The sequence below is a fragment of the Chelonoidis abingdonii genome, chromosome 7, assembly GCF_003597395.2.
Source record: "Chelonoidis abingdonii isolate Lonesome George chromosome 7, CheloAbing_2.0, whole genome shotgun sequence".
Classification (NCBI taxonomy): Eukaryota; Metazoa; Chordata; order Testudines; family Testudinidae; genus Chelonoidis; species Chelonoidis abingdonii.
In genome coordinates, this window is record NC_133775.1 from 98913634 (window position 1) to 99037138 (window position 123505).

A 123505-nucleotide genomic window follows, 5' to 3' on the forward strand; every position below is an offset into this window, starting at 1 on the left:
ATAAATCCATTTTACTCTGTATAAAACTTATACAGGGTAAATTCAAATTGTCCGCCCTCTATAACACTGATAGATATGCACAGCTGTTTGCTCCTCCAGGAATTAATGGCTTGCTCTGGGTTAATTAATAAATAAAAGTGATTTTATTAAGTAATAAGTAGGATTTAAGTGATTCCAAGTAATAACAGACAGAACAAAGTAAATTACCAAGCACAACAAAACAAAAACATGCAAGTCTAAACCTAATACAGTAGGAAACTAAATGCAGGTAAATCTCACCCTCAGAGATGTTCCAATAAGCTTCTTTCACAGTCTAGACTTCTTCCTAGTCTGGGTCCAGCAATCACTCAAACCCTCGTAGTTACTGTCCTTTGTTCCAGTTTCTTTCAGGCATCGCTTTGGGAGTGGAGAGGCTATCTTCTGAGCCAGCTGAAGATAAAAATGGAGGGGTTTCCAGGGCCTTTTATATTCTCTCTCTTGTGGGCAGAAACCCTTTTGTTCTCCTGTGTGAGATCACAGCAACAAGACTGAGTCCGTAGCCACCTGGGCAAGTCACGTCTATGAATGATTCAGCTTTTTGCAGGCCAATGCCATTGCTTACATGTTAGTTTGAACATTCCCAGGAAAGCTCAGATGTGGATTGGTGTCTCCCAAAGTCCATTGTCAATTAAGTGTTTCTTGACTGGGCACTTCCTGGGAATAGTCCTTTCTCAAGAAGCTGACCTAATGCTTCACTGAGGCTACTTAGAATCAAACAAATACATAGCCAATATTCATAACTTCAAATACAAAAATGATACACACATACAGCCAGCATAATCATAGCCAGCAAACTACAACCTTTCTATAGACACCCCACTTGGCCTCCTCTATATAAGAACTGGTGCAACCATAGGACCCTGGTTGCACCGATGATCTATATAGTTACAGTTTGTGTCAATAACATCACAACACTCTTCCTCTACAAGAGGAGAGGGGATCCTTGCGGCCATTTCTGGGGTGTGAGGGCATGCTACTGCCTGTACTTGGCTGAGAAGGGTGACAGGGCAACCCTCACTAATCACAGCTCCAAGTGGATGGCAGGACAATGGCACGTGGACAGAGTTTGGATTGCCTAAATCCAGATCTGGACTGTACAAAGTATTTTTCCTTCATGAGATATCTAATTTTGCCTACATTTTTGTAAGGAGGGGCTAAATTTGAGGAACTTTGTCATAGGAACAAGTATAGCGTGTTAAAAAAATAATCAACCTGCGTCCATCTCCTCTTTCTCCATTGTAACTCATGTTTTATTAAAAAACATGGTTCAGAGGATTAGACACAATAGTAACAGCTGGTCTGTTTTTCATACTGCTTTGTTACATCTCTGAAGGAATAGTAAACCTAATCCACTTTTCTGACACCAAAAAGGGAGAGGGGGCACCTGCTAGAAGAAAGACTCTCCCTCTAAGCCAGGAGGTTAGACTCAAGATGTTGTGTTTGTTCTTTATACAATATACTACCAGTTCCTACATCCATGCTTATTTATGGTCCATGGCAGGATGTATGTGTATCAATTCAGAACAGTCTCTCCCACCCCCTCATACGGTACAGCAGTTCACCTAATGATATTAATGAAAGGTTTGCACAGATATCAAGGGAAGAATATAGCCTTTATGGTGCAACTACACATGTAGTATCTATTATTTTTGCTTTGTCCTGTCAATGTGTCCATCAGTCAGGGAGATGCTACATGTGGGCCCAACAGGGGTGATGTGAATTTCTGCCCTTTGCATCTCTCCCTCCCACATCCTCCTATCTCTATGCCTTTGTGAGTTTCCACTGTTCCTTCTGCATTTCCTTCCCCACAAAAACTCCAGATTCCCCCTTACCAAATTCCCCCTTTCCAGCAAGTAAACTAATCAGCCATGAAATAGTTAATGTTATCAAAATGTCACTACTGGGTTTTACAGCTGATACTTTCATCAGATCAACAAGGAGCAGAGGCATTTACCCCCTCTCAGAATCATTAATTTATACTTGGTGTTGCCAACTCTCACAATTTTCTCTCACGCCTAGCGTGTTTGGGGTGTTTGTTTTGTTTTTTTAATTTGTTTCATGAAAACATGATAAAAGGTGGCCAACACAATTTTCCCCTTATTCAAAAGGGTCACCATCTCTTGTTACAGTCAATGGAGCTGAAACCAGCAAGATGGCCACCATTTCCGTGCAGCTTACCTGCACATGGCAGTGAGGCTGCCTATAATAAAGTTGGCTGCCACCACTCACTGTTTTCAACAACATTGAAGCCCCGACCCACAAACAAAATGGCTCCCTCTCCATGGTTCAGGGGGCTCAAAGGACCCAGGGACTGTGAGGAGTAGGAGAGAGAGTGTAAAAAATGGATGGGGAGAATGAGTAGTATCAGAAGGCAGAATTAGAGGTTGTAATGGGATGGGATGCAGGAGGGTGCACAGAACAGTGATGTGGTCAAAGATGTAGAGATGGGACACACTCTTTCAAACAGGCACTGGCTCAGTGGCTGTGAAAATCATATAAGCTCTGAATTATTCAGCTGTACTACTTGTCAGACTATTACAGAGCTGATTGCTCAAAGGCTTGTTGGAAACAATAAGTAGTAACATAGGTAGAGCTTTGTATAGCTACCATGGAATCTGAGTGATGGCACACAGTGGACATCTAAGATTACTACAGATTTATCTCCAATCTCCAAACCCACCTACTGCACTTTAAAGCAGTTCTGAGGATCCTCTAGGCTGCAGCAGCGGCTGCTCTCTAAACCTGAGAGATGGAAGAGTGATGAATGCTGCATTTGCCTCTTCACCTTAGGAGGGTGCGGGGGGTGGGATTTTAAACCTTTTAAAGCTATCTTTATGCATAGAGAAAATGGGCACAACCCCAGTGCTTTTTGTGTGTTTAAGTGAGAGATAAACAGCACTACAGTAAGGAAATGGTTGAGGATGAATGTGTTATTTAGTTTATCCAGCAGATGGTGCCAGACTCAGAATTAGGTGGACCTAAACAGGCCTATTGACAGAAGTATTTCACAGCACTGTAAAAGAAAGTTTCAGATAGTTAAAGTCAGTACTGCTGGGCCTAATCTTGCACCACTTCATTTTTCCACCCCTATCAGCTTGTGCCCTGGGCAGCTACCCTGCTCACCTCACCCTAGTTACAGCCCTGATTGTAGGGGTGAAAAGGACCTTGAGCAATCATCTAGTCCAGGGGTCGGCAACCTTTCAGAAGTCGTGTGCCAGGTCTTCATTTATTCACTCTAATTTAAGGTTTCGCATGCCGGTCATACATTTTAATGTTTTTTAGAAGGTGTCTCTCCACAAGTGTATATAGTATATAACTAAACTAGTGCTGTATTGTAAAACAAACAAGGTTTTCAAAATGGTTAAGAAGCTTAATTTAAAATTAAATTAAAATGTTGATCTTATGCTACCGGCCCGCTCAGCCTGCTGCTGGTCTGGGGTTCTGTTCACCTAGGCTGGCAGTGGGCTGAGTGGGGCCTGTGGCCGGGACCCCAGCTGGGAAGGATCTGGCAGCCAGAACCCCAGACCAGCAGCGGGCTGTGTAGGGCCAGCAGCCAGGACCCCAGACTGGCAGTGGGCAGAGCAGCTCAGCCCACTGCCACTCAGGGGTTCCATCCTGCGGCTCCTGCCAGCCGGGATCCCAGCTGCCGGACCCGCTCAGCCCACTGCCGGTCTGGGGTCCCAGCCCTGCCCACATACAGTGGGTACCTACCTTCTCCCTGGTTCTGGCCCATTCTCTTCCTCTCTCTGCACTGAGCTGAGTGGGAGTGGACTGAGCACAGGGCTGGGGGTGACAGGTCTGACCAGGAGCTAGAATGAAGGAGGGAGCTCAGGGTTGGGGCAGGAGGTTTGGGTGTGGGGGCACTCACCTGGGCAGCTCCCATTTTGTGTGAGGGGTGCAGGTGGGAATGTGAGTGGTGGTGCAGGGGCTCCCGTTTGGTGCTCAAGGTGGGGGTGGGGATGTGTGGGGTGCAAGAGTCAGGGCAGAGGGCTGGGGGCATGTGAGGGGGGTGCAGGTGTCAGGGGAGGGGGGCTGGTATGTGTGGGGGTGCCAGTCAGGGCTGGGGTCATAGTGGGGTGAAAGAGTTAGAGGGCTGGGTGGTAGAGGGCTCAGGGCAGGCACTGGGGGTGTGTGGAGGTGCGGGGCTCAGGGCAGAGGAGTGGGAGAGGGCTGAGTGACTGCCCCCCCAGAACCTCCAACCCCCCCTCTCCTTGTCCTGACTACCCCTTATCCCCTGACTGCCCCAGCCCCCAGATAGACCCCTTGGACTCCCATGCCTATCTAACCACTCCCTGCCCCCTGACAGGACCCCCAGAATTCTGGACCCATACATCTCCTCTCTCCCCTGCTCCCTGTCTGCCCCAACCCCTCTCCACACCCCTGCCTCCTAACAGGACCCCCCAGAACTCCTGACTCATCCAACCCCGCCACAGCTCCTTGTCTCCTGACCACCCCCTCCAGAGACCCACCCCACAGCCTAACTGCTCCCCCAGGACCCTCCTTGCTCCGTCCCCTGACCCCTATCCACCACCCAAACAGACCCCAGGACTCACATGCCCCATCCAACCCCCCTGCTCCTTGACTCCCCCCTCCAGAGACCCCCCCCACCCCTAACCACCCCTGAGATCCCACCCACCCTGCTCCCTGTCCCTTGACTGCCCTCACCCCTTGCCCAATCCCCACCCCTCCACTGGCCCCGGACCTGGCCCCCTTACCATTAGGCTCCCCGCTCATCCGGAGCCCTGCCGCCGCCGCCCCCATGCGCATAGTCCTGCCCTGCCCCTCAGGGCGCTGTGCGCGCAGCAGCAGGACTCCGGATGAGCAGGGAGTGTCTTTCCCTCCCCACAGAGCCAAATGGTGCCCCACAAGAGTTCCTAGGCTCAGCCCAAGAGCGCTGTGCTAGGGAAAGGCGGGGGCGGGGGCAGAGGGTTGCTGCGCTCAGGTCAGCACTCCAGCCTGGGACCGCGGACCCAGCAGCTTGCCGCATCGGCAGGATTTTTAATGACACGTGGAGTCCCAGCAGGCAGCCGCGTGCCATTAAAAATTGGCGCGAGTGCAATCTTTGTCACGCGTGCCATAGGTTGCAGACCCTTGATCTAGTCTATCACCCCTGCAGAAGCAGGGCAAAGTGTATCTAGACTGGCTTTGACAGGTGTTTTTCTAACTTCTTAGAAATTTCCAATGATGTGAATTCCACAGCCTCCCTTGGAAGCCTATTCCAGTGCTTAATTATCCTTGTAGTGGGAGAAATTTTCCTAATAGCTAACCTAAAATCTCCCTTACTGCAGATTAAGCCCATTACTTCTTGTCCTACCTTCAGTGGACATTGAGAACTGATCGCTGCCCTCTTCCCACCAACAAGTTACTTTCAGATGGCATTTGAGCACATATCCTTCACTTCATTATGCCCGTGTCTATAGGAATCCTTGGAGTCCTGAAGGACTGTTTGACCTAAAAGGATAGAAGACTGCAGTGCAATAGTGGAGATAATTTTATTAAGACAGACCCCACACTTGGACATTGTATCTAATGCTCACTGAACAGAATAGGAGAGAACAAATACAATACATACTTGAGAGCATTAGAGGGAATTTAGGAAAGGACTCAGGGAGAAATCTGCACAAAATGGTGAAAAGCTGTTACATTTCATACATTTCAGTTTAAATAAAGAATCACATGCCATCCTAGCAACTGTTTGTTTACTTCAGTGACAACACAAGTGAAGGCTTCTGAAGAATAAAATTAAACATTTTCAAGCAGTAGTAGACAGGTTCCAGAAGAGAAGTTTGTCTGGGTTCAGAAACTTGCTTTGCAACCTAATGCCTTCTTGAAGATCTAAGAAGAGAACTCAGACCAGAGATGCAGGGTTAGAAAAGCTGGCTTCTATATTATCCATGGGATAGGAAGAAAGAGATGGACTAAGTCATTCAAGGTTGCTAGGATGCTAAAAAAACCTTCCCCATTCCCATTCTCTCCCTCCACCCACTTGCTCTTCTGAAAGATTTCATAAGTGAACTGAGTGCAAAAAGTTGATGTGCCTTAAGAAACACAACATGACTTTTGCATCTAGGTCTTCAGTGGCAAACTGTAGAGAACTGTCACTAGATTAAATTCACTCTTGTGCAAAAGGGTCAGCATAAAGTGATGCACCACTTGAGGCTCAAAATAGGGCTTGAGTGAGACGTAAGTGGTGCATAGACCTTATCCAAGCACTCTGCACAGGAAAACCTCTCCCATTGGCACAGATAGTTTCTACACTTAGAACCCTATAGTGGCTCAACTGCAGTGGCACAGCTTTAGCATTTTAAGTGTAGACAAGCCCTCTGCCATTGATTTAATTTGTGGCCTTGAGCCTCAGTTTCTCTAGCTGTAAAATGGGGATAGTGACACTTTATCCACTTTTATGTAAACCACTTTAAAATCTACTAATGGAAACTATCAAAACTAATCATGCAAAAAAAAAAAAGATTTTTTAAGTAATTTTTTTCAGAAAATGCAACTGAAGTCAGAGAGCTTACCCCCAATTTCAGTGTTAACTGTGGGGCTACCAACCAAACAAAATTTAGCTATATATGTTCAGTACACAGTTTTCAAACCATCACATCTTTGTTAAATCAGAACAGTTGAGGACAATAAATACATTCCAAGGTTCAAAACTTGACATTTCCATTGCCAAAAATCTAAAAAAGGGCACACAGTGTTTTGTATGATGGGAGAATGGAGAAATGCACGAGGACTTTGCTCAAACATTCCATCAAGATTCACTTTCTATATTCTCCCATAGAACAGAAGATTTCAGCCCAACAGTTGTGTGATGCAAACTATGAACATAGCTATTTTAAGTACCTGCTGTAGAAAGGGCACCTAGCCCTGTTGAGCAAGAATCTCAAAGGTACTAGGGGGATTAGGCACCCAAATGATTTTGCATTCAATAGAAATTGGGCAACTAAACTTCCTTAGGTGCCTCTGAAAATTTCACCTAGAGCCTACAAGTATTGCAGTGTGGTAACACAGAAGACATAAGTTCAGGACTCTTCCCTCCAGTGCTGCCCAGCAGTGGCAGGAGCGATCTGTGCAGAGATGGAAGGACTGCTTCACATCACTACCACGTTAACTGTGCAAGTAAGAGCTCCATCCAGCCTCTCTGTGGTGGAACACTGCAGTGCCTTTTAAACTAGCCTTCAGACCTCTGATTGGCTAACCCCTTGCAGCCTCCCCTCCTGATTGGCAGCTTCCTGCGCAGTCTCTCCACTTGGAGGACTTAGCTACACTGCTCCTCCACTTGGAGGACTTAGCTATGCTGAGGCCTCCAGCAATGGGCCTCTGGGCCTTGCCCATCCTGTCATTCCCCGCCGCCACCCCTCCCCTCAACAGGGTTGGGGTGGTAGTTCTATAGAGAGTAATCTCTCATTACCCCATCTTTTGCCCCACTTTGGCAGGGTCTTCCCAGACTCTGTCTGGAAAGCTACTAGTAATAGTCTCTGCAACCCGATCTACCAGGATTCTTTTCTTGGGCCTTTGCCTTAAGAGCTTGTCTTAGTCCTTGCCCCTTTCAATCCGGTCTCTTCCCCCCTAGAACTCTGTCTGGAGAGCCTCTACCTAGTTTTTGCCCTGGTCTCTCAGGGTCTACTCTCTCAGATCTTTCTTACCTGAAGAGCATGTCTGTGGTCTTTTGACTCATTCTCTTCTCTTAGATTTCAGGGTGTTTGTACACCGAGCCTGTAGCTGCATCTCCTAATCATATACCATGTGGAGCAAGTGCTGTTTTTCATCCTCAGTGAACTGGAGGATCTTCAGGCAGCTGAACCTGAGATCCTCCAGTTACTTTTCTGCTGCCTCCAATCATTTTGCCAGGTCATTCTCTGAGGAGAGAGCTCACAAAGCTTGCCAGTGCTACTCCCCTCTCTATCCTAGGGTCCTGTTCCATACCCTAGCTCTGCACTTTCACCTTCTCCTGCTCGGGCGACTGTTTGGGCTTCTGTGCTAGTTAGCACACTGGGTATGTTAGCTAGGAGCTTCTACAGTACCCTGCTGAATTCTGAAATCTGTCCAGGTCTCTATGGTATCCTGCTGTTCCCAAGGATCTGTCTGGGTCCCTGCTGTAGTTTGCAGTTTTCTCCCTGGGCCAATGCTTCCTGTAAAGCCAAGCATTGTTCCCTCTGCCCCTTGGCTTCCACTTGCACCTGAGTCAACTCCTGCTCTACCTGGACCAGCTGGCTAATGACTTTCCCTCAGGAGATGCTAGCCTTGTCCAACTCTTGTTGGCACTTCCTCAGAGGGTCCCTCGTATCTGGGGCATTCTGGTCTCACCTCCAGGCTCTTTTCCATGGTCTCCCTGGCTCCCAGCCCCTGCTTTCCTTCCCAGCTGGGCCCAGACCCTCTCGGTCCTAGGTCACAGTCCTGGTCTTTCCCACATGAGAGTTGAATAACCCACCCAGTCTCTTCCCAAAATTATGGGCCACAGCAGGTCCTTGGCCATGCCAACATGGAGTTGAGCTCTCCAGCCCTCTACCTCCAGCCAAACTGCTGCCGTGGGATAGACTCAGGTCTTCACACACACACAGGAGATGTTTACTAGAAGTCAGTCCAGGCCAGTTGCCCTCACCTGATCTTCCCACGCCCAGGTGTATCCCACGCCCTGAGACTACCAGACCTGTAACAATTTCCTCCCAGATTGTCACTACCCACAGTGGGGACACCCTGATCTTTGTAGATCCTGCAATTGGTTCTACTATAAACACAGTTTAAGTAGCCACACTATTACTGGGCAGTTCCTTTTAATATGCCTGGGCTGGCCACACTTGTAGCAGACTACCGGGTCTCCTTGCTCCTTCCCACTAGTATTCCCATAGGCTGCAGGGCTCTCCGTACCCCTTGCTGTTGCAGTGCATCCCCCATGTCTAGAACCCTCAAGCCCTTTTCCCCTTGCAAGCTTCCCTGGGTCACCCTCTGGTGAACCCCTCTGTTTACTGAACAGCTTAGGCCGTTATCTCCTTCAGCCTCAAATTAGGCCTCAGCTCACTCGACTGCTTCCCCCGTGGAGGCTGGCTGAAAATGTCTTACCCAGCTTTGTGCCCCTACTGGTAGGGCCTTTAGGAATTGCTCTAGGAGCTTCGTCACCAAGCTGGTCTCTGGACAAAGCCAGTGCATTGCCAGGTCTCATAACTTTTGGGCTCATAACCCCAGCTGATCCAAAATGGCTGCCTTCACCACTGGGTAAGAATTCGCTACTCACTTACCACTTGACAAGCTGCCTGCACCATGCCCATCAGGAATGCAGCTATGCGGGCCACCCAAGTCAATTCTTCCCATCCAGCTGCCTTTGCCACCTGCTCAAAGGTCTGGAGGAAGGCCTCTGGGTCATCATCCAGTCTAAGCTTTGCCAGGCCTGGAAGCCAAACCAATCACCAGTTCCATCATGAACTGGGTTCCTAGGCGTGGTGTGACCCAACCGCTTGTGTATCCACTCCTGCAGGTTGGGGTGGATCTCCTGCCACTGTTGCTGTGCCACAAACTGGATTGCCTGTTTCTGTAGGTTCTCTGTCAACTGCATCAGGAGGATCCATGGCTGCTGCTCCTGCTGCCAACAGGTAAATCCTCTTAGTAGTTGATCAGGGGTAGGGCTGAAAGAAACCTCACTACTGGTAACAAATGTAACGGCATGGCACCTACCTCTCGCATACCCCTTCTGGCTGGGTGTGTCTGCAGTCTTTTAAACAGCCCCAGCCCTGGTATTGGGTCATATACCCAGAGATTCCTCCTTGGAGGCAATGGTTTTGGCCTTTCTGGCCCCAATTCTCATGGCCAGACATAAGGATTGTCTCCAGAGGGAGTGCCCGCTCTGATAATATACGCACTTGTTTCACATCAAATACCTAAACTGCTTTCATAAATGACTGTCCAGGCTGCGTGAACCTTGGTCCTTGTCAAACTGGTCTGGCAACACTTCTCGGTGTTGCAGTAATATTCCTACAGTTTAGCTGCCATTTTCTTGAACACTCCTTTTAAAAATGCGTTCTGCTCTGCATCTTCACTGTACTTTTCTTTTGCATTGGAGTCTGCCCAGGGTGTCAAATCCATTACAGCGTTGTACGATTGATGGACAGAAACAGAACATCTCAAAAAATTTAAATAGTTTTCATCAATGATTTGGCATTCGGAGCAATGACTGAATGGCAAGGTCATGTCATTTCAAAACAAGATCAGTGTGTCCATTACCTCAATGCAGGATGAAATCTCCATTTCACTTGCAATGAACTCACGGTAGTGACACGTTCAGCATGGTAAAGAACTGCTTCAAACCATGAATTCCATTGTGTCACTACTGGTTGTGGACATAGGCATTTAAGCTTTTTTCTCCCCCTGCAAATAAAGCCCTGAAACGCAGTTTGTGAGCTGGGCAGAGTTTAAACATTTTCTTCATTGCAGCAATGACTACTGATTTTAGGAAAAAATCAACATGCCGCTGATTGCTAGCCAGACTTAACAATATATGCATTGTACATTACATGCACCATATTAGGAAGCAGGCCCTGCTGAACCTGAGTATATGCTCAAGTACAGTATGTTGCATTGTTACCATCCCAGACACCTTAAAAATCTGTATCAAAATTGGTTAGGCAGTTTGGTGACAGCTGGTGACAAAGTTGAGTAATTTACCAGGTTAAGAACAGGACTGTCCAAAAGAAATGATTGTAGCTTTTCTAAGTCATTAGTTTGGGGCACACCAATGATATGCAGTACACAATAATCTTTGTAATCTGTTGACTCAAACACAATCATTTTTTTCTATATGCTCTTTCAGCTCCTTTCTGTGTACTTTAAACATCTTGGCGATGCTTATTAGCAGAAGGAAGAGCACACGTGTTTAGAATTGGTTTCTGAATGTACTCCCTTAAGACTGGGCTATCCAGTTTCTCCACTGGTATATCTGCACTTGAGAATGCCTCAAAAAGTTCAATATATGCCACATTTTGAGCATCACAACTGTCAGTACTGCCATTAAACAAATATGACAGTTGCCTGATTTGTTTTTGCTTTGCGTTTGGCATTATGATGCCGACCAGAATACAAGAGTATCAATATTTGACTTGTGTGTGGTCTAATGTGACACTGCAACTTTCCTCCATCAGCATGCAATTGCTTGGGATGCTGCTCTGCACAATCTAAAGCACTGATTTTATTTTTGCAGTTTGAGTCTTTAGGATTTGGCATATTCTTAAACTCGTGGAAGTACTGTACTGTATGTAAACAACCATGTGTCTCCTAGCAACATAAATATTGCTAGATTGGATGAGTCTGTTCAAGTTTGAATGTGCATGACAAATTAAATACAGTACACCCTCGCGATAACAAAACCTGAGGATCTAAGCCATTTGTTCAGCATACCCCAGGCTTAGTTATAGCAAAAAAAGGGAGGGACCACACCCCCAGGGCCAGAGGATCTCTGAGCTCCCCACATTTGCTCTCTAATGTTGAGCTGAGCCAAATAAGCCTCCCAAGGAGTTCTTCCTCTCAAAGTTAGTGGTCTTTTGCATCATTTGCGATGGGACAGCCCAATGTCTTCTCTTGACTACAAACAGGGCACAAAAACTGTTGTAAACGTCTGCTCTTATCCAAGTCCTCTGGCTGGCTCAATTCCTCATCCAAGCAGTTGCCTTCCACTATGATCTGTGATGCTTTGATCTCCTTCTGGAGCTGAATTTTCCACCATCTTGTCCTTGCTGCAGCTCATCTGTTAGCAAGTTCTAAGTTGGCAAATGGTTGCTTGGTCTCTATTGTTTTGTGGAAAGTCTTCTGGTCTATGGAAATCAGATTGTTGGTCACCTCCATCTGTTTTACTATTCCAGCCTAGTTGTGCTGCTGTATTTCCAAATCTGTCTTATCACTTTGTAGTTGCTGCTCCAACAGGGATCTCATCTCCGCCTGCAAGTCAGAGTCCTTTCTGGGAAACCTTCAGCTTGTTTTAGGTAATCTTAATTCCTTTTGCAAAGTCTCGAGCTCATGTTTTAAACCTCAGCTGAATGTCTGATATTTACAAGCATTTCTAATTAGGTGTTTCATCTTGGCTCAAGAGGAATACTATACTCAATGTCACTCCTTGGAAACTCGAACCCACTTCTCTCTCAGCGTTATCCCTTTTTGACTAAGTGGCTAACCAAAAACTTGGGCATCAGGGATGTTCTAGTTGGGAGTAGAGTAGTTGGTAGGGTCTGGGATTTTCTTTGATGCAATCTTGTTTATATACGAAGGGCCATACAAAATGCTACTCCTCCAAATGTTCTTAGTTCGTCTGCAAAAGGAAGTTTTAGACCCAAGCCTTTCTAGCCAACAGACCCACAAGCTCTCTAGCTTTTTCCGGGGTCACACTGCTTACAGGCTTTCTTGCCTCTAGTTCTGTTCTTTTTGGTCCTGTGTGTTCTGTCTTCATGTTCACACTCAAATACTAAATATGCAGCAGAAGCCCTCTGCCTACTCAGTCCAAACTCCTGGGCAGTGTCACATAACCCTTTTGTCCTAGGCAGGGGCCTATGATTAATGTATGCTGACAATTATGTTAACTGAAGGCTGCGTTCACACCATCAGTCTCAGGGAGGTTTTAACTCTACCCATAAAAAAAGGTTTCACCCAGCTTTAACAGTAAGTGAAGCTCTGGAGATCTTCTCTTCACTCCTGTCTAAAAGCAGCAAGTATGCTGCTGGTACTACACAATTAGCAATGGAGAAAAAAAAAGGCAATGTGGTGATAGTGCTTCACAGACAGCCCCTTATTCTGTTAAAAAGTCCCTGTAACGTCTAATCACAACAACAGGTAAGCATTGCACCTGCACCACTGTAGTGAAAAACATTTACTACAGTGACAGAAGAGGTTTTCCGTTGCTGTAGTAAATCCACCCCGTTGACAGACTGTAGCTAGGTTGAGGGAAGAATCCTTCTGTCAACCTACCCATCTCTATACCAGGCTTATGTTGGCTTAACTACACTTTAGAGATGTGAATTTTTCACACCTTTGAGTGGTGTAGCTAGATTGACCTACATTTTGGGTGCAGACCAGGGCTAAGAGACTTTTGTGCTCCTAGTGTCTTAAGTTTTAACTTATTAGAACACTTTATGCATGGTAATAGACTATCCAGATTCCTTCTGGTTCTCATGCACTAACTTGTAATGTGAGTTGCAAAAATCAAACCTTTAAGATTCCATGAAAGGCGAAACAGGAATAGTCAAAGTTTGATTAACTCTGTATGTAACTGAAACATGAGGTAATTCCTACCACCTTAAATGTAGTATTCAGCTCATTTCTCAAGTTACTTACTCTGCCACAGCAAGTGACAACTCAGCTTCAAAATTAATCCAAGTTTTATTTATGGGAATTGTCGGTTTCTCTCGTGCCGAGTAACACAATTGACCAATTGTTCATATGTGTCAACCTTGGAGGAAGCTAACAATCGCAACATTTACATTTTTAAATAGGCAAGCATTTCTTTCTTTGGAATCTTTCAAACGGTTAATGATGCTGTCATGTAGCTCACCAATTTTCAGTTAAACCACCCCATTATGAAGAACAATTTTAACATGTTAATGGAATCTTGAAACACACACATTACATTCGCCTTGGTTTTCTAAGTAATTAAAAACAGGATAGATTATGCAGAGAAACTAGAGGAAGGCCTGGATAACTACACAAAGGAAGAAACGCAAAAATATTTTAGTTCAAATTCTCTGCTCTGATCTATTTATGCAGCACCCATTGACTAAGTGAGAGCTACTTCTGTGTATTTGCAGACAATGTCACCACGTTACCTGCTCTGTTCACATGCTTCTGCAGAGGCTGCCTTGTGCCTCCTTGAAACAGAAAATCCAACATGCCCATTTATGTAATAAGGAAGAACTGGTGGGACAGCAGAGAATGAGGTCAGTTAAAATCAAGCAGCAAGTTCACTCCACAGACCACTTTTTACAAACATGGGAAAGGAAGGAGCAAAAGAAATTCCGAGTACAATCTACTTGTAAAAATTCCTATTAAAAAACTGCAAAGCAAAACACCAAAAAACTGACATATTGAACTAAAGCCCGGCTCAATACACCCCCTTCTATTAACGGATTAAAGAGCACTGCAGAACATGCTTCTACCCCTGATGCTACTTAAAACCCATCATGTTAATCAACCTTTTATGAAAACCAGCACAGAGTTGACCTGAAATACTTAGTTCACAAGTTTATTATGAAAAAACACTGCAGTACTCTCCTGCAGTAACATCATTTTACAGGAGAAAAAAAAAAAAAAAAAAAAAAAAAAGCAATAAATATATAGGAAGTGAACATCAAAGACATTAATAGAATGTGGTGCTGAGTTGCAATAACAGTACAAGGCACCTTTATGCCTGTGTAACTGTGTCTACATTTGGGGTTTGGGATTTTACACAGAAAAAAAAAAAAAAAAAAAAAAACACATTTCTGTTCAAAATAACTCACTATGCTTGGACAATTACAAGGGACAATGAAGGAGGCAGAATGGGGAGGAAGAAAATGAGTGAGACAAAAATCAATACAATTAAATTAAACAGTATTCCCTGAAAAAAAAACAAAAAAAACAAAAACAATCAGAACAGATTCAGAACACAAATAGGAGGCGGGCTTGGTACTTATTTTAAAAATGTTCATTAAGCTTCAATGATTGTTTGCTGCTATCCTTATCTACAGTCATGCTGAATAAAGCTATAGCTAAATGGAAAGTTAAATGTATTCACGACATGTTAATGTCTACATCTTAATATTTGCAGTCTCTCAGAGAAAGCAAAAGTAACTACAAATAGTGCTATGCCAGAAACTGGTTTCTTGACCAACAATGTTGCTTCAGCATGCAATGAACTGGTTCATTCTAAAGTGGTCACGGTTGTTGACAAGAGGCTTTGTATTATTATGGCACATCTTTTGGTCCATGTGAAAACGGAGTTTGAATGTTAAATATTTTCTGACACTTTGGAGTTACTGTTGCTCTTCCCATTTCCTTTAGGTCAACATATGGTTCATGGCAATACTGTACAAGTGTAAAATCTTTACAGGAAGTAGTCTGGGGTGCGACGAGTAACATGTGGTTCACCTCTGCGTGGTGCTGGATCAAACTGCAAGCTGAAAGAAAACACGTTTTTATTCAAATTGCTACAGATTATGTTGACGAATTCATAATTACCATATGCATGCCCCTGATTAGCTGTATTCCCCATAAGAATTCTGGGACTGTCACATGATACTTAAGTGCCCTTTTCCTCAATATTAAACCCATACTTGGAGCTCAGATTAAATGGGTTTTTTCTACAGTCAATATTAACTGAGGACTGGTGAAGAATATCAAGGCTGTCACTAAACTCTATTCTCTACAATACCCACAAGCCAGGGTGCGTTTAGGAAGTCTACAAGGTACCCCAATATCAATGCTGCAGAGAGGAGGCGATTTAAAAGTATGCCACATTTCCAGGTTCTCACTCCATCTTTTATATTCCAAGCATTATTGTAACTCAATGTTTCAACCTTTCGTTTTGGGGACTCCTAATGAATTCTGAATGGAGGTTGGAAATTCAATCTATGGTTCACGGATTCCTACCATAAAAGCCTTAGACTGACTAAACTGAGTTGAACTATAAATGCTGTGCATGCTCAGCACGACATTTCATGCAGCATGAGGAACGGTGCTAAACTGTAGGCTTCTCTGGTGGTAACACCTCTGGATTTTGGCCTGTAAGTAGGGTATTCACATACTTTTGATTAATCAGAAAAACATAATGCCTTTTCTTGGATCTGAAGCTTTATTTTCAGAGTCACCTTTCGCAGACCCCTTATATATAGTCCGCAGACCCTGGGTTGAAAACCACTGTTGTAACTAAATGCTTTCAACGTATGACTCTCACCCTACAGAAAATCAAAACGTATGAAGAATTCTAAATCACCTTTGACATGGGGCAAACACTGGAAGAAATGTTTTCTGACTTTAGAACTATCAGAGAAGAGATCTGAGCTAAGCTTCAACAACAGCTTTATAAGAAAAATGGCTAATATTCCCAAACCAAACAAAAAGTAGTTTAAAAAACAATAAGATATCGAGTCACATTTTAAGTTTATATATCTATATCTGTATGAATATATGAGAGAGTGAGCTGCTGCTACATGAAGTGTTTAATTCAGTCATGTCTGAAATGTAATTTCTGGAATCTGTGTTTAACAATCCCTTCTCCCTCCACCTTCAAATTATCTTTCTATTTGCACAGCTCTGTAGAGCTGCTGAAAGAATTTCAGAACTGCAGTTAATAATTAACTCTACCTGATACCTAGACAGTCACTACTCATTATTCCCTTTTTAGATTTGGCATTTGATATTAGTCTTAACAGTTACCACACTCCTTTCCCCCCCCCCACAGCAATATAAAAAGTGATCTATTTTTACAACTGTTTTCTTAACTACATTGCTTAATGAGAATCTGATCTTTAAATACTTACAAGGAGTATTTTAGAGTATCATCAAGTTCCATAATTGCAGCCTGGTTGCCACAACGGTAACAATAGTTTGGAGCACTGAAAATTGTTACTACATTCCGATCATGGCACCAGTTGTACCCCTAAAGAGGGAAAATACAAAAATCAAATGAGTCTTTATTAAGATGTCCTTCAAACATTCATTCCTTCTTCTCTCCGTATGTAGCTGTAAGAACCAGACGGTCTCAGTGGTTCACAGATTATGGCTCATCGAACCCTTCTAGGTAGTACATCTAAGAACATTAAAAACTAAGCAGTGAGGAATCAGAAGGAGAGGTTGCCCACACTGGATATCTTCATTGATAATTCTCAGAATGGGGGAGAAATCTGTTCATACCATAACCAGAGATTTGTGATTTGAGAAGAACACAAAAGAGTTTCCCTGGTTAAGATCAGACAAAGTATGATAATAACCCGTGGTGCAAGTAAAATCCATGTCTTACCAGTACCAGGGGGCATGTGACCTCCCCATGTGACTCTTCACTGCAACACCCCTAGCCCAGGGCCCCCGCGCTCTCCCTATCCCACATCCATCCCCTGTAACCTGGGGCAGCAGGGAGAGGAGGCTATCTCCGCCTCCTGCTGCGCCTGAGAAAGGGCTGCGGGGGGCAGGGGGGAGGAGAAGAGAAGAGGAAGGAAAGGAGGCTGGGAGCCAGCAGTACAGCCGCTTTCCCTGCTGTTCTTCCCAGCCCCGGCAGGTTGCTGCTGTGTCTTTCTGGTATGTTGTACAGGCTATAAATAGCTTTACCCCTATCAACTGTAAAAAAAAAAAAAAAAAATCACAATTTTGTCAAACTGCAATGAATTCTCAAAAGCAAGGCAGAAGATTAGATTAGTAGTTGCAATTCATTACACAGAAGTTTAATGCTCTTCCAGTTTCAGGATGAAGCTTCTGGGTGTCTTTCCTTTCTCCTATCGGAGCAGGACAATGTATTGTCATAGAAGCCCATTCTGAAACAGAATCACTAGGCTAATAGCATTTAAGTATCAAAGCATTTAAGCTCAAATTGTGGGTATTTAAAACAAAACTGCACAATAATTACCTCCATTACCAGCTGATGCGCTCTTGAAACCAAAGTAAGGCCATTGGCATGATTAAAAGTTTCTGAAATATCTTGCCCAAACGTATAGCCAGCACCACGAGGAGAAATGCCCCAACCACCACGATCATCTGGATCTGACCATAGCAAATCACACATCGGACCCTGCAACACATTTTTAAAGTCATGTGTTTTCAGCTGTATGACAGAGTGAGTGAATGTGTGTTTATATATCTCAGACTCAAGTGTTCACTTAAATATACTAACAGTAGAGTTGGTACTTGGGAAACCCTGGCAACTGATTACAGTAAGTGAAGAATCTTTGTGAGGAAGGGACTTGCTCTCAGAAGAGACTGGAGACCTCAGATTAAAAGGGCTTATTATGATCTAGCATGATCACCTTCTTCAACTTATTCTCTAAATCCTGGGCAAGAATAACATATGCGTACCACTACCCTTCTTTAGGCAGTCTGCAGGGAGACTTTGTCACACTATGACTACACATCTGTTTGTCGTGAACTTCATTCTTGAACTATGTTTATATAAGCACACACGGATATAAAGAAAGTATGCTGAAATGGAAAGACTTGTGTCTAAACAGCACATTTTGATAATAGATCTATCAAATACCTCATGGGGAACTTCTTGCAGGCGATCAAGTGCTCTGATGTGATCCAGTGTATCTATGGATGGTGAGAGGCCACCATGTAGACAAAATATCTGGAAGATTTGTACATCTGTTAGAATCATCCAATTGATTTGCAAATATTTTATATTAACAAATGCTAGTCAAATGTATAATCAGCAGCAAAATTGTAACAGAGAAATGAGCAATAAGAGCTCTGAGATTTAATCTTGATTCTACACCTCTTAAAAGCTACTCTTTTTAAGACAGCTTTTTTAAAAGATGTCCGACTAATTTCAACATACCTGGCCATCCACCAAGGCAGTTAGAGGAAGATAGTCAAAAAGGTCTGTGAAGTACTTCCAAACATTTGCATTTCCATATTTCCTTAAACATTCATCGTAGAAACCATATACTTGTGTTATCTGCCTGCTTTCGTGGTTCCCCCGAAGAATTGTAATGCGTTCACGGTAACGGACCTACAACACAAAGCATTTATTATGACTATCATATCACCCCTCCCTTAAACACCCCCCCCCCAAAAACAAAGTCTTCCCAGAAGGAAAAAAGTCAGAACAAAGGGAGAACAGGGCTAAGTTATAGTTTTCATGACATGCCCAACAGAAGAGTTACGTAGATCAGTGCCATTTCTTCTGATGTAATCTGCAAAAAGCTAAAAACATTCAAGCACAAGATCTATTAATAAAAGACCCTGAACTGCCAAAGACCTACTATGGACCAAAACGCTGAGCTAAGGTCTGTGGCCACTACTATTAATGGATTTCACATAAGCTTTTATCTGCTCTCAGCCGCTTTCTCCTAGTATCTTCCAGTTTAAATACACTATTTTCAGAAGATTTATAATAATTAGTTTAACCCTGACTCATTAAAAACTTTAAAGTTTCTTTAGGCTCCTCTCCCTTTCGTCAGGCCTGAAACATCAAGTTTTTCCCTCTACCTATGGATAGTCTCTCCAACCCTGTTAATTCATCCTCCAGCCTTTGCCCAGCAGTGCTAGACCCACATTTGACATTTAAACCCTTTCAAACACGAATTGCAAGTTACTCTAGTTAATACATACAGGACTAGTTTTCAATAAAATGTTCTTAGAAATCATAACTTTTGCTGAGGCAGAATGGTCTAGTACAAGCAAAGAACTGGAAGTCAGGAATACTATCTCTGCCAGTGACAAACTGTGGTTTTAAGGAAGTCATTTAGTCAGTTTCTACATCTATAAAAACAGAGGTAACATCTAACAGGAGTGTCAGATGTAGATGGTATAAAAAGTATATTATAAAACAGTTTTAGTAAGTTAGATATAGTCATAAATACAGAACAAACTAGAGGGGAAAACACATTACCTTAAGAGCTACAAGCAGTGTGACTGTTTCAACTGAATAATATCCTCTGTCAACATAGTCCCCCATAAACAAATAATTTGTGTCCGGTGATTTGCCTCCAATTCTGAAGAGTTCCATGAGGTCGTGAAATTGCCCGTGGACATCTCCACAGACTGTGACTGGACATCGCACTTCTTGTACATTGGATTCTTTTGTCAAAATTTCTTTAGCCTGGAATAGAGTATTTAAGAAATTGTCTACAAACAGCCATGATGTTAAAGCTCTGCTCTACATTCCCAGATCATTTACTGTATGCTCCCTTCAAGTACTTTTGAACAGCCTTTTCAAGACTGATCTGTCTTACTCCAAATATATTGTTAAGTGCATATTCTTGCTGTACTATTTTTAAAGTAGTTTTAAAATAACTGAACTGAAAGTACGTCATTCTGCTTAATATTTTTTTGGGGGGGAGGGTTGAAAGCAGACATTAAGCCTGTTGCAGCACTTCATGCCTCAAAGCTAATTGGTCTACTATACCATAGGCTCTTTTACAAGTATAGCAGCATTTTCACTGCTATTACTAGTCTAGAACCAATGAGTCTGGATTCTGCCTAACATGCAGTGTAATTTCAAGTATATGAGATGGTATTCTTCCCTTGTTGCTTTCAAGTTGTTAAGTATTGATTAGCACTGGTAAGTTTCATGTATTCTGCCCCAAGAGGAGAAAATGTGTAGCAGTTCTCAAACTGTGGGTCATGACCCCATTTTAATGGGATCATCAGGGCTGGCTTAAACTTACTGAGGCTCAGGCCCAAAGCTGAAGCCTGCACTTCAGCCTTGAGCCCTGCCGCCCAGGTTACAGGCCACCTCCCGGGGGTGGAAGCTCTTGGGCTTCTTCTGCTTTGTCCCCGTCGCTTCAGTCCCCCCCTCATGGGTCTTATAGTAATTTTTTGTTGTCAGAAGGGGGTCATGGTACAATGAAATTTGAGAACCCCTGCACTAGGGAATAGATTCCTGTTTATTATGTACTTAAACCTAATTTTTTAAAAATTACCAAAGCATTCTAAGAAGGTTAATTTTAGTACTATCCTAAAAAGTGAGAAGGTTGGTGGCTTTCTAAAGAAATAAGATGTGAGTCAAGTTAGAACTTGACTTTCTCACAACAAGGCTACCACACTGGGGCCACTGAAAATCTGTCTAGTTTGAAAGAACCTTTAAGGATATCAAGGAATTTAGAATAAATTCCCTGAACACAGAACTATTCACTAATATTTAAAGTCAAAACAGTTCTGCTATACCCAAGATATTATTTATCCCACAGACCTTCCAATGCATTTAGAATTAATCTACTTCCACTCCTTCCTATACTCCTATGTCGAAGGTATAAATCAAATAATTGAAAAAAGTCAATTGGTTCCATCTTTACAATTTGCAACCATTTTCCTGTCAGACGTCTTTCTAAACAAATCCAGATACCAGGTAAAACACACTAGCTTTTTCTACTGAGATCAGCAGTCATGAAATAGCTCACATTAACTTTTCTGATGTCATTATTGAGTTTCAGAGATATATCAAGATAAATGGGTAATACATCATTGTTTCAGACTGCCTACAGATTCAAGAACATTTCCATTTAGATTTCAAACTAGAAAGGTACTCTAAATCAATCCCTTATCACACACTTGGTGTGTTTTCCATAAACTTCTCAAAAAAAATTACATTTTGCAGTACACATTAATTAATCCCAATATTACTTACAACTAGGGGAAATTGGAATCAAATATATTTCTGGCCTAATTTCCAATTTAAGTCAAGACCTCAAAAAAAGATTCTGAAAAGTGATTCCTTGTCATGCAACATCATTGGCTTCATCCCACTCGATCACTAGGTATACCACCACAACGATCAGAGGAGAAGTTTTCAATTGGCTACTGTGAAATATTAAAGCTGACATCATGCAAACAAGTGCGCCACTGGAGACCTTTATGTCCACGGACAGCCTAGAACAGGGGTCTCAAACGTGGTCCGTGTGGTTCTTGCGTGTGGCCCACCAAGCTCCCTGTGCCCCCCGCACCCCTCTGCCTACCCGCAGAATTGCCCCGTGGCATTGCGAGCCCCGCGCCACTGTCTGAAGCAGCATGCTCCTTCGGGCCAGGAGAAGGAGGCAGAGGGCTCCTGCCTCCTACCAGGCACCGCCCCCCGCAGCTCCCATTGGCCTGGAACAGGGAACCGTGGCCAATGAGAGCTTCATGGAAGGTACCTAGAGGAGCAGCAAGAGCAGCACATGCACAGAACCCTGAGCCCCCTCCCCCAAGGGCTGCAGGAACAGGGTTCCAGCTGCTTCCTGGAATGGAGCAGAGCGGGGCCAGGGGTCAGGGCAGGCAGGCTCTAGGTAAGCTGCGCTGGGCTAGAGCCTGCACCCCAACTCCCTGCCCTGAGTGCCCTACCACATCCCACACCACTCCTGCACTCCCTGCCCTGAGCCACCTGCCACAACCCTCACCCTCTTGCATCCCACCCATCAACACCTTGCCCTGAGCCCCTGCCATGCCCTGAACCCTTTCTGCACCCCCTGGGGGCAGCGTTGGGGTGGGGACTTCGGGGAAGGGGTTGGTTGTCAGTGATGCACTAGTCCTCATATGACCCTCGTGGTCATTTGAGTTTGAGACCCCTGGCCCAGAACAGCTCAGAGAAACACAAAACTTTATCTCAAAGGGTTAGTGCTGATAACAGTATGACTATTTTAGAGCATCAGTTACTTTACTGCTCACCATTTAGCACAAACTTCAAGCTTATTAATCACTGTTGGATGCTGTGGGAGATGATGGGACAGCTACTCGACGTTAATGGTTGCTGGACTTAAGATAAATTCATAAACCTCCCCAACTTTAAAGTAATCACTACCCTTTTTGTTTCCCTCAGCTCCCCCAAAAAAGTGCAAAGGGGAAGAGGAAATGCATCCCTTCACCAATACCAAAAACTAAAGCGACCCCCAAGCTTTTCTGAGTATCACAGAAAACAATATCCTACTCTCTTGAAACTATTTTTAAGTTGGGTAGTGTCTAAGTAAAATACCTAAGTGTTTGAAAATTTTCAGCTCCCTGCTCCAAAACCTCCACATTCAATTACTCAGTGGAAATAAAACAAATTTGTCTTCATTTGCCTAATTACAGTTCTAAGTTCTCTGCTTTATAATTTAGATCTAGTGTGCTGCATAAGACAAAGATTCTTGGCTAGAGACCTAAAATTAAAAAAAAAAAATCTATTTTTCATTCCTGGTTGTTGGGAGGGTAGGATGGGGTGGAACCCAACTCTTTCCACAGGGGAGACTACTTAAAGAGAAATGGATTATTCTGATCTGTTTGGGGTATTGCTTGGCATCCTTTCCCCTAAGTGAACTAAAGGAATGATGATTCCTTCTCTCCATAAAAACAAAAAACAAACATAACTGCATGGAAACTAGGAGGAACAGAATGTTATGTCAGTATCACAGGTATTAGGGTTGCTGTTTGTACACCCAACATACAAAGACATCTGTTCATATGAAAAGTAGTAAAATATAGCATAGAAATTTTTTAAAGCATTCAATTCATTACATTATTTTAATCCGCTTTTGCTGCCTGCTATCATAGTTTGTCCCCATTTTGGGCATAGGATACATGCCAAAAAACTTTTTACTTCCCAAGCCAAAGGAGTATGTCCAATATAAATAGGAGCACATTTAACAAGGTACTTTTCTTGATATTTCAGCTTAACTTCTATAGCCCTAAAAAGAAAATGCCTAACATCTGACAGTCTAGACCAGGGGTCGGCAATGTTTCAGAAGTGGTGTGCCCAGTCTTCATTTAACAACTGATTTGAAGTTGTGTGTGCCAGTCATACATTTTAACGTTGTAAGATATTTTTGTAAGTCTATAATATATAAACAAAACTATTGTTGTAAGTAAAGTAAATACGGTTTTAAAAATGTTTAAGAAGCTTCACTTAAAATTAAAATGCAGAGCCTCCCGGACTGGTGGCCAGGACCCTGGCAGTGAGAGTGCCACTGGGAAAAAAAAAAAAAAAAAATCAGCTCACGTGCCGCCTTTTGGACACGTGCCATAGGTTGCCTACCCCAATCTAGACTCATGCACCAGTTTATTTTTATTTTGTACAGCACAAATCTTCTGAAAGCACTGTGGGTGGAACTAATTTGTGTCCATTTAAAGAGCATTAGTTTTAAAATTTAGGGAACCAGAGACATTTAATGTACTGTTTATATTCAGAAACACCAATATGAAACATGCTTCTGTATCTAAGTTTCCGCATTGTTTTATAGGTAATCAGATGGATGGCTGAAATGTCATCTCAATGTTTCTGGATATTATCCAGTCTAGCAGCCATGGTAACAGTTTTAAACAAAGCAGTGCCAGAGAGGATTAAACTTTAATATTCAAGTAAGATGTAACTCAGACCTCACCTAAACCTGAAAAGTAGTTTTAAAAATGCAAAAAGGTGATAGGTACCCCGGAACACACAAAATTAATCTGAGGGACAGAATTCTCTTTGTCCTTAGAACGTAACAAATAAATATGAAAATTAATCCAGTTTGCAGACATGCAAACTGACATAAGAGAAACCTGGATCTACTCATGTTGTGTCCAAGACTCAAGTCGCACAAAGCTGGTGGTGGCTACTTACTGGTATGGTAACTTTAGGACAGAATTCTGATTTAAGTTATTTTAACTCAGAGCACATATTTTATTAAGAACATAAGAATGGCCATACTGGATCAAACCAAAGGTCCACCCAGCCCAGTATCTTGTCTACCAACAGTAGCCAATGCCAGGTGCCCCAGAGGGAGTGAACCTAACAGGTAATCATAGAATATCAGGGTTGGAAGGGACCTCAGCAGGTCATCTAGTCCAACCCCCTGCTCAAAGCAGGACTAATTCCCAACTAAATCATCCCAGCCAGGGCTATGTCAAGCCTGACCTTAAAAACTTCTAAGGAAGGAGATTCCACCACCTCCCTAGGTAACCCATTCTAGTGCTTCATCACCCTCCTAGGTGAAAAAGTTTTTCCTAATGTCCAACCTAAACCTCCTCCACTGCAACTTGAGACTCCTTGTTCTGTCATCTGGTACCACTGAGAACAGTCTAGATCCATCCTCTTTGGATCCCCTTTTCAGGCAGTTGAAAGCAGCTATCAATTCCCCCCTCATTCTTCTCTTCTGCAGAAAAAACAATCCCAATTCCTTCAGCCTTTCCTCATAAGTCATGTGCTCCAGCACCCTAATCATTTTTGTTGCCCTCCCGTGGCTTTCCAACATTTTTCCACATCCTTCTTGTAGTTGGGCCAAAACTGGACACAGTACTCCAGATGAGGCCTCACCAATGTCAAATATAGGGGAACGATCACATCCCTCGATCTGCTGACAATGCCCAACTTATACAGCCCAAAATGCCGTTCACCTTCTTGGCGAGAAGGGCACACTGTTGTTGACTCAATATCCAGCTTCTCGTCTACTGTAACCCCTACGTACTTTTCTACAGCACTGCTGCCTAGCCATTCGGTCCCTACTCTGTAGCAGTGCATGGATTCTTCCATCCTAAGTGCAGTAATGATTAAGTGATCTCTCTCCTGCCATCCATCACCACCCTCGACAAAACAGAGGCTCGGGACAACCATTCCTTACCCATCCTGGCTAATAGCCATTAATGGACTTAAATTCATTGAGGTTATCTAGTTCACTTTTTAACCCTGTTATAGTCCTAGCCTTCACAACCTGCTCAGGCAAGGAGTTCCACAGCTCATTGTCACAATGTAAAGAAGTACTAGTTTCAAAGACGCTAGTTGCCAAATATATGTCTTTGATACTATCAACTCAGTTCTTTAATATGAAAAATTTCATTCAGAAGTGGCTCATGTCTTTTCCAAAAGTAATTGATTCTGCATAATCATTCACAAAACATGTAGGATCAAACTCAAGGAAGTTGTCACAATTGTTAATTTGAGTACTGAGAATGTATTAGTTCATAACTCCCTATGGCCTCTCTCTAATAATCTGATTTCTTCATTAAACAAGAAAGAGCATACTCCCATCAAGCCTTGCTAATCTCACTCAAAAACATCACTCTTCATTAGTGTTAAACCATAACTTTAACTCTAGTCAGGAAAAGAAACATTGTAAGAACCAAAAGTGTTAACATGTACAAATTTGCCATTAAAAAAAAAAAAATGCTCCTTACAAATAATTCTCAGCTGTAATAGAATGTGTAAGCATTTTATGCAAAAATAGCACTGCTACTAAAGAAGATCCTCCTAAGAATTTTTCATCCAAGTATACCACACTTCAATCAAAGATGCACACACTTTTTGTCCTGTCCGCTACCTTGTAGGAGATAAAAAAAAAAAAATCACTTTCAAAATATTAAACGTCCTTAGTCAGCTTTTAAAAAAGACTCATTTGTTGAATCTTGAGAATGTATGCATCCTTTAACAATAGCTATGCTTTCCTGTCTTAAAGCCACAACATAGAGGTACAGATTTCAAGAATATGAAAAGAATTAAAGATTTCAAGATGAACACAGGTATTATGAAAAACCTATGCTGAAACAATAGTCTTATATACGGAAACTGCAACAGAAAATACTTGTAGTTCCACTTTGAAGAGAAGAGGCAGAAGGAGAAGTCAGCAAAACGTGATGTAGTGTAGGTTGTTAATGGAGAACTCCACCCATTTTACTCAGCAGGGCAATCCAAAAGCTCAAGACATAAGAAGCACTTATCAGATACACTTCACATTAGTCATACTGTGACTAAAGTTCATTTAGAATTGGCATTTGAGTTGTCTGCTTACCCAACCAGTTTTCTCAAAAGCAATTTGACAAAGACAGACTACAAATGGAAAAAAGCCCTCAGACTACAAATGGAAAAAAGACTCAATATTGGTTTAGTCAGGAATAGGAATTCGGTTTGCAACATGCTGTAGTACAAGTATTAGAGGAAAATTTAAAATGGTATTTTTTTTTAAAGAATATATTATTGCTCATCCCATCCTATGTGGTTTGTAATGAGATCCCAGTACCTAGGAAGAAGACAAAAATCTAAAGCACTATTCTGTAGATTTGCTTTTGAATACAGAGCAGATTTCTGCAAAAACAATCATTTTAAATATACAGTTCAAATACTTTGTTGGAGGTCATCTTTTTAAAGCATAGAGCAAATTATTAGTCTACTAACCTTCAGTAACCATTTATTACTAATCGTCAATTTGGTTTTAAGTAAAGAAGATGGGTCAACTGCACCTGCCACTGCTATTAAAAAGCAGATACTCTTGCTAAGTGAAACTCATAAGTTGTGGCTCAGATTCTTTGGTGCACAGAATTTCTGCTTGATGCAACAGAGATGGGTGTGGAAGGATCATGTGTACGTACACACATTGGCATTCATTTCTTACGGCTCTCTGCTTCTCATAGTGCATCTTCAGCAGATATAGCCCTGCCGAAGTCCAAGACACTCAGGAGCTCCTCTAAAATACATCAGCTGGGGCAAACTGCATTCCAGCTTTGCCCTATTTACCAGCTCTCTATCCTGGGGCCCACATGAGTTTGACATAGGTGTATACCAGCCTAACTCCAGCAGAGCTCCTCTGTATCTGAGAATTCCCCTATATTCAGCTGTTTTTCAGACTTTTTGCACTGCCAGAATGCTCCAGTCAGGCACAATCATTTTTCAATCATTCCTGTATTTCCTTCAGGTCCTTTCATGGTTTTCCAGTCAGAAGTCTGAAGTTCCTGGCCAATACATTTGATCATTTATAATATCATAATTTGGTGTGTGTAGCCCAAACATTGCAGGCAAAATAGAATCCCTGCTCAGAGAAACTTGAGGACTAAATGCATAACACAAATATGAAATAGAATAATGCAGGAACTACACTGAATTTTGTAGATGTAGAAAACCTAAAAAACCAAAAACCACATACAGCGTAATATACACCACCAAGAACCAACAGGTAACAGAAATACCAACTAGGAGCCCGTATGCAGATCATTTTATATAAAACTTAACATGAAACATCTTATTCTGAAGAAATCACAGCCTCTTAAATCCCCAACAGACTTGATTTCAAGTCAACAAGCATAACAAATCTTTGCATAGAACTCGAGAGGTATTTATGTGAACACAAACCCGAAGTTGCATATACTGAGTATTAATAAGATACTTCCTCTGCAGGCCTGTCCCATGTGTAGCAGTTTAGCATATGAATTTTTTTTCTCCTTAGGAGACCAAATCTTTGAGCTGCTTTTGCTCCCATGGATGCCCCAGCATGTTGAACTGGCATGTCTTGCAAGATGGAGACTGGTTTCAGCAGTAACATCTTTTCTATAGTGTGCTGTTTTCAGTCACCAGGAAAGAGGATGCTCTGACCAGTCTGAAGACACCACCCATTCCCCCCCCCCCCCCAACTTCCTCCTCTAGATCTGCTACACAGGATATGACTAAAGCCAGATTGATCAACTGAATGGGAATGGCTCATAGGTTCAGGTCCTGGTACAAGACCACAATACCAAGCAAGACCATTCACTGATAGTCATTATTTCTTTTCTTTGTGTGCAAAGATTCTCTATTTGTATGTTTCAGCATGGGGCTGGGAGAGAAGGGGGCGGAGAGGAGAAGAGGAAGTTTGGATCAGGGTGATTTTAAAAGCTGTGAGGATCTTTTAACTGACTCAGGTATTTATTATGTCGTTAAAAGAACTGCAATTCTATGATATTCTTAGAATGCAGATGTTAGCCTTTTCTGCCATTCAGCCTAATAAGCCAATTTTGATCTATGTTGAACTTCAGAAACTGCTGAGGAGAAAGTTGTGGGCATGTGCAGGAGTCAGATCATGAGATAAGACTCTTCCCTGGGGGTATCTGACTCAGCTTAAATTTACTTTTCCCTTTAAGTTCATACTTCAGCTTTTAGGTGGGAAGTAGTTTCTCATCCAGATGGAGGAATAGCAATAAGCCTTGTTTGGCCAGGCTATTACTTTGGCTGAAAATACACTGTCCTGGCCTCTCCTTCATTTTGTGAGCTTCCTGCACTTCCGGATGTTCTTGGTTCCAGCTATGGTGAATATTTAGGGTTCAATGAAACAATGAAAGCCTGGTCCTTCAATACATGTGGTATGGACACATAGTACAGCCACAGAGTACTACTTGCTGCCCTTTCTTTTAATGATTGCCAGGGACTTGAGAAAGGTGCTGAAGAGGATCAAAACAGTTAATAAAACTAAAGGTGTGTGTGTTAGGGTGAAAGCAAAAACAAAAGCCGCAAAAAGCATATGGATAGTAGGTTAACTTTAAAAGTGGGTAAACCGAACCACTACTGAAGTTCAAAAGCTTTACCTGGGGCTGACCATTCCAACTGTAGACACGGTAACAAAATATAGAGCTGCCTGAAGTGGGCAGCAATGCTCAATCTTAAAGGATACAAACACTTCGTTATCCACAGATTGCTACTTGCCTGAGTGCCAGAGGGAGCGACTAAACCAATTTGGCCGCACTGATAGCAGCAAGATCAAACATTCATAAGGAAGTTAGCTAGAAAAAAAAATCAAGCTCATATACTCCATGATACAACACAGATAAGCAATTTATTTTTCACTACTCACACTTTGGAAGAATTTCTTCCTGTGAAGGAAAAAAGGTTCTACAGTGCTCTTATGCTCAATTCTGTCAGAACACTCTCCATCCTTGATTTTTAACTCAAAGCAATAGGTTTGTCAAGGTTGCAAATACCTATAGTTTTAATGTATTTCTGTCTCCACCCCCTACCCACAAAACCGGAAAAACAAATTATTATTCGGCTAAAATGATTCATTTTAGGTACTAGACTAAATTAAAGACTTGGGAGGAAATCACATTTCACCTAACACCAACAGCTGACCTGTCCGGAAATGTCATGAATAGTACAGGCTCCTCTGAAACAAAGGTCATGCTGCTTTCCCTACCCTTGAACACAAGTTTATGAAATTTTAACACAAGAGTCACAATGAAATGGATGGCTCAGGTTATTAAATAAACAAACCTTCATCCTTAGATGACTGATTCACAAACAAATTAGTAGCACATGAAGCCAACTATTCAGGTCTTGTCTACATGCAAGAGTTGTATTGCTTCAACTTAAGTCCGTTTTTAAACATTTAGTTAAATCACTGCAAACTTCTACATGGATGCTTTTTTCAGTTTAAAATAGCATATTTTTATTTATCTTAAACCAATTCCTAAATTCACTTTAAGTAAAATCAGAATAAGCATTTCCACACAATTAACTAAAGGTGTGACTTAATTAGTTAAAACCAGTGCAACTGTCGTATGCAGATGAGCTCTAACAGTTCTCAGCAGAAAACTGATTTTATGGCCACTGGAATTGGTAGTTCAAGCATTTAACAGGCAGGACTGAAACCCAATGATTTACATCGAAGATCAGGTTTGAAGTACATGGCAAGGACATCGTGGGTAAGCCAACACTGCCACTGGCTGTCACATACCTGTTCTGTGGATACAGGATTTCAGCATTACATTAGCAACAAGCACTTTTCATAAAAACTGGGATTACTTTAAAGAGTGAAAAGATTGAATACTTTTTAATGAAAACTATCATAGAAATACAGAACTGGACAGGATCTTGAGAAGTCATCAAATCCAGTCCCTGCACTGAAGCAGGACCAAGATCACCTCCAGCAGATGTTCGTCCAACCAGTTCTTAAAACTCCCAATGAGAGGAATTCCATAATCTACCTTGGAATATTATTCCAGATCTTAACCACCCTTATAGTTAGAAAGCTTTTCCTAGCATCTACCTTCAATCTCCTTTGCTGCAGATTATTTGTCCTACCTTCAGCAGACGTGGAAAACATGATCACCGTCTTCTTTATAACAGCCTTTACAATATTTGAAGACTCATCAGGTTTCCTCCCATAGGCTTATTTTCTCAAGACTAAACATGCCCACTTTTTTTAAGCCTGTCCTCACACATCAGGTTTCCTAAACTTTTAATTTTTTTTTGGCTGCACACTCTCCTCTGGACTCTTGCCCATTTGTCCAGATCTTTCTTAAAGGCAGGCATCCAGAACTGGACTCACTGATACAGTACAGTAACTCCTCAATTAACGTTGTAGTTATGTTCCTGAAAAATGTGACTTTAAGCAAAACAGTGTTAAGTGAATCCAATTTCCCGTAAGAATTAATGTAAATGGGAGGGTTAAGTGCCAGGGAAATTTTTTTTGGTCAGACAAAAAGGCATTATATACACTTTAAACAAGCAATTTAATACATGTATTGAACAGGTTGGCAGCCTCCCCCCCCCCCCAACCCCAAGTGGAGGAGCGAGGACACAGCACATGTCCTTCCCCATATACCCAGTCTCTTGAACACCACAAGACAGCTGATTGCCGTGGGCAGGAGGTGGGAAAAACAGGGGGAAGGCGATGTTCCAGGGAATCCACTGATAGGCAGCAGATACTTGGGGTGAGGTGTACGGGAGCTGATGGGGGACAAAGCAGGCAGCCAAACAGAGGGGAGCATTGCACAACTTTAAACGAGCAAGTTCTGTAATGGATCAGGGACGTAACATCAAAACAACATTAAGTTAGAGGACATTAAGAGGGGAGTTCCTGTAGTCCATCTGAGGACTCACCAGCGCAGAACAGAGCAGAGCAGGACATTTTTAGTTAGAAAGTTATCAAAAGCTTTCCACAAAGCACCAAATTCTTTAAAAGTGTAAACTGTGACAATATGACCTGCACATCAATGACTCACTCCTCAGCTGCACCAAGTTCAAGGGTGCAGAGGCAAAGATGTTGCTCAATCAACTTTTCCATTTCTCTTGGAATGGCTAAATAGACTCCCCCAAGCTTCCACAGCTCAAGGTATGTTCTTGTAGTGAACCCCACAAGAAGGGCAAGAATGTAAAGCTGACTATATGGACTTACACTAACTCTTGAGTTTCACTACACTAGGGGTGGACAAACTATGGTCCGGGGGCCACATCCAGCCCTTCAGATGTTTTAATCTGGCCTGGGTTGTGGGCTTGCCCCACTCCATGTGCTGCTTCGGGAGCCCCAGCGCAGCATGTCCCCCCCTCTCCAGTTCCAATGCATAGGGGCAGCCAGGGAGCTCCGCATGCTGCCCCCATCTCAAGCACCACCCCCACCAACAGGTTCGCAGCCAATGGGAGCTGCAGAGCAGGCTCCTGCAGACAGGGCAGCACGCAGAACCGCCTAGCCACACCTCCATATAGGAGCTGGAGGGGGAACATGCTACAGCTTCCAGAAGCTAGTTGAGATAAGCGACGCCTAGATCCTGCACCCCAACCCCCTCCTATGCCCCAACCCACTGCCCCAGCCCTGATCCCCCTCCCGCCCTCTGAACCCCTCTGTCCCAGCCTGGAGCACTCTCCTGTACCCCCAACCCTCATCCCCAGCCCACCCCAGAGACACCACCCCCAGGCGGAGCTGGAGCCCCCACCCCCAGCCAGAGCTAGAGCCCCCACCTGCACACTAACCCCCAATTCTGTGAGCATTCATGGCCTGACATACAATTTCCATTCCCAGATGTGGCCCTCAGGCCAAAAAGTTTTCCCACCCCTGCACTACACCAAGAAATCCCCAGCTGCCCCTTTAGTGCAGCTTTCCAGCTGTTTGCAGCAAGTTCAAACAAAGCAAACTCATTTTTACAGAGCTCTCAGGCACTGTTATGAACTATTTGAACAGTTTTGCATGAAGTTAAGATACATAATGCCAGGCCACACACTTTGTATCAAACTGAATTAGCCCTCAGGATCCATAGGCAAGCTTTGTCATCAGAGATCATGCTTTCAACCTACAGCAGCATCACTTTAATTAAAGCTGTGGACAGTCAAGTTCAGAGGTCTACAATGGGCCTAAATTACCTGCTTGTTAAATTTATTCGCAATTGTAAATAGTCTCAGAAACTAAATTACAAGTACAAATCAGATTTCAAATTTAAATTGCTATGAAGAGCTGACTCAATGAAAAAGTTTGTAATAAGTAAATTATGCCATTAATTACAAAAGAATGTCAATTGAGTTTGTATGGCTTTATAAACCTGTTTACACTAGTAAAGTTACCTATTGTTGACAAGTGCTGAACATGGGTTAAGTACAAGTGTAGCCAAGGACAAAGTGTCCCACTGTTTCCTAAACTATGGTAAGAGCAGGTTTTGAGCAAAGTTTCTGACAGAGTGCTGAATGCGTTTTGCTCTTGCCACACCTGCAGTTAATCCATCTTCAGTACTGGTTTAACTGAATCAATTCATTACTAGCAACAGATATACAGAGGTATGACAAAGCAGTTGCAGTTTTAAGAGAAGATTTTCCTACACAGTAATGGATTTCCCCCTCCCTTAAAAATCAAGTCTAAAAAGAGTGGCCCAATTATAGATTGTACAATCTCCGGGGCAGGGACTGTATCAACATTTATTTTGTGCTAGTTGTATAAACAAGACACTGACTGGAGTTTCTAAAAACTATGATATCATAATTCAGCCCTTAATGCATCTGTAAGGTGGCATCTGAGCTCCTGAAATTACACAACACTCCCTTGCTACATCTCTTTTCAGCATACTTCGTTTGCAGACAGGCCAGAGGGCAACTAGACCATTGCTCCGTCTCCCAATAATGCACTGTGAACACCAAGGAGTATGAAAAGCAGCTCATGTTCCAGAACTTATAGAGTTTATGCCTTGCTTTCCCCTTCCTTGCATACTCACATTAGAGCTGGTGTAGACCTGATCATGAGGGATTTATACTGCCCTCAATTTATAAACACTCATTAAGGAATCTTCACACAATGCAATGTGATCAAAACTAACATTAGCAGCTTGGCTACCAAATAGCAACAAGCTATGGTTTAAGTGACGTGTCCAAGTTTTATTATATTTTTAATAAATGGAACACATAAGCAAAGCAACACCTGTAAGATGCATCAGTTATACACTAAGGCCTTGGCTACACTGGCACTTTACAGCGCTGCAACTGTCTCGCTCAGGGATGTGAAAAAAACAAACACACCCCTGAGCGCAGCAAGTTACAGCACTGCAAAGCGCCAGCGTAAACAGTGCCCCAGTGCTGGGAGTGCGGCTCCAAGCGCTGCAAGCTAATCCCCACGGGGAGGTGGAGTACCTGCAGCACTGCGACCACACCTGCACTTCAAAGCGCTGCCACGGGAGTGCTCCCACAGCAGCACTGTACAGCTGCAAGTGTAGCCATACCCTAAGAAGCCATTCATCTTAGAATAAATATCAACTATTGAAAAAAATCTAATCACCATTCATGACTGAAGTTTTATTTTTAATTTGAAAAAACTAAAAAATTTAGAATAGTACTTCAAGGAGTTATTTCTTTCACACATCCAGTGGACATTTTGCCAAGTTATGGCACAGTCACCATTCACTATGTGACTGGGCACAACACAACAAGGTGGTATATTAATGGAGCAACTAGATTACAGTCATTATATTACAGCATGGAATAATGCATACAGATGTGTATTCTTAACCAGGAGAGTTGAAGAAGGAAAGAACAGAGCCCTTCGGCTTATTACTATTCCACTAGCTCCAATTTACAATGCATACAATACAACCCAAGCTTCTTGAATGGCAGAATTCAAGGATTATCAGACCTTATCAGATAAAAGTTATAATGGATTCTTGTATATTTTGTTCATAAATGGATTTCTCTTATCACAGCACTTAAAGAAGTCTGTAAAACATTATATATTCAATACTGCCACTCCCCTTTAAAAGGCACAATTAAACTATTTAAATCAACTCTGACTTTCAAGTATTCTATTTTGTTAATAAACCCACCCTTAATTCCATTCAATTTTCAATTATTCCCTCCCTCTCCAGCCTTCTATGCATGTCACTTCAATCTCTCACTGAAACTTTCTTTAGAGTCAGTAAGGCCTGGTCTACACTAAAAAAAATTGGATAGACCCAGCTAGTCACTCAGACAGAGGGAAAATCCACACCACTGAGCAACATAGTTAAGCCAACCAAACCCCATCATGTAGATGGTGCTAGCAGGTGGATGGAAGAATTCTGTCTCATGTAGGCCCTGCTGATGCACTCTTAACATGCACTATGAGTCTTTTTACACAGTACTGTTTCCAATGGGACTACATCAAAATATATTAAGTACCTTTTTGAGCATGTCAGCAGGTCTACACGGAACAGTTAGAATGCAACACATTAAAACACTATAATTTTGGTGTGCACTGCCTCACTATGAAGAAAAGCCTTAAGTCTGCACAACAAAATTCCTCCTGCGAGATCAAAATAGGATATTTATTCCAAATTAAGCAATCTCACCAAGCTGTACCTAAATAACAAAAGGTGTGACTTTAAACCAATTTAGTTATTTTAGTTGAAGTTTGTGTATTAAGCTCATTTTATAGATGTGCAAGGGACTGTCAGTTTCAGTGGGGGTAGACATATTTTTACAAGTTGAAGCAGATTCATACCAGAGGCTCAACTATGTCCCCTTCTCTGGCCACTCCTGTTACCTATCTACTCTCACTTCTGTTATCTCGCCCTTGAAGCATGACTACCATTTATGCCAAACTTATTTCTTTCTACTACCTCTCATCTTGCCCACTGACAACTCCCTCATCTTCACAATCTCAGAACCGCTTTTTACATTTATTTCCTTCTTCGTTGTGGCTGAAAAAGTCTCATTGCTTCAATCTACCCTTACTGCTAAAAAACTGCTTCTCACCTTATGAGACTTTCAACTTCCCTTCTCTCTATCAAAAATGGTTCAGTTTAGGTCACCTTTCCTACCAGCTGTGGAAGACATACTTCTGCAGCGCTCATCACCATTATACATAAGCCCTGAGGGAAAGATCCACAAAGGAAGTAATACATCTAACTGCCACTTGTCCAAAATTCAGATCCTAAAAACATCCATTCAGCAGCTGCCACCTAATGCCATAGGTTTCTTTTTATGAAGTCCCAGCGGCACCTAAAAATCTGCCAGCAATCATGGAAATACTGCCTCAATCCTGACTCCAGATGGCTCTCTCATGCCTAAGTCCCAGCAGGATCTTAAAAGGAGGTGTTCCCCCACCACTACCTTCCCTGAAGGGCCAAATCCAGTAGGCATTATTAGAATTAACCTTTAAGCACATCTACTGGATCAGGCCCCATACAGAACCCCACAGGAATATAATGGTGTTCAGCCCACATAATCTTTAGACAAGTGGTTACAGCACTCTGTCAGGATGCAGGAGATCTGGGTTCAATTTCTTCCTCTGATTTGCAGCCATGGATTTGAACCAACAACATCTCCCATGCAACAGGAGAATGGCCTACCCACTGGACTATAGTCATTTTCACTCTCCAGCCCAATTAATATTTAATTTATATATAGTGAAACAGCTTCAATGAGAGATACTGAAATACCAACCCCAGAATACCACTTAGCCTAGTTGGTAGGGCATTCTGCTGAGAGGTGGGAGACGGGTTCAAATCTCTGCTCCACAACAGATGGGGAGGAGATCTGAACCCACATCTACCACACTGTGACTGCGCTAACCACCGGGCTAAAGGTTATAAGGGGGCACTACCATCTCCTCCTCAGTCTGTGTTTTTTGGGGGAGGAGACAAGAAAGGTCTTGGGCCAAAAAGTTTGCCCATCCCTGCCCTAAGGGCTACATCTGGGTTGGAAAAACGTATGGTGGGCCATGAATGCTCACGAAATTGGGGTTGGGGTGTGGGAGAGAGTGAGGGCTCTGGCTGGGGATGTGGGCTCTGCGGTGGGTCCAGAAATGAAGAGTTAAGGGTGTGAGAGGGGGCTTCAGGCTGGGATTGGGGAGTGAGGGCTCTGGCTGAGGGTGCAGGCTCTGGGCAGTTTGGGGTGTAGGAGGGTGCTCCGGGCTGGGAGTGAGGGGTATCAGGACTGAGGCAGGGGACTGGGGTATTGCAGGGAAGGGGGTGCGGGCTCTGGGGTAGGGCCAGTGATGAGGGGTTTGGGGTACAGGAGGGTGCTCAGGGCTGGGCAGGGGGCTGGGACACTGGCTCAGATGTGCTGCCCAGAGCCTGCACCTACCTCAAAAGCAGCAGCATGTCCACCCTCCGGCTCCTATGCAGAGGCATGGCCAGGTGGCTCTGCTGCACACTGGCCCTTCCGCAGGCTCAGCATGCAGAGCAGAGCCCTCTGGCTACCCCTACGCATAGGAACCAGAGGGGGGACATGCCACTGCTTCTGGGAGCCGCACAGAGTGGCCCCCAACCCTGCTCCCTGACTGGAGTGCCAGAAAAGGACAAGCCCCAGACCCTGCTCCCCAGTGGGAGCTTAAGGACCGGATTACAACAGCTGGTGGGCCGGATCCAGCCAGTGGGCCATAATTTGCCCATCCCTGGTTTAGGTTCTTTAACTCCAGAAGAGTGTTCATGGCTGTGAACCCCAAATGGAGTTAGGCACCTAACTCCCTTTGAGGAGTGGAACTCATGCCACACACACAACCCCATGGCATTTTCTATGCTCAGCTTGCTGGCTTCTATGGATTCCATTCTTAGGCACCTAGCTCTTCCCATGCATCATACAGGGAAGCCTGGGCATTTCACTGGGGGATGTGGATTCCATTTGGTAGCAAGATGTCTAAACTCAGAAACTGCAATGCTGAGTCAATTCCCTTCCTAGTCCTTGTTTTCTCTCCTTGTCTCAACTAAGCTGCTTTCCTTAAGTCTCCTTTCCCAAACATCCTACCTAACAGTGTTCAGATTCCCACATGCCCATTAAACGTAGTAAATTGTCATTGTGTTTAATTTAATTGCATGCTCATTGTGGCAAGGAACTAGTCTTGTGCATTTATAAATCATTATTATTTTAACAATTATTAAGGTATATGTATAGACATCACCTCACTTACTAGGACACCACTTTATATATCATTTGGAAGAGTAATTTAAGAAAAAGATGAGTATATTGTGTTCAAGCATATGACAATTTTTGCACTTACGTCTTATTACCTATTTGAAACATTACAATTTAGAGAATTAAATGCTCACCATAATTTGAACAAAACTGAAGTATTGGAATACTTCACAGTTGTAAAGTTTGGACTCAGTGCATTAATGTGCACTTGTCTATTAAAATACTTTTCAGTGACTATCAAGATTACAAAGAACCCTGTGGAAAGAAGCAGATTCAAACACACTGTAGTGATGACAGACAATGCCAAGTCAGGCTCTTTAGTATTAGGGATAAAGTAAAGTATTTACAGAGGGTGTACATCAGCGATGTCTCAAACTCTGCAACCTGAATTCCCTCAAACACTCCACAAATATTTCCCCCACATTAGAATTATATGCACACCCTTATGCTTAGCCAGAAAAACTTATAACCGAAAAGTCAACACAACTTGATCAGTATTCAAAATCAGAATGCCATTTGTGAAAGACAGGTTGGTATTAAAGGAGAGTGTATTGTGACCTGCACAAAAACTGTTTCTAAAACTCAGGAATGAGAATGCCACATCATTTATTGCTCCAAGTGATCTTACCATGGTGCACATTTCCATTTACCTAAAACGAGTTACCTATTCACACACGTATAAGATTTTGGTCACATGTCAGAAAGCCACTGCACTGCAAATAGACTAGTTTAAGAAAAAACAAAAACAATTGCTCTAGCATAAATTTTTCACCTTCTGGCATTAAAGCACATGTTGAAGGGGAAATAAAAAGCAAGAGATTATACATCCTCTGCAACAGCTTTGCAAAATTGTCATGAAAATGTACTTGTCCAACCACTGAATTTACCTTTTTTTTTTTTAAACTAGAGTACTCTCTAGGTAAATTTTGCACAGCTTCTCTAAACTGATGAAATCCATGAACATAGGAATGACCCCCAAAACAGATAACGTCCAATCCTCAACACCCATAACAACTCCACGTAGTTGCATAACATGAAGTTTGTTACCTCTTAAGTTTACTTCGGACAAAATTTAGAAACTCCTACAAAGAGAAACCAATACCTCAAATTAATCTAATTCCCAACTACATTTTAAAGGCCATTCCAAACACGTCATGAAGTTAAAAAAAAAAACAACATGAATGCAATGAAGGAGTCAGAAAATCCCAAATCCAAATTACTTGTTGGGGGGATGGGAACAGTTACATTACCACCTTAAAATTAAATTTTCACTTTAATTTCTGCTATTTTGGTGGATTGTTACAAGAAAAACAAACATGTATTAACTGTCCCAAGGGGACTAGCATCTTCTTCCCAAGTGCTCCAACGTGCCAACAATTACAGAATGGGTTGGAGATTAGCATGGTAACACAGAAGATACAAATGTGCGGCCACAATACCCCCATCTTCTGCTCACACAACTGAGCAATTCCAACGATATTTCAAACACTGTTTTAAAAAATGGAAAGTGGGGCTGGGGCATTAGAGAACAGAGGATTAGCGTTTGGACGACGTGCACGTGTTGCTTAATGGATTTGCCTTTGTACGGCTAGCACGGACCCAGGAAGAGGAACTAGCCGATGACACTGCGAGCGAAATACCCTCAGCGCCGAGAATGGTTGATGTGCACAAGGGTCTCTTCGCCCCGGAGAATCCCTGCGAGAGGCGCCATTTTAGGAGGCAGTGAAAAGCAGGCGAAGGATTCAGTCTCCGAGCGGAGCGACAGGGGGCGCAGAACTGCCCGGGAAGAGGAGGATACCCCCGCCTCGGAGCTCTAGGACTCGCTATGCCCGGGGGGCGAGACAGCTTCAGGCAGCCGCAGCGGCGCTAGGAAAAAATCGGCCCCGCCCGAGGAGACTCATCCACGGAGCCCCCCGGCTCTGCCTTACCCTACTCCCGCAGCTGCCCCTCGGAGAGACCAACCCCACTCCCCTCCCACAAGCGCTTCCCCAGCCCCCTCCTTCTCCTCACCCTGTCAGAGGCGCCGCATTCGCCCGCCCCCTCCGCTTCGCGCCCCCAGCCCAGACTCCCTTTCCCAGGTCTCGCCTCACCGCAGAGTATTGCTCGCTCTTCCCTGCCTCCCAGCCCCCAGCTCCACTTACCTTCTCGCAGAGGCTCTTCACCTGCCCCTCGGACAGCTGCTTGCACTCGTTGAGCTGCTCCACCCACTGGTCGAGCTCCTTCGTGAAGACCTTCTCCTCCATGCCGCCCGCCCGCCCGCTCGCTCTCCTCACCGGCTCCTACCGCTGCCGCTCGGCTCTGCCACGCCACCCCCTACGATCCGCTCCAAGCAGCGGCCGCGGTCTCAGAGGACACACGGGAGGCGCGGTGGCGGCGGCAGACGCTAACAACTCCCACGGCTAGATTCCGGCTCCCCACAGCGGTTCTAGCACTCACTCGTTCTTCACTCCCTCCGTGTAATGGCCGCCGCGCCCTGACGTCACCCCCCCTCTGCTTCCCCCTAGAAGGGGGAGGGGTAACACGGCGCATGCACAGAAGCGGACGAGAAGGAAACGCATGCGTGATACTTATAATAAAAGGGCGGGGCCAGCCGGAGAGAGGCAGCGCATGCGTAATGTTAGCAGCAAAGGGAGGAAGCCCGAAATATCAGCGCATGCTTACTTCAACGCCGTGGCGATGTCAGAATTAGCGCATGCGTAACGCTCACAGTGTTTTACGGACGAATGGAAAGACGCATGTGCAGTGCTGGATCAAAAGGAAGAGGAGAACGGCTGGACAGCGACGCATGCGTAGCATCAATAACGAAGCGAGAGGTGAAGGTGCCTGAACTGAGCGACTGGAGACGATTAGAGCATGCGCAGTGTAGACTGCAGTCCAGAGCAGCGTTAGAGAGGCCTGGTCCGCCCGGTGGAGGGTGATTGGATCCCTTCATGGTAGCCACCGGCTCCTGTGTAAAGTCTTTTTGTTGCAGAGCTGGTTCAGCCCGCCCACCACACCCATTGCGGAGAGCCGGCTCGAGCCTTCTTCCCGACAGGGTGCTGCCCCTCACACCAGGCAAACCCCCTCCCCAGCAGGGTGCTCCCTCCACACCCACTCCCCGGAGCCGGCTCTCCACAGGGAGGTAGTTGGTGCCAGTTCCTCACCTAGGGGTGCTGAATGGCCCCTAGGATAGCATCAGCCATGTGGTTTTCCTAAGAGCGTCGGGCGCAGGTGATATTAGTCACCGTGACACCACAGAAAGGTAAAGTAGCTGATGAGTTGTAAGTGGTATGAAGCGTTCGGCTTACAAGGAAAGGTCAGCATGCCCAGTGAGACGCAAAGAAAACCATTGCTCTGGCTAGGATGGGGAAAGCTAGAACTGAGGTGACCTGCTCCTGGCCTAGGAGACAAAACCCGTCTCCGCATCCATCCTCTTCAACCTTGCTGAGGCATTTCATGCTGTTGATCATACAGCGTTAATGACGTGTGAGATCCTGCAGGAGTGAATGGGTCTGCCCTTTGCTGGAACCACTCATTTCTAGTAGAGAAGCCACAGAGGGCTTTGGTGGGCGCACGGTCTTTGTTAGCAAAGTCACTCATACAGAAACCTACCTGGCTCAATACTCTATCCCTTCTCCTACCACATCTATAATACTGCAAGGTAAGATTACACAGATTCATGTGCCCTTAATGAGAATATTATTCCAACTGTATATCTCCACTGATGCAGCTTCCGTCATCAGCAAGGTGTCTCACTATCTGCAGATGGACGAGGAGCTCGTGGCCCAACTGTAAACCAAGATTAGGCTTAGTAGGAACCACTTAGAAGAAATTGCCAATAGGTTATCCTCACCCATGATCTGGGGGAATAAGACCATAGAAATAAAGATTCTGAGAAGCCTTTGAGTCATCTTCAATCATTAGTACTATTATATACAGCAGTTGTTATGAAGATGTTTTCTGCATTTTAATTTGGCAACAAAATTGTTCCCCTTACTCTTGGGTGAGAATGTAGTCAGTGTGAGTGGTTCTTTAACTTTCATCATCTCTGAATTAGACCAGTGGTACTCAACCAAGAGTATATGTACCCCTGGGGGTATGCAGAGGTCTTCCAGGGGGTACCTCAACTCATCTATATATCTGCCTAGTTTTACAACAGGCTACATAAAAAGTACTAGCGAAGGCAATACAAACTAAAATTTCTTACAATTACTTGTTTATACAGCTCTATATACCATACACTGAAAAGTACAATGTTTTTATTCAAATTGATTTATTTTATAATTCTATGGTAAAAAAAAAAAAAGAGAAAATAAGCATTTTTCTCAGTAATGTACTGTGGCACTTTTACACCTGATTTTGTAAGCAAGTAGTTTTGAAGTGAGGTGTAACTGGGGGGTATGCAAGACAAATTAGACTCCTGAAACGAGTACAGTAGCTTGGAAAGGTTAAGAGCCACTGAATTAGACTACTATAACTCTCTAGCTAAGGATGCAGGAAATGTCCACAGAAAGGCTAAAATTGGTGCAGCCTACACTGATAACTGTATTTTACACTCACTTTAGACTGATTTTAAATGACTTCACAAGTTTCAGGACAACACTGAATTAGGCCAACCCAGTTTGTAGTATTTGAGTCAAGCTGAGCCAAACTGATTGCCGGACATAGCTTTGCTCACACTCAAGTCACCACTGCCATTGTTAGAAACAGCCTTATTTGGAAGGTGATATTAATTGTGAGAGGGGTTTTTCCTCCCATTAATATTGCCTAGGAAAAAAATTCAAGTTTTCTATTAAACAGGTCATGGGAGGGGTTTGTTGTTTTCTTAATACTGGAACAAACTCTATCATGGGAAAATAAAATAAATGTAGCATTTATAAGTGTAAATTACCTGCTCCCCTAATGGGTGACAGTGCCCATCTTTCAACTTAATTAACACATGACCTACAGTGACACCTCCAGGGCTCTAATATTAGAGTTGGGAGAGGGTGTTTCTGTCAGTGGTATTGTAAAAATGCACCATAATTAACGTTACAAAAGTTGCCATTGTGGTCACTAGTCACCAGCAGGGCACTGCAAACTTTATGAGCTATCTGATTCACCCTATCATGAGCGTTTAAGTATCTTTGGAAAAACAGTATTAGACTGAGAAGAGGACAGCAAAAAAAATAGAGCAGCAAATCCTCACTGATGAGCATACCAAAAGGGACAATGTCAGTGTGGCTCTCCTATTATAAATTCAAGGCCAAATTCTTCCCTGGTATATCTCCAGCCATGTAGTCCATAGAGTTATATTAAAAATGATTTTAGACCTCAGAACCACAGCTGTTGATAAAAGCGATGAGTCTGCTACCACCAGATCCTTCCAGCCAATAGTAAGCAGAAATAAGGGCCTGCAAAGTCTGACAAAGTATCAAACTGTAGAGAAGATTGCATGCAGCAAACAGGGAGCATTAAAGGGGATGTTTGCTTAACTCTGAAGCATCAGGCATGGATTACTGCAGGAGGCAAGGTCTGGTCTGGCTAGTGTTACATTCCTAGATAAACCCTTCAGTGAGGAACCTAAATACTTTATAAAAAAAAATGTTACTCTGAAACTATCAGTATGTTTAGGACACTTTCAATATGAGTTTTTTGGTTATTCTGGCCAGAAAGCATGGAGAGGGTGGCCCTATTTCTTTATTTTTCAAAAATGCAACAATTTGTGTTTTGTGCACATCCAAACATAAAATCAAACAACGCCCCCCCCCCCCACACACACGCACACACAAGTCAAGTATAAATATATCCCACCCTCCAGGCAAAAACATAGCCCAACATTTTCAACTTCAAATTTTGTGTCCTCACCCTAAGAAACCATAGATCTGAGTTTCAAAAGCACATAGCACCCACATTTTCTTCCAAATGAAGTTAGTCCCTTCAACAAAAAAATCTCTCAAATCACACACTTTTGTTATTCAGTGTTACACTCCCTCACCCCCCATATTTTATATTTCATCACAAGAAAACCTGCCATGTTGTGTTCAATGTGTTCCCCTAATTAGTTGCAGAACACTTAGCTGGGTCTGAATATAACAATCATGGCATTTACTTAACAATTTGAATCTTCAGAACACTTTACAAACATTCTCTCATTAATCTTGCAGGAACTCTGAGATGGGGTAATAGTGCTTACTTCCCTATGTTACCCTCTCTATCTCAGTTTCTTCCTGTGTAAGTGTCTTGCCACAGAGGGAGTCAGCAACAGCGGTGGGTTTAGAGGCTCCAGTTCAGCAAAAAACTTAAGCACATCATGCTTAAGTGTTCTGCTGAATCAGTCCCACAGCACTTTAGGTTTGCTGAAATGTCCACATCAACATACTTCACACCCCTAATTCAGAAATGCGTTCCTGTTGCCTGATGATCATTTCCAGAAGCTTCTTTTAAACTCTTGGAACATGGAACAGATCATAAACAGGCAATTGCCATGGAAGTAATATGTTACAGGTTTTTATTGCAAGGAACATACACTTGGCACCTCCCACCTGCATTGTATTCACATAAATCCCACCTAATCTTTCTTGTGCTCTGGATGGAATCTCTTCTCTGCTCTTCCTACCCACACATAAAGGAATGACAACTGTTTCTGACTGAAACAGCCAACTTCAGAAATCCAAATTATGTAGAATTTAAATGTATCTAATATTGTAGCTAAGTGGCTGCAGTCTTCATTTCCTTTAAAGTCAACCTCAAACAAAATGTGAGGTCTAAATTCTAGCTAGACCTGTGCAGAAGCAGAAAGTATCTCCTTTTTCTATCCCAGTGAACAGGGCTGTGGCAAAACACAGACATCAGTGATTCCTACCCTACATAGAGGGCAACTGGCTAATGCACTCAGGCATGCTTCATAGTCCTAAGGAGCCAGCTAAATTGGCAAAGAGACCAGGATTCCCTCCCCCTACCTTTTTATAAACCCAAGATGAGCATATGCTGCACCTTTCGTCAGCAAATATAAAGAGTGCAAAGCACTGCCCTTCCCCCTGTAGTCCCACAGGCCTTCTACCTGGATCTGCTCTTTACAGACCCAACGCACCAGAGTACCTTTCTTCTGCAGCTATGCTTCTATAGCCCAGCTCCAAGGGCAACAGAGAGAAGTAAGACACAATTTAGCCAAGGGAATACATGATTTTACTTCTATCTGTGAGCTGTAATTCTTTTCCCTTTCTTGAACCCAACTTGAGGATGCTGAACTTTGCTGACATAAGTGGAGTTGGTTATGTTTTTTTCCTAGGCATTTTTTTCTGATTATAACCAAGGGTTTTCAGAGTCCCCTTCTCCAATTAACACCTCATCTCACAAAGCCCCTGTAATAATGACCAACCCTCTTTGCCTAGATGGATGAATCACACCCATGTTATTCAAATGGTAATGAAAAGTTTAACCACAAGGTCACCAAGCCAGTGTAATTGATAATCCAGGGCTGAAGCTGGTTTTGGTTTGGAGATGTTACAACTAGGGAAGGGGAAGACATAGGATTTTGCCCCAGGGCAGATGCACTTGTATTTACGTTCACATCCAAAATATAACTTAGGGTGACCAGATGTCCCAATTTTATAGGGACAGTCCTGATTTTGGGGGCTTTTCTTTTATAGGCTCCTATTACCCCCCATCCCCTGTCCTGATTTTTTTACACTTGCTATCTGGTCACCCTAATATAACTCCTAAAGCAAATGCTAACCAGTGCCTTTTATCCAGTTCATCTTCAGCTCAGGGACCTAATTCTGAGAAGTGCTGAGCACTTGCAACGCCTATTGACTTGACTAGGAGGCAACTCCACATTTGTAAACAGGTCAGAGTTCAAATAAATCTGACCTTTTCCTATATATAGGGCAAAGTGTTCAGGAAGGAGAAAAAATTCCATTTGAGACTCCATATTCATGCACAAATACAAAGAAACCTGGTAAAATGAGAGAGGGCCTGTGAATGTAACAGGCACTTCACAGAAAAGCTATTCTTAGATCAGAATTTTAAATTTGTTTCAATGTGACTGATAAATGCATTATGTTATTATTTATCTATTATTAATACTAATAAGGAATCTCCTTTTTAAACAAATACGTAATCAGATTTCAATGTAATGAACAGATCAACCCTGTTACATTTTGTTCTCTAGACAATACTATACTGAATTTCTGTGCCTCACATCTTGGCTGTTATAAATAGATAGTGATGCAGTTAAGATAATTATTATGGTTCTGAATGTAGTTTACATCTTACATAATAGAATGTTCTAACCAAAATCCCTATTATAAGGGTGTAGTAGAAGAACATGCTGCAGCACCCTGAAATTATTGATGTATCACAATTCACTTTATACAGCATCTACAGTGAATACACCTTTTTGGCTCGAAGGAAGTTTGGAATCAAGTTTAATGCTTATGCAAGTGGGCTAACAGGACTGACTCAAGTCTGGCATTATGCCATCAGGTGCTGCTGTCAGTGTACCTTAATCTTGACCTGCAGCCACACCTGCCACTCCACCCAGGCATCATCAGAGCAGAGACTGTCAGGCATAACTTAAATTAGTGTAATAATAAATCATACAAAAATAAACCATAATTCTAAATTACAAGAAGGAAGAACATTCCTGTGGAGTGGAGCCAATCCCCAGGAGCTAGGGAACTCCCCCACCAGGAGAACCAAGAACAAGGCAAGAGCTGAAGCCCAGCTAGGTTTCCCTTGTCCCCTCATCCTCTCAGATCTGAAGCAGCTGGGACCTCCTTCCCCAGTCCATGTGGCTGTCAGAGAATGAAAAGCATTGGGAGGGAAAGAGAGAAGGGAGTCAACTCAGGAACCCAGGTCATCCCAAACCCAGCAGCAACCACCTTCCCAATTCTCTAGATGCCCAGAATGACATCAGACCCTGCCTTCTTCTACTTGAATTATGGATAGGGCTGTCGATTAATCACAGTTAACTAATGTGATTACCTAAAAAAAAAATTAATCACAGTTTTAATTGCACTGTTAATAATATACCAATTGAAATATATTACATATTTTGGATTTTTTCTACATTTTCATATATATTGCATTGTGTTGTAATTGAAATTAAATATTTGCACTGTAAAAATGATAAATAAAAAATAGTATTTTTCAATTCACCTCATTCAAGTACTGTAGTGCAATCTCCTTGTGGTGAAAGTGCAAATTACAAATGTAGATTTTTTTTGTTATATAACTGCACTCAAAAACAAAACAATGTAAAACTTCAGAGCCTAGAAGTCCACTCAGTCCTGCTTCTTGTTCAGCCAGTCGCTAAGACAAACACATTTGTTTACATTTACAGGAGATAATGCTGCCCTCTTCTTATTTATAATGTCACCAGAAAGTGAGAACAGGCATTTGCATGGCACTTTTGTAGCTGGCGTTGCAAGATATTTACATGCCAGATATGCTAAACATTCATATGCCCCTTCATGCTTTGGCCACCATTCCAGAGGACATGCTTCCTTGCTGATGACACGTTAAAATAATAATGCGTTAATTAAATCTGTGACTGAACTCTTTGGGGGAGAATTGCATGTCCCATGCTCTGTTTTACCTGCATTCTGCTATATATTTCATGTTATAGCAGTCTCGGATGATGACCCAGCACATGTTGTTCATTTTAAGAACACTTTCACTGGAGCTTTCAAAAACGCGAAGAAGGTACCAACATGAGATTTGTAAAGATAGCTACAGCACTTGACCCAAGGTTTAAGAATCTGAAGTGCCTTCTAAAATCTGAAGGGACAAGGTGTGGAGCATGGTTTCAGAAGTCTTAAAAGAGCAGTACTCCAATGCGTAAACTACAGAACCCAAACCACCAAAAAGGAAAATCAGCCTTCTGCTGGTGGCATCTGACTCAGATGATGAAAATGAACATGCGTTGGTCTGCACTGCTTTGGATTGTTATTGAGCAGAACCCATCAGCATGAACGCACGTCCCCTAGAATGGTGGTTGAAGTATGAAGGGGGATATGAATCTTTAGCGCATCTGGCACAACAGCGATGCCAGCTACAATAGTGCCATGCAAACGCCTGTTCTCACTTTCAGGTGACATTGTAAACAGGCAGCAGGCAGCATTATCTCCTACAAATGTAAACATATTTGTTTGAGCAATTGGCTGAACAAGAACTAGGACTGAGTGGACTTGCAAGCTCTAAAATGTTACATTGTTTTATTCTTGAATGAAGTTTTTTTTTTACAAAATTCTTCATTTGTAAGTTCAACTTTAATGATAAAGAGACTGCACTGTAATACTTGTATTAGGTGAATTGAAAAATACTATTTCTTTTGTTTTTCTTACAGTGCAAATACAATACTTATCAAAAATATAAAGTGAGTACTGTACACTTTGTATTCTTTGTTGTAATTGAAATCAATATTTGAAAATGTAGATAACATCCAAAAATATTTAAAAGGTATTCTATTATTGTTTTACAGTGCAATTAATTTCACAATTAATCACAATTAATTTTTGTAATCACTTGACAGCCCTAATTATGGATACTTTTTTTTCCTCTGCCAACTGTTTGCTGTGACCCCCCCTTTCCCATCAAAGGATTTATGCTACCAGCATCATTCTACCAGCATTCCAAGCTCCTGCCCTGCCTCCTCTACCTCTTTTTTTCCTGCGGCTCAGACTTCAAGGGCAGAAGGGGCCTTCAGTCTGACTTCTTGCTTATCACAGGCTATCGAACCTCATCCACCCACTCCTCTAATAGACTCATAACCTCTCTCTGAGCTATGGAAGTCGTCAAATCCCTATCACCGTGAGTGTTTCCTTATGGCTAGGGAGGTATTGCAATCTTTCACCCTAATGCCTCCTGCAGGCCAACCTCAGTAGGTCTTCAGTGACAGCCCTCCAGCGAAGTCGCAAAGTCCCAATGAACCCCTAAGCCTTTCTGCCCTTACTAGGGATCTTCAGCCCTGATTCTTGGTCCTTTAACTTTAGCCCTTTGTTCAGTCTCCCAAATAAGCTCTAACTCTTCTTGGAGTTTATACCACTTTATCTGGGCCCACACAGGGAAACTGGGCCCATCTATCACACCAGGTATCAACCCAGTGACCCTATAAACAGCAGCCACATATTGTTTGGTTCAGTTTGTCACCACTTCTTTCCTGTGTTTCTTCTCACCTAGCCTCTTTATCTTCACCCTTATCTCAGGGCTAAGATTCTTAGATCTTGAAAATCTAGCTAGGTAAAATACATCCATAAAACAAACTCAAGCTCCTCTAGCCATGGGGAGCAGTGGAGGCAAAAGGCATATCTGGCTTCAAGACTAAGCTTGATAAATTTATGGAGGGGATAGTATGATGGGATAGCCTAATTTTGGCAATTAATTGGTCTATTAGCGGTAAATATGCCCAATTGTCTGTGATGGGACACTAGATAGAATTCTCTGTAGTAACTCAGATTTCACCCTTTCTTGGGTGTCTGGATGATGAGTCTTGCCCACAGGCTGAGGGTTTAGCTCAGGGGTAGGCAACCTATGGCACGTGTGCCCTTTGGCAGCACATGAGCTGATTTTCAGTGGCACTCACACTGCCTGGGTCCTGGACACCTGTCCAAGGGGCTCTGCATTTTAATTTAATTTTAAATGAAGCTTCTTAAACATTTAACAAACCTTATTTACTTTACATACAACAATAGTTTAGTTATATATTATAGATTTATAGAAAGAGACTTCAAAACATTAACATGTATTACTGGCATGCAAAACCTTAAATTAGAGTGAATAAATGAAGACTTGGCACAAACTTCTGAAAGGTTGCTGACCCATGGTTTAGCTGATCGCCATATTTGGGGTTGGGAAGGAATTTTCCTCCAGGGCAGTTTGGCAGAGGTCCTGGGGGTTTTTCGCCTTCCTCTGCAGTATGGGGCCTGGGTTACTTGCTGGAGGATTCTCTGCACCTTGAAGTCTTTAAAACACAAGTTGAGGACTTTAATAGTTCAGACATAGGTCAGGGGTTTGTTACAGGAGCAGCCTGCATTGTGCACGAGGTCAGACTAAAAGATTATCATAGTCCCTTCTGATCTTAAAGTCTATGAGCTAGAGAAGCACACCCTTCCTTCCCTAGGCCAGGGCAACTCCTTTTATCTGGGCCTGCAGGGCCCTGATTGGCTGCTGCTAGCCCTTCTAGGTCTTGGAGGACCAGGTTTCTTTAGCTTCCAAAATGGCTATTATAGTAAGGTCTCTCTAGGCAGGCCCAGAGAACTAATCTTTGCTATTCTTTTCCTCCCTTCTGCTTGCTCTTAGGGGTGGAGATGATATAGCAGAGCAATAGGGTCTGCAGCAGGGGGCTGCGAAAGCCTGGTACACCCCTTCAAAAGGCCATTGTCTTAACTGGTGCTGATCTTATTTGGTGGGACATGGAGGTAGTGTGTCATGAAGCCAGATCTTGTATATTATTAATAATTAATAATATTAATCTGGTGCCTTTGCTTGTACCGTATCTGACTGGGATGATTCAACAGAATGGTTTCTCCTTAGAATGCAAACTGAAAAGATAATGAAAATGGTCTTTCCAAATGATAAGTGTTGCTTTCACCAGCTGAAATTCAGGAATTATCTCATGATACCAGATGCTTTGTCTGGAGGAGGAATGAGTTTCAGAAAGTTATCATTACCCTAGGCAATTTGAACTGTCTGCCAAATTTTCAATCCTGTAATTAGTGTAAATTTATTAGGGGATTTTATAAGTGATAAGGAGATATGGGGGTCCGCTGCAGCATTTTAGCTCTCTCTTCATTGCCCAGTTAGCTTCACAGTGGGGGGAGGCAGCAGTTTGCCAACAGCATGCAGGTGTTTTTCTCTTACACAGGAGCCTTGTTGTCAGGCCTTGAGAATTAATGGGATATTGAATAGAAATTTTAGCTCTATGAGTTGTAATTCTTGTTTTACTTTAAAAACTGACTAAATTGCCTAGGAAGAATGTATTTGTTTGGTCCAGTAAAGGCACATTCAAGAGCACTCCCTGGTAGTTGTGGCAGAAATTCCCAGTCTTGACAACCCAGCAGTGTTAGATCTACTGGTCTATAGGCACAATTCACTTCCTCCACACTGAGTGTGATTAAACTTAAGTATTTGCATAGAGTGTTTGCAGGAGTGAGAACTTAACGAGTTGCTATTTTGTTGTAAAAATGGCTTTGCCATTTTTCTTTAGCATAATAACAAATACTGTATTGGGTATAATCTTAATTCAGTTCCTGTGCTTATATCTGTCCACAAATGATGCCATGGTTACTTCTCTTGGCTGGCACTGGCAATTCTATGGTTTATTTGGAAACTAATAGTAGTATAATCATAAAATCATAGAAATAGGGCTGGAAGGGACCTCAAGACATTATCTGGTCCAGCCCCTTGTGCTGAGGCAGGACCAATAAACCTGACAGGGGTTTATGTAACCTGTTCTTAATATCCTCATACTGAGGATTCCACAATCTCCCTTGGAAGCCTATTCCAGTGCTTAACTATGCTTACAGTTAGAAAGATTTTCCTAGTATCTTTAAGCCCATTACTTTTTGTCTTACTTTCAGTGGACGTAGAGAACAATTGATCCCTATTTTTTATAACACCTCTTAAAGACTGTTATCAGGTCTCCCATCAGTCTTCCTTTCTCAAGACTCAGTATGCTCAGTTTTTAAATCTTTCCTCATAGTCACAGGTTTTATAAACCTATTAGCATATTTGTTCTCCTTTGGACTCTCTCCAATTTATCCAATCTTTCTTGAACTGTGTCTCCCACAACTGGACATAGTACACCATTTGAGGCTTCACCACTGCTTAGTAGAACAGGCCAATTACCTCTCAGATCTTTCCTCTAATACTCAGTACCCCTCAGAGTATCAGCCTTTCATACAACTGGATCACATTGGTGACTTATATTCAATTTGTGATCCACTATAACCCCCAGATCCTTTTCAGCAGTAATACTGCATAGCTAGTTATTCCCCATTTTGTAATTGTGCATTTGATTTTTTTTATTTCCAAAGTATAGTACTTTGTCCTTGTCTTATGGTTTTAGTCAAATTATTATTAATAGAGGTAGACAAAAAGAGTGATATTTTGTAATGATTTGTTATAGCCTATACAGGGGCCCCAAATACAGGGACATATGAGTGAATTGGCACAATGGGGTTGCATTGCCCAATTTACCTCACAATGGAACAAACACAAGGTTGCTGGTGACAAGCGGTTGTTTTTGATTTTGCAATACACTGAAGGTTTGGTCTCAGAACAAGAAATATTGTTCACCTAAGGAACTATTCTGGTGTTTTGCTACTAAAGCATGGAATGAGAGATTGGTTAGTAGCTATTTGTCTAGGCACTTTGAGTTGTGGACTCAGCAAGGGGTTGTTTAGATGGTGAATCCTTATAAGAAGGTCTTTTCAGAAGCGGTGCTATGTGTACAGGCTTCTGAAGAGTGTATTTGTTTGCCAGTACCTGTGTCTTTAAGAAACAGTTTCTCTTCAGTCCCTCACTGTACCACCACTAGAGACAGAGCCACCCAGAGATTCAGAGGGCCTGAGGCAAAGCAATTTCAGGGGCCCCTTCCATAAAAAAAAAGTTGCAATACTATAGAATACTATATTCTCATGGGGGCCCCTGCAGGACCCGGGGCAAATTGCCCCACTTGCCCCCCCTCCCCATGGGCAGCCCTCACTAGAGAGGTTTCGGAGTAGCAGCTGTTTAAGTCTGTATCCACAAAAAGAACAGGAGTACTTGTGGCACCGTAGAGACTAACAAATTTATTTGAGCTTAAGCTTTCGTGGGCTACAGCCCACTTCATTGGATGCATGCAGTGGAAGATATATATATATAAACACAGAGAACATGAAACAATGGATGTTACCATATACACTCTAACGAGAGTGGTCAGTTAAGGTGAGCTATTACCAGCAAAAGAGAAAAAAACTTTTTGTAGTGGTAATCAATATGGTCCATTTGCAGCAGTTGACAAGAAGTTGTGAGGAACAGTGTGTGTGTGGGAGATAAACATGGGGAAATAGTTTTACTTTGTGTAATGACCCATCCACTCCTAGTCTTTATTTAAGCCTAATTTAGTGGTGTCCATTTTGCAAATTAATTCCAATTCAGCAGTCTCTCATTGGAGTCTGTTTTAGAAGTTTTTTTGTTGTAATATTGCGACTTTATGTCTGTAATCATGTGACCAGGGAGATTGAAGTGTTCTCTAACTGTTTTTTGAATGTTATAATTCTTGATGTCTGATTTGTGTCCATTTATTTTTTTACATAGAAATTGTCCGGTTTGGCCAATGTACATGGGAGAAGGGCACTGCTGGCAGATGATGACATATATCACATTGGTAGATGTGCAGGTTAACAAGCCTCTGGTAGTCTGGCTAATGTGATTAGGTCCTATGATGGTGTCCCCTGAATAGATATGTGGACAGATTTGGCAACGGGCTTTGTTGCAAGGATAGGTTTCTGGGTTAGTGTTTTTGTTGTGCCGTTTGTGGTTGCTGATGAGAATTTGTTTCAGGTTGAGGGGCTGTCTGTAAGCAAGGACTGGCCTGTCTCCCAAGATCCTTGAGAGTGATGGATTGTCCTTGAGGAAGGTGTCACCCACACTCAGAACTTTAGGGTACAGATGTGGGGACCTGCATGAGATAACCCCTAAGCTTATTTACCAACTTACATCTAGTAGCTGCCACCACCAAATAGTTTAAACAAGCGTTTATGGGAGAGTCCTTTGGAAACTCTGTCTTCCCCCCCAAATATTTCCCCAGTCTTTATCCCCCTTTTCCTGGCAGGACTGAGACTGATTCACCTCCCACCAATTCCTGGTGAGCCTAGATCATGTGCCAGCCATGTCCCTCTGGGTTTAAAAAGGTCACAAGCAGTTGGAGTCAGCTGAACCTAACTAGTTCCCTAGTAACCCCTTTTCCAGCTGAACCTTATTTCCCTGTGGTTCTCTCTCCTCAGTGGATTGGGAGAGACCTTTTAATTCCCTGGGACTAATTACTACCCTCTTCCCCTTTGTAGCTGTTTGTCCTGGGTTTACCACAACATATTTATCATTATCTATGCAAGGATTTCCAAGCACTTTACAAACACTAATGAAGGACATTTCCAAATATTCATATAGTGAAAGGAAACTGAAATACAGGGAGGTTATACAATTGTCAAAGTTCACACAGTACATCTGTGGCAGAGAACAAATGTTGTATTGTCTAGTAGTTAGGGCACTGGACTGGGAGTCAGGAGACCATGAGGTTCTGTTCTTGACTCTCCCACTTATTTTCCATATGATGCGGGGCAAATCACCTCACCTCTCTGTTTCCCCTTCTATCCTTTGTCAGTCTTTATTCAGTCTGTAAGCTCTCCAGGACAAAGCTCTTACTATTGCATTTGTACAGCATATAGCATAATGAGGCCACCATCTTGACTGAGACGGTTAGGTGCTACTCTAATACAAATAAAAAATCCAAACTTCCTGACTTCCAGTCCTTAACTACTAGCTTCTGTGTCCTCACCTTAAAAAGCAAAAGTTCTCTTTTCAAAGAAATTAAAAAGAATATAAACATTGTTACCCAATAATTTTTCTCATGTGGCATCAGAGGCTTTTTAAATTTCAATAAAAAGCATTCTATCATATAATTAGCAGCTGCATATCAATGACTCAAGGGAAGCGCCCAGTTCTGAATTTTGAGTGGATGTTTGTACTCTGATGTAATTTTTTTCTTATCGTAAGCTCTGTGTACAACAGAACAAAGAACAGAGTCAACCATCACATATTTTTTTGAGACAACAAGCCAAAGAAACTATGATTTATTTTGTTAGACTTGCTACTCTGTTTTTACAACTCACTCTTCTCTTGTGACAGGAACTGTAGACGATCACTCAACATTGAAAAATACAAGTTTTGCTATAAGATAAGAAAACAACAATTTGAAAGGAAAGATATTGCCACTGTTAGAATAATGTTTGTCTAGTGCATTTGGGCTCAAAACTGGTTTTGGAAATAATTTACCTGTAATAAAGCAATCAGGGTTTAATTCTGCACTATGCAATAACATATATTTAGAGATATTAACTAACACCCTAATGTATTTGTTTACTCTTTCTGCAGAAAAACTCAGAGAATAGCACTGAGAGGAATAAATCTCTCACACCTTTTAGGATCAGAACCCTAACTTTTTGTTAGTCTTCCAAAGGCAAATCATGATCTGTAAACCTGTGAACAGAAACATGCCCAAAGCTGCAACAATAAATGTAACAAATACTTTTGAATATAGTGGTTGCTTTCATATTACTCACATACGCAGTTCTATTCTCGGTTGTACATTTTTGCCTTGAGGGAAGTTCCTGCCTATATCCATGATATTTAATAGCACTGTTGTTAGACTGGTTAACGCTACAGGGTGGAGATAGTCATATGCTATTTTTCCTGGGGGAAGAATTTCTTAAGGCAAAGACTGGCAAGCTGTGTAAGTTCCTCATCGGGACTTTTTTTTACCATTGTGTCAAATTCTGTATCTAACAAGGATGGGCAAACGCACTTCCAGAAGAGTCCAAATATTGGCCCTCTTTGGGGAAACTGTTTTCAGTTAATAATACCTAGCTCTTATAAGCCCTTTTCATCAGAGAGTCTCATGGCAATTTACAAAGGATGTCAGTGTCATTATCTCCATTTTACATATGGGGAAACTGAGGCATGGCACAGCAAAGTAACTTGTCCAAGATTAGCCAGCAGGCCCTTGACACAACTGGGATTAGAACCTATATATCCTGAGTCCCAATCCAGTGCTCTATGCAATAGGCCATGGTAACTGGAATATCTTTAGCTGTCTGTTCTTGCAGCCTCCCCCTAGCACCACATCTTTGAGCCTCATAGACTTTAAGGTCAGAAGGGACCATTATGATCATCTAGTCTGACTATCTGCACAATGCAGGCCACAGAATCTCACCCACCCACTCCTGTAACAAACTCCTAACCTATGTCTGAGTTATTGAAGTCCTCAGATTGTGGTTTGAAGACCTCAAACTGCAGAGAATCCTCCAGCAAGTGACCCCTGCTCCACGCTGCAGAGGAAGGTGAAAAACCTCCATGGCCTCTGCCAATCTGCCCTGGAGGAAAATTCCTTCCCAACCCCAAATATGGCGATCAGTTAAACCCTGAGCATGTGGGCAAGACTCACCAGCCAGCACTCAGGAAAGAATTCTCTGCAGTAGCTCAGATTCCACCCCATCTAATATCCCATCACAGACCACTGGGCATACTTACCTGCTGATAATCAAAGAGCAATTGCTAAATTAATTGCCAAAATTAGGCTATCCCATCATACCATCCGCTCCATAAACTTATCAAGCTTAGTCTTAAAGCTTAATAGCTGAAGTCCTTTTCCTCTGAGGATCTTCAAAATAGACTAGGTGGATGCTCGCCCATCTTCTGTGTTGGGGTTGAGTATGTGGTAAATGCACTTCTTCCTCCCAAATCTGACCTCCAACTCCAAGGCCTTTTCCAGAATGGGTGACAATGGGCCTACTAGACACCATGTACACCCATCCCCCAAAATACATTTAAGATAAGAAATGGTTCCCTAGAGCTGCAGCAGGAGAGGTTTGAAAATGCTGATATTTGAGAGATCTAGCATCAAAGTAATAAGACCCACCCTTCCAAATCTCAGCATAGTCTCTCCTCTCTAAATTCAAATATCCCCACTATGTGAACATTGCATATAACGGTGGGTCTACTCCGGGAAAGTATTAGTTCAGTGCTGGTGAGGAGGTGACAAAGGATCACCCAGCACACGTAGAACAGACATTCCAAACTGCTGGCTACACCCTAGTGATATCATTACATATTTGCCTACAACAAATCTGCGTTGTGTAGGGGACTGTACAGCTTATTCACATTCATAGCTGAGACAACCCACAAAAACAACTGTTTTTTATTATAATTAGTGCCTGCCAGTCAAATACTTGCCATTTAAACCTGTCAACACTTAAGAAGAGCTGGAGTGTCAATGCTGCATAGCTGGCTTACAGCAAATGGCAAAGCGAAATTGTATGGACCCTGGTATATTTACATATCTTTAATCTCGCATGCCTCAGACATTAAATAAAAAGCAATTAAACTGTTCTGAAGTAACCTAATTTTGATTCTGTTTGACTGCTTTGCTACCATAAAATCTGCTTTTTAAAAATGTTAGTAGTATTTCCATACTATATTTTAATTGCTAAATTTAAACAGCCACCATATTAAATAGATATAAAGTGAAATAGATACTTTTAATAAAACTTACACATTGCGTCTGTCTTAAATGTTCCACTCTTTTCTTTAGATTTTCCTTCGCCTCAAATACCTAGCCTTAAGTTATGTTTAATTCTCCCTGTTTGGTTTCTTTTCTCTATAAAGTTTTACATTATTTTCACTATAAAGTTTTACATATTTTACTAACAAGTATATTTCTTCCTTATCTCCTAAGGATAAAGACAAGAAGGAAAACAAGGGTCCTCTTAATAAGGTACTCAGTGGTTTCTTCTCCCTCCTTGCAGTATGGAGGATGCACTACAAACCAATGCTGCAGTTAGCTAAATCATTGTTACAGTACTTAGAAACTTCAAACTTTGATGCTACAGCTTTGTATGTATAGTATGAGGAAGCTTCACCTCCTGTTTATTGTGATCTAGTAGTTTGGGGGAAAAGACAAAGCCAAGGAAATCCTGATTCATCCAGTCAGTGATGATTTAACAACTTTTCCAGCTGCTCCATTGACCTTCTGGAAAATAAAATAAATATAGTTAACTGAGAAGTTAAAATAGGTTATAATTAAAATGAAAAATTAGGGCAGGAAGAGCTGGTATGTGCTTCCTAATTCTTGACATGCCACCTATCCTTCCATCCCCTCTGCATACAATTTACATTCATTTTGTATACCCACTGAATGCCAAATCACTCAAATTTACACTACTTCACCTCTTACACTCACACAGTGTGTAACTGCTTACATTGTTGTTGAATATGACCTGTAGTCAATCAAGGCAGGATTAGTAACATAGGAAATAGCAATAAGGAATACAAAATATCTGTTAATGATCTGTTATCTTTCTCTGTTTTTCCAGTATGCATCTGTTTTCCTGGAGTACATTTTCCCTTGCACAGACGCATGCTATTGTTTGTTAAACTTGCAGTGCTATGCAGGTTCCTCTTACACAAGCATACTGATCCCTCTAATGGGTCATTAATCCATAGATGTTTTAAATTAATTCATACATGCAGATTAGAGAAACGTAATTAAAACATTACTATAATATCAGAAGCCTGATACATTTTTGTTGTTTTAAATACTACAAATGCCAATTAATGTTGGGAAGAACCGGTTGAGACTTTGAAAGTGGAAGGCAACTTGTGTGGAAGTGATCATCAAATGGTAGAGTTCATGGTTCTAAGGAATGGTAGGTAGCACAATAAAGACAATGGATTTCACGAAGGCAGACTTTAACAACTCAGGGAGTTGGTAGGTAAAATCCCATGGGAAGCAAGTCTAAGGGGAAAAACAATTGAAGACAGTTGGCAGTTTTTCAGAGACTTTATTAAGGGCACAATAGCAAACTCTTCCACTGCGTAAGAAAGATAGGAAGTATGGCAAGAGACCACCCTGGCTTAACCAGGAGATCTTCAATGATCTAAAACTCNGAGTTTGAAAACCAAGAAATGCTGTTATCTTACAAAGTATCAGAGCATGGGCTGTGTAATCAATGGCTCAGACCCTCCAAATCCTCAAAGTTAGGATAAAAGGAGGCAAGCATAATAGAGACAGAATCTACATGCTAATCAGTTAAAGCGGTATTGATCATCCAGGTCACAGGAGCAACTTCCTTCTCAGAACCTAGGTGAACATAACCCAACGGAATCGCAACAGCTAGAGTCCAGAAGATCACAACCGTGAAACAGACGCTGGAATTTCTCATTTAGTACACCCTTACTATTGCTCTAAGGGTATGACAAAATCAAGGATTTGGGATGAAACTGTTACAAAAAACAAAAAACTGTTACAGATGACATGGACATGCTCAATTGTTTGAACATCTAAAGCAAAACATGCTAACGAATTGCGACTTTTAGGTCTGTAATTACACTCAATGGTCACTCAAAAAAACTTCAAAAGCAGACTCCAGCACGAAACTGCAGAATTGGAATTAATTTACAAACTGAACACCGTTAAATTAGGCTTGAATAAAGACTGGAAATGGATGGGTCATTACACAAAGTAAAAACTATTTCCCCATGCTAAGTTTTCCCCTATTCTTAGGCCTGGGCTCCACTAGCAGGGGTGTGTGTGTAGGGGTTCGAATAACTAGGCTATTCACGTAGCTGAAGTAGAAGTATCTTAGTTCGACTTACCTGGCCGTCCTCACGGTGGCGAGTCAACTGCCGCGGCTTCCTCATCAACTCCACTTACTGCTCCTGCTGAGGTGGAGTATGGGCGTTGATTAGCAGATCGATTTATCGCGTTCAGACTAGACGCAATAAATCCATCCCCGATACATTGAAGGCCAGATAATAGCCCCAGGCCAGCCAGACCCTCCCAGCCATGCCGCGTCTCCTCTCCTGGGACTCCAAGCTGTCCCATGGGAAAAGCTTCTCTATTCCAAAAGGACCTGAGCATTTTATATGTGTCATGCAGGTTCCAAAGACAGTTAGCAGGAGGTTGTGACACCATTCATTGTAGTGATATCAAGCTTGGAGGGGCTGTAAGTGCTTTGGAGGATAGGACTAAAATTTAAAATGATCTGGACCAACCAGAGAAAGGGTCTCAAGTAAACAGGATGAAATTCAAGAAGGACAAATGCAAAGTACTCCACTTAGGAAGGAACAATCAGTTCAAAATACAAAATGGGAAATGTCTGCCTAGGAAAAGGATCTTGGGGTCATAGTGGATCACAAGCCAAATATGAGTCAACAATTTAATGCTGTGTCAAAATCAAATATCATTCTGGGATGTATTAGCAGGAGTGTTGTAAGCAAGACATGAGAATTAATTCATCCGCTCTACTCTGCGCTGATTAGGCCTCAGCTGGAATATTGTGCCCGGTTCTGGGCATCACATTTCAGGGAAGATGTGGACAAATTGGAGAAAATCCAGAGAAGAGCAACAAAAATGATTAAAGGTCTAGAAAACATGACATATGAGGGAAGATTGAAAAAATTGGGTTTGTTTAGTCTGGAGAATAGAAGACTGAGAGGGGACATGATAACAATTTTCAAGTATGTAAAAGGTTGTTACAAGGAGGAGTAAGAAAAATTGGTTTTCTTAACCTCGGAGGATAGGACAACAAGCAATGGGCTTAAATTGCAGTAAGGGAGGTTTAGGTTGGACGTTAGGAAAAACTTTCTGTCAGAGTGGTTAAGCACTGGAATAAATTGCCTAGGGAGGTGGTAGAATCTCCATCATTGGGGATTTTTAAGAGCAGGTTGGACAAACACCTGTCAGGGATGGTCTAGGTAATATTTAGTCCTGCCTTGAGTGCAGGGGACTGGAGTAGATGAACTCTCGAGATCCCTTCCAGTTCTATGATTCTATGATTGTATGTTATGAACTGCCAGCTTGCAAAACATATTTAATTAAATTAAAGATTCTGAAATAATATTTCAGAACACAAAAAGTCTATAAACTGAGCAAGCCTTTTTATTTCCAAGAATTACACACACACCTAAACTATTTATTTATTAAAAAATATTCCTTCTTGCCTGATACAAGTTTCAGCATAGAGTGAACTCTTATAGTACATTTGAATAAAAAAATTAATAATAGATGGACAATTAACTGTAGCATTCCCTGAAGAACTGTAATACCACAGCTGAAACAAGAACTTGATTTTATTCTGCATACATATTGGAAATATATTCATTCTCCCTTTTAACATTAACTTTATTATTACATGTTTCCCAGACCCCTTTATCAATAAAAAACTGATGTAGCTGTGAAACAATGCACTGTAGATACTTATTATTTAAAGTTTCACACTTATCCCAATGTTTTTGTTTAGAGTTCATATAAGGAAAATGTCTTCCACCTTGCAACTGGTTTCCCTTAAAATGATAAAATATTAAAAAGTGAACTAAAATGTTCTAAAATGTAACTAATTTCAGGAATTTTCCATGAGCCAAATAATTTTTACTGAGTGTTACACCAAGAGTAAGTTATCTTAACAGTTGCTTACTCCAAGAGCATGAATATTTTCAGCACATAAATGTCTGGATTTAGTTTCTTTTATTTTCAGAAACTACAAAAAAAATAGTAAGTAGAACCCTAATGAGCAAAAGATGCAAATAATAATGAGCAAAATAATAAACCAGAAAACACAAGAGGCCAGGTTTTTAACCCTGACATCTGATTTGGTGTACCCACTTTTGTACATACTAAAGTACATAAACAATCTATAAATGGGGTAGCTGGCCATTAAAATGACCAATCTGCATGTGCAAAATGGATACACGACCACAAATGCAGTCACAATGAATTGTTTGGAAAAAATAGGTGCTAAAATTAAACAGCCAGAAAATTTAGCTCACAGTATAACCCTAAAGCATCTGAACACATCAAATGATCCATTGTTATCTTGTACACTATTACAGAAGTCTTAAATCATCATCTATCAGATAAAAGAGTAACAGGCTCTTATAGAAATGCCAGGCTAATTAATGACCTTTAGCCAGTCTTAGATAGCTGGACATCCAGTAGTGACAGGTGTACAAATTTTATACATAAGTACTGGAAGGAGCCTAATGTTGGTACTTAGCCTTCAAAAATAAGTTTTGTGTGTTTCAGATTTCATAAAAGTTTAATGTAAGCTTCATTTATATAAGCAATTTTAGGACCAATGCATTCTAAAGTAATTTCCTGGAGAACAACCATACATTACATGAAGTCTATAAAATTTTCTGCAGAATTATCCAAATATCTTCATTTATTAAAGGTTAATAGAAAAGCACAGATTTTACTGTACTGTGATTCTTCAGTTTCTCAAGCTTCATGTTTCTACACTGCTTATTCTACATCTGGCAGATTGGTTTTATTTTCATTTTGTGTATTTCCAGTATTCTAAAAAATAAATTGATAAGAAACATTAGTTGATTGGCTGTTCATTCTTACATCTATTTAGTTTTATATTAACACTGTTTCTCCGCTAACAGTTTTTGCATCACAGCACTAATTGCTAAAGGCAGTCAGATTTGTCAGTCAATGGAAAATGCTTTAACCATTCCCCAAATTCCTCTTCACTAGTGTGAATAGCTACTAGAGACCTAAGTTTGATGAAATTAAGCAGTGTACTCTTATTTCTCATTTCCTCCATTAATTTGTATCTGATGATGAAGATTAAAGCCCGTGACAAGACAATGGTGTCTTTTGTTTTCCACCTGTCCAGCCAGATTAGACACTTGGCATCAGCTACTGGTGTCATGGGCAGGCACTGCCTATCACGCATTCAGCTGTCATCCTCAAACATTTATTTCAATGTTACAGTATATAGCATTGTCCCATAACACTCCATGATGTAAAAGCATATAGTTGTGTTCAGCATTACTCTTTTCTTGACTCTTGTAATATTTATGCACAAAGATGTTAGGACTCAGTTGTGCAACAATTCTTCACAGTGTACATCCACAGAAACTAGGATATTAATGAAGCTCTTTATACGATTGAAGCTGGATGGATTTTCCTTTCTGGCACAGTTCAGTTCTCATTATGTAAATACACCTCTACCCCGATATAACATGACCCAATATAACACAAATTCAGCTATAACACAGTAAAGCAGCACTCCAGGGGGGAGGAGCTGTGCACTCCGGCAGATCAAAGCAAGTTTGATATAACACGGTTTCACCTATAATGCAGTAAGATTTTTTGGCTCCCGAGGACAGTGTTATATTGGGGTAGATGTGTATATGAAATCTGAAAATTATGGAAAATACAATCAAATAATAATGGGAAAAATCCTTAGGTCCTTAATCAATTTTCAGTCAGTTCTTTCTCAGGTAAGTAGTAACCAGCTTTAATGGGAGCTGACCTCAGTAAAAATGGAGTAAGAACCTCAGGATATGGCCTATTTAATAATACCTGACATTTATACAGAATTTTTCATCAACAGAGTTCAAAGTGCTTTATGAAGATTAGGTATGAGGGAACTGAAGTACAGAGAGTTTAAGGTTATGCTGCAAAGTATGCAATACATTTAAGTTACAGACTTTATAATCATTCACTTTACAATGTATGGCAAATCTATTTTTTCAGTCTTTCTTACTGTAAAACATTATTTTATATAATTTCATAAATATGTGATCTAGCATGGTAAAGCCAAAAAGGAGGAGTTTGGTATGCTCTCTGATTCACTGACATGCCCACAAATGTTGCAGCCCTTGTGGTTTCCCCTACTACTTTTAAAGCCTAACCTGTTGGTGACAGTACACATAAATCAATGGAGTATCTAGCAGAAGAGATGCACACAGATGCTGGAACTAAGGGTGCTGCACCCCCTGGCTTGAAGTGGCTTCCATCATATATAGGATTTACAGTTTGGTTCAGTGGCTCTCAGCATGCCCACTATACAAATTGTTCCAGCACCCTGGAGATGCATGACTTTTATTCTTTTTATTGGTGACAGTGCGTAACATCTTGCCCTTCTATTAAATATTGTTTATGCTAAAAATGATCCATCATGGAACAATGCATTATCTATTGAAATCCTGGTCTTCTTGCACACACATAAATGGATTTCATATAATGCCTAATTATGATACTGAGATACAGCATGACCTAGTGGAACAGAATGAAACTGGGAGCCAGGAACTCCTAAACTTTAATCCCAGCTCTAACACTGATTCAAAGTGATTCTTTGGGCAAGCTACCTATGCTTATCTTCCCTGGGTCTCAATTTACCCTTCTAGAAAATGGAGACAATAATACTTACTTTGCAGCTTCACAGAGATATTCTGAAGTTGAATTAGTTAATATTTGTACAATGTTTCAAAATTATAAACTGCTACAGATATGTTAAATATTACAACTGTGTGTAAATTTAGGCTGAGAAATAGCGAAGGAACTGGTTCTGTGTTTGGCAACTAGAACATCATACTCTGATCCTTATGTCAGATTTGTCTAGCTTTGGGGTGAATAATTACTATGTGTTTGGTTGCAATGCAAATTTGGAAACCTCTTCCCTTTACAAGCAGGGAAAGATCTGGATTGATTTTTGATGCTCTGCTTGAGGGCAGAGATCCTCAGAAAATTGGCAGATCTGCTTCTGAGCCTTCCAAACGGTAGCATTTAACTCTTAACCTATTTTGATTGCATTGTCAGAAAATGGAAAGCAAGGCATTTCTGCAGGAGTATCTGGGGATATAGTGAGCAAAATCAAGACCAGCTCAGTAAAGTCAGTGAAGTGGCATCTGGTTACACCAGGTCTTAACTGGTTTATTGTGTATTAAGTTCAACATATTCTCTGCAGTCATGGATTCTGACAGTAGATCAGTTGTTTGCCAGCTGTAGTCACTTATCTTCATCTTAAGTAAAGTTCCAGTTCTCAATGATGTATTACATTCTGAAGCAGTTACAGAGTTATATTTTCGGTTACTGTGTTAGAAATATGGCTAATAACTGCTATCTATTATTTACAAATTTAATTATGCAACATACTTATTTGTAAGTTACTGAACAAGGGAAACTTAGATACAATATCTAGTTTTAATGAGGTCTTGATTTTAAAAGTTTTTATCTAATTTCCAGCTAGGTTTACTAAGACACAAGACTGAGTAATTTTCCCTCATGTTCACATAGTGAGTCAATAGCCCAACTCACACGATTTCTCTACTAAACAAACATACAGTATTAATTTACCTCTTGTTTTTCTTGATTCTGATCCACATTTAGTAAAGATGGTATTTTAGATACTTCCGATTTCTTTGACTCCCTCTTCAGCACTTTTACCTGTTTAACTTTTACAAACAGATACCTTATTATTTCCGCATATTGTATTTTTTTCCTTTCTACATGCTCCTTCAGTTTCATCTTCTTTGTTTAATTGATTACTTTTGAAATAGTGTTGAACAAGAAAACCAGGGTCAGACTGAAAATTGAGTATGGCGATTACACAAGAAGACAACTAGTTATTGTATGCTGAAGGACAGAATATGACAGAGTTTCTCAAACAGGGGTCATCACTTGTGTAGGGAAAGCCCGTGGTGGGCCGGGCCGGTGTGTTTACCTGCCCCGTCCGCGGATCCAGCTGATCGCGGCTCCCACTGGCCGCAGCTCCCACTGGCCACGGATCGCTGCTCCAGGCCAATGGGAGCTGCTGGAAGCAGCCCGCCGGTGTGTTTATCTGCCCTGTCTGCAGGTCCGGCTGATTGCGGCTCCCACTGGCCACGAATCACTGCTCCCGGGCCAATGGGAGCTGCTGGAAGTGGCCGCTGCTTCCAGCAGCTCCCATTGGCCCTGAGCAGCGATCTGCAGCCAGTGGGAGCCGCGATCAGCCAGACCTGCAGACGGGGCAGGTAACATACCGGCCCAGCCCGCCACGGGCTTTCCCTATGCAAGCAGCAACCCCTCTTTGAGAAACCCTGGAATATGAGATACAGTTCCCATTTACATTCAGACTGATCATTTTAATTATCAGAGCCAAGTTACGGATATGCTACTAAGGGTGTCCATTTGGCTACACAGCTGCTGTTACTTGAACTAGTCTCTAGATGTCATTGTTTTCTATAGAGAGACAAGGTAGGTGAGGTAATATCTTTTCTTGGACAAGCTTTTGAGCTTCCACAGAGCTCTTGTCCTAAAGAAGAGAGCTCTGTGTAAGCTTGAAAGCATGTCTCTGTCACCAACAGAAGCTGGTCTAATAAAAGGTATTACCTCCCTGAGCTTGTCTCTCTAATAACCTGGGACCAGCACAGCTACAACATAACTGCATACAACAATGGAAGATATCTTTGTTTCCCTAGAAATCCTGACTGAAGTTCATTTGTCTGGCAGTTTACATACGTGGAAATACAAATAAAACAAGCTGACAAAAAATTCCAAACTATATTTTTAAGGTTTGTTTAATATGTTAAAAATAAATGACCTCTTTAAAAGATGGTGGTAATTTCAATTTGCAAATGAGGACTCTTGTCCAGTCCAAAGACTCAGATATGTGTACAACAGTGATTTTGTCCAATTTGATGCATTTTTTTTCTCAGCACCTTCCACCAAAAATCACATGCTGGTTTTTAAGTCTTAGATTAACCCTTCTCTTCAACTGGCACTTGATGCAGATTTGCAAAACCAATTACAATTTCATACCTTCTATTCCTTTCATCTCCTTTTGTTGTGCTGTCATTGGCAGTTCTGGGAAATGGATATCTTTCTTCTCAGATTTTGAAATACTGCGTTTCTTTCGGTTCATATTGGCCATTTGATCAATCTGAGCAGCTCGTTCATACAGTGTAACTTTTTCTGTTTGAGTCTAAACAGAAAATCACAATATATTTAAAACTGTATGTGATACGAATATGGCTATATCTTTCTTGGCATGTTTCAAGAGGTTACCACCAACTAAACAAAGTAAAATATATTAAAAGTTCAAACTTCAATAGTGTTCCAAAAGCCAAGGTCTTCACGTGCTAGAGGAAGCTAACTATGTATCACTACTAGTTATGAATCAACATTATGGGATAGGAGAACATTTAGAATTTTTATCTTTCAAAAAAAGTCTATCATAATGTAGCTCTGGCTCCTCTGCAGGTGGCGGTATTCAGGGACATAGGCACTTACATCACCACGTATTGTTTGCTACCTTACCAATTTAAAAATGAAGAACAGAAGCATACAATTACTTTGTCATACCTCCTTGCAAGTGGGAATGGTCAGCTGACCTGAGACATACCAAAAGAAAAATGTGTGTTATTCTTTGGCCCCACCAGGGTTTTCACAATAAAAGATAGGAAGTGAGCTCTGCAGGGAAATTAGTGTATTTGTTAATGTCAAAAAGTGGGATTCTCAGGATGCAGATATGATTATGGTAATTGGTCAAGGATTATCATGGAGAAAACCCAACACTAGTGAGAGAGATGTACATGAAAGTGTAAAACTCTCTCAGGAATATAGGTCAAAATCCTGGATCCACTGAAGTCAGTGGTGAAACATCCATTAATAGGTCCAGCATTTCATGCAGAGTCTGAATTTCTTTTACTCTAGTTTCTGGAGCTGCTCCTCCACCCTCAACCCCTGCCCATCATCACCAGCTGGGAGTCTCCAGAAACCATTAGACCTGTCCTTAAATAAGAGTTTCATAACATCAACAGGAAAAGTATAAACAAATAAGACAGTAGCATGAAATACAGAATATTATGGAAGAGAGAAGATTTTAAATTACCAGTTTTGTAAACATACTTGAGCCAGAGTTCCATCATCCTGTCTGTTGTTTGGACCTATTTGTCCCACTGACTGCCAAGGGCTTCTCCTTTTCTTTGCTTTTTCAGGTGGCCTATGACAAAGAAATACAATTATAATATGCAACATTAATGATCAGTTAAGTGTGGTATGCTCTCATTATGTAAACAAACATGCACATTCACAAATGTATTCTAAACTAGCTTTGTTGGTGGGGGTGGTGTCTGGCATCTGAGAACAGACACATCTCAACACAGCTTTGGAGGCTGCCATTTAATAGTAATACTTAGCATTTAAACACTACATTTCATGTTCTAATTATTTTAACAATATTAACTAATTAATTTTTATAACACTCTTGTAAGAGTGATAGGAAATATTATCCCAATGTACAGAGGGGAAACAGACAAAAGAAAAGCTAAGGTCACTGATCTAAGGTCATAGAGGGAGTCACTGTCAGGGCAAGGATTCATATGCAGGAGTTCCTGCCTTGAGACCTTTCCTCTGACCATGCATCTATCTCCATCTCCTATAATATTCACCGATGCCCACCACCATGCTGCAGCCACTTTTACAGTGCTCACCCTCCAGCCAGAGGACCACTTTGCCAACTTGTCAAAAGCTGAAAGACTACATCTTATTAGGGAAAAAAAAGCAGATTACAGGAACCCTCTTCTTCTGAAAGAGGATTTGTTCTTATTTTAATAGAGGCGTGGACTGTAGAAATGACTGATCTTGGTTTGTCCTACCTTTGACCAGAGACCTGACCTGGGTCAATCCATGACAGGACAAGTAATCTCTGTGGGCTCCATCTCTGTACTTAAGATGAAGCAGCCATGTGGGCTGCACTGTGAAATGTCACAGCCACAGCTGGCCGTTAGCTAGCCCTAGTCATACAGCATATTAACCAAATGAAAGAATCATTCATTTAACCGAACCATCACTAGATACATAAATGTGGTCATTCATTTCAAAAGATACTTTTATTAAATAAAGAACAACTGTCTATTTGAACAGTACCTCATCACATAAGCAATAGGCTCTAACCTTGTATTGGAGTGTGGGAAAGGTGAATTGAAATTTGCAGCAGTAAGGTTCCCACAATTTGGATTGATAGGTGGCATTGTTGTACCAACTGCTATTAGTGGAGGATCTTCCTTCACACTGCTGGAATCGTTGCTAGCTGCTACAGTGGTCGTTATATCAGTGATTGTAGGTTTACTCTCTTGAGGAAAACTGGGAGGATTCTGTGAGGAAGGAGCCCACTGATTAACTGCATCTTCTTGTTCAATCTTTTTTATTTCTGGAATCTCTGATTTCCCTCCTTTCACTTTTGTACCTTTTACTTTTAAGTCCTTTGATTTTTTGTCCTTTTCAATATCCTGGAACAGATACTACATCAAAATACACATACGCTGTGAAACATAAAATGTCACCTAATTTAGTCTGCTAGGTCCTGGTCATGTGAGGTGTTTAGTGTCTTTCAATTCCCACTGAGTTCTGTGAGAGTGGAGAGTGCTTATTGCCCCGCAGGACTGGACCCTACCATTGTTTATGCTTTGGAAGTCCTAATGCTCTTTTCAGACCATCAAAGATCAATTTTTAGAACTTGTAAATTTGGTTTTTCAAATTCAGGCATCAAACGATGACGTCAAATGTACCAAGGTAGCAAGATCATTTTAAAATAAATAATAATAAACTATTATATTGCTGTCCCAGTAGAGGAAAATATAAACTGCATTTCTAACACCAAGTTTGTTTCAGGCAAACTCCTTTGCCATTTGATAACTTGAAAACTTTTAAAAATGGAAGTGTTAATGAAAGGACTATTTAACCTAGCAGCCACATATCAGAATAAAACTAGCTACAGCTTAAAATTAATAACAACAACAAGTAAGTTTCAAGTCAGTAGTCTAATATGAGATCTTATTTTCTTTTTCCCAGCCCTGTCTGCTCAGGAGCTGAGGTTACTCTGTTGATGGTGACTGCCCAGAGCAGATAGGGTACCAATAACGATACTGGGACATTGCAACAACAGGTAAGTGACATTTCCCCCATCTCTTAAATGAAGGTCTAGCAAGCTACTAGGACTATGTTTTACCCCAAATTTCCCTTGGTTTGACTCTTGCTCTATGTCTTATTAGGAGGACTACAGTCATAGGGTTAACTGGAGGGTGGTGGGACAAATGAACCAAGCATATGTAGAAAAGGAAGCTGCTGACAGGCCAAACAACCACTTCTATACATAGTGTTGGGGAAGAGGCTTTATCCTTGAAATGTTCTGGGTCTACTGCCAGAAGTCAGCTCCTTCCTAGGCCTCCCTTCCCTGGACCAGCAGTAGCCTGCTCCACTCACCAGCTAATCTCCTATTCCCCAGATTTGTTTCTTGCAGGTGGTAGATCAGCTGGTGAGGGAAGCATGCTGCCAACAGAGGAAAGAACAGAGCAGGAGCGACTCAGCAGAAAGAGAGAGAGAGTGTGTGTGTAAGCAGAAGCACCCATCTGTACTGTCAGAGGCTTCCTTCCCACTGAGGACTCACTTCTATTCTTGGCGTCCCACCCAAAAACTGAGCCCTAGCACTGTGGTCTTACTTTCTGTCTACCCTCGCTAGACCTAGAGAAGGGAAGGAGAGGGGAAAATATCACTTACCTGCTGCAGTATCCTAACATAGTAGCCAACTAGCTTCTGGTCAGGATGTCATCAGCAGAATAACCTTAATACATGCCTTCATCAAGGAAATAGGATGTGGACTGAGAAAAACAAAATGTGAACGAAAGTTAAACTGCTGATTTGAATATATTTTTCTAATACTCTAAATGGAGTCCGGAATTAAAGGACCTATCCATACCTGCAAAATGTAACTAGGGGAAGAAAAAGCTATAGCCATGTTTTAAAGTGACATGCAGTAACATAAAAATCATACTTCGAGTAACACCCAAGATTACTTACTGTAACTAAAAGCAATTAGAGAAAAAATAATAATTATGTTTGTGTCAGTCTTTCACACAGCAACAGAGAATAGAAAAAACATTTTTACAAATAGGGAAGTGTGATTACAAAACTACAAGATTTGCCAGTGAATTTAGACTTAGTACTTAAAAGTACTTTTAATTCATGTTTTGAAATTGACTGGATTTTAGATTGATTGTGTTCCTTTAATATAGTACTATTTGTCTCTGGAATACTGTGATTCTCCAACCTTTTCATCATGGGGACCACTTCATAACAAAAATAGCCTCTCATTAATCATCTCTCCTCTCAGCCCCTCACTGCTTGGTTCTCAAATTGTTCCAGTACCAGTGCTGCTAGTTGTATCTTATTGATGTTTCTGAGCAACACTAATATTATGGATTCCTCAACTAATAAAGTGGTCTCAAACTTTCCTTTAAAGGCAGGGTATGAGTTTTCATCTGTCTCTGGAAAGTGCCTAGCACATTTTTGGTGCTACCACAATATGAATAATAATTTGCAAATCACCAGGAAAGGTTCCTTGCTCTCTAGTTTGAGGACCACTTTACAACTGGAAGAATCCTTGGTACTGTTGTCCCAAAACATCTGTAAGATAGAAATGGCAATAGAAAGTGTTATATATACAGGTAGCTAGCAGGTAGATTAGAAAGGTATCTAAATGAAGTCACATAGGACCCTTACTTCTTTCATCATCTTTTCATAAGATTTACTCTAACTACAGACATGTAGACTCCAGTTCAGCAAAGTATTTAAGCATGTGCCCTAAGTCTATCCCTAAATTGCTTTGCTGAATCAGAATTGACTGCTGAGTCAGGGTCCCAATGAATATATACGAATATAAGATATTTTGTTTCATTTTGATAATATTCGTCTCTCTAAATGTAACAGACCAAATTCATTCCTACTGTAACTACACTGACTTCAGAGACACAGTCTAATCCATTACAGTAGAACCTCAGAGTTACGAACACCAGAGTTACGAACTGACCAGTCAACCACATACCTCATTTAGAACCAGAAGTATGCAATCAGGCAGCAGCAGAGACGAGACAAAAAAAAAAAAAAAATAAGGCAAATACAGTGCAGTACTGTGTTAAATGTAAACTACTAAAAAAAGGAGGAAAAGCAGCATTTTTCTTCTACACAGTAATTTTCAAAGCTGTATTAAGTCAACGTTCAGTGGTTGAAAGAACCACCATAACATTTTGTTCAGACAAACATTTCAGAGTTATGAACAGCCTCCATTCCCGAGGTGTTTGTAACTCTGAGGTTCTACGTACCTCTGTATTGTAGGTATACGGTTTAAGATGACAATTTAATACAGCAAAAAATATTTTAAGAAAAATAATTCTCACCTTCCCAACCAGTGGACCATTCTGAGAGGCATTAATATGAATAGTTCTCTTTTCATCTTTTATTAGTTCAATCTCTTTATTATTCTCTCTGAGTTTTGAAAGAGAATTTAACTTTGCTTCTTGTAATAATTTAGCCTTCAGTTCTGGTAAGAATCTGATAAAGTGAAATGTTTTTTTTATTTTCATACATACAGTTTTTCTCTTAACATTTCATGGCTAATACTTAACCTAACCCATTAATTAGCAAATTTACCTGCCAAATAGCTCATAAGCAGATCTATGCATGACGCAACTCCATCTGGGAAAATTATAAAGTATATCAATAAAGGACATCTCTTTAACAAATTTGATTTTGGCTCTTTAGACAAATGTTTTAAAAAAAGTTTGCTAATAAATACATTATGTTCCTTATAAAGTCTTTTTCAAAAAGCAAAATTTATTCACGTTTAGAGAGTTCAATTTTAGTGTTGACAAATTATATACCAATCTATTTATTGTTGTTCTAAAGTTCAAGAAGACTTCTTGGCATCGCACATTAACAAAATCCCTTTGAGGTCTGACTGATTCAACATATATCTAGCCATTTTTGCAACATTTTTAATAGATGCTTTAGTTCTTTTTTTATAAATACTTGACACCAACATAATTAATCCTGCAAAAGGAAATTTCACACTGATCTAATTCACACACTATTGTTTTGCATCAGGTCTAATTTACATCCACTGTACAATTAGCAGTTAGTTATACTTTCAAACTGAAAAGTATAGTGTTCCAAACCATTCATTCAATTTCATGTTTTGTTTTGTTTTTTTCTGGCCACTAGAAATCAGCTTTGAGAAAGGTGACTGACACTAGTTCTCCTCAAAACTACAACACAGAGAATCTAAAACATTTAAATTACTGTACACAACTGCTCTTAAGAACCAAACATTTAGGGCTGATCTACACTAGAAACTTACATCTGTATAGGTACATCCCTTAAGGATGTGAAAAATCCACATCCCTGAGAGACATAGCTATACCAACCTAACTCATAGTGTAGACAGTACTAGGCTGATGGATGAATTCTTCCATTGATCTAGCTACTGCTTCATGGGGAGGTGGATAAGGTACAGTGACAAGAGAAGCCCTCCCTTTAGCATAGATAGTATCTACTCTGGCCTTGTCTACGCTAAAAGATTAAGTAGGCTTCACTACGTCACTCAAGGGTGTGAAAAATATACCCCTGGGTGACGTAGTTAAGGTGATCTAACCCCCAGTGTAGATAGCTGTAGTGTCTTAAGCGTAGAAATATCCAGTGAAGCGCCACAGCAGTGCAGCTGCAACGGCACAGTTGTGCTGCTGTAGTGTGTTAGGTGTAGACGTTCTGCCTGTTTCATTGAGGGGGTGTGTATCAGGAAAAATCTGTACATTTTTGCAATGAAAAAAAAACCCCATGTATATGCATGCAAAACAGGTAATACCACAAATTAGTGGGCACTTGTGTGTGCAATTAGAGATTTTGGGCAAACCCCTGGGTTTCTGAGGTTGCAAAGTGGCACACCCATTATGTCCCTCCCCTCATAGAAATGGTGACCTTTAAGCTATGAACCTCTCTGTGCATTTTCTATTGTTCTCTATACAACTAATTCAACACTGAAGCTACATCTACAGTTGGAAGAAGGGGGTGTGATCCCCTGCTTGTGTACACATATGCGCACTAGCTCTCATTGAGCTAGCATGCTAAAAACTGCAGTGACATGGACAGTGGCAAGCAGCAGCACGGACTAGCCACCTCGAGTACAAATCCACCCAGAACCTGTGGGTACACGCTTGGGGTGGCTAGCCCAGGCCGCTCTTGCCGCTGCCCATGCTACCCTGCTTATGCTACTATTTTTAGCACATTAGCTCAATGAGAGCTAGTGAGAGAATGTATATGCAAACTGGGCATCGCACCCCTAGCTCATAACCTCAGAAACCTGTGTGTGCCCAAAAACTTAGGCCTATAGTGTAGACGTTGCCTTACTGAAGTCAATGGAAGAAATCCGATCAACTTCAGTGGGCAACAGCCCAGGTCCTATAGATATAACTGGCTAACTATCTAAAACAGGCCAGGATGGTGTAATAAAAGGACTGTGGATAATGTAAAGTTTTAGGAATGGCTGCGTGACTGATGAGTGATGAAACTAAGAGTGAACTATATAGGCTATCCAAAAGAATGTTGATAAAACCTTTATTCTACCCACACCATCATGTCCTCTGCATGAGTCAGAGAAAATGTACTTTCCAACATGCTTTAGAGATATTTTAAAATGTAACTGGAAATATTTTTGGTATTCATCCACCTATGAATTCAGATGCCTTAGATACCATGAGTTCAACATACAAGGGCAAAAGAGAGCCCAAAAAGTCTAAATGTGGCCTAAAACAGCTTTTTTGTAGATGAAAGTGTCACAGTTTTAAGCTCTAATATCTTGCAATTAGCTAGGGCTAAAAGTAAGAGTCTCAACAGGAAGATGGTAATTTCCCCTTCCAAGGGTATAATGATTTTGTTTCTATTCCTAAAAAATTATAAGATATCTAATTATGACCATTTAAATGCTAACATTAAGCACAGCCAATAACTTTTTTCACTCCTGCTTAGTTTAAAAAAAAACCTAGAAAATTAAATGCAACACCTATTTAAATAATTTTAGCACAATTACATTCAATAAATATAAGGAAATGCAAAAATTACCATTTCAACAGCAATATTAAGTCAATTGTGTTACACACATTTATTACACACACAAAAATTCATATGAACATTTTTAAGATTGCAAAGTCAAGCTCTAAAAGGTTAGAAAATGCCAGAATTAAGGCAACCTTAATTCGGATCCCTGGTGCATTATGTTTTACGATGCAGCCTTTAATAACATGATCACATACTATTTTTTCCATAGGTTTCTCATCCTAGTCCTATTCTCCCCTTCTCAGATTGCTTTCTGAGTTCCAAACTCCCTTTGCCACTCCTTGTTCTCCGCATCTGCACATCCAGTCCTAATCTCCTTGCCCAGTCTCTCACTCCCCCCGGTCCAGGTTCCAGTCCCAGACCTTCCTCCCCAGCTCCAGCCTTTCCTCTCTCCCAGTCCCAGCATTCCCTTCCCCATAATTACCAGTCCCAGTTTGCTTGACCACCCAGTCCAGTTCTCTCCCTCCTCCTCCAGTCCCAGTCTCGCCAGACTCCTTGCCCCTTTTTAGTCTTTTCCCACCCCACAGTCCAGCTTCTGTCTGTCCCCACTGCATTTGACTCAGATGGCTTCCTCTTCCATGCTGCCTAGGTGCCAGTAAGGAGACCAGTGGTCACTGAAGGCAGGAAAGAGACAGGCTCCCTGCTCTCAGTATCAGTGCCTGGCCCCGCCTCAGCCCAGAGCAGATGGGAGCCATTACAGGGAAAGCCCAGTTTTGCCGCTGAGCTTTGGGCAGGAGGGAACATGCTCAGGAACTCTGTGGCTCTGAGTCTGCAAAGTCGTGTCAGCATTAGGAGCTATGAGTGGACAAAGTATGCTCAGTGAGGATGGAATTTTTGGATATTTTAGCTATTAAAATCAAAGAAGTGTTAAGCACGCACAAACTGCCATTTTGCAAAGGCTTATAACTTGCTCAGACTTGGATAGATTTTCACTGCAATAGCAAAAAGCACATTCCTGAGACAAATTTCAAGTCCCTGCTCTCAAAGCATGGATGTGACAGTGCTGCCCAAAGAAAAGAGTTGCCAGGATTTTTTTGACAAGGCAAAACAACATATTTTCCTTTGCTTCAGTCTCAGAAACAACTGAACCATTTTTGCTGAAATTTTTGAGAAAAATTCAGCCAGTGGTAGACACCTGGCATGTAAAATTGCAGCCCAAGCAGTTAAAGTTTGGCAACATCACAAGCAACTGAACACCGGGTCTTATAATGAGAAGTGTTGGGCAACCTTAATAATAGACAGCGCTACCACCCCCGCGTATAATTATACAGTACTGTTTTTCTAGTTAGATGTGTAGCTTCATACATTACTATTTCTGTTCTTGACAGTATTTTCTAATTTTCTGTAATTATATCAGTGCTTTGCATAACAGGATTTCTTCCATTTAATTTGCTATTTTTACTTTTATAAAATATACCAGCTGTGCAAATAAGCAAATAAAAATTACAAAGAAGTAAAATGTCCCTTGTTTCATGTTATATAAAGGTTCAGGAATATTCAATTATATGTCAGACGGGTTAAAATTCACTTTCTCTGACCTATACAAAATTAGCAGAGATACCTTTATGACAGACAAAGGGCTGGATCCTCCAGCTGGTGTAAGTAATCATAGCACCATTGAAGTCAACACAATTGTGATGACTTACAACATCTGAGGATCCAGCCCGGTGTGATAGGACATAATCAGAATTTGTGAAATCACCCCTGTATTAAAGCCTTTTGGGAGGACATAATAGCTAAGATTTCTCAGTTTATCTTATAGAACGGTTTTCCTAAAAACCTCATGTTCAATTTTGGGGACAGGACACTGCCATATTCTTATTCCCATCTCTGGATTAGTGTTGGGAGGCAGAACAGCTGTAATTATGTCCTCAACTACCTTAGACCCACCAAGTGGGCAGAGTTGGCACAAGTACTTAATGAAGCACAACTTTCATCATGATGGTGAATTCTTTTAGATCCTAGGGATAAAACAGTCAGTCACTGAATGTTCCTATAGCTTCACAAAAATACACTTGTTCTAAATTATTACCCTTGTATATTTGTGTACCATGTACTTCCTTATTTACTGTAGCTCTTACAAAAATCATATAAATTATAATAATCTGAAACTAGGGCTTTTTATGTTGTATTGGCCAACAAAATACTTACTTTTCAATAAATCCATCTCTAGTAAAATAGTCATGCTGCAGCAGATCTGTAGATGAGATCCTATCAGTGGGATCCATTTGTAAACAAGCCTGTAAAATATTAGAGAGGTTATTTCAGAAGGAATTTTTAATCACATACCGCATAATGTAAGCAATGTTGTGTATTATATCTCTTTAGAGTCTCAAGCATCTTTCAGTTATAACACTACTCACTGCTTCTATACTCTAATCTGTCCTTCTCGTACAGCTGAAAGCCCTGTATAACATTATTTCACTGATTTTGTCGTCATTGCACCATGTTTCAGTAACGCCTATTATGTCTAGGTCCTCTTCTATTGCTACACAATCTAGTTTATTTATTTTCACTGTAAAGCTTTTTATGTTGGTACAGATACTTTTAAGAACAGATCTTAGCTGTAGCCAAACTCTGTTCAGTGTTGGTTGGTTGGAAGATGGCTCTAAGCCATCATTATGCCCTCCTGATCCTCAGGCTAGCCCGAGGACTACTCTAAGTTATACTGGCTGGAATGGTCCCCTATGGACTGCTCTACTGTCTAAGGATTTCCACAGCATATTCCTCCTGCCCCCTACACAGAGGGCTGGATAAGGGAGTGACATAGAGCAGGTTCTGGCAACTTGACATCAACCAGGGATTCTCTCCCTCCAGAGGGCTCCTCTGCTTTCTCTTTAGGGCAGCTTTCCCACTTTGCACTATTAAAGAAGACTAAGTGGCCAGGCATCTGACCCCTCCATTTTTATTTTTGGTTGTGTGCCTATGTTCATTTAACTCCTTATTCTGACACCTTGTTGCTATTCTGGAATTTACCTAACTAGTCTCAACATGACCTTCCTCTATTCTATCTATAATTTATGTCCTATCTTTTACAGGATGCAGAGTTATCTTTGTATTACTGACATCCATGTCTTCCAGATGTCTTTGTCCAGTCAGAGTTCTCCTCAGTACCTGTTAATTTTCTCCCAGGTCCTCATTTAAATAATATACCAAAAGTGTAGTAGCTTCCTTTGCCTGCACTTTGGTTATGGTAAAGCCCATCATTTCTATATAGGTTCCCCCTTCCTCAGAGGTCCTAGGTGCCCAGTAAATGTAAATCCCTCTCCTTTACACCTTATTTGCATCTATGCACTGAAAGTCTGAAGCTTCTTCTGTCTTGTTGCCCAAGCACGGAGTGGGAAGCATTTCAGAAAAAACTACCATAAGGCCATCAGTCTAGATCTTTCTCCTAGTAATCTAAATGTCTCTACCATGACCACAATCCTCACCACTTACTAGATGTTGTCTCTAGATGTCTTGGGAGATTTAACACATTTGTACCCAGCAGAGAAGTCACCAAACAGTTCACATCGTCATCAGAGATCCTTCTGTCAATATTTCTATTAACACAGCCTTTCTATGTCTCACATCTATAACTCCATTTTCTGGAGTGACCAACTTAGAAAATGGATCCTAACTAATGGAGAATATCCTGCATCCCCAACTAACTAAATTATAAGGATGAGTAGTTCTGAGATGGGTCTGTTCTACAATATTCTTATATACTGCCTCTGTAAAGACACAGAGAGGACTAAAACAAATCCACTAAAAATTCACCTGTTTGCTCTCTCAAGTTTTGTAAATTAAACTTGAAAATAAAAAAGCTTTGCTGAGCCGAAGTGATGCAATATATAAACTATACTCCCTCCCCTGAGGCTTGTGTTCAATGCTGCCTTTGATCACAAATGAAATGAGCCTGGTGGTCACAACCTATTCCCTTCGGAAAATATATCAATATCATAAAACCACCACAAGTAGCACTATTGGCAATTTCTTCTCACAATAGATTTCCTACTGAAATTGTGAGGGATGTGTACAATGCAACAGAACTAGGCAGAGAAGAATGGAATAATCCTGCAACACTATGCCCACTTTAGTCTGTGTAATCATTCATTTTGTGAGTGCTATAATTCATCCACTTAAAGAAAACTTGGCTTATGGTCCTTTCACTGAATGAAAGAGATTCTTCATGTTCTTGAAATCAGCAGTATAAAGAAAGAACTGCTGTATTCCAACAAAATGCATTCATTTTTTCCACTATTACCCTCTGTAATTGTACAGTAATGAATATAGTAATTAAACAATACATATATGTATAGCATTGGATAGAATTTTCAAAAATCACCTAAATGACTTAGGAGCATCAGTCCCATTGACTTTCAATGCCAGCTCTAAACAGACCAGCGTGGATGGATTGGGATTGCCAGAGGAACTTTGGGCTTGTACATGTGTGACATTGTCTAATTAAAACAGACCCATGCAAATCATTATTGCTACCACTGCTATATAATTGCAACAAATCTTATACAAAATATAACTCACAGACAGAAAGGTTTAAACAGCTTGCAGACTAACTAACCCAAAGCTGACCTTTAAAGATATGTTAGAAATGGTAATTAGGGCTAGTCTATGGCTAATAGGCTAAAACTTCGAAATGCAAACCTATATTGTTAGAAGTTAGAAGCGATACTAATTGTGTGTATCTTAAATGCTACCCATGTAAACAGACAGTTCCTGTCTGTCCCTATCGCTATTAATTCAGAGATCAAAAGGGAATATTAACATTTAGATTAGGGGTCTCAAAGTCCCGGCCCACGAGCCATCTGCAGCCCGAGAACCTCCCCACTGCGGCCCCTGAGGGAGAGAGGCATACAGGCCACATGTCTGCTTCAGGCATTGCCCCCTCCGCCCATAGCTCCCATTGGCTGGGGAAGAGGGACAGAGATACTATCACTAGTCACCGGGTAGAGTCAGCCATGGAGGCAGTATCATTAGTTGCCAGGCAGAATCAGCCATGGAGGCAGCGTTACTTTTTTCCACAATGAATATAAACAAGTCAAAATACTGAACACAACCACCTGATGCACACCTTGCTGCAATCCTGAAGGTTTCAACTGTTCAGTCACGGAGGCCAAACATCAACAAATTGACAGAACTGAAGCGTTGCCAGGTGTCTGGCCAGCACTAAAAACTCTCTGGCAGGCGAAGAATTGTCTAAAGTCGTATGACAGTTTTATTATTTCTAAGAAATTTGAAATAAAAAATGTAATATAAATGTTTTCTTTTCTGAACACCATCTTCAGTGACATTATTGGCCCACTGATAGGTTTTGAGGACTGGCACTGCCCCTAAGGTAAATTGAGTTTGAGACCCCTGATTTAGATGAATCTTGGGTGAAGTAATGTCATTGTCTATATGTCTCTTTGAAGTTTATGATAGACTACCTAATGAATAAATTGTCCTTAGTTAATGTGTGTAACGAATTACTGGTGATGTTTAGAAAGCAGAAGGTTACAGCAAAAGCCTATTGTTTATCCAGAACTGTATGGTCAAGTGAAAGCTAAAAAACTGTATAAAAGACCGTTCGGTCCTCATCCTGTTTATCTCAGATCTGCTTGAGGTTTCATGCAGGGGATGCCTAAGTCATAACGACTGAGATCCAATCTCAGTTCTGACTGGACCACCTTGAAATATAAACATGGGACTATAACCTATGAACTATTTCTGACTCTTTGCAACTACAAAGCTCATCATCCCTGCTATGTATCTGAACCTCAAGAACTGAACTCATGTCTGTATGTATACTGATCTTTTAACCATACTCTCTCTCTTTTCTTTTTTAATAAATTTTAGTTTAGTTAATAAGAACTGGCTATAAGCATGTATTTGGGTAAGATTTGGAATATTCAGTAATCTGGGAGGTAATGTGGCCGATCCTTTGGGATTGGTAGAACCTTTTCTTTTATATGATAAAATAAGATTTTCAGAAATGTTCATCATATTTGACTTGGGTACCTGGATGGAGGTCTGAGGCAGGGTTACTTCAAGGTAACTGTGTTGCTTGGACTTCTGAGTAACCAGAAAGGTACAACAGAAGCTGTTTAGTGGTGGCTTGGTAAATCTAAGTATTGAATTATCCACCAGCTTTGGGCTTTGTCTGCCCCATCCTTTCCAGTTCACCCTAACTGGGTAACCTCAGCTGGCCCCCACTGGGACCCTAGTCACAACATGATATTATACATTAGGCACAGCTACAAATAATAATCATCAGCGAGCATGATACTCAGACCTCTTTTAACATACATGAACAATATCTGCCAGTAATGCACAAAGCTTGGGATACTTTTTCCTTGCATTTTTAGGGTGCTGGACTTCTGGAAGGACTACTCCTGAAAAAACTGGACTCCTTATAAAAATACTCTGAAGATGAGGTGTCAAATTCCCTGAAAGAAAATATAGTTTTCAAAATTCACTGTAAGCAGCCAATAAATCAAATACATATAATTAAATATATACACAGTACTCTTGTTCTATTATTCATGAGGATGGCTAAGATTAATTAAAAATCTCTCAGCAAAAATGCCTTTAGGCTTCAAAATAAAGCTGAAAAATATTCAGCAACATTAGATTGCTAGATTTCCCTCTATACTTCCCCTTCCAAAGAGGAAAACTACATAAAAAGCAGATCCCTCCAGTAAAGACTTGTTCTGCACTATAGATTATATTTGCAGTTTGATGCACGAAGTAGATTATACATGTATAACCCAGCAAATGATGAGGCTTTACCCCCATCTTTGCAGTTCATGTCATCAGAACAAACTACTACAGCAGCATGAATAAGGATATTGACTATGAAATCATCTTCACTCATCTCTACAATTAGAATTCTCCTTCCTACAGTTTCATAAAGTTAGGAGGATAAAATAAACAGGACTTATGTTGCTGCAAGTCTGCAGCTCAGTGCAAAAGAAAAAAAATACTGTACTCAAAGAGCAACAAAGAGTCCTGTGGCACCTTATAGACTAACAGAAGTATTGGAGCATAAGCTTTCGTGGGGAAATACCCACTTTGTCAGATGTTGTGGATATTCACCCACGAAAGCTTATGCTCTAATACTTCTGTTAGTCCATAAGGTGCCCCAGGACTCTTTGTCCATATTACAGATTCAGACTAGCACAGCTACCCTCTGATACTGTACTCAAAGAGTAGTTATGAATGGTTTGCTCTCCAACTGGGTGGGTGTATCTAGTGGGGTCCTGCAGGGGCCAGTCCTGCGTCCAGTACTATTCAGTATTTTCATTAATGATTTGGATAATGTAGTGAACAGTATGCTTATAAAATTTGTAGATGACACCAAGTTGGGAGGGGTGGCAAGCACTTTGGAGGACAGGGTTAGAATTCAAACAATCTTGAAAAATTAGAGAATTGGTCCAAATTCAACAAGATGAAATTCAATAAAAGTAAGTGCAAAGTATTTCACTTAAGAAGGAAAAATCAAATACACAACTACAAAATGGGAAATAACTGGCTAGGTGGTAGAACTGCCGAAAAGGATCTGGGAGTTACAGTGGATCACAATTTCAATATGAATCACTAATGTGATGCAGTTGCTAAAAAGATTAATATCATTCTGTGGTGTATTAACAAAAGTGTTGTATGTAAGACACCTGGGAGGTAACTGTCCTGCTCTACTTGGCACTGCTAAGGCCTCAACTGAAGTACAGTGTCCATTTCTGCGTGCCACACTTTAAGAAAGATCTGGACAAATTGGAGAGAGTCCAGAGGAGAGCAAAAAAAATTATAAAAGATTTAGAAAACCTGATTTGTGAGGATGAGTTTTTAAAAAGTGGGCATGTTTAATCCTGAGAAAAGACTACAGAGGAGGGAACTGAAAACACTCTTCAAATATGTTAAAGGCTCTTATAAAGAAGCCAGGGATCAATTGTAATCTACGTCCACTGAAAGTAAGCCAAGTAATGTGCTTAATCTGCAGCAAGGAGATTTGGGTTAGATATTAGGGAAAACTTTCTAATTATAAGGGTAGTTAAGATCCAGAATAGGATTCCAAGGAAGGTTGTGGAAATCCCATCACTGGAGGTTTTTAAGAACAGGCTGTAAAAACACTTGTTAGGGATCGTCTAGGGGGTCGGCAACCTTTCAGAAGTGGTGTGCCAAGTCTTCATTTATTCACTCTAATTTAAGGTTTTGCGTGCTGGTCATATATTTTAATGTTTTTTAGAAGGTCTCTCTCTACAAGTCTATATATTATATAACTAAACTAGTGTTGTATTGTAAAATAAACACGGTTTTCAAAATGTTTAAGAAGCTTCATTTAAAATTAAATTAAAATGTTGATCTTACGCCACCGACCCACTCAGCCCGCTGCTGGTCTGGGGTTCTGTTCAGCTAGGCTGGCAGTGGGCTGAGTGGGACCTGCGGCCGGGACCCAAGCTGGGAAGGGTCTGGCAGCCAGAACCCTAGATCGGCAGCGGGCTGTGTGGGGCTGGTGGCCGGGACCCCAGACCGGCAGTGGGCTGAGCGGTTCAGCTCACTGCCACTCAGAGGTTCCATCCTCTGGCTCTTGCCAGCCGTGATCCCAGCTGCCGGACCCGCTCAGCCCAGCGCCAGTCTGGGGTCCCGGCCCTGCCCACATACAGTGGGTACCTACCTTCTCCCTGGTTCTGGCCCATTCTCTTCCTCTCTCTGCACTGAGCTGAGAGTTGGAGTGGACCAAGCACAGGGCTGGGGGTGAAGGGTCTGGCTAGGAGCTAAAATGATAGGAGGGGGTCAAGGGTTGGGGCAGGAGCGTATTGGGTGTGGGGCACTTACCTGGGCAGCTCCGCAATGTGGTGTGAGGGGTGCAGGTGAGATGTGGGTGGTGGTGCAGGGGCTCGTTTGGTGGCTCAGGGTCGGGATGGGGATGTGTGGGGTGCAAGAGTCAGGGCAAGAGGAACTGGGGGCATGTGAGGGGGTGCAGGTATAGGGAGGGGGGCTGGTCATGTGTGGAGTGCCAGTTCAGGGGCTGGGGCATGGGGGTGTCAATGAGTACAGAGGGCTGGGTTGTGGGCGGGGGGGTCAGAGCTCAGGGCAGAGGCTGGGTGACTGCAGCCTTCAGAACCCCAAACCCCCCCGCTCCTTGTCCCGACTACGCCCCTCCTGGAACCCATCACCCTACATAAGCCTCCCTCGCCCTTACTCCTGACAGCCTCCCAGGCCCCTACCCCCTACCGTCCCCTGACTGCCCAACCTATCCACACCCCACCCAGACAGACCCCTGGAACTACACCATGACCTATCTAATCACTCCTGCCCCCTGAAGATCCCCAGAACTCTGGAGCCACACAACCCTCCACCCGCCACCTGCCTGCCCCACCCCTCTCCACACCCCTAACCTCCTGGCAAGTACCCCCAAGAACTCCTGACCATCAACCCATCCAAGCTCTTTTGTCCCCTGACCATCCCCTCCAGAAACCCCCGCCTAATGCTCCTTCCAGGACCCTCTTTGCTCCGTCCCTGACTGCCTGACCCTATCCATCCCCAAACAGACCCTGGGCTCCATATGCCCATCCAACCCCTCTCCTGCTGCCCCCTCCAGAAGACCCCCACCCGTAATCACCCCCCAGTATACCATCCCCCCATCCTGCTCCCTGTCCCTTGACTGCCCCCACCCCTTAGCCAACCCCCCCCTTAGACCTGGAGCCGGCCCCCTTACCATGAGGCTCCTCGCTCATCCGGAGCCCTGCCGCAGCCGCCCCCCCGCGCACAGCCCTGCTACGCCCTGCCCCTCAGAGCGCTGTGTGCGTGGTGGCGGGGCGCCGGGTGAGCGGGGAGCGTCTTTCCCTCCCCACAGAGCCAAACGCTGCTCCGCGGGAGCACGCAGCCCCAGCCCCCAGAATGCTGCGTGGGTGGTGGCGGCGGGGCTCTGGGGGCAGGTGGGGCAGGGGCCAGCGGCTTGCTGCGCTAGGCCAGCGCTCAGGTGCGGGACCGCGGACTCCACGGCTTGCTGCGTCGGCAGGATTTTTAATGACACTCGGAGTCCCAGGCAGCAGGCAGCAGCGTGCCATTAGAAATTGGCTCGCGTGCCATCTTTGGCACGCGTGCCATAGGTTGCCGACCCCTGGTCTAGGAGGTTTACTTGTTCCTGTCTCAGTGCAGGGGGCTGGAGGTGATGACTTCTCAAGGTCCCTTCCACTCTACATTTCTATGATTCTATAGCACAGCAATCCAATTGATAAAACATGTCAATGTTTTTCTTAAATATTGTCCGCATTACACATCAGCAATACTCACCTACTTTTGTCACAATTTTATGGAGTAGGTCTAGGTCAGAGGTGCTGGGTAGATAAGGATTTCCAGTGGCCATCTCAATGATCATACAACCTAAAGCCCAGATGTCCACAGGTCTAAGATCAGGAAATGAACAAAGTGCTCAACAGTAATGCTGATGCTAAGATAAAACATATTTAAAGAGAGCTGATATTTTAAAAGAAAAATTTTAAAAATTAAAATATCTCTAAAATAACTGAATATTTGACAATATAAAAGGATAAAACATAATTAATCACACTTTAAAATATCTTCACAATTAATTACAAAATAATATTGCAGCATTTAGCTGTGAAATTCTTTTAGATTGTAGAACTGTATATTAAGATTTATAATTAATATAGCTACAAAACAACTATCTACTAAGACAGTCCTTAAACGTGTGTAGTAGCATTAGCATATATTATGAGTGAATTTGGCAGATTATTCTCCAAAAGTCATACTTAACAGCAGAACTTTAATTAGCATGTTCATATGAAATTGCCAAATATTTTTGTTTCTTGTTTCATGACATTTCTCTTAATCCTCTTTTTGAGACTCAGACAATACCCCTAATCTGATTAAAGATTATGATGTTTTTGGTGTTGTAACACTTCAAGGATTACCATCTATATAGGAACTATATAACAAATACTGAGAATCTCCATGGCCTATAAAATTAGAGTATTCTATTTAATGGTAGACTATGTACCACTGAAGTCAGTAAAAGCTTTGCCACTGACTTCAACTGGCTCAAGATCAAGCCTGAAATGCATGTATGTGACCCCATTATGTGAACATTTTGTTGGGTATTGGGAATGAATTTTGTTATTATTTTACTTTCCTCTAGCAAAACAAGAGCCACTCTTTAAAATATGTCACAGAGCGCATCAAACGTTCCCCTGCTATGTCCAGGCACTAGCGATTTGATTTGTCAAAGTGATTTTAAATCCTTTTGTTGGTTTAACATTATTTTTAAAGAAAATTGTTTCACCTACAAGCAAATTAATTTCTGGGTTTTTGTCAACAGTACTATATTGCTCTAAAAAGTGTAAGTTCTAACAATGTTGCTCCATGCCAGTTTAATAATAAGGATGTAAATAAAAATACATACTTCCCATATGTGGTGTCTTTTAATACCAGTTCTGGAGCCCTGTACCATCGTGTGGCTACATAATCTGTATAAACATCACCAGGGGCAGCTAATGTCCGAGCAAAACCAAAATCACATAGTTTAGTAATTCCCGTCTGTGATACTAAGATATTCTCAGGTTTGATATCACGATGTATGACCTGGACAAAAAAAAGAAAGTCAAATCTACCTTAATAATAAAAAGGATTCTGCAAAAAAGATAACTCTCAAAGTTTTGCCACTTTAGGATCACAATAAGCAGTACAGTGTCCAAAATTCTCAAAATTGTCTGCAGAGGGTGAAGACCATAGGCTGCTACTGCTACACACAGCAACAGCCTAATGTGTATGGGGTGAGGAGAGAAAGAGAAGTAACAGTGCTCCACTCAAAATAAAGAAACAGAAAAAATAGGCACCCTGGAGACAAGGGAATAAACTGCAAAAAGACAGAAAGAGCTGAGGGTGAAGAGCTATGTGCTGTAAGCAAACTGCCCTGAAAATCTGAAACTGGGGGATACAATGGTGCAGTAGGTTAGTAAGAAAGCTATAATAATCAGAAATGGACAAGAACCATAACCCATGCTCCAAATATCTCAGAACCAAAGCTTAGATCTGGATCCAAAAAGTGTGGACACAGCCCATCCCTGAGAATAACAGTATCTAACCCTTTAATGGCTAACCCTTTAACATATTTCATCTTTCACTGCACACGTGTTTCAGTTCTAAAAATCAAAATTCAGTTGGAGGCATTTAGGCTATTATTATGAAACTATAACATTTTAATATAGAATTAACCTTTACAAACTCTGGGAGATGAAATACTATGTAAAATCAGAAAATGGAAAACATAACACCACTTTGTTTTAGCCTTAGCTTCTACAAAGTACTTACATTGTTGCTGTGGAGATACTCAATTGCTCGAAGGATCTGGAAGAGATATCTTCTAAGTCTTTTATTATCCAGTCCGTGACAGTAATGTTGTAGCTCATCTAAAACTGTATGATCAATAAATTCAAACACCAAATGAATTTTTTTTTTTTGTCTAAACACTTCGATCAGGTTGACCAGGTTTTCATGATGAAATTGCTGTTGGTGAGAGGAAATAAAACATTCTGCTGTAGCTTTTCAGTATTTATTTCTATTAGGATAGTTTTTCTCCTTGATCAAGACATACTTGCAAGGGTAGACATTAAAGATTCACATCATTTTGTAAATATTCAGAAATTCTTATTCCCTCTACTCCAGCCTTCCCCCAATATTTAAACCATTGCTATTCAGCTATTTTGCCAAAATGAAGCTGAAGCTGACCCTGCACTTGGTAAGGCAACTCCCATCTTTTCATGTGCTGTAATATTTACACTGCTTACTGTATTTTTCACTCCATGCATCTGATGAAGTGGGTTTTAACTCATGAAAGCGTATGCCCAAATAAATTTGTTAATCTCTAAGATGCCACAAGAACTCTTCGTTGTTTTTGCTAATATACTCTAGTGAGTTGCTATAACTTTGTTGATACCACTGGATCTAATTAAAAATAAAAAAAATCCATGCTGTAGACTTTCAAGTCCCCAGAAAATCAGCTTCTTCTGTGGTACAAAAGCTAGAACTTTCTTCCCCTTTGTCAGAGCTCACGAATGGTGAACCCAAAATTGCTGTCAGTTATAGGGGGCTAAGCCAGGAATAACATAACTGAAATGGTTGACTGAGAGAAAGTGAGAAAAACTCCTGTACATGCACTTTATTTGCATTGATCATTTAAAGATGCAAAGCCTCATGTCAAACTGGTATTGTTAAAAATGTGCACTATTTCACATGAAACTCCATATTTTATTTTGATTTATATTCTAGTTTTAGTATTTTTAAAGTTTTATTAAGGTGTTTATTAATGGACTACAAAGATGATGTGTCTCAGCTTTTTAATTATAACCATTTTGAATAATTTTGGGTAACATTCTCAGTTATAGAGGCATCCATTCAGATTAATACTACTAAGGTACATGGAAACTAGTCTAGATTTAGAGCTAGAGCCTTTATTCCCTTTGACTTCTATACAAGTTGGAGAATCAGGCCCTTAGCATAGAATCTGGTTTTTTGTACTTTCGCCAAGTCAATTAAAAATTGATAAGGATCAAATTAAAAAATAAATGTCCTGTGAGGGCAATGAGTGGGGTTGGTGCTGAGAGTCAGACTTTATGACCCAGTCATTCAACTATAAAACATGAATTTAAATCTTAGGCTTTGAATTTGCAAACACTAGGTTGGCTGAGAGAGAAGAGGGCAAGCCAAGTCAAACAGGAATCTGCCCCGAACTATCTCTATTAACTTTCTTGCAGGATCCTCCGCATGCACTGCTTTGACCTCACATGAATCTACTGCGTTGGGGGTAGCTATGGGAGTAGGAAACCCTTTCACGGCCACAAAATGATGCTGGGGAATCTCTTGGAAGGAATAGCCAGAGATTCCTTCTCTGTTCCTAGGTGGCACAGAACTGGGATGACAACTACATCACACCCCTGTGGTAATGGTGTAGACTGTAGGAAATGTACTAGGGAAAGGGCCTGGGGAAAGTGGTGTCTTGGTACTGCTGTATTCTGGTGATGTGCAGCTCCCAAAGTGGCCTCCCCAGGGCTGCTGGATCCAGGCATCACTCAAAGCTGCAAACCTGGAGTTTAGATAGGAAAGTCACAAAAACTGGCTTTGCAGCCACTTTTGCTCTTCTTACCCAGTTTCCTGATGCAGCTGAGGATCTAGTCCCAAAGAGAATGCACATGAGTTATCTAAAGTCAAATTGTAAATCGGTGACAGACTCAAGCATGGGACTTTGTGACTCCCAACCCAATATTAAAAATGGGGAATGTTTTAATTTCATAAGTCAAATATATATGTAGATTGGTAGAAAGAGATTAATGTGTTTTATATTTCTCTTACAGTTGAGAACCTTCAGCAAAGCTGCCATGTATCGCAATAGACTGAGACACAATTTGGGGGAACAAGGGGTAAAGAAATTTCAAATTTATCCCTGTCAATTGCATCAAAAGCTGACATCAGCAGACTTTTGTGCCAGTTCAGAAGGACTACACAGCAGATTAATGGTCTACAAAATTGTGGCAAATTAAAAGCCCATCAAAATTCACATCCTTGCTCTCTACTGTTTTAAATATTAGAGACAAGATTAATATGTTCATAAATATGGAGTGTTTAACTTATCAAGTTTCTTTTAAAATCATAGCCACAAGTTTTATCTTCACTTTACTTTTTATCTTCACTTTATTTTTTAAAAGGCTTGGCAATAAAACAAGTCAAACAACACGCTTTTTCTTGGTATATTTTATGTGTAATAGCCCAGGTATACGCCAGTAATGATGCAAGTTTTATTTCTAAGCACTTTCCCTTTAGATTTACAAAATGATTAAAGCAAAAGAAGCAAACCTTTAGAAACTTTATTTCTCTCATAGCAATTTTGTTGACAGATTTTTCTGGTTTCTCATAGAATATCTTAATGGCTACTATCTGTCCTGTTTCCTTGTGTTTGCACTTCACTACTGTTCCATAACTCCCCTCTCCCACTTTGCCGAGGGTCTCGTACATCTCCATCTTCCAGTCTGATTTTTATTTCTTCATAGAAAGAGAAAATGTTAAAAATTATTTTGTGCATACACTGGTTTTTAGTTTTCTTAAACTATAATTTGCAGATAACATTAGCAAGGTGAATTACTCCTACAGACTGCAATAACTCCATTGTACATTTTAAATATTTGGTTCTGTGTGTGAAATTTATCCCAGTAACAACAATAATAGTCTGACTGGATGGCAGGATCAGGCCCTTTCTCAAATGTGCATTCCCAGTTCAATCAAGTGGTCAACTGCAGGACTGATGTAATAGTCAATATCTAGAAACGTCTTAAATAACAGTACATTTAAAATAATTCTTGTATTTAACTCTCATTAAAAGGAAAGGAACAAACAATGAAACCATGAACAATATAAGAGGCAAAGTTAGTGTGATAATAGTCATATAATTATAAAAGTCTAAAAAATGTAAAGGTAAGCCAAAAAATGAACAAGACTACTTTTGAACAACCTAAATAAAGTCAAATTTCCTGAATATCTCCACAAGTTTTTAATTTAGCCATATTTCATGATAAATTTATTCACCAGATTTAGTTATTAAAAAGTTCATCCTCTTTTCATACAGTATAGGTGAATAAGATAGTTGTTCAAAAAGTAATCCTATTACAAGAAATAAAGGGTTTAACCAAGACAAGAATAACTTGACCTCTACAGAGTTTGTACCACTGATTACATGAATGCACAAAATTGGCTCTTACCTACAAATGAGGAAGGGGCATAAGAATGAGAAAATCACAGCTCCTTCACTGACTAGTTAGTGAGATCAAAATCACTACATTTATTGGGGTGTGGTGAAAGCAAGCCAGAATAACACTGTGATTCACTCTTTCAAACTCTGTGATCTGGAAATGTTTCAAAAATAACCTCAATCATTTTATGGATGGCAGGTGCTTCTTGAGAATCCAGACAAACCGTAGCTGCCCTTTGCCCAGAATCTTTCACGTGGATCTTTCCCCTGAAACTGAACTGCCCACACCCACAATGCCTGAAAAGGAGAACCAAATCCTGCCTGAAACCCTGATCTAACTGTCTAGGAATTTATATTGACTTTCTTGGTGCAGTATCTGCACTTCCCCCACACGGGGGCACATGATTCCTCAGGAAGAGTCCAAACCCTCCCTTCTTCCCAATTACTAGGGCTATACATGGGGAGAGAATAGTTACACTCCGCACCTTGCCAGGTTTATTACGCACCGGAGGAGGGCCCTGACTGCATGACAGCTGCCCCCAGAATCCCAGAGAGACACTGGGAAAACTCATCACTTGAGCCCTTGCTCCTGATGCTTGAAAGCAACAATCTCCCAGGCTCCCGCCAGCTACCAGCTCCCCAGCCACGGCAACATCCCCTGCTGCCCGGCCCAGCCACCAGCCCCTACCCAGCACAGTCTTCCCCCAGCCTTAGCTACCCACCCAGTTCAACCCCCTTCCCCTCAGCCTAGCTACCAGCCACCATCACTGCCTCCCTGCCAGCCCCTCGGCTCTCCCCCTGGCCCGGGCAGCCCCAGCCTCCCTGAGCTAAGCTGACCTGCTCGAGCCGGCTTTCCATGCTGGGCCCTTCTATCTCCGCTCCGCCGGGCTCTCCCCGACGGGCCTTGTTACCATAGCAACCACCAGCCACAGCAACAGCGCTCGCAGGATCCGCCCACGGGGCGCGGCGTTTCCGTGACCTCACCGCGTTCCACCCGGAAGTGACGCCAAAGCGCGGGGTCCAGGGCAGCAGAGGTGGAGAAGGTGGGGGTGTTAATGGGATGGGGTCTGGAGCAGAGGTGGGGGTGGGATTCAATGGGGGGAGAGAGTGGTGGGTGGCTGCCGCTGATTGGCGGAATGATTGGGGGGCGTCTTTCTCGGGCGGGGGCGGGAGGGGAGCGAGAGCGACGCAGCTGCCTGTCACGTCATTGACAACCAGTACAGAGCGTGGGCGGGAGCAGACTCATGCGTGTCAGAAACCCTGCCCACGCACGGGATACACACGGACGCCCTGGCAAAAGGACGCGTGTGACGTCAACGTTATATTTGTTCACACATCAGTCAGGCTCACAGCCTGGGGCAATCATGTGCGAATTTGCCGCGGACAGATCATTCCAGGCACTGTTCCTGCTAATCTACGGGACAACAAACAAACAGCAGCTGTGAACACCTTAGGAACTCTTAGAATCTCTATACATATGTGAAGTAACCTGTCCTACTGAGCAAGCTCTCTTAATATATTTATGATTACGTACAGAAAACAAGGTAACAAAAATGCACTTTTAAAATCCAGAGGTTTAGAGTTAAGGTTGTAATAAAATACCTACTTGTTTGGTCTTGGTAAGAATAACGGGGCTATGGTTATGTTAATATATTGAGAAGCAGCATGTTATATTTCTTTTCTCAGCCTTTACCTGCTCCATTTAGGGCTCAATCATTGCTTTGTTTTGCTGCCTCAGAAGCAGTCTGGAAAAGGGTGACTCAGTCACAGTCTGGCTCCCAGTCTCCCTCTGGTTCTGGGAAGGTGGGGGAGAGGTATCCAGCACAAGCCTTATAGCTGGTACAACATACATTCCTTGGTGATCCACACATCCACTACATCCACATCCTCGTTGTTTTTGCTGATACAGATTAACATGGCTACAATTTTGAAACCTACTACTAGTAGTGGCTTTGCAGAAGCTGCTAATTGTGATCCTTATATCCAGTTATTCCCCTTCAGAACAGCACAGAATGGGTCACATTCTGGTCCCTTACATTGTAAACTTTTGGAGCAGGGACTGTCCCTCACTATGTGTTTATTGAAAACCTAACAGAATGGGGCCTCAAACTCAGCTGGGGCCTCTAGGTGCTACTGTAAAAGGAAAAGAAAAGTTTATGACAGATGCCTTTGATTATTCATTTAGTTGATTTTTGGTGCTTGGGGTGGTAGATTATATTATAAGTTATCTCACGGAGGCTCTGATCCTGCTATAAGCTCCACAGGGACATTGCAGGAACAGGGCCCAAGTAGCCTGAATTTTTTTAATTAAGTTTTTGATGGTTTGAAATACTATAATATAAAAGTAAACAAACAGTTCAGTTTCATTGCTGTTTCCTAACATTCTTAAGGCCAATTAAAGGGCAGAAATCCTTTATTTCTGCATATAAGAGGATTTTCTGTTTGAGGATGTTATAAAAATGTCTTGTTTATAATCTGAGAACTATTCAAGATTTTAACAAAAATAATGTCACTGTCTGAAAATATGCCACTTTTGATTAAATTTCTGCCATAATCAAATGTTATCCCTTTTCAGGGAAAAATAATTAAAAATCAATAAGTGACTTAAAATCAGACAATTGTATTAGACACTACAGTGTTATTCTGCACATTCCTGAATGAAAAAAACCCAATGGTTTTAAATATATGAGATCAAGTAAGAAAAAAAGGCTAGTTTGAAAACCTTTTATAATGAATCATTGTAATGCAGTGTTGCATGATGAGTTATAGTCACGGCCGATGCAACCATTTAGGCGACCTAGGCAGTCGCCTAAGGCACTAGGATTTGGGGGGCATCATTTTCTTCGGCAGCGACCACAGCAGCTGGATTTTTGGCCACCCCGGCCGCAGCTGGCATTTAGGTGGAGGGAGCTGGGGCAGAGGAGCGCGGGGAGGGCCACCTGCAGCAAGTAGGGGGGGGCAGCATGCAGGGGAACTCCCTGCCCCAGCTCACCCCTGCCCCGCCTCCTCCCCGAGCATGCGGTGGCTGCTTCACTTCTCCCGCTCCCAGGCTTGCGGCATCTAAGCTGATTGGGGCACAAGCCTGGGAGGCGGGAGAAGTGAAGCAGGATGGCTCTTGGGGAGGAGATGGAGCAGGGGTGAGTGCTTCACTTCTCCCGCCTCCCAGGCATGCGGCGCCAATCAGCTTAGAGGCGCCGCAGCCTGGGAGTAGGCGGGAGAATTGAAGCGCGCATGGTGTGCTCGGTGGAGGCAGAGGGTGAGCTGGGGTGTGGGGGGCCTCAGGGCAGAGAGTGGGGTGGGGAGTGCACCGGGGGCGCCTCAGGGCGGGGTGAGGAGGCTGGGGGGGCACCTCAGAGTGGGGTCTCGGGGACGAGGGAGGGCGCAAGGTGGAAGTTTCGCCTAGGGCGCAAAACATCCTTGCACCGGCCCTGGTTATAGTACATGATAAAGTGAAAGTAATATTTTAACTAAAATGTCCTTAGTGAAATACAAGAGGATGTAACTGCAATAACAAGTTAAAGTCTATTTAACAATGTACGGCAGGAGAACAATATCAGCAGACATGTCTAAAATGACTGACTCCTGCAGTGAGGTTTACGGTAAATACCAAAAATTGGTTGTTTACTGAAGATTTCGTTAACAAGATTCAGTAAATCTTCATAGCAAGAGAATTATAAGAGAAACCCACATATCATATGCATATTAACTGCATACTTTGACTATTGCAGTTGTGATTTAACTTAAAATACAACCCAGAATTTGATTAAAAAAAACCTCCACATAATCCACTTAAATAATAGTGTTACATATAACCGCCTGAAAGAGAAAATGCACAAATCTTTGTTTTTATTTTTCTAAGAAAATAAATTAATTAAAATGTATCTTAATCTCAGGATAAAATAAAATATCCTCTTAATTAGTTAAAATTAATTCATATGATCACACTATATCTGATTTTGGACAAAGCACTGTGCAATATTGTAATGAACTAGCCAGTGTTGATGGATACCACTGCCCTCTACTGGATGGAATCATAACTGCTCAGCTATGTGTCAGAGGCTGTCCTCTGCCAATTGCTAATGTAGTGAAGGTCTCCTTCAAGGAGTATGGAACTATGCTTTTGACCCAGGAGATCTGAATTGTATCCCCACTGCCATCACGGAGTTCTCAGTAGCAAGGTTATGCAGTATATTAACAGCAGCGAAGTCAATTAATTTTGTTAAACTAGCATTATTATTATTATTTCATTATCTATTACCTATATAGGGCCAAACATGCACATGGCTTTTACAAACACAACGTTGGATAATGTCCTTCCCCTGAAGAATTAATAATTTAATTTGCACAATATAAACAATTTGAAGGCCAGGTATGCAAGAGAATTAGAAACGACCAGCAACAGAATAAAAGTGAAGGAAGTCAGGGGAGCAATTTTGAAAGAGGAAAGAGAGATCACTTGGCACATGGGCAGAGGGAATTATTTCCTACTGATGTAGGAAACAATTCTGCATTAATAAGTATTAACTAGCACTAGCTAACTTAATAGATCCTTTCATGGAAGATTTTATAAGATTTTTGTTTCTTTATATTAAGCCCTGACCCTGCAAACATGCATCCACATGCCTAACTTGCAGGTGAGCAGTTCCATTGTCTTGTGACAATGGAAATATAAACATTCTTAAAATTAAGCATGTGAATAAGTATTTACAGGATGAGAGGGGCTTGCATTATAAACTCTTTGGGGCAGGGACCATCTCTTTCTATATGTTTGCATGGCACCTAGGTGAATGGGATCCCTGAATAAAGCACACAAAGTAGCTTTAGTTTAGAATCTGCTTCATCTAGTAATAAGAAAACACCATTATTAGCTAACACAGGTGTTTTTAAAATACTGCATTAAGGGTTACAAATAATTAAGGGCCTGATGCTCCTCTTCAAGTATATAGGTAGCAGGAAGCAAAAGCAAGCAGATAAGGAAACAAGTGACAGTTATTAGGTCAACGTCCATACTAAGGGTTAGGTTGGCATAGCTACATTATTCAGGAGTGTGGATTTTTCACATCCCTGAGCAATGTGGCTATGTCAACCTAAATTTTAAATATGGACCATGATTCAGTGTAGCTGCTTCTCTGCTCCACCCTTTAATTGCCATAGAGTGCCTATTTCATTGTGAATGGGTTTCTGTGAGGGTCCAAGGCTAGGGTTGTCAATTTTGGTTGGAGATTTAATCACATACTTTACTTAAATATTAATCTTTAATTCCTGGAGACTCCAGGGCAATCCTGGAGGGTTGGCAATCCAACTCAGGAAGGTGCTGGACTTACACAAATGGAAAAACCTCTACAGAGAGGACAAACCTTTTCTATCAGTGTAGGCTGCATCTTCACTACCAGGTCATGCCGGGGCTAGTGTAGGAATGGCTTCAGTAGCATCTGCTTCCTGAGGACTGTGCTGAAAGCAGCATTAACTACGCCCTGTGCCTGATAGTCCCTATGGGGGCTGGTTTACACATGAAACGAAAGGCCTTTTGGGATAAGATGGGGTGTGAATTTAAAGCAGAATAGCTACTTCCAATAGCTTCACATGAGTGGATGTTCTTCTTTTGGAATTAAAAAAAAGTCTCTCTCTGGTTTAACTCAATCCACTTCCAAAGCAGAAAAGGCAGGGGGAGGGAGCTGCAGTCCAGTTCCCCTCTGCTCACCCTATGGAGCTGTGAAGCTGGCACGCCCATCTGCCCACCTGGCAGGTGAGGCTAGGCAGGAATTTGCCAAGGCCGCTGAGGATGTACCCAGGGCAGGGGCCGCAGTATTTCTGTGTGTGCAGTCCTGCCATTGAACCAAACAGTAAACCCTGGAGAGCACTTCAAGCTAGCAGTGCGGCAGCACCTCTAGTTCCACCAGCACCCGTGTGTGTGTGTATTATTCATCCGCTTCTAAAGCACAAGGGACCTGTTACACGCCGAGCGCTGCCTTCAGAGCGTTCTCCTACCCCCAGGGCAGCTCCCTGCCAGCCGGGCTGGGCTCGCGCAGAGATTCGCTGACAGCGCAGGTCCCTACTCTGGGCCGCGGCGCGTTCTCAGGCTACAACGTCGGCGGCTTGGCTCTCCCTCCCGCGGCCGGCGCAGTGGTACGGTCTGAGGGCGGACAGGCGCGCACGCTCTCCCCACCGGAAGCAGTGGTACGCTCGCAGAGGGGGGCCGGTGACTTTCCCTCCCCCAGGCGGAGGGAGACGCCATTGCAGGGTTGTTTGGGCTGCCGCCGCCGCCACTGCTGCAGGCTGGGGAGGGAGACCGCCGCGCTTTGAGCGGTGCTGAGGCTCCTGGGGACAGGGACTCTTTTCCCAGAGAGGATCATGTCCACTCCGGCCAGGCGGAGGCTCATGAGGGATTTCAAGAGGTGAGCGTCTCGCCTCGGCCGGCTCCCCAGCCCTCCCCGGGGTGTGCGTGCCGGGATCGTGCCCTCCTGAGGGAGCACAGGGGCTCCCCTCATGCCCCCGCGGTGGGTCTCACTGGCGTCCCGCCATGCCCTGCGGGTAGCAGGCCCCTCCTGGCCCCGGCAGGAGCCTCCCTGCGGGGCTGAACTGTCCTGCCTCCCCCCGGGCGCTGCTCCAAGCTCCTGGGACTCCGTTGCATGCGGTGGGGAGAGGGGTAGGAGCCCCTGCACCCCCACCACAGGGCCGTGTACCTGTGGGGCTCGGCGGGCTCCCCGGCAGCCGGCCCCTGGTTGCTGCCGGGTGGGAGCAGCTGTGGGCGCCCCTGGAGTGGGGGCGGCGTGGAAGCGCAGGGGGTTCCCCTGTCCTGTTCCACCCCACTGCTGGGCTGGGGTCGGCGCGGTGAGCCGGGTGAGTCAGGCCGAGTGTGCGGCCCCGAGGCTGGCGCACCGGAGCTGCCAAGTCAAACCCGCAAGGCCTCGGGGCCTGGCGAGCTGGACGGGCGTTGCCCAGGTGTAAAGCGGGGGGCAGGCAGAGCCGTCAGGTATCTGATCGGGTATCTGTCTGCGGATCGGCCTGGCATGGTCTGGGGTCCAGGAGTGACGCTTGGCTCTTGTACAGCACTCTCCAGCCACTGAGCTCAAAGGGCAGGTAGGTATTGCTGTCTGTGTCGTACTTGGGGAAACTGAGGCCTGGAGAGGTGAAGTGACTTGCTCAAAGTCAATAACAGAGCTAGGAATAGAATCCAGTCTGCTGACGCCCAGTCTAGAGCCCTATTCGCTGGACTGCACTGGATCCCTACATTTTCCGGTGCATCAGTTATGTGCACCAGTGCAGGGCTTCTCCATGTTTAGGATTTAATTGGCTTTATTTATCTTTGTCCCCTTTTCCCTCCACTATGCTGGACTGTTATTTGAAAGGGAGACTTAATAATTCAGAAACAACCTTTTCACTTTCTAGCTTGTCTGCTCTTAAGGAATGCAAAAACCTCTCTTAATGCTGGTAAGAGGGCAAAATGCTGGTTTGTCAAAGCTCTGTTACTGGGGTCAGGACTATCAGACCAGCAGTCTTTTTCCCCTGTACTCTTTGGGGCAGGTTGCTGAGCAAGTTTGGGTCTATGTAGTAAATGCTGTTCCTACACACACATCTTGATAAGAAAGTTAAAATATCCTGCCCCACTACAGGGATTAGTTGAATCTCTGCCTCTGTAGAAAGGAGGCTGCTTTTGTTTTTGTTTATGGTTACTTCCTCCAAAGTTCTCTGCTTCTTACTGTATGCTGACATCTGGAGGCATCTAAGGATAAAAGTTGGTGCTTACGTCTTTAAAACAATAGCCACTGTCCTTTCTCTGTTAACAGCTTGCATGAGAAATGTCCAAAGAGCCTTTCATTATATTGCCTGTAGTTCTGTTAGGAAACCTGTACTATTTGTAAAAGCCACTGTTTATAGACCAAACACTTAATAACATTTAAAGCAGCACATTCTGATTATATGAGAGGTTCCATGATGCAATAACCCTCTAATTTAAGGGAACTGGCTGTTTGATGTCAAACTTTGCTTCAGGCTAGAACTTGATAGAGGAGGGAATATTGAGCCTGTAAATATTTACGCAGGTTTCAAATGCTCATATATACTCTCATATTCAAAGACTTAAGATGTGTTTTTAAAAAAAAAAAAAAAAAAAGCTTTGGAGATCACATATCAACATTGTCTGGTTGGTTTTTGTAACTTTTTTGTGGGCCTAGAAGTGAAATGCCTAGTGAATAAAGCTAATGTTTTCAGAGATGTTCCCTCATTTTTTGGGCCTCTGTATTTTGGTACCTGCCTTGAGGTACTTTGCTTGGTGGTCTTCCACCCTCCTTGCCCCCATCCTCCCAGTGCTGAAGATGCACAACTCCAGCTGACGTGAATAAAATCATCAGGTTGTTGGTACCTCTGTGTGCCCATCTTGAGACAAGCCAGAACTACTGAAAACTTCTGGATTCGTGTATATGCTATTCTGGTTAATAGTTTGTCACACATTGTTTAAAAATGTTTGTAAACAAGGACCTTTTTCTATACCTTAGTGAAAAAAGGTACGGTAGTTATATTCTGTTTAAAAAATGGTAAGTGCTGAACTACAGACACTCTGGAACAACTGTTCCAGTTTGTCATTTTATTACATGTTATGTACAGCCTCTATTATGCATGTAGAAAAGCCTTTTATAAGCTAATTGTTAGGGACTTTACATTATATGCTTTGTTTCAACATGATATGAATTAACGTGGCTGATAAATTATTGGAAATGAGTCAACTTTAATAGTGTTCCTTTTTAGGTATAGTTGTATATGCAGGTACCACAATATTATATTTGTAAACCATGGTCATATGTGTAAGATATGTATTTGTAGCTTCACCCAGGGGCGGCTCCAGGCCCCAACATGCCAAGTGCGTGCTTGGGGTGGCAAGTCGCGGGGGCGCTCTGCTGGCGCTGCAAGGGCGGCAGGCAGACTGCCTCTGGCGGCATGCCTGCAGAGGGTCCACTGGTCCCGCGGCTTCGGTGGACCTCCCGCAGGCGTGCCTGCGGGACCAGCGGAGGACCCTCCCGCAGGTGCCTGCGGGACCAGCGGACCCTCCACAGGCAAACCGCAGGAGGCAGCCTGCCTGCCGTGCTTGGGGCGGCAAAATCCCTAGAGCCGCCCCTGGCTTCACCTAGCCTTGTAATACAATATTAAACATCTGATTTGAACCTACAAAGCTAGGAACCTCTGAGTTGAGCTTTAGACACCACTTAATTCACCCATTGCATCTGGATATTGCATTATTTGAGCATAACACTTTTTAGTTCCCGTTAAATGAAAATAGGATATTAAATCTTTTTGCTTGTAGTGGGTCACATAGATGGCAAAAATTAAAGTAATTATGATACCAATGAAAAGGAATAGCTGTTGGAAGCAGTGTTTTTTAGTTTTATTTTGTTAAAATTGGAGGTAAAGTGGAGATTTTACATATAAAGGGAAAGTACATCTAAATCAATAGATTCCATTCCATGTTTTAATGTATCAGACATGTGATCTATCCATTTTATGCCTGCAGACTGAGATCACATACCTTTAAAATGTCAGAATCTTGTCTGAAGTGAGTGGGGAATATTTTTTTGTTTGTTTCCTGTTTATTTTAGGGTGACATAGCAGCCAGGACCATTCAGCTTACCTTTGCGGCTATGAACTCTGATTACTGTTTGAATGTGAACTTTGTAGAGTGACCAACAGGGTGGTGATGAGAGAGGAATTTGACAGATTACCTACCTGAATACTGATTTTTTTTCTTCTCTTTGAATAAAATTACAGAGAAATATTAATTTAATTGCAGCTTTTAGTTTTGCTTGTAGAAAAGGAATGTGAATGCTATAAATACCATATTGTTCCTAGCTCTTAAATATCTCTGGACTCTGTTCAAACAAGTTAAGCTTTCAGTTCAGGCCACACCACAAATTCTCTGTAGTTAAAGACCTTCCCACAGTGCAGTGTGTGAAACTTTGTCCTGATTTAAATGCCAAAGCTATCTCTGAAGTGCACATTCCTTCTCTTCCTGGCCAAAGTGGTAGGTAGCTCATGCTGTTGACATTTAAGTTGTCTGACTGAGCATACTGAGAGAACAGGTTACTAGCCAAAATAGGCCTGTGTGGTCTGGCTAAATTTGGTCCATATAGTATTAAAAACGTAAGAAAAACCTGATCTGGGTTCCCTTCTGCTAGTTTCCAGTGTGTGCATCACACAAATATAATTGGTTGGTTTCCACAATAGTTACAGTTTAGATGTGTCAATTCGTGGTTATACATCTTTTTCTCTTCACCGCTGTAGCCAGCGGGTGGCATTCTGAATGCTCATTTCATCATTTGCAATGTGGTGTTTTAAACCAAATGTACAAGATGTTTCATAACTGCTCTTGTATTTGATGATGTGTTCCATGCATGAGGAAACATATGCTTCACTTATTTATTTGGTGCTGATCTGTCTTAATAATATTGACAAAATATTTGAAGAGAACCCTAATCTGCATCCCTTGGTGGGTTTCTGTCTCTGGAATATTTAATGTGCATATAACACAGAAGTATGTAGTCTGTTCCAAACCACAGCCTGAATTCTCTAATAGTGTAGGAGAAATGGGTACAAACTCTGGATATGCTTACATGTTTCTGTCTGAGTATTACTCTCTTTTGCTCTGTGTGTGTGTGTGTAATTTTAACATGTACATTTTTTTCATATTCTATTTTTTTAATTGTTAGATTGCAAGAAGACCCTCCTGTGGGTGTCAGTGGTGCACCATCTGAGAATAACATTATGCAATGGAATGCAGTTATATTTGGGTAAGAGAAGACTTTTGCTCACTGTAGAGAAGATAATAATGGTTAAATATAAGTTAGATCAGGGGTCGGCAACCTTTCAGAAGTGGTGTGCGAGTCTTCATTTATTCACTCTAATTTAAGGTTTCGTGTGCCAGTAATACATTTTAACATTTTTAGAAGGTCTCTTTTCTGTAAGTCTATAATGTGTAACTAAACTATTGTTGTATGTAAAATAAATAAGGCTTTTTAAAATGTTTAAGAAGCTTCATTTAAAATTAAATTGAAATGCAGAGCCCCCTGGACCGGTGGCTAGCACCCGGGCAGTGCAAGTGCCACTGAAAATCAGCTCGCGTGCCGCCTTTGGCACCCGTGCCATAGGTTGCCTACCCCTGAGTTAGATAATGGCTGATTCTATGAAAACACTTGAGACTATGTGCATGTACTAAGCCAAAATGCTGAATTTGAGACAAAATGGCAAAAATTAGTAAGGATGTTCTGATGAGGAAATAGATTTGTATGGTCTATAGCCTTGAATACTAAGGCATAGTAGAGCACACAAGGAAAGCAGCTACATTTTTGTCCTTCTGTAGCCTTATAATGTCCATTTTCTTGTCTTTTTTAAAAAATTTGTATCAATTCATAGTGAAAGCAAGGAGATTATGTTGAAGATTGGGTAGGAAAACAAGAAAAGGCAGGATTCCCCCTGAGAAGCACATAAGAATTCCATGCCCTTTGCAGACAAATTTAGATGTGTTAGCAGTGACCAGATTGGTTTACAATACAATTCTGTGGGCAGAACTTGTCTAGTTACATTAGGTATCTCACAGATTGGGAAACCAGTTCAGTCTTATCATAAATCATAGTACTTTGCTAGAGATCTTATTGCAGTTTTAGTGAATCTGAATCTTCCCATTGATTCTGGTCGTCCCCATTTTATGAAATAGTTATTGTCCTGGATCAATTGTAAGAAATCCAATTTCTGGATTAAAAACTAAGTTACCAGTTTAATAGGAGAGTACTTTGAGTATCCTGGGAAATATCAAGGAGTTGCATCTTAATTCTCTACTCTCCCCCGCCCCACCCCCTATTTCTAATTTGAAGGGGATGGGGGAGGTTTGGGTACCTGTGTAAAAATAGATAATATATTTATATTTTTTATTTCTAGGCCAGAAGGTACCCCTTTTGAGGATGGTAGGTAGCTAATTTTTTTTATTCCCTTCTCTTGCGGAAATGGTCCCAGCATTGCTTTTAAGAAGGATTTTTATATTTCCTATATATAAAATGTTGTATGTTGTTTTTTTTTTAACCATAATACACACGCAACTTAATTTTGAACTCGAAAAAACAAGCCAACAGACAATGTGAGTTGGTAAGGGCTTGCTGTCTAACAGAGACTACAGTATTTTGACCAAAACTTGTGCCAGTGCATTGTCTTGTCTCTACAGTGGTTGATGAATAACTGTAATCCTGTGAAGCAGTGGCCATATCTAGAAGTGTTTATATACAGGGAGAGTGGAATGTTCAGTAGGAGATGCTGAAGGCAAATACCATCAGACCGTTTCATATGTCTTATGCCTAATCACAAAGATTTTCACGCTCTCTGGTTACGTATGGCTTTGTCTTTAGCACATGATACAACACAAAGGTGAATCAGATTTTATTAAGAGCAAGAGGAAATAATCTTGAATTGATCTCTGTATAAAACTGTTTTAATGAAAAAGATCAAATTGTAAACAAACATGAAAGAACTGTATAAGTGTAATATCTACTGTATATGCAGAAGGGGGGGTGGTTTCAGTTCTGCAAGGAATGATCATTAACGGGGCTTTCTAGTTTTCTTGCAAGTCAGAAAATAGCTTACTCTGTGTGTGTGTGTGTGTGTGTGTGTGTGTGTGTGTGTGTGTGGAGGGGGGAAGGGAGAAGGGAGAAGTTGGATGGAAGTGAATAGAAATTGGTTGAAATTGGTGATATGTGGCATACATATTCACTGGTCCTTAATAAATATTTTTCAGTAAATCAGTCTCAAGTTTTAAAGGTTGAAGCCATTTCTTATAAAAATCCATCTTTTCATGTACTGGGCTCAGCCATAGTCCATTTTAGGTCAAACTCCAATAGATTTCAATGACTAAGCACTGGAAGGTCAGGCCTACTGAAGAGACACTAAAATAGCTAGTGGGTGGTGATAGTCATTTATTTTTAAGTTGTTGATTGATGGTGTCAACAGAAATTCAGTATTTCTCCTTTAAAAAAAATTCTTCTTTAGAAGTGTTTGATCCAGGCAGGAAAACTCTTACCTTCTGATTCACTGAATCCCCAAAACTGTCAAAACAGGAATCATTTGGAAACTTTGGCTGAACAAAATGACAGATTAGTGCGCTCGCTGTCTTCCCCCCCCCCCTTTTTTTTCTTTAAACTGTATGTGACCAATAGTTATCCAAAACTTCCTGCTATCCAAGTGCAGTGTCACCTCCCCAGTATCTGGTAATAACATAGTTCAGACCACTGGAGGATTTTCTAAGTGTCGGTTACAATTTTTAGATAACTGAAGTTGTACTCTATTCAAATAATTGCTTTTCTGTGTATTGAGTAGGCTCCTTTAAATTGTACAAAGATGCTGATGCTATTTTTGTTCATAGCAATACATACCAGTTTTATTGGCATTTGAAATATAAATATCATGTTGTCAAGTGTTCACAAAGATGTTTTGATACAATTATAGTTACATGATGTTTTTGTGTTTGCTTTCTTGGACAGGTACTTTTAAGCTAATAATAGAATTTTCAGAAGAATACCCAAATAAGCCTCCAACTGTTAGATTTTTATCAAAAATGTTTCATCCGAATGGTGAGTATTCATACTTATTTAGCCAAAACAAATGTAGAATAGGATAGTGTGATATCACAGCCTGAAGCTCAGCAATGTTTAACGTTTTTTTCCCAAAGTAAATATCCTGGTGCCAGTAAACTTTGTTAGAAGAAGCTACTTCTGGATTCTGTAATCATTGTGCAGTTTTGTTAGCTAATGCAAATATTAGCCAATGAGGAAATGAAGTATCTTTGAAGACTATTGCTATCCTACTCTCTTTTAGCCAATGTTGGTTTCTGGGACCTTTCCATTTTAGCAAGATGCTTTATTTCTGGGTCTCTTTTCTCCTGCTCTCACTAAAGTCAAACACTTAATTTTTTTTCCTCTTCTGCTCCTTCATTTTTAGGAAGGTCTTTTGTATAATCACTTTTACTTCCTTGTTCCATTGCACCTACCTGTCTTGAATAGTGGCAATCTTCTCTTTGGCAGAGGAGACCTTGGTGTATTTCTTTTTTCTTTTTTTTTTTTAAACAAAGCTTATCAAAGCTGTTTCTTCAGCCTGCTAGAATGATGATATAATTATTCTCTTAAAAACTGAATGAACTACTTCTGAAGTATTGCTGGCCTAAGCAGCAAGGGACTGAATTCAGACCCTGATACCTATCACTAGCAACCTAAGGCTATGTCTACATGAATAATATAGCTGGAGTCAATGTAGCTTAGGTCGACTTACTGCAGTGTCTGCACTGTGCTGGGTTGACAGGATACACTCTCCTATCAACTTACCTTATCCTCTTGTTCCTAATGAAGTACTGGGGTTGACTGGAGAGTGCTCTGCTGTCGATTTAGCAAGTCTCCACTAGATCCGCTAAATCGGCCCCCCCGGTACATTGATCGCCGGAGCGTTGATTCCATAGTAGTGTAGACATAGCCTGAGTTGTGACCTCCTCCGTTGTGTGCATCTCTCCTTTGCTCTTAGTTCTTTTCTCTGTTCCCCTTTTTCGTCAGGATTACATTTCCTTTGGCCTTGGCTACACTGGAGAGTTGCAGCACTGGTAGTGGCTTTACAGCACTGCAACTTACTCCCCTCCCACACTGGCAAGGCACATACAGTGCTGTATCTGCCTGGCTACAGCGCTGGTTGTACTCCACATGGACGAGAGGAATAAAGAGAACAGCGCTGGTGCTGCAGTGCTGGAGCGCCGCTGTAAACAGTGATTAATCTTACTATGCTGTAACTGACCTCTGGAATTTTCCCATAATGCTTTAACTAAAGAACTCTCTTTGTTTTGTTATGATGCCTTTCTTTGTTTTGTTATGAACTTGGGGCTTCCGGAGCTGCTTATCTAAAAAACAAACACAGCAATTTTTTGCTCAAGCAGAGGCAGGCAGGGAATGTCCACAGCTATTGTTTGCTTGAGGAGAGAAACAACATGCAGGGTGTGCGGGGGTGGGGGAAGAGAGGGGACAGAGAAAGGTGAGTCTGTCGGAGCAGCTGCTTATCTGGTCTGAAGGCTGTTTGCATTTAAGAGTGAATGGGGGGTGGGGCGGGAGGGAGTGGTCGGAATTTGCAAGGCAGTGTGGCCACACTGTAGCGCTTTCCCTACACAGCTGTATGAAGACAGCTTTAACTCCCAGGGCTGTACAGCTGCAAGTGTAGCCAAACCCTTTGTGTGCATATGTGTCATGATCCTGCACCAGTTCAAGTTAGCAGGAATTTTAACTTCACTGGGAGCAGGATTGGGTCCTTAGTGCTTCTCCAGTCATGCTCCAGAGACACTTCACAAGACACTTGGTGTGAGGGGTAGATAAGCTGTATTTTTTCCCCTTCTCTAAGAAGCAGCAAAGGAGTATAATTATACCTCTGCGGCTCTAGAATACTAGTGCTCCTGTTGGGCAAACACTGAGTGAAGATCACTGGCATCACATCAGTTTGATTCAGCACTGTGGCAGATGTAGCACTGGGATGATTCTTCCATCACATGGGCCATGAGAAATGTAGGCATATCCTACCCAAATTCAAATCTGCCTATTCATTTCTTTCTCCCCACTGTGAAACATCAAAAACTCCAGTATCTCTTTTTTAGGTACTTCATATGGCCCTTATTACCATAGCATCTGAGTTCCTCACAATCTTTTAGCATAATTATCCTCACAACACCTCTGTGAGGTAGGGAAATACTGTTATCTCTGGTTTACACATAGGAAACTGAGTCACGGACAGATTGTGACTTGCCCAAGATCATACAAATGGAGGAGGGAATTGAAGCCAGAGCTCCCACATTCCAGGCTAGAGCCCCAAGTACTGGACCAGCCTTCCTCTCCTCTTACGTTACTGAAAGCAAACAAAGTATGTATTTTCCCCTAAATACAAGGTATAAAACTGGTATCTGATTCTTACAAAAATGCTCTCCTCAGAAGTACACTTTATTTCCCTTTACCATGCTTCCTAAAATGTTTAGTGAAACTGAATTGTCACATTCCAATATAAATAGTGCATCCATTCATGCAGTGTTTAATCACAACAGATTAAAAATGGCCAGAATTTTAAATAATTTCTATGTTCTGTTTACAGTTTATGCGGATGGTAGCATATGTTTAGACATCCTTCAGAATCGCTGGAGTCCAACGTATGATGTTTCATCTATTTTAACTTCAATTCAGGTAATTTTTAGCAAGCTAAGTATATGATGATTACCCTCCTTCACAAAACCGATGATACAGTGAAATAGACAGACAACATCAACACCAATGAACTGTACTGAAAAGTAATCATAAGTTTTTAAGCTTATTTTAAAGACTAGTTAGTTGAACTATATATTCACTTTTATTTCTAAGCAATAAAAATAATCCCGTCAGGGAATGCTTACAGGAGGACATTTATTTTGATTAATTTTCCTGACCATTATTATTCCAGATGTGACAGTAATGTTTATGTATTTAAGGCCAGGATGTGTGTGAGAAATGTTAACTATTTTATTTTGAAGCCTATGTTTCGTTATGTTTATGAAATTGTTAGAGTCAGTATTACTGGAATCCAGCTAGTTGGACTGCATTAATTTAGGATGGAACTATTTCATATGTTAGGACTACTTCTGGGGGAATTCTGCACCAAAAAATTAAAAATTATGTGCAATATTTTAAAATTCTGCAAAAATCTGCTTATTTTGTGTCGAAACAACACAATGTAATCACTCCATTTGAAATAAATTACCAAAATAATTGAAAAGTACCTGTCAACAAGTGTGCCAACAATACACACAACAACAAAAGAGATTCCCTCAGGAGTAGAGAGTTAAACCTAGTTCCAGTTGCGGGGTACTGGAGGGGGCTGTGTAGGGCCCCCAGAGATACCCTCACCCTCCTCCCCCCAGTGGCGTGGCACCCCCTGACCTAGACATCCTCAGCCCCCAGAGCCTTTACTCACCTCAGCTTCTTTACTGTTTTGTCTGGGTGTGTGATGTGGTGCATCCCTGCTCTTCCTCAGCCTTTGCCAGACCTGGGTCTCCCAGGTCCTCTCCCATCCCAGGGAGAATGAGGAGGCTGGGTGCTATGCTTACTGTGAGCTGGCTCTGCAGAGTCCAGCGGCCCCTAGTGGCAGTCAGCAGCTGTGCACCCCCAATTCTGTTGAGGAAACATGAAATTTTGCATTGTGCAATGGCACAGAATTCCCCCAGGACTACAGGGCTTGAGCTAGTTATAAAATCAACATCCTGTTGTTCCCCATGGTGTGTGTGTTTAATGAAATTACTATCAAGAACATACTGGTCCAAGTATCTTATTTTTTTTCTTTCCCCGTCCTCTGACAGTCTCTGCTTGATGAACCTAATCCAAACAGTCCTGCAAACAGTCAGGCAGCACAACTTTATCAGGAAAACAAACGTGAATATGAGAAAAGAGTTTCAGCTATTGTTGAGCAAAGCTGGAATGATTCATAATAGATGACTACTTTGTTAATCTTCCTCTTCATAATCATTGTGTACAATTTAACACTCAATAGAATGGCTACCAGAAATTTTAAGTGCCACAAGTTCTAAGGATTTGCATACAAACATGTTTGCAAAAAAATTAAGCCCTTCAGTTTAGAAACTTTAAAAGCTTGTGTATCTTGATTAATGTACCTTTTATTGCATGGTATGAACTAAGTTATTGCTACATAAATTTGTAATATATCCTGTTTGTATTTTTTTTCCAAGTGTATAATGTTGATGTGGAGTTTTCATGAAAGAATATACACATTTTGTAAATCTGTACTTTTTCAAATATTGAATGCCTTATTTTTGAATTCTTTAGATTTTTAAATTGGAGAAAAGCACTTAAAGTTTTTATATATAAATATTACATGTAAAACTGTTAAATACATACTCAGTGCAAGACATTCTTTTGTTAATTTCTTTTGTATCTCTTTCAAAGGGCTTAGTTTTAGTGTTGAATCTTTTTCTCTTGATAAATGCTGATATTATGCACTTTACAAATATGAGGAAAACTGCTGTGATGTGTAACTATTAATAGTCTTCAGTGGAGATATGTCTACCTACACTGGAGCTTAATTTGGTCCTGTAAGTCTTCTTGCTCAAATGTGGTAGGGAAGTATCTGCCCCATTTTACAGATGGGGAAACTGAGGCACAGATAAGTGACTCATCTAAAGTCACACTGCAAGTCAGTGGCACAGCTGCAACCAGAGCCCATATCATCTGTCTCTGTCCTGTGTTTTGCCCTGTAGGTCATCCTTTTTCTCACTAATACAAGCTTTATTAGTATCACTGTTGCATACATGTATAAGATGCTTAATAGCTTCTCACATGCAGGGAAAGTATTAATGACTTAACAAGTCTTTCACATCTTCTGTTAACACACATGAAATAGGTTTACTATAACTTGATCTCTGATCATCCAGAATTGCTTAATTCCTAAATAAGAGGTCTTATGTATTACTGTACAAATTGATACATAATAGGATAATATTATTACTATATTTACTTTTCCTTAAATTGTGAGTATGAGATTTTCTGAATTTTATCTAATTGAAAAGCATTACTTAAATCTATCATGTATCACATACTGTTACTGAGATGTGTTTTTAATGTTTATTTTCTAATTGTAGCCAAACAGTTGGCTCTCTTACGCATTCCACCTAGAAAACAAATTCCTGCAAGACACTCTGTTTTCAGAGAACTGCATTTTAAATGTGACTGTAAAAGTGATATTGTCTAGTTCCGTGGCTATTTCTCAGAGACTCAAGATCAAATTTGTTTAGTCTACAATTAAAGTCAGGTGAGGTTTTTCTAACTGCCACTTTAATAACTTCTCCATGCAATTGGAAAGTTAGGTTGGGTCCCTGTAATATCGCACCATCAGTAATAAAGATTTTACAGGCTCTATTTTGTCCCCAGCGATACACATGCAGTCTCTTAAACTTCCGATTCCATCCTCCATTACCTGTGTACAACCATGCAATCTTTACAGGGGTTGTACAAGTATAAGGCATGACAGAAACTGCATTTCTGTCTTAGTTAACAATTTTGCTGAAGATGTACAAGCCAGCACAAACTTTTTATCATTAAACTAAGAGCTTGTCTACACAGGGAAGTAAGTGCAAAGTAATCTAGGGTGTGAATTTAGAGAACACTAGCTATTGCCTACCAGCTACCTGTGTGGACACTTATTGTGCATTGAATGCCTACAGATAATTTAGCTTAATCAACTTCCAAAGTGCAGTAAGCTACTGTGCACAAAGACATTTTTAGTGTGCAGTAAAAGTATCTACTGGGGCAGTTAGTGCAGAATAGTTAGTGTGCACCAGCTGCTATGGCCTATTTTTTTCCCATGTAGACAAGCCCTTGGCATACATTGAAAATACACAGGATACCAACTCAACAAAGGTGCTGATATTAATCTCTTTGCCAAACTGCATTTTAATGACTAATTTTAGGATGTTGTGAGAATGAGTAATAAAAAGAGAGCAATGTAAATATATGCCAGTGTATTGTTCAATACTCCCCTTGAAAAAAGACGTTTAATTTGGCTCCAGTTTTTGAAACTAAAAGACTCTTTGAAATGCTGGCAGGTAAAAGCTAGTTCTGCCTTTATTGATACACTGATACAGTAAACAGCTGTATTATAATTTTTCATGAACTATTTACTGACTTTTGCATGTATTGATATTAGATTTCAAAACTGGAACTGAAACAGTATATGCCCAACAGAGAAATGCCATCCAATTGAATACAGAATAATCCTTAACATTATGTGCCTCTTCCTTCCTCCAACCATAGATGGAACGTATTCATCTAGAATGGTAATGAAGTCCTCCTCATTGTCCTTTAAATTCTCTTCTGGGATGCGTATAAAAAAATTTGCAGTGGTTAGGAGCTGGTTGACTCTGACTGCTGCTGACCTGTGTTGTCTCACTGTTACCTTGAACTTCCCTCTCTACTGCATCTGCCCATGGTCTCTCATCTTGTGCTTAAGCTGTAAGCTCTTCAGGGCTGGGACTGTCTTTGTGTTTATATGGGGCCTGGCACAGTAGGGCTCAGATCTATGGCTGGAGCCCATCGGTGCTACCATAATATAAATAACAGAACCATGGGATGTTAAGAGAAGACTTATACCTGATCATAGATAAATTCGAAATGTCTCCACATTGAAAAAACATTGTCAAATTACTGTTTCAAACAGCATAGCATCTCACAATGATTGCCCTGCCAATAATAGGTGTTTTGAAGCTATCAGTTCACAGGTAATAAACCAAAGAAAACTTCAGTTTATGGGAAAATATTTATGAAGATAATGATGGAGTGAAGTCACTGCCGCCAAAAGCTACTAAAGCAAGAGTAAGTGTTCCAGAGTGCTGATTGTTTGAATTGAGGCAGCTGCTTTATTTATTTACTTTCAGATGCAAAATGATCTGGAGATGCCACTTGTAGATGAAAGGATAGAATGGACTGTAATTAATTGTTTGGGGAGATGACAGTAGTTCTCTGCAGTTGATTCTGGAGAATTTGGTGTACAGCAGGGATATTAGAAACTAAGCTCCTAAGACTGCATATATTTTAAATCTTTTGAAGAACATGTTCCATTATGTTACTCTAAGAGCTATTTAGATGAGTAATTTATTGTTACTTTCCTCGATAGCTACAAGTTTAGCACTATGTATTTCAACTTCTTGATAAATATATGCTTTTATTTAAAACTACTGAGAAGCTTTGAGGAATGGGAATGCTTTGAATTTTTCATCCCCAGAAGCTCTTGATACAATCTGCTGCGGAAACAGATTGTTTATAGCCTTTGTAACTCAGGTGGCTGATTTAAGAGAGAATATCAAAGAAAAATGAATGTACAGAAGTTGAATTTTGTGCTAGCCCATTGCAAATATAACAGTAGTTTTACTTTCTTTGACTACTCTCCAAACACGGTCTTTGTCATGTTTAGGGTAACATTGCATAACTATGTGCAGTACTTGCGGACTGACATATGGAAGTACAAGTGTCACTCTAGCAACTTTTATATTGGCAGAAATTCCAAATAATTTAGGCCTGCTCATACTACCACTGAAGGAGAGGTTTGTTGTTACAGAAGCAGATCCTTAACCCATAGGAAAACTGCTAGTTCCCGGGGGGATTCAGTGTGGGCAATAGGTAATTTTAAGGGCTTTAGGGCCCCATAGTAGAAATGAAGCTAGGTCTGTTTCTGCTGGAAGGAGAGGCTAGCTGAGGCCTCCTGCCTGAAGGGAGTCCCATTCTTCCTTCCCCTCTCCTTCTTTGGGGATACTCCCTCTCTTCAGCCAACCTTCTGTGAGATGCCTTTCCTTCCACCAGCCTAGCAGGGGAATGGTGGCACTGGTCAGCAGCAGCGAGGGAGGTGGGGGCTGGACATTTCCTTACATGGAATGTGGATCAGCTCTCGAGGAAAAACAGGCTGGTTGCTGAGAGCAGGTAGGTGCTGGTTGGGGGTGAGAGGAAATGAGGATGGGGTACTGTTCAAGTGGCCATGACAGAGACAGAAAGATAAGGAAGTCTTCATTTTTAGGAGGGAAGGATGAAATGGGGTGAAGGGCCTAAGACAAGTATCTACCACCTGAGTGTACTTGTTCTTAGCCTAAGAATCTTAAGGTGCTGAGTGGGGACAGCAATTATTCTTGGCTTGGGTAAACAGAGTTCACTACAACTTCCCCTCTCTGGCTGGTGCAGTGAGAGCTTCTCCTCCTCTGTCTACTGTAACTATTATTTCTCTCCCCACTTGGCTGAGAGATCACTGCTCACAGTTGCTTGAAATTGATATTTCTGAATTCTAAGATGCGTATTAGTACAGTGGTGTTTTCAATCTTTCGGCATCTTGTTTTAAAGGAATAGTAATTTGAAAGGATGTAGAATAAAGATGTTTAATTTTGTCCCACTTCAAAGTCCTTCCCTGTTGCTAGTCTAAACTCACTGTACCAACTTTAGTAATTTTTCAGCTGTAACTTTCTACATTGCTACTGAAGCATGCAAAAAGGGAAAATATAATCTTATAACAAAACATTTTCGAAAAAGGTCACATGACTTAATGCTAACCTCCTCTAGTGGAAAAGTAATAAATATACTCAGCTGCAGCTGTCCCTTCTGATAAGCCAGGTGCAAGCATTGAGTAGATTAGGCAGAAATCTGTGGGATCTCTAGGGAAGAATATTTTTGGGAAGCAACGTGTTCAGTTTCCAAAGTCCAGGGGACACACTGTCAAGGTAGTTCTGTAACTCAAAGGCAAGCAGAACACTAGCCACTTATAAGAAAGTGAGTGCAAACGATGCAAATTAAAAAGTGTATTTATTTACAAAAAGCTTTGTGTGAAAGATGGCTGCTACTCCTTAATAAGAGTCTGCAAAGCAATTGGGAAATGCATACAAAGTAATAAACTGTTGTAAAACACTTAGGGCCCAATCCTGCAATTGTTCTTAACACACACCTCCCACTCCTGGGAGGTATGCATGCAGGATATCTCCAAAGGAATAACTTAGTGGTCTAAGTGTCAGGTGGTTTAGAACAGATTCTCTGCATCCATAGGTTTAAATGCTGGTTAGATTTACACCCTTAATTCTTAAAGGTAGATAAAAGCAGCATCATGCCATGTATGTATATACACACTAGATAGTGTGACTTCACTGGTGGTATTAACGTATGTAAAGTTACTTGTGTGCCTAAATGGTTACAGGATCAGAGCCATAGTTTGTAAATACTTCAGGATGAAAAGAATGATGTGGGTGTAAAATATATAGTGATGGTCAGCCTGCTCTATTAGCTGCATATTTTTACTGTATTGCTTAGAACCTGCCCAGCTGTAAGAGTGAGAATAGGAGTCAGGGGACATCAGGTTATTACCACTTATGACCTTCACTGTCAGACCTGGATGTTATAAGCCACGTTCTCAGAATTTTAAGATGTTTAAAAATAAAACTGCCAAAGAGAAGATTTTCCTCTTTTGGGTCTAAGCTGCCACCCTCAACAAGGCCCAACACTGGTCCCAGAAATGGGTTAATCAGTTATGCTGGTGAAAACAAAGGGCTGCATAAATGTCCCTGCTTCTAGAAATGTGAAAGATACTCCTGTTTGCTCACTTAAAACTTTAAAAGCATGATGTCTAAATTTGACATACTTAAGTCACCTCTTCTTTTGTTGTTGTTTTTTAAAGAGGGCTGAGCACCCACAACATACTGACTTCAGTGCAGAGCCACTTTTATGTAGGGTGCCTAGATTTTTAGAAGTGACTAGTTTATTTTGAATAGCCCAACTCAAGGCACTTTGAAGGACCTGAATTTCAGAGGGGAGGTTCTCAACTCTTAATAAACATTTTTAAAGTTAAACACCCAAAAATCACTACTCACTTTTGACCATCTTCACCTAAGTATAGACACCCAAGTTTGAAAATTAGCTTTAAATTTTGTTTTAAAAGTCAAATGTGAGATTTTTTTAAAGATGTTTCCAACTTCTAAGGTTTTATAAATGATACTGTGTTAATGGAAAAGTATTTGAGTATTTCATTTGATGTCATAACTCATTGGCCAAACTTATTCATTAGTTGTACTAAATACTTTCAAGAGATTTTGTACATTCATATTACGAAAAGCTTTCAGTGATGTTCAGTCAATCGCTGTTCTTGACTAGCTTCCACTTAATAAAACATTTCACGTAATGTGTATTGAACTTGCAGTGATCTGTGGTCCAACCCAGCCTCCACAGTCATTAACAAACAGGCTACGTACAGCTTTAGAAATAGAACTGTGGACCTTTAGTAACAAATGGGAGGACCAGCTTCCCTAACAGGGCAACCAGAGGAATTAGTACAGCAGCCTTAACGTTCTGGTCAGTGCACAACAGGTGTGATACTACACACTGTTAGCTGCTGTATGAGGGGATATCAGTGTTCACATTTACTTTAACTTCTGGAAACTACTGGCACAATGCAATACATTTACAGTGTCTTAAGCAGAGTTTAGGCACATAGAGCAGCTCAGTGTAACCTTTGCTCAGAAAAGTGGCATTGTAAAAGAAACTGAAGCTGTTTCTTTATAATGCAACTTTAAGCTTTTGCTGTCTGCCCAGTTTTGAGAGAGAACATGATACAAAGGGAAGAATTCTGCTGTCGAAACAGAGCTGAGAGGCTGAAAACCAGCTCTAGTTAATAAGTATAGAAACTCCCGAAAGTAAGCTGCAATAAACTAATTTAAGAGGTATGCATGCTTTTTCAGAGTGCATTTTAAACATGTTTTACAGCTCAGTATTTCATCCAAGTGTGGTTAGCAGTTGGCCAGAACAGCAGTTCTCTGCTATATATTACGGATTTTCCTTTTATTGTCCCTGTGATACCCTCATAAGTTGAAGCTGGTAGCTCATTCAAATTATTCAAAGCATTCTTGGAACTCTAGTAAATCTTAATAAACCAAACCTACTGTTTATGATTACACCCAGCTGAGCACTGCTGTATTAAACAGAGGTGATGAGTAGTATAAAGAGGGCCTGGTAACGACCCATGGAGGGGCTAATGACATTTCCATTCATTGGAGATTTGAAGTTTGTAAATGCTTCTTCACTAATGACTAGAATTTTTTTTTCATTTTAGGTCACAGCCGTTTTATTCCCACTAGCCCCTGCTTCCCTATTGTCTTGACATTGAGCAGATTCTTAAACACAATAGGAAGATGTTCATCACTTCCTACTGGTTTTGTTCCTGTTACAACTGGGGGGAGGGGAGGGGAGGGTACCTGTCCCTTCACAAAATAGATAAAATCAAAAGGTTGTTCCACTCAGCATTTTAACATTTCCTACATTGTTTCAATAGGACCTTCACTTACACCATGACTTTGATGCAATGTTATAAATGCAAGAGCATCATATGTATGTCAACTACTGCATTAAGAACACAAGACTGGGAGTCAGTAGATCTGGGTTCTGTTTCCAGCTTTGATACTGGCCCTCTCTGATTCTTGGTCTACACCAGGAACTTACAGCAGCATAGCTCTCTCTCTCTCAGGGGTGTGAAAAATCTACACCTGTGACAGACATATCTATGCCACCCTAACCCCCCGTGTAGCCAGTGTTAGGTCAACAGAAGAATTCTTCCATCTACCTAGCTACCACCCCTCTGGGACATGGATAATTTATGCCAACAGAACTCCTATCAACATAGGTAGTGTCTACACTGATGCGCTGCTGTGGTGCCACTGTAGTGGTTTAAATGTCAACAAATCTTGAGACCTTGATCAAGTCACTTAATCCCCTCAGACCAAGTAGCTTAATGAGCTAATGTCTAAAGCACATTCAGAGCAACAGCTGGAAATCAAAAAAGCACAACATATCCTTCTAAAATGTCTGGTTAATACTGGCAAATCATGACACCCTAGTTGAGTTGAAAGTTTGCTATCCAAAAACTGTGTATTTAACACAGCTGAAAAATACCTCAAACTCAGACTTAGGGTACAAGGTGTCAGCAAATTTGAGAGATTTTGTAACCTTTAGAACCAACAGGCTCTAGGTCATCTGTCCTCCCTCTCCCAAGCCACAGAACAACCCCAAGCCAGTGATCTGTCCCTTCCCCACAAGGAAACTGGACCCTACACAACCAAATTCTAATATAGAATATTTTATACTGTTACCACACCTTCCATTGGAGAATCTCAAAGCACTTTACAAACATTAATGAATTAACCATCACGATCCCCTTGTCAGATGAGCAAGTACTATCTCCATTTGAGTCTGTTTCCCAATCTGTAAGAGACAGGTAGTGACTTTACCTAGTGCTACATGGCAACCTGGATCTCCTGACTTCAAGATCTGTGCTTCAGTCACAATGTCATCCTTCCTTTCTCTCAGCCCAGCACAACCTTTGTGAACATGGACTACAGAGTCCAGCCTCATCAGCTGCCTCACACTATGCTGACTCAAGTCCAATACATTTGCATGAAGTCCCTAGACAAAGAAGCTCAGATATAGGGGGTAGTGGAGCTAGGACTTGAACTTTTCTTTTAAATATGCATTTTGTAACTGTGTGTGTTGATTTAAAACATGAGTTTGAAAAAACATTGGCAATAACAACAGTTATTCTATGTAGAATTGGTGCTACTAACACCAATACCCATGTACTCTGTATAAACTGATGTATTGTCTTCCCAAGTCTTCAGGCAGCCTGAACATGAAGTTTGAATTCTCATTTATGTCAGTGGGGTGTTGGCTCTGAAAACTACTAATAAATTTAAATGTCAGCAGCTAACTGCTAATCAAATGAGCAGAACAGTTTAGCTAATGTGCTGATCCCAGAATCCCCAAACTGCCTCCTTTTGCGTATCTAGATTTTAAAAGCCCTAACGCTCCCTACCCCAACATGCAAAATCCTCCAGCTTCCCATTACTTCTATGATACAATTATAGATTGGTCAGTGCAGTCTGTAGTATACTGAAAATGCAGGGACAGACAAAATAAATTGAATATCAAAAGAACGCAAGCTACTGTACTGATTGTATTCATTTTTATATTTAATACAATAAAACATTCATTCAGTTTTAAATGTAAATAAAGCTACTGCAGAATGTTCAGTCTGCTGTAGCACAAAACCCATGTTTAGGTCCAGATCACAAAGGATCTTGACCTCATTTATGAAATGGCTACTGTAACTCCATGGTGATTAGAAGGGGCTTCCCAGAGAGGTAATTTATCAGTGGAAGCAATGCTTTTGGTAACTGATCTGATTACTGTCTGGCACTTATGCTATTTAAGCCTCTGTTCAGATGAAACCTTCAGCATTTCCCCTGACATTTCCCAGAGATTACAAGATACATGTAAACAAATCTATGGCAATTGTTATTCATTTGGAAGATTACTAATTTAAAGCATTCTGGGGCCTTGATTCCAATGGGCTTTGGATCAGATCCTGCCAGAACAGCAGTAGATATGTTTTATCTATATAAAGCTTCAAGAGAGGGAATTCACTTTACAGGAAAGGAACATGATTTTATTGCTAAAAATCAAGACAGTTATCCAGATTTCATGATTGAAATGTTCATTCCAGTGACTGAATGGACATAGTTATTAGGCCTTCTAAAGACTTCAAAAATGTGGCATAAAACACTTAAAAATAAAGACTTTCAAAAGAGAGAATATTCTGTGTTACTTTTAGATTCCTATGGTTCCCTGCAGTAGAGAGAAACTCTGGGGAAGAGCGATGCAAGCATGCAAAGGGGAAAATCAGCTAATTGGGACATTTATCATCACCACAGACTCATCTAAGTTGCATACAGAAAGGGAAGAGCAGAGTAATGACCACTTTGTGCACCATGCCCTCCCTTTCCCCTGTTACACAGAAAGAAACCTGGGTAACAACAATATTAGTCAATGGTCAAAACAGCCTTATAACATCCCCTTACTTTCAGCTGTGAGTGAAGTGTAAGCCCCTGCTTTCCTAAGTGGGTGTGTGCTTTGAGGCAAGTATTCCCCATGGCCTCTCATCCTCAACTGGACTCACTGGCCATTAGACAGAATTGTACTCAAACAGAAGAGGGGATGCTGCAGCTCCCCAGCCCCTCTCCCCTCTTTTCTGGGAGTTATTACTCTTCCCTGTCTTCATGTGAAAGGGGAAAATACAGTCCATCATATCTTTTTCTTTGTTCTATGAATCAATGAGTTGTAAAAATTGTTTAAAAACCTGATTATCTCATTTTAAAAAGCTTTGGAAGTGGATATCCATTATCATAATGACACAAAGTTTTTTAAAAAATCCTTTCCCTAAGGGTAGAGCATAGGGAGTCCTTTTAGAAACAGTATGTTCAATTAACACTGGGTCCCCTCCACATAAACTGATCTTGTATCATGACAAAAATTTGAGACCTCTTCTTCACAGGTACTAATGTTGATGCTAAAAATAAAGAGAAAACAAGTTACGTATTTGTAATATGGAAATGCTCATGGCAGTGAAAGCAAATGATACTTGAATTTTTACTCCAGTGAAATATTAGGTAGAAAGGAGATATGAGTACTTGATAACTTGCAACAGAAAATTCTGTAGAATACAGTTAGTATCTATTTCTTGTTATTCACAAGGCAGAGCATATTTAGTTTACATCTGCTGGCAATAATCGAAATACTTTAAATAAAATCTTACTCCTCACACAGTTAGCAATACAGTTGAATAGTTAGATTGTTCTAAATTTAAAATAGCAAAACCCATAGAGCAATTTTCAAATTTGGCTGTAGTGCTGAATAAAGTAATTGTGGGATCTGAACTTCATTCATTTCTGAATGTAACACTCTCCAACTGTAAAAATACAGCTGCCAAGAAAGTAAAACTAACAACCTGCTCCGCGTTCTTTGGCACTAAATGAAAATTTACATTCTGTTTTAAACTACTTTTAAACAGCATGAACAACTCACACTGACTTTTACCTACATTAGCTTTAGAGGATTTCCTTAGCATAATAGAGTACAAGACTTTCACAAAACCTACTTTATTACTTCCTAATGTAACTTCTTGTAGAGTTTTCACGGAATAGTTTTATTTAATCCCCATTAAATAACAATAAAAGTGCATCCATGTGCATGTGCGCGCACGTGCGCACACACACACACAGAGTTTGGTCTTGAAATTTCAAGTGATTTTGCAAGCAACTAGATTTTAATAATCCAAATTGTTTAAAGTTGCATTTTAAATTAATGTTTAACTCCCTGTAAAGCCCAAAACTAACTTTGGGAGATAAAAGCTGACGTATTTTCAGCATAACCATATAAAAATGTCATTTAATAAGATCTGGAATCCCCTCTTCACCTGCTTATATATCCAAAAAGTGTTAAACAACTAAGAGAACAAACAAATCGTATCAATAATTTTAATGGCTGTCTTTTAAAATCTCAGTTATCTCACAGTAACTGCTCACTTAAGAGTTTGCTATCCTAGAAGATGATAAAAATACAGCTCTCCATTAATAATGACACCAAAAATGACCCCCATTTTCAGAATATAACAATTTGGGACCATTTTATTCATGAGAAGACATTTTTGGTGGTGTTAAATGAGGCAGTGTGAGAGTACAAAAAGTATTTAGAGTCATGATATTAATAGGCTTTGACTGTGGAAAATAAAGCTTCCAAAATCAACATGAAGGACAGCTGCATATCTACTTATGGCCTCTAAATGTTGTCTAAAAGCGTAGTGATTTCAATTGCTTCCCCTATTGGGAAGCTGTTACCATTATTTCTTTGTCTTTTCCTAAGGGGGGGGAGGGAGAAAGAGAGAGAGAAGCTAAATTGAGTTAAAAAAAAAAATGAGCCGTAATTTAAATTCGGTGATTCAAATTCTGCCTGAAAACAACAGGCAGCTGTTTCTATTGCACAGAGGTTTATTAGTTTGTTTTGGGGTTTTAGTACTTGGTTGTCATAGTGCTTTCATTTATAGCTCTACTTCTCATCTAGTTGTAAGAGAGATATACAAGCATTCCAGTTCACCCATAACCCAGCCAGATAAGACTAATGGCTTGATCTTACAAACACCAGCATATGTGCTTACCTTTAAGCACATAAGTAGTTCCTAAGTCAATGGGACTATTTACATGCTTAAAGCTAAGCAGATGCACTAGTGTTTCAGGATTGGAGCCTTAATCTTCTGGGAATTAGCTTCTCATCACAGTACTTTTTGGAGTACATAGAACTTGCAAAGCTGGTGATAAAATTCTTCCAGTGAAATACGTAAAAATGAAATTAGTGATTTCCAGTTAGCAGAATGGATAAAAAAATGCTTTTTAATAAAGACATTTGACCAACATTTCCTTAGTAACTGAAACTGAAAGACATTTGACCAACATTTCCTTAGTAACTGAAACTGAAAAGCAAATAATGCAAATATGCTAGTAGGTCCACCACCAATGTATAACTGATTCATGTGTAATATACTTCTGGGATGTTGTTATTAAGAACACTGTGTGAAACACAAGAATGGGAGGAGAGAATTTTAGAGTAGTAAAGCAGAACTCTTAGGAACAAGTACTTGGGATACTTTTTTTGAGACTTATTGGTTCTGTACATAACACAAACCTGGAAATTTGACATAGCGTCATCCCCACAAAGCAAGTTCTGAAATTCTAAACTGAATAGTTACCTTTTTCATTATTTCATCACGCGTAGTAAACTGTGGTACATCTTCAACTTCAATCCCTTCAGCCATTTCTATTACCTTGTCTAAAAGGTCTTTGCTGTAACTATAATAAAGATAAATGCCTGTGAAAAATTACTGATCCCATATTACAAAACTGCAGTGCACAGTATTATAAAACTAACCCTCAAATATCTCAATATGGCAAGGGTGTATGTTCTGATCAGTTATGAAGCTGAATGAAACATTCGTCTCTCAACCTGTGTGGGTCTATCAAAATTTAAATACATACAGTTTTTGTGCACAGGTGTTCCATACTAGGTCTGCAGCAGCACAGTATTGAAACCAAAGTTATACAACTTAACACCACCTTTTGCACATTTACACAGACACAGCTATGCTGGTCATGGTTGTGGGTTTTAGATCAAAAGTTTTCCCTACCATGTTCACTTAACTTTGGGGTGCATATTGAAATTTGGATCCTACTAACATTGGAGTTTATAATGCAGCGCTAACTCAGCTGTATGCTAATCCAGTCACTTGGTGCTGCAATGTGTTGTTTTGCAATGTGATGCTCTCACTGTAGCTAGGCTAACCCGAGAGGCATTAACTCAATTTAACAAGGCAAGGACCACTAAAAAACAGAAGGTTTTTTTTTCAAAACTTGGTGATAACTAATGCACGTGAGCTATCCCGAGGTAAACACATACTGAAGACACAAGGTGCTTTAGTTCTACAGCAAGATAAACTCTCCCCCGCCTGGGGCTGATCTCAGCAAGTTTGCCATGATGTGGTAAAACTGAAGTGCCTTCGTGCTGTCTTCATTGTGCGTTTCCCTGGGGTTGCTCACACACGTTAGTTACCCCCAGGTAAACCCGCGCCGACCTTTTCAGCAGCGACGGGGAGCTCGGAGACATTCAGACCCAGGAGGCGCGCTGATGGCTGGAGAAGGGAGTGTCTAGGGGTCTCTCCTTGTCCTAACCTAGTGTGTAGGGAAAGGAGAATGGCGGAGGCAGGATGGAGCAGCTGACCCTCTCCCAAGGACTCTCCACCTTAGCCCGGGGTGGGTTCAGTGGGCTGCCTTTGCCAGCAGAGAGACCAGCCTCCAGCTCTCTACAGGTTCGGGATGGGTCACTAAATGGCCAGCACCTGCACCCGGGGTCGGATTCACTGGCCCCCCACCCGCAGTCGGGGGGAGGGGAGCTAGCGGCGGGTCAGGGGCGGATTCGCTGGCCCCCCACCTGCAGCCCAGGAAGAGGTGGTTGGCCCACACCATGGAGAGCGAGAGCAATTGGTCGATGCGGCCGGCGGGCCGTGGCGCTTCCCCCGCCCAGTCTGGGGGTAGGTTCCGCAGGATGAACTCGCGGCGGGCCCGCCAGTGCCTCTCGTTCTCCGAGTAGGAGCGGAACCGCTCGGGAAACTCGGCCTCTTCCACCTCCCCCACCATCCCGGCTACCACTGACCCACAATGCAGCGCGCACCGGAAGCGGCTACCACCGAGCCCTGGAAGCGTCAGGCTAGAGCGGCCCAAGCAAGTCCGCTCTGACCTGCACACTCGACTGCGCTGGAAGACCGCGGCCCGGCTGGCTGTGCTTTGCCGCAGCCGCGTCTGAGCAGCGGGGCGCAGAGCCCCTCCCCCCACCCGTGCTCGGGCTCGCGGGGGGGGGTATGAGCTCCATTGCTGAGAGGCCCCCCTGAGTTGGGGCCAGCTTACTCCAGACATTATATCTGGGCCCCCACCCCCGGGCCGGAGCCGCCCGAGCCCCGCGGACACCGGCCCGGGAAAGCCGCCCCGCTAGTGGACACCGGCAGGTCGGTGGCTGCTTCCTAGGCGGTGCCAGGGAACGGGAAGGCCCAGCCGAACCTACCCCGGGACTGCTGCCGGCTGAATGCCCTGCCCGGGTGAGGGTCAGGCGCAGGGCTGGGGCCTACGCAATCACCGGGCGGTCAGCTTCTCTGGGGGCTGAGCAATAAAACCGAAAAGCCCGACCCCGCCCTCCCTTCCTCTGGTTTGACACCTGTCACGTCACTAAAGTCAGGGGCAGGACGCCTGGTTTGCCCGAGTGTGAGGGAATCAGGCCCAGAGATTAACAGTGAATGGCCAGACTTAGGGCAGAAGTAGATTAATAATAAGATGCCTTCAAGAATCCAGCTAGAGCTTGCCTTAAAAGCTAGACGAATGACCTGGAATGAGGGTGACTAATGAAAGGGTAAAGTTTGCAGGTCACACAATCATTTGGGTTGCTCTAAATCAATGGATCTCAACCTCTTTACCATTGTGGACCACATATGCAATTTTCTGTGGGTCACATCCGCACACTATGTATATTCACACACTACCTGTTGGGCCTGAAGATGTCATGTGGGCTGCAAGCAGCAGGCCGAGAACCACTGTTCCAAACTCAAAAATACTGTGAAGAATGTCAAGGCCCTAATAAAGCTAGGAGATTAGATGACACGTTGGCATATGAAATTCACTGCGGGCAAGTGCCTGGTGTGATGTATGTTGGATGTTACAATTTGAACTATTTATAGATATTGCTGGGTTCTGCATTAATTACTCGAGAAAAAAGCCTCTGTGTCACCATGGTTAGCTCATTAAAATGTTCAGTAGTGATCCAAAAGGGGTGGATAATGATGAAAAATATTTTAAGGACAATGTAATTGATGGTATGCTCTTGATTGTTGTGTCCTGTTCTAGACACTTCATTTAAAAAAATACGTAGAAGTTGTCTAGAGAAGGGCAATACAGATTATTAAGAGGTTTGGAAAGTCTTCCGAAGGAGAAGCAGTGGAAAACGACTATTCAGTTAAGAGAGCAGATTAACGGGAGGTGAAATGATAGTCTATAGAGGTATAGAAAATAATGCAGACCTGACCAAAACTTAAGTCCTGATGTTGCAAACACAAACGTGCTTACCCTCTCATTATGCTTAACTTTACTATTGCGAGCGGCACACTATTATTTCTCACAGTCCCTACTGGGACTACTAGTAAAGTTAAGCATGTGCATAAGTATTTGCAGGATCAAGGCCTTAGGCAGTGGGATGCGATGAAATCATAGTTTGAGATGGCACATCCATAGCTTCTTGTGGGAGCAGGGAGGTTTGAAATAATAGTCAATGAGTTCAATGTGTCAAACAAATAAAGCTTTAGATATTTAGCAATTAGAAGCTCCCTAAAAAAACCTGACTGATCCATCAGAATGATACTTAGATAATCTGGGCATCATACAAATGCCTACTAGATAGGATTAGATACATAGATTTTAAAATATTTTTGCACTGAGCCTGTAATGAAAGCAATTGAGGGCCAGAGAGTGTAGTTCTTGACAATTGTCCAGTAAGAGGCAGCATAACCCTTTCATGACTGCTCCACTGTGGATTCAATACTTAAATTGTTATTGAATTGGTTAAGGCACCTGCCTGGGAGGTGGGAGACCCTGGTGCAGTTCCCCTGCTCCGATCACTCATTTGTTCACAGTGGTGAGCTTCAGTAAGAGAGATTGGGGCCACGTCTACACTACGGGATAATATCGAATTAGCTAAAATCGGTTTCTTAAAACATATTATAAAGTCGAGTGTGCGCGTCCACACTAGGCACGTTAATTCGATGGTGTGCGTCCATGGTCCAAGGCTAGCATTGATTTCTGGAGCGGTGCACT

General features: G+C 41.6%; 3 protein-coding genes across 9 annotated transcripts; 1 reads left to right on the plus strand and 2 right to left on the minus strand.

The window, feature by feature from the left end:
- Nucleotides 1–14465: 14465 nt before the first annotated feature.
- Nucleotides 14466–90785, minus strand: LOC116826642 (serine/threonine-protein phosphatase 2A catalytic subunit alpha isoform). Of its 6 annotated transcripts, XM_032783509.2 has the most exons (17): nt 88788–88967; nt 86250–86444; nt 85342–85520; nt 84213–84325; nt 80226–80365; nt 76092–76180; nt 71231–71384; nt 67953–68287; nt 66906–66999; nt 65817–65979; nt 64374–64471; nt 19592–19801; nt 18536–18709; nt 18236–18325; nt 17609–17770; nt 16530–16648; nt 14466–15167 (listed from the first exon to the last, which is right to left on the minus strand). In XM_032783509.2, exons 1-17 carry the CDS (start codon nt 88950–88952, stop codon nt 15095–15097), a joined length of 2553 nt encoding a protein of 850 aa, XP_032639400.1. In that variant the 5' UTR covers nt 88953–88967; the 3' UTR covers nt 14466–15094. The 6 variants fall into 6 exon arrangements, with proteins under 6 accessions (XP_032639400.1, XP_032639399.1, XP_032639398.1 ...); XM_075068141.1 differs by lacking the exons at nt 14466–15167; nt 16530–16648; nt 17609–17770; ... (1 more) ...; nt 18536–18709; nt 19592–19801 and adding exons at nt 61302–61580; nt 89687–89830; nt 90514–90553 and having other exon boundaries at nt 88788–88973; XM_032783507.2 differs by lacking the exons at nt 14466–15167; nt 16530–16648; nt 17609–17770; ... (1 more) ...; nt 18536–18709; nt 19592–19801 and adding exons at nt 56406–57254; nt 89687–90284 and having other exon boundaries at nt 88788–88973.
- A 5040-nt stretch (nt 90786–95825) lies between these two features.
- Nucleotides 95826–113403, plus strand: UBE2B (ubiquitin conjugating enzyme E2 B). 2 transcript variants are annotated; one of them, XM_032783511.2, is made up of 6 exons: nt 95826–96071; nt 100374–100454; nt 101599–101624; nt 103188–103277; nt 105814–105902; nt 107048–113403. In XM_032783511.2, the coding sequence occupies exons 1-6, from the start codon at nt 96028–96030 to the stop codon at nt 107174–107176; spliced, it is 459 nt and encodes a 152-aa protein (XP_032639402.1). In that variant the 5' UTR covers nt 95826–96027; the 3' UTR covers nt 107177–113403. The 2 variants fall into 2 exon arrangements, with proteins under 2 accessions (XP_032639402.1, XP_032639403.1); XM_032783512.2 differs by lacking the exon at nt 95826–96071 and adding an exon at nt 96537–96756.
- Nucleotides 113404–116223: 2820 nt separating this feature from the next.
- Nucleotides 116224–121326, minus strand: CDKN2AIPNL (CDKN2A interacting protein N-terminal like). The gene is made up of 3 exons (XM_032783510.2): nt 121083–121326; nt 119848–119947; nt 116224–117615 (listed from the first exon to the last, which is right to left on the minus strand). Exons 1-3 carry the CDS (start codon nt 121286–121288, stop codon nt 117604–117606), a joined length of 318 nt encoding a protein of 105 aa, XP_032639401.1. The 5' UTR covers nt 121289–121326; the 3' UTR covers nt 116224–117603.
- Nucleotides 121327–123505: the final 2179 nt, after the last annotated feature.

Excerpts from the sequence above, each read along its gene's own strand:
- LOC116826642 (XM_032783509.2), bottom strand. The coding sequence starts at position 88,952 with ATGGAGATGTACGAGACCCTCGGCAAAGTGGGAGAGGGGAGTTATGGA. Across the intron at positions 80,366-84,212 it reads TAAAATTGTGACAAAAGTAG|GGAATTTGACACCTCATCTT; the intron begins GTGAGTATTGCT and ends ATTTTCTTTCAG. Across the intron at positions 65,980-66,905 it reads ATGATGGAACTCTGGCTCAA|ACTCAAACAGAAAAAGTTAC; the intron begins GTATGTTTACAA and ends TTTTCTGTTTAG.
- UBE2B (XM_032783511.2), top strand. The coding sequence starts at position 96,028 with ATGTCCACTCCGGCCAGGCGGAGGCTCATGAGGGATTTCAAGAG. Across the intron at positions 103,278-105,813 it reads AAAAATGTTTCATCCGAATG|TTTATGCGGATGGTAGCATA; the intron begins GTGAGTATTCAT and ends TTCTGTTTACAG. Across the intron at positions 105,903-107,047 it reads CTATTTTAACTTCAATTCAG|TCTCTGCTTGATGAACCTAA; the intron begins GTAATTTTTAGC and ends GTCCTCTGACAG.
- CDKN2AIPNL (XM_032783510.2), bottom strand. The coding sequence starts at position 121,288 with ATGGTGGGGGAGGTGGAAGAGGCCGAGTTTCCCGAGCGGTTCCGCTCC. Across the intron at positions 119,948-121,082 it reads CACCTCTTCCTGGGCTGCAG|TTACAGCAAAGACCTTTTAG; the intron begins GTGGGGGGCCAG and ends TCTTTATTATAG.